Source organism: Ptychodera flava, chromosome 7, assembly GCF_041260155.1.
Source record: "Ptychodera flava strain L36383 chromosome 7, AS_Pfla_20210202, whole genome shotgun sequence".
NCBI classification, from domain to species: Eukaryota; Metazoa; Hemichordata; class Enteropneusta; family Ptychoderidae; genus Ptychodera; species Ptychodera flava.
The window spans coordinates 11,080,721-11,224,899 of NC_091934.1; the positions used below are offsets into that span (position 1 = coordinate 11,080,721).

The window sequence follows — 144,179 nt, forward strand, 5'->3', positions numbered from 1 at the left end:
AAATGACATAAAAAGACACGTGCCTATCTTATCTGCTTTTTATATTGGATAGTGGTTTTAAAATGATAGTATTGCAAATAAGATAGATGGAGGCGGGTGATTTTCTGAATATCATAAATATCGATACAACTTTTTAGTCGATCATGCAAGCTACAGTTTACATGCCACAGTTAGTTATGATACTGCTATTAAACGCCAGGGACTTGATCCCCGGGATCAAGTTTATTCTAATCTGTACCAGGATTATGAAGTGTCATAGCCATTTGTTTTCCATTGAAATTGTAATCTAGTTAGTACATTTCCTGGCAAGACAATCTAGCGCCAGCAAAGGTCTTTAAGTTCCTCGTAAAAGCACGCTGGAAAATATCGTTGTATAATATTCGTAATTAAATTTATAAAACAAATATTATTAGAATCACCTACCCGTACAATTCTTTGATATGATTGAAAAGTCTGGCGTCTGTCTCATCCATGTGCAGATTAACTTGTATATGGTCATAGTGTGTTAATTAGTAATATAGCATTTCATGTTTTGTATCTAACCTTCATGTGTATGGACAACGTGAGGCATTTTGTAAAATATTGAAAAGTGAACTGTGAACTCAGCGGGTCGGGAAAAATGCAAAGCTAGACAGAAATGCAGGACAAGACAGTAATTCCTGGCAGCCTTATTTCCCGTTTGTTTGAGTTTGTATGCATGGCGCTACCTGTGGCTACAACCCGTGCCTTGTCCGCCTTAATGTGCTTATTTTTATTGGATGTTTCATCTTTTCAAATTTTATCACTCACATTTTCCGAAAAGATATTAATATGTCATGGTACCAAATGTCGCAAATGACATAAAAAGACATATGCCTATGATCTGATTTATCTGTTTTTTATATTTGATCGTGGTTTTGAAATGATAGTATTTCAAACAAGATAGATGAAGGAGGGTGATTTTTCGTAGTTTTGGGGAACATCATAAATATCAATACAACTTTTTAGTCGATCATGCAAGCTACAGTTTACATGCCACATTTAGTTATGATACTGCTATTAAAAGCCAGGGACTTGATCCCCGGGATCAAGTTTGTTCTAATCTGTACGAGGATTATGAAGTGTCATAGCCATTTGTTTTCCATTGAAATTGTAATCTAGTTAGTACATTTCCTGGCAAGACAATCTAGCGCCAGCAAAGGTCTTTAAGTTCCTCGTAAAAGCACGCTGGAAAATATCGTTGTATAATATTCGTAATTAAATTTATAAAACAAATATTATTAGAATCACCTACCCGTACAATTCTTTGATATGATTGAAAAGTCTGGCGTCTGTCTCATCCATGTGTTGATTAACTTGTATATGGTCATAGTGTGTTAATTAGTAATATAGCATTTCATGTTTTGTATCTGACCTTCATGTGTATGGACAACGTGAGGCATTTGTGTAAGATATTGAAAAGTCTTGAAGGAATAAGTTACGAAATACCAGTTAGGAAATATAAATTCGGTACCATATAGAATTGATCTACACAATGAGAAATGATACTTAGTAACGGTTGCAGTGTAGACTGCGTATTATAATGAGCAGTAGGAATCGTTGCAAACTTTCAATTGAAGAAATAAGTGCAAAGTTCTTATCTTCTTCCCTTATTTCGTTATCTGATACAGCAAATCGTCCTCCCAAAATATTTTTCAGCACTCATAATTTTTTCTGCTAAAACAATTCTCTTATGATTCGACGATTTCATGATATAAAACCATCATTATCAGAGGCTGAATGAGTTTCATTTCTGATTTCTCATTTATAGTTTCGGGATCGACAAAAGTCATACTGATTAGAGGCAGAGTTGGTATAATCGCCGATTTCAAAAATTCAAATTCTAGGGTTTGACAACTTAAATCATTTCTATCTTTGACCTTGTGTTACTCTCTTCGGTGCATAACAATCACAAATATTCTCAGTTATTCTACTTCTTTTCTGTCTTAGCTTTATCGAAGAAATAAACCAATCAAGAACAGGAGATAATTACAGAATGCATATTTGGATATGCGACTTGAGTAAACAATTGAAATCAGACCACTTATATACATTCGCTTTCGGTGTTCAAAGCAATGTAATCGAAGACAACCCAGCTCTATAGGTACATGCTTCAATAGACGTATATCATTAAGGGCATAAATAAAAACATTGCGACTACGCTCTAGCTGTCTGGTAATGATTGCCTAGGCTCGCAGATGTGTTACAGTAATGAGCACATGGCAGAACGAGACAAGTAACACTCGAAAGTGAGGCAAGGACAAGAACATATGGCGGCCAATGAATGAGTTGCATTCGGAACAGTAAATATTAATGAGACTTGAGGACATATAGGCAGCCAATGAATGAACGCAAATGGGGCATAGGTACATAAAACCCTACCAATCAACGTGAGCGACGCTGGGTTTTAGGACACAAATTTATGTCCTAAATGATATACGTCTAATAGTCCTGTTTCATAAGTCAGGTCCATGACATATGTACCAACATCAGTGATTGGTTCATCTGGTAATTTAAGGTCCATTTGCGTTACGCTGATTGGTGGGATCTCATGCGTTAGGTCTCATTACTATGTATTATTCACTTTACAGCTCCCCGATTGATTAATGTGTAGGTCCGGTCCAGTCCCCCAGTGTCCACTGCTTCATTGTGCAATGTCCCACGTGCTTCCTGCCTGCCGCTGAATTAATACGTCATTCGTGATGTTCACGGATCGGCCGAAAGTTACAACGAAAAATGCTGACAAACCTTCATGCGATAAATTTCCATTTTTTACTTATCCCTGTCTCTTTATGCATTACAGGCATGTTGGCTCGTTGTTTTCCAATTGTTGGTTACGTACAAAGTTCACGATTTTCATTTTGATTTGACTGGGGCATTGGCCGCATCGACAACAGTGAGACCTGTGAATGACAAGAGGAAACAATAGAGCTTTAAGGGAAACACATGGGGTTCATTATATAATTCAGTAAGCCGTTTACCATGTTCCAAAAATCGAAAATTGTGACCGTGTGAGAACAGTTGTTCGCAGTCAACTGACTGCAGCTGGTGCCAGCCGTCATAGATTCTTGTGGGTCAATCGTACCGGTCGTAACCTACATATACCGATCTTTGGACAGACATGTATCAATATCTTTATCGCAAACTGTTGGAGAAATGCAAAATTGACTTGATCAAGAAATTTATCAGAGCCATTTGGCTAACCTGCAAGAATCCACAAACACTCTCTACAGATTATTCAACATGGTATAAGATTATGTCCGTTTATACTGTAGTGTATTCACTGATTTGCATGGTCCTGAAATTACTAATTTTCAAGACCTGAGTGCCGATGCCAATTTCGTTCAAAATTACTCAATATATATATGCTTGAAAAAGGACTAAAATTTGTCCCAGTGAAGAAAAAGGTGGATATATCGACCCTAATTACGGAAATCAATGAATGGGAACGGAAAATGAGATTGAGAGAATTCTTCCTAGACACAGACGAAGAATCTATGGATACAGAGGTAGAGACAGAAAACAAGCGAAAACAGAAAAAATACACACCAGCCCCGCAGGACAGAGACAAATGGCTCGATGCATACATCGAGTGTGTACGATAGCATGTAAACAGGCATTTAGACAGAAGAAAACAGCAAATACCCCCAACTGAAGATATAATGGAAGCCATAGACATAGTACTTGACAACAATCATTTTGAATTCGCCGGGCAACACTACATTCAAACTGAAGGCACGGCTATCAGCTCAAAACCAGGTATCAAGTATGCCTGTACTATATGGACACGTTGGAAAACGATCTGGTATGCAAATGCACAAAGAAGCCCCTACACTGGTTTAGATATGTCGACGATGTATGGGGAATTTGGACACACTCTGAACAAGAACTAACATATTTCGGCAAACAAGCAAACTCAATTCATCCAAACATCCAAATTGAACTCTGCTATTCAACTGAAAGACTGGAATTTCTCAACGTAAATACAAGTATCCAAAACGGACGAATACGTACCAGCGTCTATAGCAAACCAACAGACAAACATCTCTATCTACACGCGGAATCGGACCATCACAAAAGTGTGAAAAAATCTATACCGTACGGCCTGGCAACTATCGCAAGAACAATATGCACACACACTGAAGACTACGAGGACCAGAGAGACCAAATAAAATACCACATGAAAAAGAGGGGATACAAAATCAGACACATAGAACAACAACTGAAAAAAGTCGACCAGATCAACAGACAAGATCTGCTCTACAGACAAGAAGACAACACCAATAGACGACACAATGAAAGAGTTATTTTCCCGCTCAGGTACACCAATGCACTTCCAAATGTATCGCAAATCTTGAGAAAACATCTGAACATACTTCACAAATCCGAAAGATGCAAATCAGCGTTCCCGCAACCACCAATGATTGCATGGAAAAAAGGACAAAACCTCGAATCGATACTGATTTACAAGAAACACGCCAAACTATTCCACAAACAAAAGCCAGGATCATACCAATGCCAAGCTACGAGATGCGCTATCTGCAAACACATGAAAACAACATCCACTTTCCGAGGACCAAATGACACCAGTTTCAAAATTACAGGACACATAAATTGCAAATCAACAAGCGTGGTATATGGAATCTATTGTGAACAATGCAGACACATAGTGTACGTGGGCGAAACTGGAGACACAATATACACTCGCTTGCAAAATCACCTATCTACAATACGCGCAAAAAACAAACAGGATCCGGTACCAGTTCATTTCAATTCACCAAACCACCAAATAGCCGACTTCAAAATAATTGGACTTGAAAAAACATGGAACAGTAAGTCATATAGACTAACACGTGAAACATTCTGGAAAAAAAACCCATGGGAATAATGGTATCAACCGAAGACAATAGACCATTTGGATCATGTGACAACACCTGACAGGACAGCAGAGTAATGAAATGGACAGGGCCTACTGAAGCAGCCCAGCAAAGATTGGGCGAAACGTCTTGGCCGGGAACATCTTCCGATTTACTACTATCTATCTATCTATCTATCTATCTATCTATCTATCTATCTATCTATCTATCTATCTATCTATCTGTCTACATATATATATATATATAATATATATATATATATATATATATATATATATATATATATATCTTTTAAATTTCTACCTCGTATAGTACTATACATCAAATTTCGTGGTTGGAAACAATTTACATTACAGAATGATTTTAGTATGTATATTACACAGACATAACAATTAATTAAACGTAGAAATGTACTATACTGAAAAATTATTGACTAGTGAAATAAAACACTGACATATGCAATTGAAGAGAACACAAAGCTGCAGAGGTTACGAAACGGTTTCAGGCGTCAGTAGCTCATTTCAACCAACTACCACAGGGAAAAGGACGACATTTCTCCTGGCAATATTTAATTCATTTATAATTTACAGTATCACATAAAATGCCATGAATAGTGAAGGAACTCTCGAACAAGGTCAAATCTAACTAGATATTTTGACAAATACTCGGCATGAGTACCTTTCTTCATATACTGGGATCGAGCTTCGACCACGTGCAGACATCATCCAAAAGTACATAGGTCATTGCATAATGAGGCAGTGAACACTGGAGGACCGGACCTACACATTAACCAATCATGAAACTGTAAATTTAATAATAGATAATAATGAGACCTAACACATAAGGTCCCTCCAATGACTGCTCCGAAAGTGGACCTTAGAGAAGCGGATTAACAAATCAGAGCATGCAGTACATGTGTGTAGGACGTGTAATGTAGGTCATTTTGAAACAGGACTAACACAACATTATGTTTCCCGGTAACTTCGTTCATATAAAGTAACTTTTACGTATTTTGACTTTAGAATCTCTTAAAATGAAAACCCAACTTCTTAATTAACATATATATCCCGAGACATTACTATCTATTCAAATATTCGGACCTAAAATAATAATTCCACATCGCAAAACAATAATGGCGATAATATAGGTTAAAGAGCCGGTAGCTGCAACGTGTATAGTTTTTAATTAGTTTTGTTAAATGTCAACTAGAGTGTCTAATTCTGCTCTCAAAAGTATGTTCAGAGGCATTGAGCTCATGTTATCAACTAAACCTGTACACATGTGGACTTCTTTGTCATTGTTGACAAATAAATTCTGGTCCGAAAAATAGTTGGGTTTACAACAAGTTTTTGGAAGTTGAACAAGAACTTGCAATTCACGTAGAAAACAAAAATAGTGAAAAACTCACTCAATACTTACAGCTACCGGCCATTTTATACACTACGATTTATATCGAACGGAAAGAAAATTAATTTCTGCTGGTAACATCACACAATATGAATTAAAGCATTAGAGATTAAAGGAACTCATTAAATCTTAAATGTCGAGACAGCCTTCGTCCCTTGATGATGCCAGCTGCAATTCACATGTCTCAATTAGTGGTTCTATTGTGATCAAGTTACACCTCAAAAACAGTGGTACAAAATCGCAATCAAAAATCACAGTTTTTTTTCGACAAAAATAACCTAAAAAAAAAGTTTGTCAGGATCGCCAACCCTTATTATTCTTTAATATTATGCAAACACCTGATGTGTGTCTATTCTATATGCAGATCAATTTGCAATGTAGATTGCAGTATGTTAAATGAAATATAACATATGATGTTCCATCGGCGACCGTTATATGTATGAACCTTAATGTAAGATATTCAAAAGTCTCGGAGTTAGGTTCCCAACACTTGAACATTATATATTTTCGTCCAAAAAATAGAATTGAATACGCTTGCCAATTAACACTTTTCTGTAAAGATGAAAACGACAAAGTAATAATATCATTAATCAAGAATTGCGCTGATGCAAAATAGCGAACATTCAGAGATCAAAATTGTTTGCATTTAATAACGTTGTTTAAAGGCAACATAAAGTAGACTTTCAAGTATACATCCTATATACATTAATGTGCTGCATTAATATAGAAATAACGGACGACGCGCTGACCATTAACGTTTATTTGTGGGCAAGGACGAGAGGAAAGCCAAAAATTAACGGTCGAGGCTTGCCGAGCCCCTTAATTTGGCTTTCCTCTAACCCGCGCCCATAAATAAACGTTAATGGTCAGCGCGGAGTCTGTTATTTCCATTATATTATCAACGAACCCCGAAAAACCGTCAAAATTTACGAAACTTTCCCGTCCGAACGACAATGGGGCACAAGAACCTGTCAGTGAGTATTGCGCGCTGCAAAAATTTTGCAAATCCGGAGATTTGTTTGAAAAAAGCGTCTAAACTTGGCTCACAAATGCGCCATTTTGTTTTGTGGTTGATTGTGATCTTCGTACAAATCACAATTTTTGTTTTAGCCGTAAAATTACTATGTTTACGATATTATTCATATTCACGGGCATGAAAACAAACCATTACTGTGTATTTGTGGGCAGTCACGTGGTTCAGCTCGACCAATTAAGACGCAATGGACAGGGCATGGTAATGTTTTGTTAATTGACTATGCAGCGTGTACAGCATTGTTTTAACGAAAAAAAGTTCAGCATGATTTTTCCTCATATTTACATAAAAGGGTCCGTTCTGTTTCAAGTGAAATACCATTCTATAAAAAATATAATGGCGGCAACATTTTAAATCTTTTTTACGTTATTGATACATTTCATATAAATTTTCAGGAATTTTCATGCTTACGCCGTTTAATAGTTAGTAGTGCTTTTGCTTTGACTTACATAACAGGTTTGGATACGGAAATTCAAAATTTGGACAATTGAATGAGATACATATTGTATAGTCGCCCCCCCCAAAAAAAACCAAAAAACAAACAAACGTAGTAAGGACACATGGCAGTTTTGCTGGTATGCTTGTCACGTTAGAGCGAGAGCCCTTTCTTGTATATGTTTACAGTAAAGACTAGCGTTCGGCCCAAACTTTAGTTGAAATGGAAATTATAAAACAACTATGTACTTTTCACCATTCGCATTTGAGTAAGGTTGTGGACGTAAATATAAAAATATTTGTTTTCTACGTATTTATGGCAGTGTATTCAGTTTTTGTATTGCATGACTGTAAAACAAACGTATGAATCCGTGTATGTAGCGTCCAACCAATTTATTGAAAATTGAAAATTGAAATCACTTTCAAAATGCAATTTTCATTTTAATGAAATAACAACCAATTTTTAATATTCGTTTTTGCAGACAAAATTTTTATTTTACCGATTTTTGGTACGGTTTTCGCGGCCAATCAATTCCCAAAAATATTAAACAGCCTTTTGGCATAGAAAGCAACATTTGAAATGTTTCAAATCGAAAATTATTTTTCATTTTTATCTTCGTTGAAAAAAAAAAACGATTGACGGCCCGTTTTAAATAAAGCTTCTGCTATTTCATTATTAATGAAACATAATTCTGTTTCGCCTTCTTTATATTTTGAATCCGAAAAGCAATTTTCAGTAAACACAAATTAATAAATTTTGAAGACACAAGTTCGGGTTTACTTTTCCTTGTTTCATATTTTGATTTCAATTTATTTTTTAAAAATGATGTTGTCATTCTCAACAAAGCATAAAAATAATTTCAAGTCTTCAACTTTATTCTATCTTAATATAACAAAAATGGTATTTCTTCCGATTTTTGTAAAATATAAAATATAGGATAATTTTGACATTTGAAGGAGAACAAAAATGATGAGAATCGAAACTCGTTAATATAAATCATGTACAACTAATTTAAAATGAATTCGCTGTTCATTTTGTTACTTGCGAAAATTGAAAATTGAAAATGGTAAGTTTCAACCGTTTTCATTTTTTTGAAAATGGTCTGAAGTTACATGTTATTTCAATTTCTTTGCTGTTCCTGGCCCTCTACCGGCCAGTGGGCGAGCAGCGATGAGTGCGAGATTTCCGGCTTCCGTAAACGCAAGAACTGCGGTAAATTTAAAATGGATTGTCTTCCTTAGTCTCTGAAGAGTTTATGCGGCAAATGGTTGTTTTTGAAGGTAAAAACATACCGCGAGATAGCATGTACTTTGAAAGACTTGTTTCCTGATCATAATCTGTCAGGATTAAGCGAGAGATCAGTGCGCAGATTTTGTGAAATACATGAAATTAAGCGACGCCACACGCGAACAATGACCAATGATTAGTACAACATTTACTGTTAACATAACGAGCACTAGCAACGCTCAAAATATGCCCTAAAACAAAAATCCTTATAAGCGTCCAGAAACTCCGGTCGATGCTGGGTCATGTTAATTATAATATGACACCACACACCGGATCGCTCACTATAGAGTCAGTCAATAGTGGCTAACTCTCTCAATAACGAATCTGGCTTCTCCTCCTCGAGGACGAAGATGACTTCATCACACAACAAAGCGGAGGGGATACAAAACAAGAGAGCGACTGATGAAGGAACCCAATTTTTGGTTCCGAAAACACCGTAACAGAATCGGTTTACCATCAACACCAGATCACATGACTAGGGTCAAAGCACTATCGATTCACCGGTGTCTCGCCATGTATTCCACACAAAATAAATGCAATGATCCTTTTATTCACCATATCGTAATACTACAATCTTGGTAGAGCCGATGTGTGGAGTTGCCCTCAATTTCCTTTATATCGTCTTCGGTGGCCAGTCTTCCGCAGTACATGCAGTAAGCGCGGGAACAAGTATGCGTTGCGGAAACCGGAAGTCTCGTACACATTGATGCTGCTCGTCCACTGGCCGGTAGAGGGCCGGGAACAGCAAAGAAATTCAAATGAGTCGTCTTTCGACCATTTTCAAAAAAATGAAAAAGGTTGAAACTTACAATTTTCAATTTTCAATTTCTAATTTTCGCACGTACCAAAGTAAAATTGCAAATTCCTCTTAAATCGGTAAGACATGATTTTATTTCAAAGAGTTTCCGTTCTCTTCATTTTGTTCTTCATCAAATACATACAATGTCCCGTAATAAATTTTACGAATCTTGAAAATAGTACTATTTTTTATTTTAGTATTTTGATACTGGTAATGATTTTTTTTGTTTTGTTGAAAATGAAATCATCATTTTAGGATACAAGTTATAATATGAAAACAAGAACTTTCCTTAAAAATAATCCACAACACGTGATCTTGAAATTTAAGAAATAAATAGAATTAATAGATTAAATTTTGTTTTGTTTTCACTGATAATTGCATTTCGGATTCAAACTATGAACAAGGCGAAACAGAGTTATGTTTCATTTATAACCAAATAATAGAAGCTTTATCAAAACTGGTCTGTCAATTGTTATTTTCAATTAAGATGAATATGAAAAATAAAATTCTATTTCAATCTTTTAAATAACGCTTTTTGTGCTAAAATGCAATTTAATATTTTTGGGAATTGATTGGCCGTGAAAACCGTACCAAAAATATCGGTAAAATAAAAATTTTGTCTGAAAAAACGAATATTAAAAATTGGTTGTCATTTCATTAAAACTAAAATTGCATTTTGAACGTGATTTCAATTTTCAATAATTAAAATTGGTTGGACGCTACGTACACGCATTCGTATGGCTCTTTCTGAGAAGTGTCTTGCAACTGATTAACTAAACTAAAATTAAGTAAAGCAAATTCCTAATTAATAATTCATTTCCCTTTGTTATCCAACGCACCAAAATTGATGACATAGACGCGGGTTGTCGTGACGTAGAACGACCAGAGAATAAATCCCGTATTTTTTGTTCGGAGACGACAAACATGGCTTGTGCATGTGACAAATATAAGACAAAACTTATACTGAACATGTTTTCGTTAAAACAATGCTGTACACGCTGCAAAGTCGATTACCAAAACATTAATGCAGCACATTATGTACATAGTGATCTGTAAAACTAGGTTGAAAAGGCACTAAAGTAAAGGATGTATACTTGACAGTCTACTTTATGTTGCCTTTAAACAACGTTATCACATGCACAAGCCAAGTTTGTCGTCTCCGAACAAAAAATACGGGATTTATTCTCTGGTCGTTCTACGTCACGACAACCCGCGTCTATGTCATCAATTTTGGTGCGTCGGACCTTTTTTTGTCGATCTTCGGTGTGCTCGTAAATATGTAAACAAACAACATGGCGGCCGATGTTTCTCCCACGATCAAAAGTCATGTAATGAAATCGATATTTTCACAGACTACGACATTACTATATCCGAACAATGTAAAACACAAGAGTGTACCGCCTGTATATTCCGAAGGAATTACGTGAATAATTTGCGGAAACAACGAACTCGAAGCTGGTCGCGTATACCGTTGGTTCCGTACGCATTGCAAACAGGGTCAGGCGCGACGTTTACAGTGTTCGCGCCGTCGAGATTCAGTCGATATTTGTTCCCGAAAAATAGCGTATCTTCGTCTGTGATAAATTTCTAGGACTATGCTATCTTCGAAATAGAGTATAACTTTGCGGAAGGTAGCCTACGTGTAGACCTAGAGCTTTCATTTGCTCCACACACGAACGAACATGAGTGCTAACGCACACGACGGACGACTGGAAATGATTGACAACTTGTGCACGGCGTACTGATATTATTCCTAAAGTAGTTCAAAAGTTTAAACGCGGAATCGTCATGGAAAACTTATTTTATTTTTCAAAAATTAACGAATTCTTGGCTTGTGCATGTGATAAGTATATTATTCCCTAATATTTTTCTTCGTTCAGCTCGGAAAATACTCGTGACGTAATGACCGTGTCACCACTCGTCTTCGACTCGTGGTGACACGGTCATTACGTCACTCGTATTTTCCTTCGCTGAACAAAGAAAAATATTAGGGAATAATATCTATTATTAAATGCAAACAATTTTGATCTCTTAATGTTCGCTATTTTGCATCAGCGCAATTCTTGATTAATGATATTATTACTTTGTCGTTTTCATCTTTACAGAAAAGTGTTAATTGGCAAGCGTATTCAATTCTATTTTTTGGACGAAAATATATAATGTTCAAGTGTTGGGAACCTAACTCCGAGACTTTTGAATATCTTACATTAAGGTTCATACATATAACGGTCGCCGATGGAACATCATATGTTATATTTCATTTAACATACTGCAATCTACATTGCAAATTGATCTGCATATAGAATAGACACACATCAGGTGTTTGCATAATATTAAAGAATAATAAGGGTTGGCGATCCTGACAATACTTTTTTTTAATTATTTTTGTCGAAAAAAATTAAGTTTGAATTTTTGATTGCGATTTTGTACCACTGTTTTTTGAGGTGTAACTTGATCACATAGAACCACTAATTGAGAAATGTGAATTGCAGCTGGCATCATCAAGGGACAAAAGCTGTGAGTTCCTTTATCTTTAATTCATATTGTGCGATGTTACCAGAATAATTCGATGTAAATCGTAGTGCATAAAATGGCCGGTAGCTGTAAGTATTGAGTGAGTTTTTCACTATATTTGTTTTCTACGTGAATTGCAAGTTCTTGTTCAACTTCCAAAAACTTGTTGTAAACCCAACTATTTTTCGGACCCGAATTATTAGTTGATAACATGAGCTCAATGCCTCTGAACATACTTTTGAGAGCAGAATTAGACACTCTAGTTGACATTTAACCAAACTAATTAAAAACTATACACGTTGCAGCTACCGGCTCTTTAACCTATATCATCGACATTATTGTTTTGCGATGTGGATTATTATTTTAGGCCCGAATATTTGAATAGATAGTAATGTCTCGGGATATATATGTTAATTAAGAAGTTGGGTTTTCATTTTAAGAGATTCTAAAGTCAAAATACGTAAAAGTTACTTTATGTGAACGAAGTTACCGGGAAACATAATGTTGCATTGAAGCATGGACCTATAGAGCTGGGTTGTGTTCGATTAAAATGTTTTCAACGGCGAAAGCGAATGTATATAATAAGCTTAAGTGGTCTGATTTCATATGTTTATTCAAGTCGCATATCCAAATATGCAATCTGTGATTATCTCCTGTTCTTGGTTGGTTTATTTCTTCGATAAAGAAACGACAGAAAAGGAGAAGTATAACTGAGAATATTTGTGATTGTTATGCATCGAAACAGAGTCACACAAGGTCAAAGAGAGAAATGATTTAAATTGTCAAACCCTAGAATTTGAATTTTTAAAATCGGCAATAATACCAACTCTGCGTCTTATCAGAATGAATTAGTCGGTACCGAAACTATAAATGAGAAATCAGAAAATGAAACGCATTCAGCCTCTGATAATGATGCTTTTATATCATGAAGTGGTAGAATCATAAGAGACGTTTTTTAGCAGAAAAAGATTGGAGTGCTGAAAAAATATTTTGGGAGGACAATGTGCTGTATTAGATGACGAAATAAAGAAAGAAGAAAAAACTTTGCACTTATTTCTTCAAAGTTTGCAACGATAGCTTCTGTTCATTACAATACGCAGTATACACTGCAACCGTTAATAAGTATCATTTCTCATTGTGTAGATCAACTCTATATGGTACCAAATTTATATTTCCTAACTGGTATTTCGTAACTTATTCCTTCAAGACTTTTCAATATCTTACACAAATGCCTCACGTTGTCCATACACATGACGGTTAGATGCAAAACATGAATTGCTATATTACTAATTAACACACCATGACCATATACAAGTTAATCAGCACATGGATGAGACAGACGCCAGACTTTTCAATCATATTAGAGAATTGTACGGGTAGGTGATTCTAATAATATTTGTTTTATAATTTTAATTACGAATATTATACAACGATATTTTCCAGCGTGCAGGTAACTCCGTGCATACAAACTCAAATAAACGGGAAATAAGGGTGCCAGTAATTATTGTCCTGTCCTGTATTTCTGTCTAGCTTTGCATTTTTTCCCGACCCACTGAGTTCACAGTTCACCGCCGTAAAAGGAGATGATTCTCTCTCCTACGTCAGCATTGTCACTCAATATTTCTTTCACAAGTTTGACATAGTTATGAAAAGCAGAGCTATCTGCATATAAGCATGAATCCATTGCCTTGCCTCGTATGTCTCAAAGTTTGTGCGTATCTAAAGTAAATTTGTGCAAATACCACAGGAGTTCAAGTGAATGAAACCACAAACAAATAATAGAATATACCATCAGGAATCAACATAATAGGGGATTTACATGACGAATGCAACAAGTGTCGATTGTTGATGCTACGGTGTTCAAAACCTAAATTTGGCCCATTCTCGTCAGACAAGAATACCTGTTTTATAACTATCCAAGGCGATTTCACGGTGATTGATAACAAGTTCGCCCTTAACTGGCTTTGAAAAGTCAATATGATGTCTATGTTTACATTGATAATTTGAGATTTTGTTTTTAAATTCATCATTTCATGTTAAGTTGTAAGTATTTTATAGTGTATTTTTTCCTATTTTGTGGAAGATGTTATAACTATAGCAAGCAAAAGGTGAAATAATTAGCCACGCTACAGAGACCTAATATCATCCTGCCATAATCAAATACTTTCGTTTCCTGATGTGTTTTTCACGTGTATTATTCTGTTCCAATCTCAGTACTGTTTTTAGAACGTTAAACCAATACAATACAGGTTTTTGCCGATTATACAAATGCTATTGCTGGTAAGCGTCAGAGATTTGGATACTTGGTAAGTTCTCTGTCTGCGCATTATTACATCTTTCATTCATTTCAGTACAAGTGCCAAAACCAAGAAATCTAAAGTGCCACAAATAGTATTTGCAAGAGTTACCTTAATACTCTTCAGTGCGGTAACTGTTGCTGTTTTCGATTCCCTAAGTAGTCTTTGTCGTATTACTGCGCTGAGAAGCGGACGTATAAGCCAGTTTATTCTATTTTCAATTAATCTAATATTTTGGGACACATTTCATTACATGGTCTGTGATGAAAAAATTAAGAAGTAAAGTCAATTGAGCTGCAGAAGTTCTGGTAGGCTTGCATAGTGAGTTGAGTAGAGAAAAGAATGTCTTAGTGATGCTGTGCTTGGCAACTTTTCTCTCAGCCCAGCTGTATGAATTTAAGTCTGTTTGCTTTGGTAGTGCCTTTAACTCGGTTCCTCCTCGGATCGTGTTTCCGTCAATATACATCTATAATCTTATGTCTGATCCCATTAAGCCGGTATATTTTCTATCAAACCTTACAGATCTTGAATTCGGTGTATTTTGCATATAGGCCTAGACAAAGCAAAAGGTTTTTACAAGCTTCAATTTACCATACAAGTACAATACGCACTCTTTATGCGGCAATGCTTTTTGAAATGTCGAGTGTGGTGTTAGTTTATAATGCTCAGCGATGTATCGGCTAAAGTATTTAAATTTAGCCAAGTCTTCAATAGTCTCGGGATAATCTTGTCATCTGAAGTAATTTGGATCACTATACATTATGTCTTGGACAACTTCAATGGTAAAAAGTACTCCTACCTTAACTTTAGGTCATTCACGACCATTTCGCCTCTGCTAAGGCACTTGTAATTAAACGTTGACGGCAAATGTGAAGATCGAAACGCAAACTTAAGTGGAATAGGATCCCAAACGTAACTTATCAGTATCTATTTAGCCTAGTCAAGCTCCAATTTATATTTCAGATTTGTTTGTCTGTAACTGATACAGTGTTTTACGTTGACCCGATGGCATTACGCGAAATTGGGGCATTGCCAGCACTGTCAGGCGTAATTATCAGCTAATCAGTAACTCCGGTAGATCACAGAGAAATCAACTCTGCCAAAGTTCAAATATTAAATACGCCTTGGACAGTTAGCGGGCTGTACCTTGGATGTGTGTAACAGTGTCAGTTGTTTTGACTACGTCTGACCCCCTGCCAAACAATGTTACAACTTTCGTAGGGTTGATTTCTTTATTAATAAGTGATTGATAATACCGTCTAGCGGATAGTTACAGCTTACAGTGTTGAGAACACCTCAACTTGGACAATATGTCTAGTTCGTCTAATGCCAATGGGTCAACGCAAACCACTGTATCTGTTTCAGACAAACAAATATTAACTATAAATTGGAGAAAATACTAAGCTGAATGTTCTCAACTTTCAACAGGTTTTGAAACCAAACAGGGGTATAGGAAATTGTCCTACATTTCCAGTTTTTCAAATGCTATATTTTAATTTCAATCTGAAATTTATTTTTATCGACTATCTTCACCTAAGTTTATGTTTGCTTTACAAAAATACTACATGTAAACCAAAGTACACTGCTGTGCATTTATCTCTGCGTGCATTCCTATGTTGTTTTCATGTTTTTGCGCGTTCATGTTGGTTTAAGAATTAAAAAAAATGAGAAGAAAAAAGCCCCGCGTCACCGCATCATTTTTGCAATATGTCTAGAATCATAAAGAAACTTTTTATTTTTCTTGTCCTTAAGTATTGAAAGAACTTTCTATGAAAACGATCCCCTCCAGAACAACAAGAACCACAGTGTTTATTTTCATCAACTGAATCTAACAAGAATAACATATTCAGATTGTATTAAAAACAAACACCTACTTTATAGCTATTGGCCGTTACGATGAAGGTTTTCAATGTTGGTGAGAAAGCTTGAAGTAATTAAGGCTTACGAATTGTCTTACAATCTTTTTCGCATCCAGTAATTGGAAGCAAACGTATACAACTAATTGCATTTTAGTGTACCGAAAAAGTGATAAGAACAACAGTAAAATCGATTTGGGCAACGATATTTAATTGCATTTCATGAGGAAAGACTGCATCACATTACACTGTCAGGTGCAATTATAAGGTAGGCAGTAATAAAAGAATCAAATCCGTGTCTGTAAAACATTGTCTAGCATGAAGTTAAACTATGTCAAAAAACAACACCAACCGATCCACAGACACTGGCACAGCCGTCTGACCTCCTACTAGACAATGTTTCAACTCTTGCAGACAAAGTTTATTACCACCTAGCTGATAATTGCACCTGACAGTGTAATATGACACAGTCATTCCTCATGAATATGTAATTAAAAAAAATTGACCACATCTATTTTACTTTTTTACTACATCGATTTACTGTTGTTCTTATCACTTTTTCGATACACTAAAATGGAATTGGCTGTAAAAGAAAACCAAAACACTAGGAAGAATGCAAATTTTTCTGTTATCGATTTGATGTCGAACATTTGTTACAAATTCAGAGATTACTGGCGATTACTCATGTTGACTTGCTGAGTGGAACTCTGGATTTCTTGAAATATTATCTATATGAAGCCGTTAAGTTCGTTTCAAATACGTTGTATTCATTTGTAGATAGTCAAGGTAATAGATGCCACCGTCTAAGATAGTTTCTTTAATATCTTAGCGTGTTTAGGAGCAAGATCGTTTATCGTCCTGTCTTGTATTGACGAAACTAGGGGGTTTAAACATCTTAATTGGTGGATTCTACAATACAAAATATATGAACTAAGATTAACATCACTATTAAGTATCACAATTAATATTCATAACTGACACGTTACAATTCCATCACGTGAAATTCACATGTTCATTAATTAAATGTAGATTATCCCCATATTTTAAATGTAATTCAAACATGTTGCTTACATCACCGCTTCTGAAACAAGCTTGTAAACCGCTAGCTGTCTTTCTGGACAGTGAACTAATAATTGAGATCCTGCGGTTTAAATAATAGTATTGATACGTTAAATTTTGTGTAGGATAAATTATCTCCATAACACCAAATATCAAGATCGCGAGGATTCCTTTTATGCGTCATGCATTATAGTGACTTTATATCGGGGATTAATGTTGTAGCTCAATCGGTAATACGATCTCTTTACATCCATTTATAGGTGGCCCTTTTCAGCCCTTTTCAGCATTGGCAATAACGCTAACATAATGCTACGCCAATACACTCTTGGTGCTTGGGTGTCAATCTGCATAAAACATTCTGAGGAACTACAGAACTGATCAAAATGAAATTCAGTACATGCATGCAATTTGAAAATAGCAATAATTGATTAAATAAGATATGTGACGAGTATAATTACTTTGTTACAGACATGAGAAACACTTCCGGTAGATTTTGATCGTCTACGCCTGGGGAGAAAAAGATTATATAATTATTTTCATAATCTAAAATACAGCATGTGAAACCTACATAGCGGTCGATGTTCATCATGAATGTAACGAATTTAGAGTGTTTGCATTGAGGCGTCTTTAAACCATATTTAACAAATAACAAATAATAAAAAAGTCAGCCTGATAACTTTATATTTTTGGTTACTTTCAAAACACTTCTGGTGCTAAATCGCGTGATAAATCACTTATTTCAATAAACTTTGTTGCTCACAAGTGTAGCGGATACTGTAAACGTCAACATTATAGCATTTGCGATTCAAGTAAGACGCACACCTCACTTTCAGCAAATCCATATAGTGCACGTGTTTACGTTTAACATTTATTTCTGGTTTTTTTTGAAACTTAATTACTTTACTTTTTATTCAAAACTCATGAATTTTGTTCATCAGGGGCCAAGCGTTAGAATATTAAAAATTGAGTATGGAATTAATTTTGCCTCTCCAAAGGCGACCCCTGTCAGTAGCGACGTCATTAGTACATATGTTTATTCGTTTATTCGTTTAATGTTACGTAGACCTACGCTATTTTTGTGACTATTTTTAGAAATTAGAAACAATATAAGTCACAGTCATTTTTGATTTTACACACTCTTCAGCTCAGCATCGGAAATTTGGATAGGTAAGTGCATTACTTCTCTCATCTACTAAAACATAGTGTCATGAACTCAAAATTCAAAACACTGCAAACAGTATGTGTGACTGTCTGTAAACAATATTTATGTTTAGTAATTGTTTATTAACTGATCCTTGTTGTATTGTAACTGAGCTGAGAAGCACAAGTATCACATATATACTAGTTTATTCAGATTTTGTTTTTGTCCATAAATCCTTGATTCTAATCCTTGTGATAAACAGTCCGAGTCATTGATATGACTTTTGTCCGCCAGACTTCAGAAATGAGGGTTCAGGAAAAAGCTATTGTCGTACAAATGTTGTATTTGATATCTTTGGTCTCACTACCTCGCTATATGTAGACGATTCCGTTTGCTACAGCGATGTCTATAAGTGTGATCATGCTTGTGCTGCTGTGCCTTTCGCATTATTTTTCTAATGTCGCCTCGTCATCTCCCCGATAACCTGAAGTTGAAAACTTGCACTCTGCGCTACATTGTAATATATTTCATAGACTGCCGTAATTTGAACGGTTTTACAACGTTCAAATGACTAAGTATGTATACCATAAAGCTTTTGAACATTCATGTTTGAGAAAATGATAGTGGATAATGCTCTGCACTCTTTGATAAAATAATGATAATTTTTTTCGTGTCTACTATAGTCTTCGAATTGACATTTTCAAACGACGCAATTAGAATAATATTTCCTATATCTCCAACTTTAAGCGTTAGTGTACTCTATCTGTAACGTTAGTGTTTACCAGCACAGTTTACCTTCGTTAAGGCATAAAGAACATAAGTGTTACTACCAATGTAGAGCCTTAAACACAAACGTACGTTAAAGTTGCTTAGCCATAGCGTATCGACATCCATTGTGCTTAATCACACTTTATAAATTAAATTAAATTACAAGATTTGCATGATCATACTAGATAGTTACTTGTCTCCTACTTCTGAATTTTTGGGCAGATTTGTTAAATAAATAGAGAGATGAAAGATTATTCAGTCATTATGCAGGTGTCCTACATTTCTTGTTAAACTAACGTTACACCTGGAAATGTTTATTTTTTTTGTCATCATCACATATTGTGAAAGAGAAATACTTTAAGTTATAATTCCTTAATTAGTACACATTTGTTTATTTACAGTTCACATAATTAATATGTTTGTAAAAAGACCCCCGTAAGGACAGCTAGTGCTATAATGTTTGTTTGTATATAACTTTGATCTAATCACGGAAGTACCAGAAGAATTACCTCCATGATCTAATAGAAAGACGTCTTGAGGTTGTTTTATAAAACAAAACACTTTTCTCAAGCGATAATGTATCCCATTCTGGCCCATAATGGGCGAAAGCAACCTTTGCATGTCATGAAAAGTTTGCTCGAGTCTATTATCGGCCGGGAGTGGTACATTGTTGCTATTATTTTATAGTTTTGACAGTTAATTCAAAGATGGAGACAACGCAAATGAAAGAAAATGAAAACTTAGTTTTAAGCCAATGGACATTGTCCGACATGATCAGTCATGAACCTTTATACTATGTACACACCCAATACTGCACGGTGCATGCACGTCTAACACACAAAAAAAAATTGAGCGTACATTAATGGTTCGGTTTGGAAATAAAAAAACTACCTACATCAACTTTGAACAACCTGTTTTTCAAAAAGCTGAAGCGCGTGAGATGCAAGGCATACAGAAAACGGGATTTTCATGAACACGAACATCGACTTTTACACCTGATGCAACCTGCATGGGATCAGCTAATCAACGAACATTGTATTTCACTTACACAAATAATATCAATCATGTCATTTTTACATTTGAATTTTATAAGTAATTCAGTATATAACTTTAATTTTGATGGCTTCCTGAGAAGAGCTGTTGCATTTTTGCGAACGGGAAAACTCGACGTAAACGGGCACTTGACAGACACAGTTGACAAACATACTGGAGAGGCTTCGTCGGGAACTGATTGAACCCAGTGATGGAAATTGTCGCCGATGTACAACCGGTGTATTAGAAAGAGGTAGCCGAGATGTTGGATAAACGGAAAGCCCTTGATCATCAGAGTTGTCGTAGCTAACCTCGCAACGAGACTTTGAATAACATCGGAGTATAGACCATATCAGACAAGGCTGATGTCAGCTGCCGTTCTTGGCCCGTTGATAGTCGATTAGCAGTACATTTCATACACTTGCCGTGGCTTGAATCAGTGGCCTTTAGTGTAGATTTTCGATCGTTCGGCCTCTTCGCTCAAGATTTTTATCATGGCCCCTAAGTGTAGTTTCCCTTACATAGCAGGCGCGTGTCCCGGGCACATGTCGCAGTGGCTCTTTTTATTTTCCACTTATTCGTCGCCTACGAATCCAAAACAAGTAGAAATTTACATCCCAATACTCGTACTCCCTGTTTGGTTTGCTGCAATATATACTTTTCACTTCTGGCATTTTCCAGCGTATTGAGTTTTGTTCCACCTATACCAACGAAGCAGTCATGTCGTAAACAATGTAATTCCGCTCACTACAACGGACGGAAATGCTGAGCACAAGCGAGACAGAACAGGCGATATGTGCATTCGGAAGGTCTCAAAAATTTTGATAAATCGTAGAGATAGGCATTATTATCGATCTTGTGAAACTTTGTCAAAAGTCTCGTTTGATATATTACACGGTCTACCCAATAATTTACCTCCTTTTGTAATGCCCACTCCTTTATACCTTAATGCAATGTTTTGCTTGCAGTGGGCCTACAACGCTGGATAATCGGATACATTAAGTTACGTTTTAGCTGTAAAGGTATATGATGTTTACGATACTTTTCATTCACGGGCATGTAAACAAACCGTTACTGTAAATTTGTGGTCAGTCATGTGGTTCAACTCGCCCAATTAACATGCGACGGACACGGCATGGTAATATAATAAGTAATAATCTAGGAGAGGGGTGACGTTAGAAAATTCACTGGTATATATTCAGTGGTATATATATACGCAGGTTCATAATATACTATGCGAGTAACCGGGAGTGTATCCGACTGGATTCATGGGGGCCGCCATGTTTTTTGAGTCCTCGTAAATAAGCAAATACGAAACGTGCAAAGTATTATTTTATAGCATGACATTAATAAAACATATCAGCCATTAAGTATCCATCTTGTCACTGATGCAAAATATCGTTACTATCACGCCTAAAAATTAGAAGAAGAGAGAAAACTGTCGTGCATATGAACGAGGACATACGGTAAAAATGCTAGGATTAAATTTTCGAAAAGCGCCCTCTGTGCCAATAACTAGATACAAAAATTGCCAGTTTTTAGGCGGAACGCTATCAGCTTGCAATTGGAAGTTGGGCAGTGCAGTCACTATTGCAATGATAATGATGGCACAATACGTCCCTTGCTAAACACAACACGTTGTTATCATGGTAAAAATTGTCAATTTATGTCCAACATTTTTACACATTAAACAGAAAATCTATACCTGCAGGGTCTTACATCGTGTACGTGTGTGAACTGTTTTAATAAGAGGGTAAACTGGGCATAGTGGTCGTACAATGTGTCTAAACGTATATAGCAAGTAAAAATTAATTCTATTTTATCCTTTTGCCTATTATTAATAATCATGAATCAATACAAGTAAAAATTCTAATCTTAACCCCTGGCGCGACATCAAGGGTTGAGCTTTTACGAATACTTTTTCTGTGTTAAAGTGGGGGTCTACTCAACATTATGAATATTGTCATTTTTCTGATTTTTTTCAGACGTTGTGGTCTGACAGATTATCAACAATGCTGTACTTGGATCAACGTTGTAAACGAAAATAAAAAGAAAACGTGGGGTTCCCATTGTATATTTTGAGTTAGGGGAGTCCCAAAGTAGGCCTTCCCAATGCTTTTTGAACTAGAAACGGAAATTGTTCGTCATTTTAGATGATTTGAGTAAAAGGGCATGCGTACATGTAAAACTTGTCGGGGAATATTGCCATTTTTTCTAATTTATGCGAATGTTATGCTTAGATTTATTTTCACTGCCAAAATAAAAAGAAAAAGGGGGTCACTGTCCAACTTTTTGAGATAGAGGGTCCCTATCTACCCCTATCCCGTGCTTTTTTACCTGCAGACAGACTTACCTTCTCGTCATTTTCTTGAATTTCAGCAAAACACACGGATAAAAGTCCTTAGCGAACATACTCGTTTTTCTCATTTTTGTACATACTTTGTAGGGTACAGTGAGTCTTCAAGGAACGTGATAAAGAGTAGTGTTCAATCTTGCTTTTTGAGATACATTTTTATAGAAATGTAGTAAACCCTTTTTATTTTATGTGATAACTGCTTACAATGAGATAAACTTCGGCCCTTTAACATGTGCGGAACTGATTCGATTACGAACAAACAATTACGAGTTCCTGCGTTGTAGAGTTCCGTCATAAACAATTATTGAGTGTTGCTGTCAAGTTAATGAAGTTACACTTTGACATGTTTATCAAAAGAACAAGTAAAAACTGCTGAGTCAGCATTTTTGCAGGTTCTTTTGTACAGATGATACTCGTATCTTGGGCATTTCATCTTGAAACGGTAATACGGTGACACAACGTTTTGGAAATAATCTTCCAAGTCTTTTGTGGAAGTTTCAAGAAAATGACAATATTACTAGGATGTTTTCTAGCATTTCTAAATGGCTGAATTGCGCTGTACTATCCATGAGTAGTCCCCTACCGTAATATGATGTGTTAATTGCATATCAGACATAACGTCGACCAACATTGGATATTGGCATCAAGTTAAATCAATAGAGGCATTATATTGTGACTTCACTATACAGTCAATCAATAGTGAAGTCACTTCACTGTATCATTAGTTGTACGAGGTAACCTTTCTAGCCTTATTTTAAAATATAGCTACTTGATTGTTAATTATGTCATTGGTTGTTGTTGTTGCTGTTGTTGTTATTACTGTTGTTGTTGTTGTTGTCAAAATAATTTCAAGAGTACATCACCGTTACAGGTTGCCTTTTATGTTATTCACTTCCTTTGGTTATTGGTTTTTGGCTTTCTATTTACGCGGGAGCTGTTATAATAAAGTGGTTGTAATTATCCACTGTATTCGGTATAAGTATCCAAAGTAAGAGTTTTAACAATGAGCGGCAGCTTCACAGCGCCAGTCAGTTGGCACGTCCATTTGAAACAAAACATAAGAAACCTGTTTATCGTTCACCTGTCTCTTTTTCTCATGGATTCCGGTATCATAATTGCTCGAGAGATCTGGTGCCACCATCAAAATTAATGACCGTCCCAGAAAACGCTAATGAAAACGGCCTTTGACACAGCCTGCTTTACACGAAGGTGAAATAATGCTTGCGAACGAACATTCCGCTGCATAATAAGCGAAAAGTTTGAGTTCTGTCAAACAACACGTGGCAGCAACTCTGAATTTCACTCCGAGCTGGATCTATTAATGGTACACTTTTCAACAGAGCAAATTTGCTCACGTATTCGTATCTAGTGATGATAAAAACTCAAATTGTAAGGCAAATGCCATTTAACTCTTGATTAACTTTTTAGTTTCAAAATCGGTAACTAACTTTAACGACTGTCTGCTTGTTCCAATGTGGGATGAATCTTGCTGGAATATGTTTTCAAAATGTGAAAAATAGATTTCTTACATTCCTGGCCACTGGGAGTGTGGGAAAAATAGATCCCACACTCGAGTGTGGGATCGATTTTTCAGAAATCAGAAATCTCAGAAATATTACACGAGCTTGATTGCATGATAAACAGCCTGTCGTTCCATGCGCAAAATATCACCCAATAGCACGATGAGTAACACACTGACTGGAACTACAAAGTAAGCGGGTCAAAGTACTGGGGCAGACGACAGCGTTGTCGCGCTTTTGGATAATGTTGTACGTCTTTGGTGACAGACTCAGAAAAAACAAACAAATTTTACAAATAACTGGTGAACATTGGCGACTTGGAACATATAGCCAATTTTTTGTTGGACATCTCGTCCGTAGCAGAAGTTGAAGTATCGGCAGTGGAACTCGCAACAGAGTTCGCGTTAATGACATGGAATACTAGATGGCCTCGAAGTAGGATAGTCGCTGATACAGTTAAACATTCAATGTTTCCAGTGTGAATTTAACGCATTTTGTGGTCATGTGAGAAAAAAGATTCTCACACACCAAGGACCTGGCATCAGATTTCCCACACTCGTTGGGAATATTTTGTCTCACACTCGTCTACGGCTCGTGTGAGACTTGGGGTGTGAGATTCTATTAGTGCCGGTTTATGACGAGTGCATTCTGGCTTAAGCTCCACAATGGGTACTTAAACTAAGACTGAGGAAAGACTGGATTTAACTGATGTGATTTCCGATTGGTGGATCGAGTACCTATCTCTTAACGAGCAAAGACATCAAAATTTAGTGCTGTTAATGATATATATATATATATATATATATATATATATATATATATATATATATATATATATATATATATATCACGCATGCCAGCCACTCGATAACCCTGCTTAATTTTAAGTACTGTCTGAAATAACATTCAGATACAAAGAAAAGAGTATTTTATAAAGTATTTTATAAAAGGTAACAATAACACCATCTGATGATACAGTGAGGCGTGCAAAAGTAATAATGACACTTGATGGTTGAGTTCCTCAAAAAATATAAAAATGAGCAAAATGTATTTCTGAGCTTAGAGAGTGGGTACCTTAGGTTCGAGTTTGCAAACGAGAGAAATCAACACTGAATTTTACGATGCAAATCAATGTGATTAACACATGATCAATTGAGAAAAATGATTTAAGTGTAAACTCCTGCACTGAATTCAATTTGATGTGATGTAGGCCCGTCAAGTCAAGTGTCGGAAGGGTAAGATCGCAAGTTCGAATGAAGTTAAATTTTATGAACAGAACTTATTGTGATTCATTTTAAAGGAGCCATGTGCGCATTTCTTGGCTAACACGCATTGGCAATTTGGTGAAACATGCGCCATACGTTTTGTTTTGTTTTGTTCAAACTCATTTGATAGTGCTGAAATTGTTTTGACCAACGCCAACTATATTCCATTCACACTTTTACCCTTCATTCATTCGACTTAATACATTAATCCCCATGATTCATTACCTTGTAAAGGTCTTTATTGACAAGACGTAACACCTTTGATCGAAACAAGAGCTACTTGTGATAAAAAGGGAAATTAGTTTATTTTGCTTGAGCTACTGCAATATTTTTAACAAATTTGCTTATAGAAGTTACCCGGAGCTTCTATGAATGTCAAAAGTATTTATTGATAACTGGCGACATTTTTATCTCCTATGGGCGCCTTAAAAATTTTATTTACAATAGGAAGGAATACCTACTGCATGAATTGTAACTATCAATTTTGACATATGTGTTATTTTCGTACACAAATAGGTATTTCTGATGGCGTTTCCAAAACAGCTGTTGCGCAAAGTTCTCTCTGCTCTCCTAGCAGCCCACATAGTGACTTATTCACTTGGTAAGCAACCTTACAGCAATTTCGTCACCTAAATATACAGTGTTAGGTCAAGAAAAATAAAAAGTTTGCTTCTCATCCTCGCGCGCGTAAATTCAGACCCGCCGCGTCAACCCTTCTTTTCTGCCCATGAGGAAATAAAATAAAAAAAAAACGAACAAAATATGCGACAATAGTGCATAACACAGTGCTGTATAAAACAGAACTGTAAACAAAATAACTGACACTAACATTCTACTCAGAACTGTACACATATGTCACTGTTATATTCAAGCTGTCAAAACTCTACATTACTGCACTAAAAGTCAAACCACAGAACTGTTGCTACATAAATATACTAAAGCAACACTGCTGTGCAATTATCTCTGCGTTCATTCCTATCTTTTTTCATGTTTTTGCACGTTCTTGTTGGTTGAGGAATGAAAAAAATATTGAGAAAAAAACGCGTCACCGCACCATTTTTGCAACATGTTTAGGATGAGAAACAAACTTTTTATTTTTCTTGGCCCTTATATAGTTAAGTACATGGATCAGCCTACTCGACCTTCTGTCTTGTGGGTGAAGATGATTTTTTTTTGATGTAGACAGTAATACATATTATAAAAGTATTGAATCCCTTCAATTGACCTTCCATCTGTAGGAGCCAATATTCGCTTGGCAGGTGGTTCTTTGTTATATCAACACCGTTGTCTTGGTGTGTTGAATTTTACACAGATCCATTCATTTGTCCCTTCTTTTGTTAATTCATTCGTTCAATCATTTAAATCAATTACTGCACCACCTAAATATCAAACATGTTTCAGGATTGTCACTCCGTATTCATGCTCAAATACGTGGTTTTATTCCCTCTCTCTAAGCTCAAGAGATTCGCTTGGTAGGCGGTTCTTCACAATATGAAGGACGTGTAGAAGTACTGTACTCGGGTCAGTGGGGTACTGTTTGTGATGATGCCTTTGAAGACAGTGATGCTACTGTGGTCTGTCGAGAACTCGGATACAGGTATTTACTTAAGATAGCATTGCATATAACCAACACACTTATTTCAATGTTATCTCAAAGATTATGAGTAAACCCTCTCATACTACATATTTTCTTTGAAGCACAGAATTATACGTTTAGTATGGTAGCAATACTATACTCGAAGGAGAAAACCAGTGAAACTTTAGGGTAAAAATCAGAATAGTGACATTAAGGTAAAAGTAATTTGAGACAAAAACTTGATATCACTTTATGAAATTTAATATCTCATTTGCAACTATACTGTATATGGAAAATAACGACAGTTTTGCTTTCATTATCTCTTTTCATTCATTAATGCCTTTGGTTAAAAGTCTGATATTCACGAAAGTGATTGCAGTCAATATGATAAACATGAAATGACTCTCATACAAAATTTAAGAACTTTACTGCCAAACCAAACTGTCATTTCATTATATAAAATTTAACAAGCATTATCTGAACTTTCACATAATTTGACCCAGGCACAATGGAATTTATTTTGTTTGTTGTTTGATATGTTAACACAGGAGACAAAAGAAGCCAATAAATTCGGTTTTTGGTCATACAATTGCATTAATTTACACTGCTTTCTCACCCGACTTAAGACTAATTTTCATGCTTAAAGGTGATCCGTCCGATCTTTGTATAACACATCAATGAAATTTCGATGAATTTTTATAAAAACGAGAGTTTGATACGTGTATTATGTGCAGCGCCACCAGAACTGTAGCCGTAAGCCGAAGAAGCTTGACAAATAAATGAGCTAGTCAAAAGAAATATATATATATATATATATATATATATATAATATATATATATATATTATATATATATATATATATATATATATAAACACTCTTATTTATATGACTTATATGATTTAGGATGTACCGTGCTGTTTGTTTGTGATGTCAAAGTTTGATAAATAATATTTGTTTTGGTGGTGACATTTTGAAACAAACGCAGAGCGTTCGATTGACAGCGTCGATTTGTCGCATTGATAATATACAGGAGAATGCTGAATGCTGACAGTGCTTGGTATTGGTCTTCCGTAGGTGAGAGCAGTGAACTTCGTACAGGTTTAAAGTTTTGGAAAATCTATGAAGGGAGAGGAAATCTAATGAATGATGTTTCTTATCATCCAAGCACAGTAAAATTCCAAGGCATTTTCAAATTCACTGTGAGAAGACATTAAACGAAAGTAAAATCCTATTGAGTTTCTTCCACATTCAAACAGACGCGTTCCTTAGTCTCGTCTAACCGAAAATAAGACGTGACTATGAATTATTGTCCACGAGCTTCAATTCAAATTGAAAAAGTAAAATCACAAATAAATGTATCAACTTCATCATCCATACAATCCATTTGCAACAAAAAGTAAATTTACAGTTGCCAAATGATATTGGCTTTGATTATTTACTCGGAAACGTCGTTAAATAAATGTAACTTACATCCATTTCAGTAGTACAATTCTTGATGTTTAACTGCGTACATATTCTCTACTCCAAGTGGCGGCACCCAATATCAGTCAGCACACTTTGGAGAAGGTACAGGACAAATATGGCTGGACGATGTTGGTTGTACTGGAGCTGAAAGTCATTTGAGTGACTGTGGTAATGCAGGTTGGGGTACTCACAACTGTCAGCACAGCGAAGATGTCGGAGTTGCATGCCAGGCTCCTCCATCTGAAGGAGCCAATATTCGCTTGGTAGGTGGTTCTTCGCAATATGAAGGACGTGTGGAGGTACTGTACTCGAGTCAGTGGGGTACTGTTTGTGATGATTACTTTGAAGACATTGATGCTACTGTGGTCTGTCGAGAACTCGGATACAGGTATTTACTTAAGATAGCATTGCATGTAACCAACACACGTATTTCAATGTTATCTCAAAGATTATGAGTAAACCCTCTCATACTACATATTTTCTTTGAAGCACAGAATTATACGTTTAGTATGGTACGATATTATATTCGAAGTAGAAAACGAGTGAAAATTTAGGGTAGAAAATCAGAAAAGTGACATTAACGTAAAGTAATTTCAGTCAAAAACTTAATATCACTTTATGAAATTTATTGTCTCATTTGCACTATAGTATATGTGGAAAATAACGAAAGTTTTGCTTTGCTTTATATATGCTCATTCTTTAATGCCTTTGGTTGAAAGACTGATATTCACGAAAGTGATTGCAGTCACCATGATAAACATGAAATGACTCTCATACAAAATTTAAGAACTTTACTGCCAAACCAAACTGTCATTTCATTATATAATATTTAAAAAGCATTACCTGATATTTTCACATAATTTGACCCAGGCACAATAGAGTATAGTTTGTTTGAACTGTTGAACACAGGAGACAAAAGAAGCCAATAAATTCGGTGTTGTCATACAATTACATTAATTAACATTGCTTTCTCACCAAACTTACGACTGATGGTCATGCTTAAAGGTGAACTGTCCGATCTTTGTATAACACATCAATAAATTTCAATGAATCTTTGTAAAAATGAGAGTTTGATACGCTGTGTTATGTGCAGCGCCACCTTAACTGTAGTCGTAAACCCAAAACGCTTGACAAATAAATGAGCCAGTCATAAGAAATATATATATATATATATATATATATATATATATATATATATATATATATATATATATATATATATATATATATATATATATCTCGACACTCTTGTTTATATGATTTATATGATTAGGCTGTACCGTTCTGTTTGTTAGTGGTGTCAAAGTTAGATAAATAATATTTGTTTTGGTGGTGACATTTTGAAACAAACTCAACGCGTTTGTTTAACGGAGTAGATTTGTCAGCATTGATAATGTACAGGAGAGTGCTGAATGCTGACTGTGCTTGGTATTGGTCTTCCGTAGGTGAGAACAGTGAACGTCGCACAGGTTTAAAGTTTTGGAAAATCTATGAAGGGAGAGGAAATCTAATGAATGATGTTTCTTATCATCCAAGCACAGTGAAATTCCGAGCCATTTTCAAATTCACTGTGAGAAGACATTGAACGAAAGTAAAATCCTATTGATTTTCTTCCACATTCAAAGAGACGCGTTCCTTACTCTCGTCTAACCGAAAATAAGATGTACTATGAATTATTGTCTACGAGCTTCAATTCATATTGAAAAAGTAAAATCACAATTAAATTTATCAACTGCATCATCCATACAATCCATTTGCAACAAAAAGTAAATTGACAGTTGCCAAATGACATTGACTTTGATTATTTACTCGGAAACGTCGTTAAATGAATGTAACTTACATCCATTTCAGTAGTACAATTCTTGATGTTTAACTGCGTACATATTCTCTACTCAAAGTGGTGGCACCCAATATCAGTCAGCACACTTTGGAGAAGGTACAGGACAAATATGGATTGACGATGTTGGTTGTACTGGAGCTGAAAGTCATTTGAGTGACTGTGGTAATGCAGGTTGGGGTACTCACAACTGTCAGCACAGCGAAGATGTCGGAGTTGCATGCCAGGCTCCTCCATCTGAAGGAGCCAATATTCGCTTGGTAGGCGGTTCTTCACAATATGAAGGACGTGTAGAAGTACTGTACTCGGGTCAGTGGGGTACTGTTTGTGATGATTACTTTGAAGACATTGATGCTACTGTGGTCTGTCGAGAACTCGGATACAGGTATTTACTTAAGATAGCATTGCATGTAACCAACACACGTATTTCAATGTTATCTCAAAGATTATGAGTAAACCCTCTCATACTACATATTTTCTTTGAAGCACAGAATTATACGTTTAGTATGGTACGATATTATATTCGAAGTAGAAAACGAGTGAAAATTTAGGGTAGAAAATCAGAAAAGTGACATTAACGTAAAGTAATTTCAGTCAAAAACTTAATATCACTTTATGAAATTTATTGTCTCATTTGCACTGTAGTATATCTGGAAAATAACGAAAGTTTTGCTTTGCTTTATATATGCTCATTCTTTAATGCCTTTGGTTGAAAGACTGATATTCACGAAAGTGATTGCAGTCACCATGATAAACATGAAATGACTCTCATACAAAATTTAAGAACTTTACTGCCAAACCAAACTGTCATTTCATTATATTTAAAAAGCATTACCTGATATTTTCACATAATTTGACCCAGGCACAATAGAGTATAGTTTGTTTGAACTGTTGAACACAGGAGACAAAAGAAGCCAATAAATTCGGTGTTGTCATACAATTACATTAATTAACATTGCTTTCTCACCAAACTTACGACTGATGGTCATGCTTAAAGGTGAACTGTCCGATCTTTGTATAACACATCAATAAATTTCAATGAATCTTTGTAAAAATGAGAGTTTGATACGCTGTGTTATGTGCAGCGCCACCTTAACTGTAGTCGTAAACCCAAAACGCTTGACAAATAAATGAGCCAGTCATAAGAAATATATATATAGCCATTTTCAAATTCACTGTGAGAAGACATTGAACGAAAGTAAAATCCTATTGATTTTCTTCCACATTCAAAGAGACGCGTTCCTTACTCTCGTCTAACCGAAAATAAGATGTTACTATGAATTATTGTCCACGAGCTTCAATTCATATTGAAAAAGTCAAATCACAATTAAATGTATCAACTGTATGATCCATTAAATCCATTTGCAACAAAAAGTAAATTTACAGTTGCAAAATGACATTGACTTTGATTATTTACTCGAAAACGTCGTTAAATGAATGTAACTTACATCCATTTCAGTAGTACAATTCTTGATGTTTAACTGCGTACATATTCTCTACTCCAAGTGGCGGCACCCAATATCAGTCAGCACACTTTGGAGAAGGTACAGGACAAATATGGCTGGACGATGTAGGTTGTACTGGTGCTGAAAGTCATTTGAGTAACTGTGGAAATGCAGGTTGGGGTACTCACAACTGTCAGCACAGTGAAGATGTCGGATTTGCATGCCAGGCTTCTCCATCTGTAGGAGCCAATATTCGCTTGGTAGGTGGTTCTTCGCAATATGAAGGACGTGTGGAGGTTCTGTACACGAACCAGTGGGGCACTGTTTGTGATGATTACTTTGAAGACATTGATGCTACTGTGGTCTGTCGAGAACTCGGATACAGGTATTTACTTAAGATAGCATTGCATATAACCAACACACTTATTTCAATGTTATCTCAAAGATTATGAGTAAAGCCTCTCATACTACATATTTTCTTTGAAGCACAGAATTATACGTTTAGTATGGTAGCAATACTATACTCGAAGGAGAAAACCAGTGAAAATTTAGGGTAAAAAATCCGAATACTGACATTAAGGTAAAAGCAATTTCAGTCAAAAACATAATATCACTTTATGAAATGTAATATCTCATTGGCAACTATAGTATATGTGGAAGAAAACGACAGTTTTGCTTTGCATTATCTATGCTAATGGAAATTATTATTGGACCAGTTTAATGTCATATTGCCAAACCCAGGTGGATATGTCTGCTGGTGGATTTCAGTCCCCGAGCATATCAACAGCCTGGTATTCAATAATTTATAAACAACATGAATAGTACTAGTAATTTGAATACCGGTTTGGGTCCAGACCGGATCGACAAAACTACCCTGATGGGCTATTGAGGGCGAATGGTTCGTCAGCCAGACTGTGCCCACGGATTATATTAAAAGATGTCCTTAAAGGGAATTTTGAATGTGACTGCTCTGTGTCGCCATGTCACACAAGGAATTGTAAAACATGTGCAATTTTAATAACTGACACTATAATACAGAGCAACTTATCCAAAAAGACATACCACACTAAGGCTTTTGAAGACCTTTCTTGCCAAACCAAAAATGTCATTTATGGCATTGACTGTACTTTGTGTGGGTTGATATATGTCAGAGAGACTGGAGAAAAACTATCTAAGAGAATGTGTGGCCATAGGTCAGGTATAAATAATAACTTGCCGACATGCCTATACACTCATTTTAACGGTCCTCGACATTCCATACTAAACATGAAAGTCCGAATATTGGAAAAAAATCTATCATCCTTCCAATAGTTCTAAACTAAGCAGGAGCTACCGCAAGCAACGTGAACACTATTGGATCACTGAACTTGGTACAGCTATGCCCTATGGATGTAACTATTACATTCTAGGGGTGGGTAATTTATCCAGCCCTGGGGGGAGTCGTGTAAATGTGATGGGTTTATTTAACTCTCACACTAGAAGACGACGTAGCCATGGGCATAGACATGGTAATACAAGCAGTCCCCCCAAGTTCAGTGATCTATTGTCTATTCTTAATCAGCCGTTAGGAGTTCACAAAATAAGAACTGCTTTGTTTGCTTGCTCCTTGCAGAAATTGAGATTTCTACTGTCAAGAGTTCAAACGATGAATATCAACCAAAACAGCCCTGATTATCGTTTAGTCCAAATTATTATCGATATCAGCAATTACCGGCTGTTTAAGCCAGTAAGGACAGAACTCTTGAACAGTGACAAGCGCTTTTTTTCATGTACCATTTGCAAACAAGGGGATTGACCAAATAAACATCAGCAATATTTTGCATGATAAGAAAGTTGTGGATAAAATACCTCCATATTTTAAATTTCAAGAACCACCTATAGTTTCCTACTCATACACAAAAACCATTGGTAGGAAACATTTTAACTATAACAATGTCTTGAAAAATTTCAACTTTCCATTAAACAACAGCAGAACTTGCAATTGCTTGTCATCTCCTTTTGCTATAAACCACTTGGTCACATAATAACTGGTGACCTGATCACCAATAGTAAACTTCGGCAACTCTTTCAATATGGCCCAAAATATCGAGAGCTACAAAATATTAATTGGAAATTTAATTTCAGAATTATCATGGATGCCGCCGAAAAATATGCAAGACAGTTGGCTGCAGTTGAGGAAGTTGATGTGGAATGCCTCTCTGACTGGCTGAGCAAAGTCAGAGATAAATTAAAATCACGTATTTCACATTTCCGTTCTCACAGTAAAGATGTAAATACTTCCTCAGTATTCGATGACCCATCGGTCAAAGCATGCCTCGATGCTTTACACAACGAATATGTTGTAGTTCCTGCAGACAAATTTAGCTTCAAACAACATTATCTTTGTCTGTAGGAATTATTATATCCAGTGTATAATAGATGAATTAAACCTTCATTCAGATAAGAGTAATTCAACCTACACTCTTTCCTCCCTCAGTGATGAAGACATTTTTTCAAACCATTCATCTGTGCTCAATGAATTTGGCATTCCTTTGAAAGAGAAGGACAAAAAACTGCCTATATGTTGTATTGGATACCTAAACTGCACAAGAACCCTTACAAACAACGCTTTATTGCAGGATCAAGCAATTGCACTACCAAACATCTGTCACAATTATTGACTATAATTTTAACAACCATCAAAAATGGTCTTTTTCGATATTGTGACAAAGTGTATAAAACAAGTGGGTTGAATCAAATGTGGATACTAAGAAATTCGAAGGAATTTTTGCTTCAAATTGATTTAAAAGTCAAGAAAAACAAGTTCAGCTCAATCCGAACATTTGACTTTTCCACATTATACACCACAATTCCTCACGATAAACTTAAAACAAGGGTGTCATCTCTTGTTACAGAAGCTTTCCTGCATAAAAATGGCAGTAGAAGGTACCAATACATTACCATCAAACATAAGACAGGTTATTTCAGCAACAACATGGGTGCCCAGCACAAATACACAGATGAAGAAATTATTAAAATGCTTAATTTCTTAATCGACAACATAAGTTTATTTGTTAAGTTTGGCGGTATGGCATTTCAACAATATATCGGCATACCAATGGGTACAAATTGTGCACCCCTTCTTGCAGACTTATTTCTGTATTCATATGAAGCAGAGTTCCTACAGTCTCTCTACAAAGCAGGGTCTAAAAAACTTGCAAGGCGTTTTAACAATATGCACAGACATATCGATGATCTGATTAGTCTAGACAATCCAGACATATCAAACTACTTACATGATATTTACCCTGAGGAGTTGGATATCAAAGAAACAACAGAGGGTAGGAACTCTGCTTCATATCTCGATCTGTTCCTACAAGTGGGTACTAATGGGCTACACACTAAGCTGTATGAAAAAAGGGATGATTTCGATTTTGAAATCATAAATTATCCCCACTTGTCAAGTAATATTCCATCTGCACCTGCTTATGGTGTGTACGTGTCTCAACTTCTCAGGTATTGTAGGGCTTGTGATTCCTACACTGATTTTCAACTGAGACACAGCTCATTGGCATCAAAATTACTGAGACAAGGACACACAACAAAAAGACTTGTTAGGACTTTCAAAAAGTTCTACGGTCGATATGACGACATTGTGGCCAAATATGACACCTCGGTCACTCACAATGATTAACGACAGCATTCCCGGCTTTGACTTATTACAGTGATTCATATCCTGTATCTTTTCATACAATATTCAGACAATTTTGGGACCAATCCTGACGGGTGTAGCATGCTAGCAGGGTACGCTTACCCATTCCGGACACCTGGTACCACCACTAATTATCAGTGGTTCAGGATGGTCCTACTTAAATTTGTACATCACAATTGTCCCATGGACCTGGTAATATATTACCTTGAATGGAAATGATTATTGGACCAGTTTAATGTCGTATATTTAATGCCTTTGGTTGGAAGACTGATATTCACGAAAGTGATTGCAGTCACCATGACAAACATGAAATGACTCTTGTACAAAATTTAAGAACTTTACTGCCAAACAAAACTGTCGTTTCATTATATAATATTTAAAAAGCATTACCTGAAACTTTCACATAATTTGACCCAGGCACTATGGAGTTGAGTTTGTTTGAAATGTTGAACACAGGAGACAAAAGAAGCCAATAAACTCGGTTTTGGTCATACAATTGCATTAATTTACAATGCTTTCTCACCCAACTTATGACTGATGTTAATGCTTAAAGGTGTACCCTCCGATGTTTGTATAACACATATGAAATTTCAATGAATCTTTGTAAAAACGAGAGTTTGATACGCTGTGTTATGTGCAGCGCCACCTTAACTGTGGTCGTAAACCCAAGAAGCTTGGCAAATAAAGGAGCCAGTTATAAGATATATATATATATATATATATATATATATATATATATATATATATATATATATATATATATATATATATATATATATAATATTATATATATATATCAACACTCTTGTTTATATGATTTATATGATTAGGATGTACCGTTCTGTACCGTGCTGTTTGTTTGTGGTGTCAAAGTTTGATAAATAATATTTGTTTTGGTGGTTACATTTTGAAACAAACTCAGAGCGTTCGTTTAACAGCGTAGATTTGTCAGCATTGATAATGTAAAGAAGAATGCTGAATGCTGACAGTGCTTGGTATTGGTCTTCCGTAGGTGAGAGCAGTGAACTTCGTACAGGTTTAAAGTTTTGGAAAATCTATCAAAGGAGAGGATTTCTAATGAATGATGTTTCTTATCATCCGAGCACAGTAAAATTCCAAGGCATTTTCAAATTCACTGTGAGAAGACATTAAACGAAAGTAAAATCCTATTGAGTTTCTTCCACATTCAAACAGACGCGTTCCTTAGTCTCGTCTAACCGAAAATTTCAGTAGTAAATTCTTGATATTTAACTGCGTACATATTCTCTACTCCAAGTGGCGGCACCCAATATGAGTCAGCACACTTTGGAGAAGGTACAGGAGAAATATGGCTGGACGATGTAGCTTGTACCGGTGCTGAAAATCATTTGAGTGACTGTGGTAATGCAGGTTGGGGTACTAACAATTGTCAGCACAGCGAAGATGTCGGCGTTGCATGCGAGGCTCCTCCATCTGAAGGAGCCAATATTCGCTTGGTAGGTGGTTCTTCGCAATATGAAGGACGTGTGGAGGTACTGTACTCGAACCAGTGGGGCACTGTTTGTGATGATTACTTTGAAGACATTGATGCTACTGTGGTCTGTCGAGAACTCGGATACAGGTATTTACTTAAGATAGCATTGCATATAACCAACACACTTATTTCAATGTTATCTCAAAGATTATGAGTAAACCCTCTCATACAATATATTTTCTTTGAAGCACAGAATTATACGTTTAGTATGGTAGCAATACTATACTCGAAGGAGAAAACCAGTGAAAAATTAGGGTAAAAATCAGAATAGTGACATTATAAAGGTAAAATAATTCCAGTCAAAAACTTAATATCACTTTATGAAATTTAATATCTCATTTGCAACTGTAGTATATGTGGAAAATAACGACAGTTTTGCTTTGCATTATCTATGCTCATTCTTTAATGCCTTTGGTTGAAAGACTGATATTCACGAAAGTTGTTGCAGTCACCATGACAAACATGAAATGACTCGCTCATAAAATTTAAGAACTTTACTGCCAAACCAAACTGTCATTTCATTATGTAATATTTAACAATCATTATCTGAAACTTTCACATAAATTGACCCAGGCACAATGGAGTTTCGTTTGTTTGAAATGTTAAGCACAGGAGACAAAAGAAGGCAATAAATTCGGTTTTGTCATACAATTGCATGAATTAACACTGCTTTCTCACCCAACTTACGACTGATGGTCATGCTTAAAGGTGAACCCTCCGAATAACAAATTTCAATGAATCTGAGTAAAAAAGAGAGTTTGATACGCTGTGTTATGTGCAGCGACACCTTAACTGTAGTCGTAAACCAAGAAGCTTGACAAGTTAATGAGCCAGTCATAAGAGATATATATATATATATATATATATATATATATATATATATATATATATATATATATATATATATATATATATATATATATATATATATATATATATATATATATATATATATATATATATATATATATATATATATATATATCGACACTCTTGTTTATATGATTCATATGATTAGGATGTACCGTTCTGTTTGTTTGTGGTGTCAAAGTTTGATAAATATTATTTGTTTTGGTGGTTCAATTTTGAAACAAACTCAGAGCGTTCGTTTGACAGCGTAGATTTGTAAGCATTGATAATGTACAGGAGAATGCTGAATGCTGACACTGCTTGGTGTTGGTCTTCCGTAGGTGAGAACAGTGAACGTCGCACAGGTTTAAAATTTTGCAAAATCTATAAAGGGAGAGGAATTCAAATGAATGATGTTTCTTATCATCCAAGCAAATGAAATTCCAAGCCATTTTCAAATTCACTGTGAGAAGACATTGAACAAAAGTAAAATCCTATTGTTTTTCTTCCACATTCAAACAGAAACGTTCCTTAGTCTCGTCTAATCGAAAATAAGACGTTACTATGAATTATTGTCTACGAGCTTCAATTCATATTGAAAAAGTAAAATCACAATTAAATGTATCAACTTCATTATCCATACAATCCATTTGCAACAAAAATTAAATTGACAGTTGCCAAATGACATTGACTTTGATTTTTTACTCGGAAACATCGTTAAATGAATGTAACTAACGTACTTTTAGTACTACAATGCTTGTTTTTTAATGCGTACATATTCTCTACTCCAAGTGGCGGCACCCAATATCAGTCAGCACACTTTGGAGAAGGTACAGGAGAAATATGGCTGGACGATGTAGCTTGTACTGGTGCTGAAAGTCATTTGAGTGACTGTGGTAATGCAGGTTGGGGTACTAACAATTGTCAGCACAGCGAAGATGTCGGAGTTGCATGCCAGGCGTCTCCATCTGTAGGAGCCAATATTCGTTTGGTAGGTGGGTCTTCGCAATATGAAGGACGTGTGGAGGTACTGTACTCGAATCAGTGGGGCACTGTCTGTGATGATTACTTTGAAGACATTGATGCCACTGTGGTCTGTCGAGAACTCGGATACAGGTATTTACTTACGATAGCATTACATATAACCAACACACTTATTTCAATGTTATCTCAAAGATTATGAGTAAACCCTCTCATACTACATATTTTCTTTGAAGCACAGAATTATACGTTTAGTATGGTAGTAATACTATACTCGAAGGAGAAAACCAGTGAAAATTTAGGGTAGAAAATCAGAATAGTGACATTAAGGTAAAGTAATTCCAGTTAAACACTTAATATCACTTTATGAAATTTAATATCTTATTTGCAACTATAGTATATGTGGAAAATAACGACAGTTTTGGTTTGCATTATATATGCTCATTCTTTAATGCCTTTGGTTGAAAGACTTATATTCACGAAAGTGATTGCAGTCACCATGACAAACATGAAATGACTCGCACATGAAATTTAAGAACTTTACTGGCAAACCAAACTGTCATTTCATTATGTAATATTTAACAATCATTATCTGAAACTTTCACATAATTTGACCCAGGCACAATTGAGTTTAGTTTGTTTGAAATGTTAAACACAGGAGACAAAAGAAGGCAATAAATTCGGTTTTGTCATACAATTGCATGAATTAACACTGCTTTCTCACCCAACTTACGACTGATGGTCATGCTTAAAGGTGAACCCTCCGATCTTTATATAACACATAAAAAAGATTTCAATGAATCAGAGTAAAAAAAAAGTTTTATACGCTGTATTATGTGCAGCGACACCTTAAGGTGAAGTACTACGAATTACGTCAAAATTAAGTTGTGGTGTCATTTTCTTGAAACTTTGCACAAATATTCTTGGAAGTTGTGCAAGTGCAAAAATAAAATAAAAAATGGGGGTCACCACGCTCGTTTCCATGGAAACGGACGTTAAAATGGCGTCGTTAGAAATAAATAAAAATGATATAATTCACTTAAACTAAAGAAAGCGATTATAAAAAGCTTAGCAAATGAGTTAATTTAAATATATACCAAGACTTAAGATCCATATCTATCGAATGTATAGTTTTCATGATGTTTGTAAAGAAAGTTTTACATAAGTATCGATTACAAAATGACGATATCGAAATTATATCACTACATAATTTTCGAACTTTCTTCCTGTCGCTTTGAATGGTGTCATTTTGACCAAACTTGGCAAATAAAATCCTGACACAATACCATTTAGTTTACACTTTTAATAAAAGGGTGTCACCACGCTACTTTTTACAATATCTCCAGGTGAATGGGTAATATGCGCCATGTAAATGGGAGAGAAATGTTAATTTTGCGCTCGTATTGAATAAAAAACAGCTTCCTAGGGGGTCAAAATATGACAAGGTTATAGGTCCCATGTATTTCTAAGAGACTGGGTCAAAAAATTAGGTGAAAGCGCAATTTCAACAATGACAGGTGATATTAAATAAATGCTCTACAAAGTAACCCATTTGCGACAGGCTGGAGTTAAATCTGCGCAGAAACGTTCTAAAGCGTGTGCGCGTCCGAATTCGTCGCCCTTTACCTTAACTGTATATATATGGACACTCTTGTTCATATGATTCATATGATTAGGATGTACCGTTCTGTTTGTTTGTGGTGTCAAAGTTTGATAAATAATATTTGTTTTGGTGGTTCAATTTTGAAACTAACTCAGAGCGTTCGTTTGACAGCGTAGATTTTGCATTGATAATGTACAGGAGAATGCTGAATGCTGACATTGCTTGGTATTGGTCTTCCGTAGGTGAGAACAGTGAACGTCGTACAGGTTTAAAGTTTTGGAAAATCTATCAAAGGAGAGGAATTCTAATGAATGATGTTTCTTATCATCCAAGCACAGTGAAATTCCAAGCCATTTTCAAATTCACTGTGAGAAGACATTGAACGAAAGTAAAATCCTATTGAGTTTCTTCCACATTCAAACAGAAACGTTCCTTAGTCTCGTCTAATCGAAAATAAGACGTTACTATGAATTATTGTCTACGAGCTTCAATTCATATTGAAAAAGTAAAATCACAATTAAATGTATCAACTTCATTATCCATACAATCCATTTGCAACAAAAAGTAAATTTACAGTTGCCAAATGACATTGACTTTGATTTTTTACTCGGAAACATCGTTAAATGAATGTAACTTACATCAATTTTAGTTGTACAATTCTTGATGTTTAACTGCGTACATATTCTCTACTCCAAGTGGCGGCACCCAATATGAGTCAGCACACTTTGGAGAAGGTACAGGAGAAATATGGCTGGACGATGTAGCTTGTACTGGTGCTGAAAGTCATTTGAGTGACTGTGGTAATGCAGGTTGGGGTACTAACAATTGTCAGCACAGCGAAGATGTCGGCGTTGCATGCGAGGCTCCTCCATCTGAAGGAGCCAATATTCGCTTGGTAGGTGGTTCTTCGCAATATGAAGGACGTGTGGAGGTACTGTACTCGAACCAGTGGGGCACTGTTTGTGATGATTACTTTGAAGACATTGATGCTACTGTGGTCTGTCGAGAACTCGGATACAGGTATTTACTTAAGATAGCATTGCATATAACCAACACACTTATTTCAATGTTCTCTCAAAGATTATGAGTAAACCCTCCCATACTACATATTTTCTTTGAAGCACAGAATTATACGTTTAGTATGGTAGCAATACTTTACTCGAAGGAGAAAACAGTGAAAATTTAGGGTAGAAAATCAGAATAGTGACATTAAGGTAAAGTAATTCCAGTTAAAAACTTAATATCACTTTATGAAATTTAATATCTTATTTGCAACTATAGTATATGTGGAAAATAACGACAGTTTTGGTTTGCATTATATATGCTCATTCTTTAATGCCTTTGGTTGAAAGACTTATATTCACGAAAGTGATTGCAGTCACCATGACAAACATGAAATGACTCGCACATGAAATTTGAGAACTTTACTGGCAAACCAAACTGTCATTTCATTATGTAATATTTAACAATCATTATCTGAAACTTTCATATAAATGACCCAGGCACAATGGAGTTTCGTTTGTTTGAAATGTTAAACACAGGAGACAAAAGAAGGCAATAAATTCGGTTTTGTTATACAATTGCATGAATTAACACTGCTTTGTCACCCAACTTACGACTGATGGTCATGCTTAAAGGTGAACCCTCCGATCTTTATATAACACATAAAAAAAGATTTCAATGAATCAGAGTAAAAAAAAGTTTTATACGCTGTATTATGTGCAGCGACACCTTAAGGTGAAGTACTACGAATTACGTCAAAATTAAGTTGTGGTGTCATTTTCTTGAAACTTTGCACAAATATTCTTGGAAGTTGTGCAAGTGCAAAAATAAAATAAAAAATGGGGGTCACCACGCTCGTTTCCATGGAAACGGACGTTAAAATGGCGTCGTTAGAAATAAATAAAAATGATATAATTCACTTAAACTAAAGAAAGCGATTATAAAAAGCTTAGCAAATGAGTTAATTTAAATATATACCAAGACTTAAGATCCATATCTATCGAATGTATAGTTTTCATGATGTTTGTAAAGAAAGTTTTACATAAGTATCGATTACAAAATGACGATATCGAAATTATATCACTACATAATTTCGAACTTTCTTCTTGTCGCTTTGAATGGTGTCATTTTGACCAAACTTGGCAAATAAAATCCTGACACAATACCATTTAGTTTACACTTTTAATAAAAGGGTGTCACTACGCTACTTTTTACAATATCTCCAGGTGAATGGGTAATATGCGCCATGTAAATGGGAGAGAATGTTAATTTTTCGCTCATATTGAATAAAAACCAGCTTCCTAGGGGGTCAAAATATGACTAGGTTATAGGTCCCATGTATTTCTAAGAGACTGGGTCAAAAAATTAGGTAAAAGCGCAATTTCAACAATGACAGGTGATGTTAAATACATGCGCTACAAAGTAACCCATTTGCGACAGGCTGGAGTTAAATCTGCGCAGAAACGTTCGAAAGCGTGTGCGCGTCCGAATTCGTCGCCTTTACCTTAACTGTATATATATGGACACTCTTGTTCATATGATTCATATGATTAGGATGTACCGTTCTGTTTGTTTGTGGTGTCAAAGTTTGATAAATAATATTTGTTTTGGTGGTTCAATTTTGAAACTAACTCAGAGCGTTCGTTTGACAGCGTAGATTTTGCATTGATAATGTACAGGAGAATGCTGAATGCTGACATTGCTTGGTATTGGTCTTCCGTAGGTGAGAACAGTGAACGTCGTACAGGTTTAAAATTTTGGAAAATCTATCAAAGGAGAGGAATTCTAATGAATGATGTTTCTTATCATCCAAGCACAGTGGAATTCCAAGCCATTTTCAAATTTACTGTGAGAAGACATTGAACGAAAGTAAAATCCTATTGATTTCTTCCACGTTCAAACATACGCGTTCCTTAGTCTCGTCAAATTGAAAATAAGACGTTACTATGAATATTGTCTACGAGCTTCAATTCATATTGAAAAAGTAAAATCACAATTAAATGTATCAACTTCATTATCCATACAATCCATTTGCAACAAAAATTAAATTGACAGTTGCCAAATGACATTGACTTTGATTTTTTACTCGGAAACGTCGTTAAATAAATGTAACTTACATCAATTTTAGTTGTACAATTCTTGATGTTTAACTGCGTACATATTCTCTACTCCAAGTGGTGGCACCCAATATGAGTCAGCACACTTCGGAGAAGGTACAGGAGAAATATGGCTGGACGATGTAGCTTGTACTGGTGCTGAAAGTCATTTGAGTGACTGTGGTAATGCAGGTTGGGGTACTCACAATTGTCAGCACAGCGAAGATGTCGGCGTTGCATGCGAGGCTCCTCCATCTGAAGGAGCCAATATTCGCTTGGTAGGTGGTTCGTCGCAATATGAAGGACGTGTGGAGGTCCTGTACTCGAACCAGTGGGGCACTGTTTGTGATGATTACTTTGAAGACATTGATGCTACTGTGGTCTGTCGAGAACTCGGATACAGGTATTTACTTAAGATAGCATTGCATATAACCAACACACTTATTTCAATGTTCTCTCAAAGATTAGGAGTAAACCCTCCCATACTACATATTTTCTTTGAAGCACAGAATTATACGTTTAGTATGGTAGCAATACTTTACTCGAAGGAGAAAACAGTGAAAATTTAGGGTAGAAAATCAGAATAGTGACATTATAAAGGTAAAATAATTCCAGTCAAAAACGTAATATCACTTTATGAAATTTAATATCTCATTTGCAACTGTAGTATATGTGGAAAATAACGACAGTTTTGCTTTGCATTATCTATGCTATGATTTTGTGTGAGGCCTAGCAGCTAGGCGATGTTGCCGTGAGTGTGCGGGGGTTCGAATCCCGTTTGGGTTATAGTAAAATTTATATTTCTTTAACCTGAGTGGACAGTTTTGCTGGTGGATATTTACTTGTCCCCGAGTCTGTCTGATAGCTCAGTAAAAAGCTTCGTGCTTTTCCGATTACTATATATGTGTGTACTGTGTGTGTGTACTGTGTCTGTGTGTCGTCTGCTCCACGCATACCGTGTTGCTCGGCCGCGCACAGAATTGAAACATCTAAGTCGGTTACTGTGACCAACTCTTTTGGGTTGGAAGCAGTGGCCGACTGGTTTTGTGTGAGGCCTAGCAGCTAGGCGATGTTGCCGTGAGTGTGCGGGGGTTCGAATCCCGTTTGGGTTATAGTAAAAATTTATATTTAATGCCTTTGTTGAAAGACTCATATTCACGAAAGTTATTGCAGTCACCATGACAAACATGAAATGACTAGCTCATAAAATTTAAGAACTTTACTGCCAAACCAAACTGTCATTTCATTTTGTAATATTTAATAATCATTATCTGAATCTTTCACATAAATTGACCCAGGCACAATGGAGTTTCGTTTGTTTGAAATGTTAAGCACAGGAGACAAAAGAAGGCAATAAATTCGGTTTTGTCATACAATTGCATGAATTAACACTGCTTTCTCACCCAACTTACGACTGATGGTCATGCTTAAAGGTGAACCCTCCGAATAACAAATTTCAATGAATCTGAGTAAAAAAGAGAGTTTGATACGCTGTGTTATGTGCAGCGACACCTTAACTGTAGTCGTAAACCCAAGAAGCTTGACAAGTTAATGAGCCAGTCATAAGATATTATATATATATATATATATATATATATATATATATATATATATATATATATATATATATATATATATATATATATATATATATATATCGACACTCTTGTTTATATGATTCATATGATTAGGATGTACCGTTCTGTTTGTTTGTGGTGTCAAAGTTTGATAAATATTATTTGTTTTGGTGGTTCCATTTTGAAACAAACTCAGAGCGCTCGTTTGACAGCGTAGATTTGTAAGCATTGATAATTTACAGGAGAATGCTGAATGCTGACACTGCTTGGTGTTGGTCTTCCGTAGGTGAGAACAGTGAACGTCGCAGAGGTTTAAAATTTTGCAAAATCTATAAAGGGAGAGGAATTCAAATGAATGATGTTTCTTATCATCCAAGCACAGTGAAATTCCAAGCCACTTTAAAATTCACTCTGAGAAGACATTGAACAAAAGTAAAATCCTATTGTTTTTCTTCCACATTCAAACAGAAACGTTCCTTAGTCTCGTCTAATCGAAAATAAGACGTTACCATGAATTATTGTCTACGAGCTTCAATTCATATTGAAAAAGTAAAATCACAATTAAATGTATCAACTTCATTATCCATACAATCCATTTGCAACAAAAATTAAATTGACAGTTGCCAAATGACATTGACTTTGATTTTTAACTCGGAAACGTCGTTAAATAAATGTAACTTACATCAATTTAGTTGTACAATTGTTGATGTTTAACTGCGTACATATTCTCTACTCCAAGTGGTGGCACCCAATATGAGTCAGCACACTTTGGAGAAGGTACAGGAGAAATATGGCTGGACGATGTAGCTTGTACTGGTGCTGAAAGTCATTTGAGTGACTGTGGTAATGCAGGTTGGGGTACTCACAATTGTCAGCACAGCGAAGATGTCGGCGTTGCATGCGAGGCTCCTCCATCTGAAGGAGCCAATATTCGCTTGGTAGGTGGTTCGTCGCAATATGAAGGACGTGTGGAGGTCCTGTACTCGAACCAGTGGGACACTGTCTGTGATGATTACTTTGAAGACATTGATGCTACTGTGGTCTGTCGAGAACTCGGATACAGGTATTTACTTAAGATAGCATTGCATATAACCAACACACTTATTTCAATGTTCTCTCAAAGATTATGAGTAAACCCTCCCATACTACATCTTTTCTTTGAAGCACAGAATTATACGTTTAGTATGGTAGCAATACTTTACTCGAAGGAGAAAACCAGTGAAAAATTAGGGTAGAAAATCAGAATAGTGACATTATAAGGTAAAATAATTCCAGCCAAAAACGTAATATCACTTTATGAAATTTAATATCTCATTTGCAACTGTAGTATATGTGGAAAATAACGACAGTTTGCTTTGCATTATCTATGCTATGGGTTTGTGTGAGGCCTAGAAGCTAGGCGATGTTGCCGTGAGTGTGCGGGGGTTCGAATCCCGTTTGGGTTATAGTAAAATTTATATTTCTTTAACCTGAGTGGACAGTTCTGCTGGTGGATATTTACTTGTCCCCGAGTCTGTCTGATAGCTCAGTAAAAAGCTTCGTGCTTTTCCGATTACTATATATGTGTGTACTGTGTGTGTGTACTGTGTCTGTGTGTCGTCTGCTCTACGCATACCGTGTTGCTCGGCCGCGCACAGAATTGAAACATCTGAGTCGGTTACTGTGACCAACTGTTTTGGGTTGGAAGTAGTGGCCGACTGGTTTTGTGTGAGGCCTAGCAGCTAGGCGATGTTGCCGTGAGTGTGCGGGGGTTCGAATCCCGTTTGGGTTATAGTAAAAATTTATATTTCTTTAACCTGAGTGGACAGTTCTGCTGGTGGATATTTACTTGTCCCCGAGTCTGTCTGATAGCTCAGTAAAAAGCTTCGTGCTTTTCCGATTACTATATATGTGTGTACTGTGTGTGTGTACTGTGTCTGTGTGTCGTCTGCTCCACGCATACCGTGTTGCTCGGCCGCGCACAGAATTGAAACATCTAAGTCGGTTACTGTGACCAACTCTTTTGGGTTGGAAGCAGTGGCCGACTGGTTTTGTGTGAGGCCTAGCAGCTAGGCGATGTTGCCGTGAGTGTGCGGGGGTTCGAATCCCGTTTGGGTTATAGTAAAATTTATATTTAATGCCTTTGGTTGAAAGACTGATATTCACGAAAGTTGTTGCAGTCACCATGACAAACATGAAATGACTCGCTCATAAAATTTAAGAACTTTACTGCCAAACCAAACTGTCATTTCATTATGTAATATTTAACAATCATTATCTGAAACTTTCACATAAATTGACCCAGGCACAATAGAGTATAGTTTGTTTGAAATGTTAAGCACAGGAGACAAAAGAAGGCAATAAATTCGGTTTTGTCATACAATTGCATGAATTAACACTGCTTTCTCACCCAACTTACGACTGATGGTCATGCTTAAAGGTGAACCCTCCGAATAACAAATTTCAATGAATCTGAGTAAAAAAGAGAGTTTGATACGCTGTGTTATGTGCAGCGACACCTTAACTGTAGTCGTAAACCCAAGAAGCTTGACAAGTTAATGAGCCAGTCATAAGATATATATATATATATATATATATATATATATATATATATATATATATATATATATATATATATATATATATATATCGACACTCTTGTTTATATGATTCATATGATTAGGATGTACCGTTCTGTTTGTTTGTGGTGTCAAAGTTTGATAAATATTATTTGTTTTGGTGGTTCAATTTTGAAACAAACTCAGAGCGTTCGTTTGACAGCGTAGATTTGTAAGCATTGATAATGTACAGGAGAATGCTGAATGCTGACACTGCTTGGTGTTGGTCTTCCGTAGGTGAGAACAGTGAACGTCGTAGAGGTTTAAAATTTTGCAAAATCTATAAAGGGAGAGGAATTCAAATGAATGATGTTTCTTATCATCCAAGCACAGTGAAATTCCAAGCCACTTTCAAATTCACTGTGAGAAGATATTGAACAAAAGTAAAATCCTATTGAGTTTCTTCCACATTCAAACAGAAACGTTCCTTAGTCTCGTCTAATCGAAAATAAGACGTTACTATGAATTATTGTCTACGAGCTTCAATTCATATTGAAAAAGTCAAATCACAATTAAATGTATCAACTGTATGATCCATTAAATCCATTTGCAACAAAAAGTAAATTTACAGTTGCCAAATGACATTGACTTTGATTTTTTACTCGGAAACATCGTTAAATGAATGTAACTTACATCAATTTTAGTTGTACAATTCTTGATGTTTAACTGCGTACACATTCTCTACTCCAAGTGGTGGCACCCAATATGAGTCAGCACACTTCGGAGAAGGTACAGGAGAAATATGGCTGGACGATGTAGCTTGTACTGGTGCTGAAAGTCATTTGAATGACTGTGGTAATGCAGGTTGGGGTACTAACAATTGTCAGCACAGCGAAGATGTCGGCGTTGCATGCGAGGCTCCTCCATCTGAAGGAGCCAATATTCGCTTGGTAGGTGGTTCGTCGCAATATGAAGGACGTGTGGAGGTACTGTACTCGAACCAGTGGGGCACTGTTTGTGATGATTACTTTGAAGACATTGATACTACTGTAGTTTGTCGAGAACTCGGATACAGGTATTTACTTAAGATGGCATTGCATATAACCAACACACTTATTTCAATGGTCTTCAAAGATTATAGTAAACCCTCCCATACTACATATTTTCTTTGAAGCACAGAATTATACGTTTAGTATGGTAGCAATACTTTACTCGAAGGAGAAAACCAGTGACAATTTAGGGTAGAAAATCAGAATAGTGACATTAAGGTAAAGTAATTCCAGTTAAAAACTTAATATCACTTTATGAAATTTAATATCTCATTTGCAACTATAGTATATGTGGAAAATAACGACAGTTTTGCTTTGTATTATCTATGCTCATTATTAATGCCTTTGGTTGAAAGACTGATATTCACGAAAGTGATTGCAGTCACCATGACAAACATGAAATGACTCGCACATGAAATTTAAGAACTTTACTGGCAAACCAAACTGTCATTTCATTATGTAATATTTAACAATCATTATCTGAAACTTTCACATAATTTGACCCAGGCACAATTGAGTTTAGTTTGTTTGAAATGTTAAACACAGGAGACAAAAGAAGGCAATAAATTCGGTTTTGTCATACAATTGCATGAATTAACACTGCTTTCTCACCAAACTTACGACTGATGGTCATGCTTAAAGGTGAACCCTCCGATCTTTATATAACACATCAATGAAATTTGAATGAATCTTTGTAAAAACGAGAGTTATTTACTCGGAAACGTCGTTAAATGAATGTAACTAACGTACTTTTTAGTACTACAATGCTTGTTTTTTAACTGCTTACATATTCTCTACTCCAAGTGGCGGCACCCAATATGAGTCAGCACACTTTGGAGAAGGTACAGGAGAAATATGGCTGGACGATGTAGCTTGTACTGGTTCTGAAAATCATTTGAGTAACTGTGGTAATGCAGGTTGGGGTACTAACAATTGCCAGCACAGCGAAGATGTTGGCGTATCATGTGAAGGTTTGTAACTGTCACCTCAACATTGCGGGAAGTGATGGCAGAGTTATTGACAAGGTGTTTCACCATTGAGACAGGTTTTGATCAAGGAACCATATGGCAAATTTCAAGGCCATGAAAAAATTTCATAACAATGACACTGCTCATTTGCATATTTCAAAAGTTCCTAATTAGGAATATATATATATATATATATATATATATATATATATATATATATATATATATATATATATATATATATATATATATATATATATATATATATATACGAAGTATGCAGTTCGACTTGTCCGATACAAAGTGCTCAATACAAAAGTAGAGCGAGATATATAAGGGATGCTGGAGAATTGATTTTACAATGTCATCTCTACAACGTTGTTTCGTGAGTCGCGAAACTCACTCATCAGGAGACTAGACTGGAGTGAATCTACACGGGCTAAACATCGCTGGTTACACAGGTGGTGGAATTTTGGTTGAGATTGACAGTTGTTGCATAACAATATATTGCTGCAATATATATATATATATATATATATATATATATATATATATATATATATATATATATATATATATATATATATATAAACAGATTACTTCAAGTACAAAGCGATGTAATCTTTGAATATCAGTAAAGCTGCACATTATCAATGCTGACAAATCTACACTGTTAAACAAATGCTCTGAGTTGGTTTCAAAATGTCACCACCAAAACAAATATTATTTATAGAATTTTAACACCACCTACAAATAGAATGGTTCGTCCCAATCATATATGTAAGAGTGTCGAGCTAGTAATCCTTTCATTCTATCTGAGGATTGTAAGATGCATGAAACTTAAGTAATAGATTTCATTACTTTGTACTTGAAGTAATCTGTTTATTTATTTATATATATGTGTGTGTCTGTGTGTGTCTGTGTTTGTGTATTGACTAGACCAACGTTGATACTTTGAATATACTTTGATGTACAACATTACCAAAAGTTATTTAGCATTTCACGTCAGATATTTGCAGATTTAGTGAACTTTCCAAATTAGGGGAAATGACCGGAAGGACTTGACCAAAGGTCGGTGGAATTGCTAAGTATATTGATGATATAATGATTTACGTTAGCTTATTTGTAATTAGCATATTCAATGAACTTTCTACTTTTGTGAAAGTTAATTAGAAGGACTTGGCCAAAGTTTAGGAAACTTACTATGTCTATTCATGAGACAATGATGTTGTAGAAGTGAAATACATTTTGTATTTTCATGTCAACGAATCGACAATTTACTAAGTAGGTGTCAAATTAAACTTAAAGGATTCAACCAAATACGGATAGTTTTCAATCGGATTCGAACCCACAACATACGGCATCAGTCGCCTAGCGGAGAGGCCAGAGACAGAACCAGTCGGCTAAATCTCCACTCAAAAAAGAGTGGTTCAATAGCCGGCTAAGTTGTTACATTTTTCTGACTGAGACCGCTCAACACGTTGTAGAGTTCGTGAAGCACTCACGCACGCATGCTCACTATCATACATCGCACATTCACACTACATCGAAGCGAAGAAACGAATTTCATCGCTCTAACTGGGCGAACGATAACCTCGGGGACAATTCTGTCCACCAGCAGTGTTACCAACCCAGGATAGAAAATACGGATAGTTTTCAATCGGATTCGAACCCACAACATACGGCATCAGTCGCCTAGCTGAGAGGCCAGAGACAGAACCAGTCGGCTAAATCTCCACTCCAAAAAGAGTGGTTCAATAGCCGGCTAAGTTGTTACATTTTTCTGACTGAGACCGCTCAACACGTTGTAGAGTTCGTGAAGCACTCACGCACGCATGCTCACTATCATACATCGCACATTCACACTACATCGAAGCGAAGAAACGAATTTCATTTCAATTTCAAAGTTGATGAAAGTTGCCTTCCATATTGAAATACAATGATAAAATAGGTGATGAAAGATATTTTGCATTTTCACTCGAGCAAACTGACGTTTTGCATATTTAATGAACCTTCCCAATTTCTCATAATAAACTCGAAGAAATCAACCAAATTTTATGAAACTTTGTATATTGATTAGACAACAAATTGGCAGTGAGAGATATTTGCATTTTATCTTCAACTAACTACTGGTTTATATACTTATCGAACTTTCCCCGATATAAATCTAGAAGGACATGACCAAAGTTAATGAAACTTGCTAAGTGTGTTGATTTTGCAATTATAGAACAGAAGCGAAAGATATTAAATATCGGGAGGGGGGCGTTAAGCTACATAGTAATTTGCATATTTAATGAAGTTTCCCAATTGTGACCTTCAACTTGAACGACTTCACAAAGACTAATGAAGGTACGGTGTATGTTGATGACACAATCATAGAACCTAAAGGGTCTATGATAGAATTATATAATAGTAGTGAATATTCATCGTGTATAGCTTAATATAAAATATCGTTAAATATACATATAACTAATAAGCTAAAATGAAAGTACTAGATATCTTTCACAGCTTACCATGATCCCTCCATATACAGTGCGCTGTTATATCATGATTATATCATCACTTTCTGTTGCTATTGTAATTGCCTTTGGTCAAGTCCTTCAGGTTCTGTATGCGAAATACTTTACATTTTCACAGAAGCTAATCAATATATTGCATATTTAATGAGTTTTCACAATTTAAGTTGTTATAACACGCTGTCTCGCACAGACATATCCAAGTGTTTAATAATGGCGGAAAACACCGATACCGAGTTGTCATGAAATACGACATCAATGATTATTTTGAATATATGTTCTAGAATTATTACCACAGCATAACCGTGGCCTACTTTATCAGTCTGTGTAATTACGTTCCTTTGAAGCTGTTCCTACTGGTTTTTGCTGCAAGTAAATAAACTATCGTTATTTAGTACTTTTAAATCTCTCTCTCTCTCTCTCTCTCTCTCTCTCTCTCTCTCTCTCTCTCACACACACACATATACATACTCACACATAAGGAAGTGCACAGTTCGATAGCTGTGCAGGCAAGGAAGAGAATGTTGGGAGTTGGTTCTTAGTCTACCCGCCTTACTGTATGTTATCAAGCGGGGTCATTCCTATAGTTCCGTTTATGAATTAAGAAATCAGCATGAAGTTAGATTGAAGTACAGCAGACCGACGAGTCAGGATGGCTTTGAGAGTAATAATATGTGCTTTTGATGGTGTGCATTTATGACCTTTATACAATTTTGGATATGGTAAATCTGTATTAAACGCCGAACTTTCATTATATGAGGTAGTCTCATGGCTCATCGACATCATCGTTTTATAAATTAGTTAAGAGTGACAGAAACTTTGTTTAATTAGCGACATTTCTATCTACAGCTCCACGCACCATGCCACCACCACTGAAAACTGGAGCGCCAACAACACTTGAGTCCATTTACATTTGTTTCTCAACGTTCAGCATAGTACTACAGTGCATTGCATACATACACATGTGTGTATGTATGTATGTATGTATGTATGTATGTATGTATGTATGTATGTATGTATGTATGTATGTATGTATGTATGTATGTATGTATGTATGTATGTATGTATGTATGTATGTATGCATGCATGCATGCATGCATGCATGCATGCATGCATGTATGTATGTATGTATGTATGTATGTATATATGTATGTATGTATGTATGTATGTATGTATGTATGTATGTATGTATGTTTGTATGTGTGTGTGTTTGTGTGTATGTGTGTCTATCTATCTATCTATCTATCTATCTATCTATCTATCTATCTATCTATTTATCTTGCATCTACATACGACCGTAGGTTTGAGTGAAAACGACTTTTCATGAATATTTTGCAGCTTTTCAATATGACAACAATACATTTTGCCATTCTACTTAAAGGTAATGACTTTACATAATTGTGGTCTTGGTCATTTCAATCTCTGTGGTTATGCTTTAAAACCTCTTATTGTATAACCTGTGTTACCACGCAATCTGTTTATATCAGTTTTTTGCTTTAAATATCTGGCTGAACCGACGACAGCTGCACCGATGACAGCTGCACCAACGACAGCTGCACCGACGACAGCTGCACCAACGACTGATGCACCGACAACAGAGGCACAAACAACAAAGGCACAAACAACACTCGCTCCAACCACTCTGTTAAGAACTTCCGCGCCCGAAGGTGAGTACCCCAAATCACATATTTGTATTTCGTTTTACAATGAAGACAATAACTTTTCTTCCTCTCTGTCGGCTGAAATCATTGTTCATTAAAGTAAAATATCAGATACAGAAAAATACACAATATATCATAGCAAAATAAACACCATAATCTTATAGTGTCTCTTGTCTGCCTTAATCGTCCCGTTTGCGCTTGTGACTGAATCACACGTGGCGACGTAACTAGTGAACCGTTTCAGCAAATGATCGCCAGTGCATTAAAGCCTCTTTAGCTTTACTTTTTTATTTTAACATACCAATACAAACCTTTCAATCTTGTGACAGATGTTTGGATTTTTGTTAATCGGCTTATGCCATATTGTCTTTGAAAATGCCATTGTTCTTATCCCTGGTGCTGGATTTTGCGATTATATATGCGACTGTCAAAATTTAGTTGCTGCTCGAAAGAAAGTGTTGTTGGTAAATTCTAAGTTATACATTTGTCACCAATGCTTGAACAAAGTTCCGTAGTCGCACTTCGGTAAGCAGTTTTACATAAAGTTGCATTTTATTTCAAAATATGTCATTGAAAAACAAATGCAAAAAGATACAGCTTATTTGGCTTAACCCTTTCACCCCCAGTTCCCTGTATACAGGTCCAACAACTTTACCATAGAAAACCATGGATTTGGGTCAAACCATGGTGGTGAAAGGGTTAAGCAACATTAAGTGTGGGCCCAAGACTGGTTTATTGATCGCTTGGCTATGCCCTGTTTTATTGTTATGCTTATGGAGCTAATAGATTTTCGTTTGATGTTTTCTTTCGCAGTCGTTTTGTGGTTCACCGAGCGACGTAGTAAAACACTATATATTTTCCCTTTCAGCAATTGATTGATTTGATATTTTCAAATGATGTATCATGTACTATGATACTATGATGTATCATGTACTATGATATATCATAAGTTTTCTTTCTCTTTTTTTATTCAGCCACTGTTATCCCAACTTTAGCAGGTGAGAATACGTTTTGCATTATCTTAATTCTTCACATAATAGTAGTCGCTGTAATAAGAAGTACTCTTTATGGTCAACCCAGGAGAAAACTGCCAAATGCGGTGTTGGTCACGTACAGACTGTGGACAGGACAATGCACAAAACTGATGATATAGTCTTTGATTCTAGAAGACCTAATACTCAAAGTAAAGCATTGACACATCCATTGGAAGGAGGATTTTAATCAAAGCTCTATGGCAGAAATGGAACAAAGTTTCGGGCAAGGAGCTACAAAAAATTCAAGCTAAATTCGAAACACGGTTCGGCAAGTTGTTTAATATACCGCATAAGAGTCTCTATTAAATCACTATGGCGACTTCCGTGTTGTATTAATGTTATTGGGCTCAAGAAAACGCCAAGTATCTTGCTACCGCCGTGCCATTAGGAAAACCAATATTGCTGTCCACAATAATAATAATAATAATAATAATAATAATAATAATAATAACCTTTATTTCGAGAACCAGCTCATAGAAAAAAAGCAAACTTGAAAGAAAACAGACAAATACGAAAACAACAAACTACATGCTTCCATAAAAAAAATGCCTCAACAATACAATACAGAGATTCTACAGGCACAATAAAACCTTAGTTTTACGGAACACGTAAGTAGTGTTGCGAACAATGTGTGAGTCTATAATTCCATAAATGATCGGAACAATCTCAGGGCATCTTTAAGATTAAACATAAAGGATTTGTATTGAAAAGCCAACAACAATTCGGAAGAGGTACCCGTAAAATAAATCATTGCAGAAATGTCATAGAAAATAATCATTTTAAACAAAAAACAATGAACATATGGTCAATTCTTGTGTCTGTTGTTGATCAAGAATGCCTCATTGGACATTCATGAGCTCTGGTATATACCTGTAGATTCTGTCTGGGGATGGCAAGTACTGTTAAGTTTTTAGAAGTTATTGCTAGAAGTTATAGATAATAATCACCATCCAGAATGGAAATATCCTTGAAATGACTGCTTCAGATCAGAGGGATGCTGCTGCAGATTTTGATTGTGTACAAAATATGACAGCTTTCAAGGTCAATGTACACTTCAATGTCAATGATATTGCTAATTTGCAAAGATAACGAATACACTTTGCATAGATAACGAATATATCTAGCAAGGCTTTGCTAAAGGTGACGGAACTTACCGCATGCGTTTCTGTATCAAAGATCTGATGATAAAGAAAGATCTTATCGCTAATTTTCAGATTTATTTGCATATCATTGGCAATTGCACGGGATATGATTCAACTTGGTACTGATATTGCTCATAACAATATGAGTGAGCTGAAAGAAATAAGTGAGGTTCCATGTGCTAATTTCTGATATTGGATATTTGACGATCTTTTACAATTAGAGATATATCTCTGGAAAGTTTTGACCAACTCGATGAGATATGTGACATACATTGAACATGCAAAGATCTTATAGTGGTGAAGGATTTTTATCAATTGTATGCCATTTAAGTTCTAATTTTGCATTTTTAATTGTAGTTATAATAGTATTATGTATAAATTGTTAGCGCATCAAATTTGATTAAACGTGGAACAGGTATGGCCCGTAACATATGGGGAGCCATTTTGCATACGTGACAATTTTTTACTTATTTTTTTCCTGCAGTTCTATCAGATCGCTACATTTCTATTTCGAATGTGGCTGCCTTACATTTGACGATCTGTGCTAGTGATGTTGACGGCAAGAACAAAAGACCATAAAATCTGAGAAATTTACAAGCACACTACATACGGAAACATGAGAGCATTTACAATTCACATCTAGTGTCAATGTATCACTGTTTCATGTTTAATTTTTATGTAACGTAAGCGAAACTTGAAAACAATTATTTACACATACTGATAAGCTTCGTTCGTCTACTTATGGTTTGGGCTAGTGTAGTGTGTCAATCCTTCTGCGCACATCCGTATCAAAGGCGTGCCTGTACCGATATATTTAATCCTTAACACTATATCGTGAATATGCAAGTTAATTTTTTTCAATGGTTCTAATATGTTCACATAGTGTCCATTTTGTTTGGCATTTTACGTCCATTGCCATTACTCAAATATGCATAGACTGACTTTTAAACTTAACGCAAAGATGTTACACTATGATATCCTAAGATACAATCGAACACGGCCTTTGATTGGCCATTTTGTTGGTGTCTAAAAGTGTATGGTCAGTCAAAGGCGTGTGTTTCAGTCGTAAACGTTGTATTTGAATAACATTAACGACAAGTATGATGCCTCTGGTACAACGTTTGTATCGGACCATAATGTGTCCTACAAATATGGGATGACCATTGACCTGGTTTCTTGTATCTCGGATTCTACAGAGGGTAACTTCGGTATGGTATCATAAGAAAGCATAATTAGTACTGCAGTTTTATTCATCATTTTGACATAACCCTCATTATTATTTGACACACTTGTATGGCCCAATATTTTCCCGAAACTTTGGTCTGACCTTTGATCCACATGCATATTTGCATACCTCAGTAAGTAAGATAGACTTTGTGGTTCAGTTGTGATGGGAACCTTATTTTAGGGATGTCGTCTAAGGCATCATACTGTAAACTTACCAAACACCAAAGTTCAATTTTGGTTGACTATGACCTGCTTTCACATTTCTTGACATTTGGCACATATGAAAACCAGGTGTAAGTTTCTACAAGTACCAATGGGAGTTCTTCTTTTTCATGATTCTTATTTGCAAATGCGTGACGTATTAGACCTCATGATGCAACCATTTACATGAGGTCATAAATGAACAACAATAATCAACATTTCGGTCACAAAATTATTTGATTTAAAACCTACCTTGTACATCCATGTTCTAACATACATTAGTGCTGATTATGTCTCTATCATATTCTCCAAAGGGACTTACATTACCCATCGATAAGTCTGCCCAGCATGCTTGTATAAACACTGGGATTGAAACACTGCTATAAGGACGGGTTTTGTTTCCTCAAAACGGTGTTTCATTCCATTGTGAAGTCAAGCCATGGCATTGCATGGCTTGACCTCACTATCGTCTGTTCTGACACTGTAAATGTAGTTACTGGGCTACAATGCCTTCTGTTTGCCTATAATGGCACTCTGATATGTATGCATCGGCAAAATGAAAACTTAAGTTCATAAGTCATAATGATTTATGAACATCATAATGATATAGTGAAGTCTGATCTACAACATTTCATCTTGTAGTTGTACGATTATTAAAAGTTTGATTTTAATTAAAATTTCAGCCTGTGAGTATCCAGTGGTCCTGCAAAATGTCGCAATAAACAAAGCGGCCACTCAGAGTTCAACCAAACCCAATATAGATGTGGGACCTATGAAGGCTGTCGATGGAAACAAGAACAGTAACTTGAAAGCAGGTGGATCTTGTACTTGGACGAATAAGGAATATCAGCCTCACTGGAAAGTTGATTTGGGACAGGCATACAACATATACGAGGTCGTTATCACTAATCGACAAGATTGCTGTTGTGAGTTAAATTTTCTTTTATGCACTAGATTAGCATCATTGAACAAAATGCATCTTAAATCTCAATCCTTCGCATCCTTTAAAAGATAGTCTACTGTTTGATGTGAACGGGACGACACCTGTTGCTTCACAGCACATCTCCAGATACTGACAGAAGATACCAGATATACACTACAAAGGTAGAAATATGAATGACAAATCGAAGCTATCACTTTCCAGCTATTTCCAGCATCATTATTGTTTGATAGACAGAAACAATGCATTTTTTTCTAGGTTACCATTTTCGAACGTGCAATTCATAACATCAACTTCTAGTACACCTGCGTATTACTGGTTCACAACTGCACCTAAAAATAACTTGATGTACCATGCGTACGAAGCAGTTAGAAGAGGTTTGAAATCCATGTTTCTGTTAATTCGGTTTTATGTAAGAAAGATAACTGATAAAACCTTATGAACAGACTGTTCAAAGAAAAACCAATATTTAATTTGTTATTTAATATTTTCATCACAAGAAGAATTGTTTCTTTGTTTGTTGATTTGTTTGTTCGTTTTTCTATTTGAGAATGATATAATTTTTCACATTAGTCTGTTGAAATCAACGTGTTTTCTTAAATTTTCACTCTAATTTATACAGCGAGTCACATATCAAGCTCTTTACTAAAACCAGATCGTGTCATTGTTATTATACCGTGGGATAAAAGCTGAAAGATGTTCCGAGGGTCTGTAACAAAACATTTCATGCAGTGAGTTTTCGTCAGGTGTTTTTATTTTTCATATCATAGCTGCTGGAACACTAGGTCTCTCGTCTCAAGAGAATATGAGAGAATCAGATAGCTGAAATTTTGCTTATTTTAGGCACATCGCGACAAGTTTACTCATTCCTGTCTGTTAAAAATTTATGACTTTGCAATTCTGCAATATTACTTTTTAAGCTTTTAAAACGGGATGAATCGGCTTTTCAGCATAACAGGTATTGAGTTAACACATTTAATGATGATGGTTGCTTTCTAGAATTTTCCGGATTCCATAGAACTCTATCGCAAACTAACGTTTCTCTGTAGTTCATAATGCATTTATGGAGATCTGACAGAAATATCCGATGCAGACATTTTAAAACAAATCTCATCTAAATGACGTAGCCACTGAGTCGATGACGTTGCTGCAATTTCTTTATTTATTATTAATTTATTTATTAATCAATTTACTTATTTAGAATAACACCACAGATATGATACTGTTTAAAAGCATATACATCCAGGGTAACAGGAGAATTTTAGTAAAACATAATATGTGGCTGCAGGACAAGAAAGCCAGTTAAAACAAATAACACACAACCAACAAAAACATAAAATCAAAACAAATCTTCCAGCTGTTCTTTTAAAAACTCGAAGTAGAAATATTGGAAATCGGCAAACATTGATAAAATCTATTATATAGCCTTGGAATGTGATTACAAAGTGAATTGCTGGTAAATTTACTCTACCACCAGGTTCGTGAAATATTTCTGTCTGTCTAGTTGGTCGACCGGGAGTGAGTAAATTGAAAATCGGTAGGTAATCAAGAAGGGCATTAGTTGGTCTTTGGAAAAAAAATGTCGAAATATGAGCGCATTTTAGACAACATTCAATTTAATTTAATACGCAACATCATGTGGGTAATCATCGACTCTTACTTTTACAATATAACACGAATATTTTACAAGATTACGTTGAACAGCTTCAAACTTTTCTTAGTGTGCTTTGTCAATACTGTTCCAAACAACTGAGTCATAATCAAGTTTAGTTCTGACAAAAGTTTCATAAACAAGGAGCAGGGCATCCACCGACAACCTTTTTCCCAATCTTCTGACATGCCAAGTACATCTGTGATATTATTAAATGGAACGACATGGGTTGTAAGAGTTGACTTGGTGTCTTGTGTCCAACATATACGTAGCGTTTAATAGCTGACATAATGAGATCATAGAAAGTCTCCAAACGTCATCGACGGTACCAAATATTTGGAAATCGGTCCAAGCTGAAGGAATAGTTGCAAGATCGAATTTTAGATTTTCCAAGTTGCCTTTCTTAAAGTTGTACATTTCCCTCTGTGAAATGGTAACTTTTAAAGTTTTTCTTATGCCTTGCAATAATATAGACATGGATTGATGATAAGATGTTATAATGTTTTCTCCAACCTTAACGCTTACTTTGTCAATGTTTGACAAACATAGGTCGAGAAAGTTGTTCTCCCCTGTTGGAAGCGAACAGTACTGACCGATACTGAATTTTGAAATTAATTCATCCAAAAAGAAGTTGCTGATATCATTCGGCGCCATATACACATGTTCTTATGTGATTCAATGTAATATTTGGAATATTGAAATCTCAACAAAAGCCCTGTATTAGAGACCAGCTTTTTGCACATTTTTAATGACAGCACTTGTTAAGAAAATGCTCAATCGAAGGCAATGGTCTGTAATATATAATTCGAATGTTTTACACTACTACATACATACATTAAAGCTTCATAAGCTGTATCTTTTGGCTATTTTTCAGAACTTTTGTTTTGTGGTTTCCCTACACTTTCTGCATTGAATCCCTGAACTGTAATTTAATGCCAAGTATTTGGCATATGAACACAACCTTATAAGTATAATCTCCATTGTTATTGTTGAAAATTGTATTCAAGTCCGGACTAGAATTCATTTGTAAACCATAAACAATGATCACTACATACATTCAAGCTGTATTGACAAAAAGAATACTTCGAAATTTCAGCATGACAAACGGAGTAAAGTCAGACATGGTAGTTGATACACAGAAGTAGAATACTGAAAAACTTTGCCACAAGTTACAGCTTATGTTCCTTTAATCTGATCATTTCTTGAATTTTTGTTTTTCAGCTTTTCGTCTGAAGAATGCCCAGGTCCGTGTTGGCGACAGTGAAATGATCGAAGACAACCCTGTGTGTGGGATGATGGTGATTGGGAAAATGTCCAGGGAGGAAACCATCACTATAAGATGTGGTTGTGAGACACCGATGAGAGGGCGCTATGTATCAGTACAGCTCATGGAAAAGGAGCAGGTGTTGCATTTGTGTGAAGTGGAAGTCATGGCCGCTATAGGCAATTAAAGGAACGAATGGTACAAAATATAGAAAAGCATATTCTGTCCCTAGATTTCACTAATTACTTCTTTAAATATTTACTTCTGTGACAATCATCGATTAATCCGCATTGTTGGAACCAAAAGAAAGAACTTTGATGGTAATGGAGCTTTGCTTTTAAGTTGTTCACCAAAGCGCACAGAGTGTCGCAATCGATGTCTTGTTGTCTTCTTGAAAATAAATCATCGTTAAAGAAAAAAATTATCAAACGTAACTCCTTTTTAATAAACAAGATCCGACTGTTTTATTGCCTGTCTATCCTTTTACCTCTCGCTGTACTGACAGTTGCAGTATATCAATGCCCAGTGCCCAAGTGTGTGCGTAAAACTGTCCATAAAACAGGGTTACTCACAAACTGGTCTTAAAACTGTAAGATTTCTTTTAGTTCTTTGTGAAAAGTTTATTCAGGAGAGTTATACGTGGTATTCATTCATTTGTATGAAACATGGCATCTGAAAATCAACCCAAAAATCATCATTGAACACGATTGGAAATAATTTGGGATAATTGGATCGTGAACTAATGTCGGTTCTATGTGCAAATGTAAGCTTATCTGCTTTTCTTTTCAAGTCATCCAATCGTGTTTTTGTCGAAAGGAAGGTTTGAGGTAAAACAGAGGAGCTTTACACATTTCCCTTGGACGCGATTCATTATGTTGTTCTACCAACGGGCCATAATGAAGACACATACTCTTTGAAATACTTTTCCCCATAAGCCATAACGATATCAGAACATCGATGTGCGAGAAAGTGTTGCAGCTGCGCTTAATGAAACCTTGCGTGCGGAAACGTTTACATAATGTAGGAAGCATGGCCACAAAAAAAGCGGGTCAGAGAAAGAACCCTTAGAGCCAACACATCTTTGAAGTAGTAACATTTATTTTACATCATCTGTCTGCGTACAATGAGAACGATGTATACGATGAATATCGACATATGGAAACCATATCCACTCATAAAATTATAAATAGAAATCGACCAATAATGTGTTCCTGGAAACAACTGGCTCCATGATGACAACTATCCATCCGCAACAACAACCTGCTGACTCATTTGGACACTACGACATAACTACTTTAAGACTGCCACAATGACTATAGTGTCCCACTTTGTCATTAACTGACGCTTTTGACAGACTTCAATTGGGGCGTTGCTTGAGTCGGCATCAAAATTGCACAATCTTTCCCCTATTTACTCAATCCCGCTACAATACACTAAGAAACGAGAACTGGGTTTAAAACGTTTGATCTGCGTTTCACGAAACCATGATGGGAGTCAGGCAGACCCTGTTCAACAATACATGAGAATAAAGTTTCTGATAAATTCTTCAACATAAAGAGGGAAATAGCTCTGTATTTTTCAAATTTGGCTTGTTCTTGCTCACTTGAGGTTTTACCTTCTAGTTTTTATGAAAAGAAAATTTAATATTCCCCATAGAGTTAACATAGGGATAGCGGCCATTTTGAATTTCAAGTACAGTATTTTGTTTCCACGAAATGACCCCTGATTTTTGTTCTTGATTTTGAAAGAGAATAGTATAAAGTTTCTTTGGGCCAGGTGAGTGACTGAAAGTTTCGAAGCACATGTTATCTTCATGGTTTGGTAAAGAAAGACTCCTTGGCACACTCGTTCTGAATAATACAAGATACGGCATCAGAGTATCCGGGTACACTGTCTGGGGCTAGTTGAATGTATAACTATGAGGTTATTACAAAAATACCGCAAAGTGTGCCTTAGGACATAAGGAACAGGCAGACGGGACCAAGTGATATCGTGGAGGCTTGGAAGATGAATCACAAGGGACAAGGACAAACAAACAAACAAGCAAACAAAAACAAAAAATCAACCAAACAAACAATAAATAAACAGAACTATCCAACAAGCAGGTAATAAATGAATAACAAATAAATAAATAAATCAACGAAAAACAAAAATGCACGAAGAAACACATAAATTAATTAATTAATTAATTAATTTGATACAAGAGAATAACAAATTGAATAAAAATCGAAACAATTAACTGAACAAGACATACAACATACTCAAATGCGACTTCAGTCTCACTGCAAATTATACTCCCACTGATACTGAAGTCACGTTTTGAATTGATTACATGCCTCGATGTGAGTGAAAAAAGTGCATTGACTTGAATAGGAACATCCGGGGAGTTAGCGGGCCGGTGAACGATGTATAGACCGGTTGCCATGATTACCGGGTCCAGTGAGGCCCTTCGACGTTTTCGACGTCAAAGTAGACGCTTAACGCTAGATGTAAAATATCCATGCTCGTACTTCTATTTTGATTTTCGTTAAAATCTGTTTGATGCTGGTCTAGAATGGTAAAATTGTTTGAAATTACCCTGTGTGTAACTAAATGTCATACATATTTAACTGTGAAGAGGCATGTAATAAATATATTATTGCCTGAATACATGGGTTTATGTGCCCTCGCAGCAGGAGACAATTTGCCCTCCTGGCGTCGGGCAAATTGTCACCTGCTATCGGGCAGTAATTCAGGCAATAATATATAATGGTGCATATGTCGTTCTCTCTATAATTTCAATTCTTATTCAATTTTGTGTTTTCTCTTATATTGGTTAATTAATTACTAAAAAAATTAAAAAAGTAAGTAATCTATTTGTTTGGGTTTTATTGATTTGCTATTAAGTATTGAGGTATTTTGGTTGGGTGTTTATTTATTTTGTTTTGTTTATTTTGATTGTTTTTGTTAGTTGATTTTTTTGTTTTTGTTTGCCCTGGTTTCCCTCTTGGTAAATGGGAAAACAAAATTTTATCTCCCTGCTCCATAGTTAACTGTATACTATAGTTAACTGTATTCTATGAATTTTATCTCCCTGATACAACTCTGTACTATGAGGTTAATACAAAATACCGCGAAGTGTGCTCGAGGACATAAGGGACGCGTGGACTGGACCATGTGATATCATGGAGGCTTGGAAGATGAATGGGGAAACAATATTTTATCTCCCTGCACCATTTGAAATATTTGCTTTTATAGCCCATTCTGTAAACTTGTTTTGACTTTCTCTTCAAGATGATCGTTTGTGCTTCACTGTCAATATTTCCTGCTCTTTTGTTGAGAAGTACAACATGACAAAAGTGAATTTTGAAAGGAAGGTATGACATAAGTGTGACATCAAACTGTAGTCATACTACAACTGCTTCAGGAACTGGAATGGAAGCATCTTGTACAAATGCAGTAAGATTGCTGGTGCAGTGATGCAGGACCAGGTGACTGCAAAAGCTATCACTGTGGATTCAGTCTGAAAGAAAGCCATCATCATTTGTGAAAAAAGGCCTCAAAAATGAAAAGTAATGATATGTAACTGTCGGTACACTTTTTGCCTACTTTTAACATCTTTTTGTTTTCAAAGCAGACTTCTTTGAATCCCCCTCTACCCATCAAAAATTCCCCAATGATATTGAATAGTCAACCCTCTTTGGCATGACCTTGAATGTGCTTCTCTCAGCCGTTCCAACTCCACACACATAGAGAGTGGAAGACATATCCTGGCAGTCATCTGACAGGCCTCTTGCAACTGTCCAAAAGCGAACTGGCAGAAGCATCTGTACATAGGACTGCCTCAAGTCGCCTAGAAACAGTTAACTTTACAGAATGCCAGGGAGCGTTTGGTGCATGAAAATTCTAATTTACTTGATGGTTGATGGATAATTATTCTTCATATGACACAGTGATGGAATAGTGCATCAGTTATGATATTGCTGAAATCAGGCAATTTGTCAGAATTATTCTTTGGTTTCATTAATGGAAGGTTTTACCACGAGCATATACCGATATACACCATGACCATCAAACAGTTACATGCATTATTGATTACCACATCATCCATGGTTTTGCATAGCTGTGATATCACAGCGGCGCTGTGGTATCTATTGATCGTGCTTAGGTCAAGGGTCATCGCTACAGAACCAATCTGTGACCCTTGACCTAAGCGCTATTGATAGACGCCACAGCACCGCTGCGATTCTCGCTCCATGGTCTATGATAACGGTTACGTTTTGCAATAATCAATTATTCCAATAGCAATAGTCACCAAGGCTTTGGAAAGCATAAAATAATTCTGCATTTCCTGTACAAAACTTCCAATATAGGTGGAATCAACCCAATGAGTTCAGATTATTAATTCCTACAGGCCAAAATTATTCTCATATAAAGAAGAAACATATCGTTTCAGTTTCTTCCAACATCTTTTTTTGTTACGAAAGAACAGTAAGTTTGTAACCATTTGGTGGTCTGTTGCATTCCAGGCCAGACTGACAAATGTGGTGCCATTTTTGTTTCTCTGAAAGGTATAAAGTTTGTTTCGAGTATTGAAATTCAAGATGAATATGTAATCAGTTTCCCAGTAAAAAAATATGGCCCCAGGCAATGAGTTTCAAACATATTTTATTATTATAACAACACATTTCCCATTAAAAGAGCTAAGACTGTTTTAGGCAATAATATTAAGCAAAACTTGTAGAATCAAATGATCAACTCTCCAGTGTGCTTTGATTTTACAGAAACGTTATCATATTTTGTCTAATAGGAATCATTTAGGAGTATGATGACATGAATGGACTTGAACAGTCTACGATTTCTGATTTGTTGCTTAGTTATGTCTCAAAATGTGACACTGTGCGACTTAGCATTTACAGTTCGAATTTGGCCCGGTGCCAAGCTGTGAAATGTCAGCCACTGTGAAGCCTAGCCTGTTAGAATTGTTGTTCACTTGTCAAGAAGATTACAGTGGGCTCCTTTTCACAGGTACAATAACACACATGAAGTTTGTTCAGCTTGCGACCATGCTCTGGTTAAAAATTGCATACAGACTGGACGTACACTACCAAAGGCATGAATTAAGGTCCGAAAGATATTAAACAATTACTGTTACAGGAGAATGATGGCCCAAGAGTAAATTAACCAAGCATCGGTAAAAGAACTAATTTGAAAGTAGGTAATCAGTTTGCCTGTTGGTATTTTTCTTTTAGAAATAACAGAAAGCAACACTACATTGATATGAAAGTTGTACATTGTTTGTGTAGTGATGACAGACAAAGATAAAAGTTTGTGATTGTATGCATAACAAAATAGTAATATAAAGCATTCAAGTGGTATGCTACTATTGTGAACACACTGCAAACAGCAAGGCAAATGGCTAATATCAAATGCTAGACTCCCAGTTCATTAGGAAGTCAGTGCAAAGGTATAAGTTTTAATGTTATGAACATTACAACTTTTATATTGACTATGTAGAAAATATGACACGATCTAAGAACATTGCTATACCATAGATATTGACACACCCTACATGGCAAAACTGTACATTAACATTCCTAAAATTACGCTATTGAACATCAAAAATATCTTGGGTATACGGCAGTAAATTTTTGAATATATATATACAGGCAGCTGTAGACAGCCACATAGATGAATACAAAACTCTTTCTACATAATATATAACTAGAACACATAACACATTGTCAGAACACAGTACCAATAGTGTATTTCCATTGAAGGTTCATATCAACACCATCATGAACTACCATTTCTGACTTAGAAGTGTAATAAGTAATTTTTGTGAATCCTATAACATTCACATGCTGGTGGTTACATAGGTATGAATCCTACAGTTTCTGGATAATCTGATCAATCTGTCACAGCCAGCCGCATTCGCGATACTATGCACCACATTACCACAGGAACTCACTTTCAAGCAAATCTGCAGTCTCGTCACATATAACATATCGCCTAAAATACTACGAAAAAAATGGTGGATTGTTAACTCTACAGTTTGCTATCAATACTAGCCCGTTCATAAATTACAATTTATTCTCTTGACACTTACTTTCTTAATTGTGAAGCATAAATATACAGTCAAGTGTGTCAAACTTGGTCAATTTACAATTGAAGGGCCAGAAATGCTAACTTTTGATGATTTTTTCACTTTTGCTATTTAATATCAACCATAATTTCTTGTTCTAGTCCCCAAAGCATGCTGTTGGTGAACACAGTAACTTTATTCGATTCGTCAACTCAGCCTGTACACATGTAGAATGCATTGCTATCTTTGACAAGTGATTTTCTGGTCAGGACTAGAATTCATATGTCAACAATAATAGTGAATTTTACACATATAAACACTATGTAGACAAGCTAAATTGTAGGTGTTTGTACATCCTTTTCTGGGTAGAATTATAAGTAATTTGTAATTGACACACAAAATAAACATATGAAAAAGTTATCAGAAATTGCATTACTGGCCCTTCAAGTGATTACAATGCGACAGTGGTATTTCTACATGTTTTATTTGTCAACAAGAAGGTCAATCATTCATGCTGGTGTATTGCCAGCACTTGATATCTTGTTCTTCACTTGATTCTGCGGTGTTCTTTGCAGCGGTATGTTTGTTGATGCTTTCTTCCGCCAGAGAACCTTGGGGGAGCTTGCAATATTGACTACGGCAAGAGGAGATCTTTGTGGAGATGATGTCATGGCGATGCATCTGTTGACAGGTTTGATATTGTCACTGGTTCTCTTTGGTTTTCTGCGCACTGCACTGCTTGTGTGATCTGTGAAGCAAGAAGGACTATACAGTAAGACATTGTGCCACCTAATGTATAGATGTACATTTATGGATATCAGTTCAAATGTTGAACATCATACGGCTCATACGGCTTGTGTACAGATTATGCAAGTTTGGCTTGTGCCAACCATAAATGTCTTGTGAAAAGTTATGTCCGATATGTATTGAAATTGTTTGATAAAATTTAAATTTTGATACTACCTGCACATGTGCAAGCCACATAAATTTTGCTGTGGAAATCTAAACATGGAATAGAACAGTTTCTTTTCATCTGCAGTTATGCCCAATAATGCAATTATTAATTCTATTAGTTTATAAAGATTAAAATCAAGTGATCAAAGGTCTGGGACCACATCTTTCTGATCTGTCAAGCTATTTCAGGAGACTGTTACTTCATGTTGATGACTGAATCCAAGGCAACCAGATGATGATGCATTACAAAAACAACAAATGCTGGCAAATACATGGAAATAACTAACAAATTAACAAAATAAGGATATAGATGGATTACTCATTAATGATGAGAATAAATTGAATTTTGGCAAAATACCTGCAGATAAATTCATAACTGCGGTATTTTCTTTGGACAGATCCACAGACATAGGCAATGATCTTTGTTTCATCTCTGAGAGTTCCTTCTCATACTCTAGTGTGTTTATAATCTCTAATCCTCCCATGGCTATGGTTGGTTCCGGAGTTGTTTCCACAGTATCCGGTACAAATTCATCCTTCTTCTCGTCTTCCACAGATGGATATACTGATTCTTCATCAATATTTTCCACAATTGTAACTTTAGCTGTGTCATTGTATATTGTATATTTTTGCTCCAGTTTCTTGCAAGGCTGTGTGGGTCAGCCTTTCGTACAAGTATTTGTTAGACATCTACTCTGACTAAATCATTGAATATCTCACCAATAATTCTCTTTCTACTAGCTTTATCCACTGACCAAGATTACAAGTCACCAAAATTTGTATGAGTTCTCTGAGACTGTGTGAGGCGTATTTGTTGTGACATCCATCATGTCTATTTTAATACATTATTCATCATTACCAACTATGCTTTCAGCTACATAATGGACTTTTCTGGCTTTCAGAAAAACAGCAGAGGAACGACCAATCCATGTGACTGTTTCAAATACAAAGTAGAGGAACGTATCCAGTGTGGTCAATCAGGCCAAGTTAGATATACCAACAGAGATGATTACATTCTAGCGTTACCAATACCTTTAGAATCGGCCACAAATAAAGGTAAGTACATTTTAACTTTCTTTCTGATAAGAAGCGGAAATACATACAAAAATCAGTTTGGTGTCAAAAGTTACCGGATCAGGGCATGACAAACTCCCCTTATCATCAACTTTTATCATGGCTCTGCCATTTTCAATTTCAGGGTAGGGCCTTTATACAGAGTTAAATGCAGCGATAATAGCAGATTTGATGACACTTAGAATGGCAAAAAATGTGAATGAAAGAAATAAGGTAGAATGTGCCTCAGGAACAAGTATTCAGACTTTTGCACTTTTACAATTACTTTCTGATCTACCACTTGTCAGGGCCCATTTAAAAATTCGTGGTGTAAGAATAATTTTCACTGTCCAAGTTTTTTGCTAATTGAAAATGTTTTTTTCTCCTTAGAGGTGGCAAAGGCATGACAGCCATTTTGAATTTTAAATATCAGTAGATCTTGAGTGATTCGTTTCTTCAGTTCCCTGATTTTTATTCTTGATTTGAAAGAGAATGGTTGAAAGTGAAAGAGAATGGTTGAAAGATTCCTTGAAAGTTTGAGAAAAAGTTTAAGTCTTTCACTTTCGAGGCGCGTAATTCTGAAAATGCAATAACAGCAGAGTTGATGACACTGGAGATGGGGAAAACTTTAAACTGCGTGATAACTTTCATGTGGCAACTAATGATGGTGAACATGTGATTAACATGTGACAGGCATGTGACTGAGTGATCTGTTCATTTCAGATGAAGTAGCAGCTTTTGAAATCAAGAAAAAGGAATGTGAAGAGAAGAAGCAACCAATAGGCATTGATGAGATTGTCAGACCTAGCATACCACTGTCTGTGTGTCTAGAGTCATTTAGTCAAGCAGAAATAGTGGATGACATTTTTACAGTAGTGCAATCCAAGCAAAATCAACTGCTTCAAAGTAAGTGTCAATCGCCAACTTCAAGTTTTTGACCTAGACCATGGAAAATATTACTGTATACAATTCAATGAATACATCTTCAACAGGCTATTCGTTAGTTGATGTAATGCAACTTTTCTGAATCCGTGTCTGTGCAAAAACCTCCGTCGTAGATTCATATTCATGTGAGAGACCATTTTATCGTGAAATTTCAAAACTGAAGAAACCATCCATGGCTATTCATTTGAATTAGAGGAACTTTCAATCAGGAAGTGGTATGTCTAGCATGTCTCAGTTGACAGTTCACTGAAACTTATGCTGTTACCATACTTTGGGGTAGTTATTTACCAGTGAACCTTATTGATTTGTTAGTTTTCTGGTCCTTGAAAGTTGCAGTATGTCTTACACTATGAAGTCAGTGGCAGTAGCTTTCTAAAAGTTGGTGCCATGGTGACTACAAGTACAACCCTTGTCACCGCCGACTTTGTCGTAACTCAAGTCTTCATAAATGTTGACTTCAGTAAAATTTCACTTTTTATTCTTTCCAGAACAACAAGACTTGCCTCATTTCCAGATTATTAATTTATTCAGATGAACAAATTCACACTCAGTGTTGACTGGACAAAAAAGAAACTAGGTGAGCAACTTGCATAGCATTACATTAACTGTATTCCCTTGCCACAATGCAGAGACACTCTTTGCAGAAAAGATATTTGATGAATGTAGTAGATATTAGCAGTGTTCGAAGGACAGTACCGGTATGCTTTTTTGCATTCACTGACTTAAGAGGATTATGTTATGTTCAACTATGAAGTCATAATGGGATGAATGTCAAAAATCATCTCTTTGTACTTTAATTGGGATTTGAAGTTTGGTAGTACAGCAGTATGTTAACTTTTGAGCATATATGTCTAGTAGATGTCATCCAGATGGGCACACTTGCAATTTAAAATATTTGGTTATGAATATTTAGTAATAAAAAGTGAAACAATATATTGATTAAAATGATTTCTGAGCCTCAGTCAGTTGTGTCAACTTTCACACCTTTTGATTTTATGGAATATGCAGTTGAATGAAATAATATTGCACTTGTTTACTGTTTGTCTTCAGATGTGAGTATTGATATACCAGATGAATTAGATCTATCAGCACTGAGGGGCAAAGGTCTTCAGAAGGTGATGGCCCTCCACAGGGTGAGTTTCTAACACAGTACATGACGATGCAGTTTGAATTCATCATAATGGGTGTCTCCATTTGCTCAGATTCAGACAGAGCAAATTTCAAACACTTTTGTGACTTTTCATGCAGAATGGCTCGAACAACACATTTGAAAAGAATAAACAACTGGTTCATCTTCAATCTTAATCATGGCAAAATGTGTAAATGTGGAGACCACTAGTACTCATGAACAATGACAATTTTTTGTGCATTCAGAGTCCATACACTCCTGGAAAGTCATTGGAACCAGTGTCAATACTGTGCTGTGACATCAATTTCCTGAGCTGTTGCAAGGATATGTATTCTGAGATTTGGTCAGTTCACAATTGATGGAATTAAGTGATTGAGAACTGGAGGTGACAGTAGTTTGAAGTCAGTATTCCGTAAATGTAAATGAGCATTATTAAGAAATAGACTATCGTGAATGTGTGCTTGTATAATTCCTGACAGAACCTCGAATCAATGAAGCAATAGTGAACAGTTGGTAATGATGGGATTTGACAGAGACGTGTGTAGGAAAGGTATCTACCACACTAACAACCAAGGAAGTGGAGCAGCCATGGAATGGGTATTCGTACACATGGAAGATCCTGGTAAGATTTCAGTCAATATGCTCTCAGTACAGAAATATGACTTGTCACTGTCAATAATGCATGAGAGTTTGCTGTACATATGTTGGTATAGAAAGGATATTAATATTCCAGAAACTATAATTTATCCAAAGCAAAGAAAACTTTTTCATTGGAAGACACAACCTCTCACTTTAAAATGATGTATTTGTGTAGTGATATCAAGAAGGCACATAGCATTATTGTTGAAACCAACTACGGATCAATGGCATTTTAAGCTTTTCAGTCTTTTGGCAGTGCAGAGGTTCAACTTTTCCTTGGAAACAATGAAGATATAACACAATGTTGTGTAGAAAGAGTAGCAGTATGCAGTGGAAAATCAAGCTAATTTGTTATGAAGGCCCCCTCTCACACACACAATCCATCTCCATCTATACAAGACAGAGATAGGTTTACATGTTTAGGGAATCCTTGATAAATGCATATAAGATGTATTAAATTCAACTGTTATATTACTAAACAAATGTTTGTCAGGCCCACTGCTCGGTATTCTTGAGTATGTGCGATGTTGTATGACAGTATGAGAGCTATATTTTGTGATTGAAACCAATCTTTATGAGTAAATTGGCATATGAATATGTAATTCATTGATGTAAGATCATTCCTTTTTCAGGAGTGTGTTATATAACAGTTTGTTAACTCAGACTTGTCATGTGATCATTTTTGCAATGGAAAAAACAGTCAACCTTTCCCAAAGTAAGGCTTCCAGCTACAGAATAATACACATACTGAATACATGGTCAATCTGTATGCTTTCATTTCTATTCCAGAATACAAACTAGTGGCATTCATAAGTCACATGGAACGTCAACATCTTGTGGGCATTATGTCTGTCATGTACTGAAAGAAGGAAGGTAAGAATAATAGAGCCTCCTCCTCCAACGTCAGGGACTGAGATGGAATGTCTCACATAAGTTGGTGAATTTCTGTCTCAGCTAGTATGAGACAGAAATTCCCCAAATAACAAACATTACTTTTTGAAATGCTAAACCACCATGTCAATTCCAGACAAGTCCAGTGTCAATTTACCTCATGGAAAAACTTCTTTTCATAATATTCTGCATTGTATAAAGTGTTTATCTATCAGAGCAGCCACTCTTTAGTTGTTTACTCTATCAAGTAATTGATGGCTTCAATATATTCTCTTCTGAGAGCAATGACTAGGCGATGCAATCACAAATAGATTCATATCAGGGTTATGCGAGATAGCCATTGAAAGGGTATTACTGTTATGTAACTAGTATATTGCAGTAGTTTTTTTCGAACAAATATGTTCCTAAACGTTGTAACATTTACACATTGTGCATTCAGTGTTTTATCACTATATGAATATGAAGCTAAATCAAGACTTCCAAAATAACAAGCTACATGACATTTGGGGATCTGTGACATGTGGCACATGTTACAAGAGAATATTAAACTGTAGTTGATATACAGTACAAAGTTACTGAAAGACTGGTCTGAAATGACAGCCGCTACCAGTCACTTTGGTCGTCTGTAATTTTGTGACAATGGTTGTCAGTGCGTAGTGGTATCACTAAAAACATCTGTAATACACTTTCTTATGTTACATAGAGAACCATATGCATTTTATCTTTTTAGTTGTTGATCTCAACAGAATAAGACACAGAAATGCTCCATCGTATCGCTAATGTAGGCTACGAACCATCTCTCCAAAGTTAAAGCAGTCACTTCAAATATTACATATTAGTGAGAATTTCCTAAGACATGAACAATACTTATAGTCTGTATGATGTACGTATGGTATATGTTACTGCAATATATAAAGATAGCAGGCATTTAGGCAGATCATAGTACAACCTGCTGGCATTTTGGAAGGCCAGTTGTTTATTGTCCAGACCAGATGGAAATATATTGTTTCCGTACTAACAAGCAATACACATTTAGGAAATATGCAATCAAAATAAGTAATCAGGTAAAGAAATTTTGGTAGAATGCGCCTCAGGGACAGATATTCAGACTCAAACTTGTACAATTGTACATTTTCAGCACACCCGTTTCGCGCATATTCATCTTTCTCCGTTATTCACACCAATTGAACTCTAAACGCTGACACCACTTGATCTTTGAAAAATTGCCCCTTAGCAACAGAATAAAAGCTCACCATCTCCGTAACCTCACTAACTTACACAACATACGTCTTCAACTCGCCCATAAAGAAAACGTTTCAAGACGGCTCTTTACACAAACAGCTTCTTTAACGGCGCTGATGTTAAAGATAGCGTACGTGGCACGAACGAACCTCATTACGTTGTGCTTCTTTGCGCTAAAACTCTCCATGTTTCTGATGTTTCTCAGCATTACCAACTGTTTACAGGATAAAGTCAATGACATGCGATCAAATTGGTAAATTCTCGATTAGATTAGAACCCATAACGTTTGGCATTTTTTACACATCGATGTTATCAACATTAAAAACCACTCAGCTAAATTTCAATTTTGGCTCAAATGCTTCAACAACCGAGCTAAGTTGTTATGCCTGTATTCAAACCTCGACCCTTCGGCCCTCTATATGCTGTAGAGTTCGTAGAGTACCCTCACATACATACTTGCTATCAACAAGATTAATCCCAGAATAAGTCAAGATCTTGCTAACTTTATCTCAGTTCAACTTTGAATACTTTTCCTCGGCAACTTCCCTCGACAATACACGTCCCGTCTCATCGAGCACATTGCGTTTATCCTTTCCCGTCCTCTACTCATTCTGTTATAAAGTATGGACTTGGGCTCCGTTCATGGCGCATTGCACTCTAATGCCATTTGTCAAATACCCACAGTATTGGTTTCTGGTCTGTTCACGAGCGTGTGTTGTGAACACCGATATATCGGTTTGGGAACTTACTAAATATAGTAAATATCTTGATATGACGAATGTTTACCAGAAATATATTTTCCAAAAAGAGGCTAAACAGCGCTAGCTAATCTAGGCTCAATTTGGTGACAACATACCTCAAAAACGCTAAATATGCATAAGACACCCATTTTTGTAAAGTTCAGGACACGAACAATCCGAACTTTAGGTGTAAACAAACGATTAGATTAATTTTGTGATAGAAATCAACAGAAAATCGAGTTTTTGTTGGACAGCTGTTTCACACTGGCCACAAAATTGGTTAATACTTGTCGCTTAGCAACAGCCCAGGTGTACGTCATGGCAGAGGTTATAGCCTCAGTGTGATGAAAAATTTACTATTATGTCGTGAAATTCTAAATAACTTCATTTGGTAAGTTCCCGAACTGCATGAGTAATAGCCATTGCTTTTGGGCGGTCATTTATGTAATAGAAGCCTATAGGATAGAAAGACCATAACATAAAGAGAGTTTGAGCGGGTATGTTCACATATATACGACGTTTGGTGAAGTATTTGTTCTCGATAGTTTATTACTTTACTCAGACGGTTTTCACGCCAAAACGCTTGAGAAGGTCATAAAAGCAAAGATCTAACCACCAAAGTATTATCTTGTTGAAACGTTTGCTCACGAATCCTAACAAAGCTGATCAACGTAAGATTAAGTTAAAAACAGAAATATAAGAGAAAACAGTGTAAAATACGGATAGAGGTACATTTCTAATTTTGTACTATTTCTTCGTCTAACCGGCCATGACTTCCACCTCACACAAATGTAACATCTGGTCCTTGTCAATCAGCTGCACCGATACATAGCGCCCTCTCATCGGTGTCTCACAACCACATCTTATTGGAATGGCATCTGCCTTGGCCATTTTCCCAATCACCATCATTCCACACACGGGATTTTCTTCAAAGTTTTCACTATTGCCGACACGAACCTGGGCATTCTTAAGACGATGAGCTGAAAATATACAATGGCAAATTCAATAAATGATTAATCATTTACAATTGATTCCGAAGTCAACAACTTCTGAAGACTGTGGCTCCGGACAGATCAAGGTTAATTTTCGAATGGTAATTTTAAAATCCATACAGAGCTTACCACTATGAAGGCAGCAGTAAACTTGTATTGATTACGATTGTCACCTTCACAGCTATATATTTGGCTAGGGAGACATGTGCATCAAACATTAGGCATTGTATTAGCCTGTTGTCAATTGTCAAGGAGCTACAAATCATTATGGAAACAACTTAAAAGTGAGGGCTCGGTCCTTGTTGACATAACAATGAGAATTCGGCCCCTCTTTACATCATTCGAATATTTACAATTACGATTTTCATGTGTAACTTTAATCACTCTAAATATAGGACCACTCATGAAAGGACAAACAATCATATGAGGATATATATATATATATATATATATATATATATATATATATATATATATATATATATATATATATATATATAAGCTTAAAATGCGTGTGTGTCTGTGTGTGTGTAGTAAAAACCTTTTACTTACTGCAGCAATCTTGTCTATTAGTGAGAACAACCTCGTATATGTTGTATACTTTTCTCAAATCTACTTTCCAAAAAGGCTGGAATTCCTTATTTGTCCAAGTACAAGATCCACCATTTAACAAGTCACTGTCCTTGTTTCCGTCTACAGCCTTCTCAGAGCCGCCATCTTGTCTTGGTTTGTCTGAACTCTGAGATGTTGGTTTGCCTTCTGCAACATTGCGCAGGGCAACAGGATACTCACAGGCTGAAATTTATATAAAAAACAGATCTCCTGATCTACTAGGACACAAACATGAACTATTGTAGAGAGCATTAAATCAGAACTGCTCCATACGATGTCCGTATTTTGTACCTTTATGAATTGATGAAACCAAAAACAGATGTTGCCTGTTATAAAGGATGAGCAAATTGAAAGACAACATTGCAGTTCCATTTCAAACGAATATCCATTGCCACATTGAATTAAATCTTCCCATTGTGCTTTTATTTTTAGCAATGTCGTAAATGATACCATCGACATAACACTGCAAATGTTTTTCTAAAGCTTCAATCACATGTTGTTATAAACAGTTTTTATACCAACTTTCACCAAAGGTGATGCTACCATCGATGATATATATGTAAATTCAAATACAAATACAGCTCGGAATATTACATTTACCCCCACACATTGTCTGCTGTATGATTGTCAAGCAAAAACGGATAGGATGTCGTAATATATGATTTACTCATCTCCCATGATTCCATAGCCATAGCATAATTTATTCTTCCAGCTTTTGTTTAGAGTTCCCTTGTTTGAAATTTTATTTCCTTTTCCCCATTCATTGGTTGCGTTCAAATTTGACAAGCACTTGCTCTTGTTTCGTCTTTGTGTCTTTCAGAAGTTTGATATGGTATTCAGTATAAAAGGAATAACCTTCGGGCTTATCATCAGCGTCGTGTAGTGTTATGTCAATAAGTTAAACTTATAACCATGACTTAGTTCAAATATCAAATTAAACTTGCTCTTACCTGCTAAAGTTGGAATAGCCGTAGCTAAATATAAAGAGTAAAGAGTTACATTACAGAACATTGGTTAACATTACTTAAGCACGTATGTACCTCTGAAGAGAAGGTCTAATTTTGCTCAAATTTCCTCATTTAAACTCTGTCGATTGTCACACAAAATCAAGAATAGAAATCAATTGTGCAACGTTTGGTACAAGATAAACAAATTACCAAACAAATCACTAATTCAAAATGGGCGCCGCCCTTATGTTACTGTAAAGGGAAAAATAAAAATCTCCAATTTCGAAAAAAATTGTGAAAATATTTCAGTGAACTCTGTTGTAAAGTTGCTCATCGTTTTTCAAGATTTCTTGGTGAGGACAACAAAAGAAATTCCTGTCAGATAATCACGTAATAATTTGAAAAATCGACTCGTTCATGAGCATAATTGGAAAGTAGACGGGCTCCGAGTGACTGGTACACTAGTCTATTGGCCACACTAAATTTAACTTTCGTACACTGAAGTAGTTGGAGTTTAATGCTCTGGCGATCGCCTGTTGAAACGGTAATTGAGGTAGTATGCGCCTCGAAAGTGAAAGACGTAAACTTTTGCCCTACGTTTCCTCAAGAAATCTTTCAATCATTCTCTTTCAAAATCAAGAATAAAAATAGGGGTCACCGTGCAAATTTTGGTACTAGAGGAACAAATTACCCAAGATTTACCGATATTAGAAATTCAAAATGGCCGCCATCCCTGTGTTAACTCTATGGAGAAAAATTAAAATTTTCGAATTTCGGAAAACTAAACAGGTGAAAAGTTTTCACCAAGAGCTTTAAAATGAGCCCCCACATGTGGTATATTAGAAGAAAATTGTAAAAGTTTGAGAGTCCGAATGTCTGTCCCCGAGGTGCGTTATACCTTAAATAATAAGAAAAAATATAGGAACTATTCGAGGGACTCTCCAGAAAAAAATACACGTGTGTATGAAAGTCATTATAACCTTCTTCTTGGATGGCTTCTTTCAAGTTTTGTCTTGCTATTCTATTCGCATGTAGTTCTGTACAACAAACGTTTTGATTGTGACATGCGAGAGGCTATGTTTTGTTTTAGTATCATCTGTCTGCTGTTCTCTGTTTATAAAGATAATGTCTCTCTCTCCAGACATCGGATTAGAAAAGTACCTGTTTTCGTTGAAGTACTATTGGCAATTCAAAGTTAAAATGTTTGATACTTACACCAAGGCTCAAGAGTTGTAGGCAGTGGTTCTAGAGTAGTTGGAGCATGTGTTGTTGGTGCTCTTGTTGTCGGCGCAGCTGTTGTTGGTGCTCCTGTTGTCGGTGCAAACGCATATGCACAACAAGGTAAGTCAGAAAATTTGAGTTTTTCGTGCAATTTATACATGGGAGACAAACATAAGTCAACATGCCTTGCATTGTATTTGTTATTCAACATGCAAGTGCTATTCACAATAGTGCTGTTCATTTGTACTCACGGAACTTTATTGAAGATAGATAGATAGACATGCGAATAATTTTATGCATGAATACATTTATAAGCAGAAAAAAAAACAGCTGTTCTGATACCTGTGTACGTACATGCTTGCAAAGGTAGATAGATAGATAGATAGATAGATAGATAGATAGATAGATAGATAGATCATAGATAGATAGATAGATTGATAGGTACCAACCTACCTACCTACCTACCGACCAGCCTATCTGCCTGCGTACCTACCTACCTACCTACCTACCTACCTACCCATATTATGAGGCGCCGAATGTCAAATAATTAGTTTACACATTAAAAAACGTTTCTGCGAGTGTAGAGTGAAATAAGACGGGTTGCCTATGCCAATTTACACGTACATAGCCTACAACACGCATGGATTTACACGTATGCATGAACGTACCCATGATTTCAGATTTGTACGCGATACATTGCAACAGGTACACCCGCACATATGTACATAAACACAAACGTACGTCACAGTCCCTCCGCATGGATACATAGAGACATACACAAGTTCATACACGTACATACATACACACATGTATATATGATAACACGTCCACATGTACACATACATACATACATATATACATGGATACATAGATACATAGATACAGATACATACATACATACATACATACATACATACATACATACATACATACATACATACATACATACATACATACATACATACATACATACATACATACATACATAATACATACATACATACATACATACATACATACATACATACATACATACATACATACATACATACATACATAGCATAAATACACAGGCAGTGCACCCTTGCTATGAAGAGCTGCAATATAAAATTAATGTCACCGACGTATATTTGAGCACGAATAAAAAATAATGAAAAAAAGGAAAATTAACTCACTTGTTTTCGGTGCTTGAGTTTTTGGTCTAGGTGGTGCCTTGGTTGGCGGAGCTGTGGATACAATTTTACACTAATTATGCACAATTAATGTCCATTTTAACAATTGAAATGCACATTGTAAGAAGCACCATAATTATCACGTCTATCTTGACTCTATTGCCAACTACATCTGAATGTAAATGCTGATTTCATACATTATATACAAAACTGAGAATTACAATGTAGTTTGGCAGATGAACGAAAAACTAATTGCTTATCCCCTAAAACTGTCTTTCCATCTATATAGCCACCGTAACCCGTTATTACATAATATGTGTGTGTGTGTGTGAGAGAGAGAGAGAGAGAGAGAGAGAGAGAGAGAGAGAGAGAGAGAGAGAGAGAGGGGAGAGAGACAGAGAGAGATTACAGTGCCAAACCACGACATTAACGAATTTCCTGAACCTGATATGGTAGGCTGTCTATCATAATAAATCTACTCAATACCGTATCCATTTGAAGTTTGCAATGATGATTTTGGTTTTTGACCACTAAAACACTTAAATATGGATGGTTCAAGTCGCGGTATCATCTGACTAGATTACTTTTAACATGTTAAAGCTGTTCAAAGATGTAAACGATTGAGTAAGCATAATTCTTGCAAACTTAGGTGAAACATATTGTGACCATTCCCATGTCCGCATATGGAAAACAGGTTGCACTTCATATGAGCAGGCGGTATTTGTATTTTAAAAAAGTTATTGGAATAGCTGTTTCCTGGTTGACTCATTTTTGTCAACGAATGGTAAGTAGAACCTTGACTTTACTCGTAATAGTTGGAAAAAAATGACGTATTTACTTCCGAAGGTGGAAGACACAAACCTTCACAAGATACGCCAACATCTTCACTGTGCTGGCAGTTGTGAATACCCCAGCCTGAACTACGACAGGCACTCAAACCACTTTCACCACCAGTGCAAGCTACATCGTCCAGCCATATTTGCCCTGTACCTTCTCCAAAGTGTGCTGCCTGATATTGGGTACCGCCACTGTGCCAAAATAATACGTAATAAATGTTGACACCGAGCAATGAATAACAACATTTAATATTGAAGGTTGTGAGCACAGCCTATCACCAGTGCAGTTACTGTGAGAGCCAATGCTGCAGAATTGGATGTAAATTAGGCCATTTCCTTTAAATCTGCACAAAAGTCACAAGTAGACAGTTTGAAAAAGTAGTAAAAATAGTGTCACCATGCCTGGTTCCCAGGTAATATGGCATAATTGCATCTTTAGTTACAGAAGAACCCATGGAAAATACTGACATATCAGTTTTCGTACGTACTTCCTACTTTCTCCTTCGTAAAGCTGAATGTACTGGTGAGAGTGCAAGTCATGTTTTATGGCTATCATCATATGTTCCTACTGTTGTAGTGGAAGGAGTCTAAAAGTTTGGCCTTCCACAAGACAATAGCTGTAACTTTTCGTATGTTCCAGGAAATTTATGCGTTTTCGTATTTTTCCTCATTACATGTTGATTGACACCCAGTATCAGCCTCGTTAATACATTGTATTGTGTACATGGTCATTTCTTCAATTTAGCTGAGAGCTATCATTGTACAGTATATATTCACAGGATGTCCTGACTTGTGTGAATAATGGGCATCCCGACCTGATTTTGACCATAGAAAACTGCCTTTCGCTGACAAAACAAACGTCACAAAGACGACAACATGTAAACACTGGCACTGTATATTGCGTTTTTAGCTGTCAACACCATCTTTCTTCCTTTTTTCCACATATTACCAATTTCGAAAATGTAATGATTTTAAAATAGGTACCTGTATCCCAACTGCCGGCAGACCACTGTCGCGTCGACGTTTTCAAAGTAATCATCGCAAACAGTACCCCACTCGTTTGCAAAAAGTATTTCAACACGACCTTCGTATTGATTGGAGCCGCCTACCAAGCGAATAGCACCTGTTGCAAGTGGAGCTTGACAGGACACGCCAACATCTTCATCGTGTTTACAATTGGAAACACCCCAACCTGGATTTCCACATTCACTCAAGCGACTTTCAGATCCAGTGCAAGCTAGATCGTCCAGCCATACTGGACCTGTCCCTTGTCCAAAATGTGCAGACTGATATTGGATACCCCCACTGTTGGTAAATGATATGACTTAGGTTATATACTATTAAGAAAACTTTGTCTGGGGGAATAACAACAACATTTCTGTACCTCATCATGGTCTCTATTCATTTCACGTGTCTTCTACAACGTGCATGTCACTTTCAAATGAAGAGTCAGTATCGAGAATTTAAAGCGTTTAGATAATTAATGATAAATTAATGGTCTTTCTCTACCTACCAGCCCCTTCCCATTAAAATACTGTCCTTTTTAGAAATGATCAGTTTTCAATAAAAAACTATATACCTGTAACCAAGTTGTCGGCAGGCCACGGTTGCATCAACGTTTTCGAAGTTATCATCACAAACAGTACCCCATTGGTTTGAGTAAAATATTTCGACGCGGCCTTCATACTGGTTTGAACCACCCATCAAGCGAATCTGTGCGCCAACGACAGGGGCAGGAGCTTGACAGGAAACACCGACATCTTCACTGTGTCCACAATTGTGATTGCCCCAACCATTACTTCCACAGGCACTCAAACGACCTTCACCTCCATTACAGGCTACGTCATCCAGCCATATTTGTCCTGTACCTTCTCCAAAATGTGCTGCCTGATATTGTGTGCCACCACTGGGAGTAAAACATAAAATGTTAATGCTGTGAAGCTATTACCAAATATCGCCTGTTCCTGCGTCTTGTCAGCATGAGTGTAATTTGTGCTGCGTTAGATCATTGATGTCATTAGTCATAAAAGAGACAAAGCTGAGTGTCTGATCATCAATGGAGGTAGAAACGCATTTTCTATCTCCATGGTCTGACGAAGCACAAATGACACGAATGCTGGAACAATGCACGAAACAGGTGATATTATAGAAAAAGCGGACGACGCGCTGACCATTAACGTTTATTTATCATGTTCATCGGCAAGGGCGAGAGGAAAGTCAAAAATTAATGGGCGAGGCTTGCCGAGTCCGTTAATTTTGCTTTACTCTCCCCGCGCCCAAAAATAAACAGTAATGGTCAGCGCGGACTCTGTTATTTCAATTATATTATCAACGAACCCCGAAAAAACGTCAAACTTTACAAAAATTTCCCGTGCGAACGACAACGGGCCCCAGAACCTGTCAGTGAGTAGTGCGCGCGCTGCAAAAATTTTGCAAATCCGGATATTTCTTTGAAAAAAGTGTCTAAACTTGGCCAACAAATGCTCCATTTTATTTTGTGGTTGATTATGATCTTTGTACAATTCACGATTTTCGTTTTATCCCTAAAGTTACTATGTTTACGATATTATTCATTTTCAGGGGCATGAAAACAAACCATTACTGTGTATTTGTGGGCAGTCACGTGGTTCAGCTCGACCAATCAAAACGCAATGGACAGGGCATGGTAATATAATGGGTAATAACCAATTTATCATATACCCATGTCCAGAACTTTACGAATGATAGGAAAAACTTTTAACTTTGAGGCTTTACTCTTGTTCCGCCTTTGCGCATAAATATAGAATATTTTTGTGAATGGGTTTCATTTATATAATGTACGAAGAAGTCAACACCACATCCATATCTCAATGAACACCATGAGGCAAGATGCCGAGATATAAAAATTGTCGTATGGGAAGAACGTTTTAATGGTGCAGATCAAAAACTGTAGCCTGCTTTTAATCTTCCCTGAAATCGATCGCGCTTCATCGTCGTACGGAGCGGAGAGCGGTGGCCATATTTTTTGTTTACACTGAGGGTTAGCATGTCAACAGGTGCCGCACTCGCGACATCGCTGTCACGCCGTGCAAATGGTGAAATGGAGAACTTGAGTACAATTTACAAGAAATTTAACGGAATAACGTTAACCATTGCATAACATTATAAGATTCAATATATTTTTCCTGTATTTAGCTACCTGAAATACCCTTGTTCCTCAAAGCCGTTCAAATTTTTGTCGGCAAGATCGCATAGTAGGGGAGAGATAGCCATCTTGTTTGTTTACGATCAAATTGCAATGTAGTCCGAATACACTAAAAATCTGATGAGGTTTATCTTGACGTTCACTGTATAAATATCACGGCTGATATTATACGGTAAATTCCACCAGGTTGGAGCGCAAAGGGCATCGGTATACGATAATAAAACATACTAACAATTATGATATATGGAATTCATAAGAACTAAAAACGAATATAAACCCTATTTAATATAAGGTTCAATATACAATAGTTGCAGTGAAACATTATTAACAGAACAAATACAGAACCTTCGATTGAAGATTGAAGTCCATAATATGCTGCCTGGTATTGAGTACCACCATTGAAAATAAATAATGTCAAATTTCAGTATTACTGAACAAATATTCGAAATTAAGGTTAATATGTGTTCTGTCAAAAATGTAGAATAAGGAATGCGAAGAGAAACTTTTTGTATAAGAACTGATATCATCCCGCTTGTTACCGCACTTGTTGGATATTTTAAATTTAGACATGTGACAACTCTAATGAATACCGCGGTGGTATGTACACATGTGTTCTTTCTTTCTATGTGTTCTTCATGTTGATGAAGCTGATAATTGTTCCCCAAGTGTATTGCTTTGAGCATTCAATTTCATACCTGTATCCCAATTGTCTGCACACTACCGTTGCATCGATGTCTTCAAAGCCATCATCACAAACTGTACCCCATCGGTTTGAGTAAAAGACTTCAACGCGACCTTCATACTTGTTTGAACCGCCCACTAGACGAATGGAAACACCTCCCTGAGGCGGTGGGCCTTGACAAACAACACTAACATCTTGACTATGTTCACAGTCGTATATACCCCAGCCTGAATAACCGCAGGCACTTAAATCTTTTTCTCTTCCAGTGCAAGCCACATTGTTGAGCCATATTGGTCCTGAACCTTCTCCAAAGCTAGATGTACTCATAGTACCCCGACTGAAAAAAAACCATATTGCCGTCGTAGCAGCATACGTTTGCACCGAGGTTTAAAGACAATATGTAGTAAGAGATATAAATCTTACGGGAAGAAAATGTTAAAACGAAAAACACGGAATGCTCTGGTGAATTACAATAATCTTAGGGAAGAAAATGTTGAAACGAAAAACACGAAATGCTCTGGTGAATTACAATGATCTTAGCGTAATTAATCTTCAATCTGCTAGGTCATCGTTTCCAATGTGTCTCTCGTTTTAAAAAAGTATTTCGTTTGCATATAAATTATTACCCGTATCCTAATTGTCCACACACCACAGCAGCATCAACATCATCAAAGCCGCCATTACAAACAGTACCCCATTGGTTCGTGTAGAACACCTCGACACGCCCTTCATATTGGTTGGCACCTCCTACCAAGCGAATTTCAACGCCATCTTTTGGAGCGAGACCCTGACAGGAAACTCCGACATCTTCGCTGTGCCCACAATTGTGAATACCCCAACCTCCATTACCGCAGTCGCCCAAGCGACGTTCAACTCCAGAACAAGCCACGTCATCCAGCCATATTTCCCCTGTGCCCTCTCCAAAATGCGCTGCCTGATATTGGATACCGCCGCTGTGAGAAAAGAGCATATCGTTGAATAACTCGCAATCATAATTGTAGAAGTTATTCCAACAAATGAGATAATGATTTCGTAGTTGGGGAATCAGTCACATCTACTGCACCAGGAACTGACAGATCTGTAGGCAGGGTTATTTTGATTCGGATTGGTAAATCTGCGACGTGTAAGTATCAGTGTATTTTGGTTTGAATGAAAAATAAAACAATTATAGTTTCTACTCTGGAACGAACGCTTGTAATGTTTCATTGAAAAAACCAATTACTTACTAAATAAATGAATACATAAATGAATAATAAACATATAAACAATTTATCACAACAAAGTAAACCTACTTCTAGAATTCCCTTGACATAATCAGATACATATTTCGGCTCTTTGTATATATATATATATATATATATATATATATATATATATATATATATAGAGAGAGAGAGAGAGAGAGAGAGAGAGAGAGAGAGAGAGAGAGAGAGACACACAGACATATATACGCAATGTATACACTATATATATATATATATATATATATATATATATATATATATATATATGTATACAGTGTATACATTACGTATATATGATGTCTGTGTGTGTCTCTGCCAGTTTGTCGGTCCTCCTGTCTGACAGTAACAATTTAATAATAAGACAAATAAATCCATAAATTAATAGATATATGTATATTTATAAACCGATACGTTCTGAAAAGATTTATCACTCTATATTCACTCACACTGTTTCTACAAGACCGCCTACCTGTATCCAAGTTCTCGACATACCACGGTTGCATCAATATCCTCAAAGCTATCGTCGCAAACAGTACCCCATCGGTTTGAGTAAAACACTTCGACTCGACCCTCATACTGAGAGGTACCGCCCACCAGGCGGATTTCAGCCCCTCCTTCTGGCAGTGGGCCTTGACAGACAACACCAACATCTTGACTATGTGTACAGGAGTAGTCAACCCAGCCTGTGTTACTGCAGTCACTAAGTTGACTTTCACTCCCAGTGCAGCCCAGTCCGTTAAGCCATATTGGTCCCGAACCTTCTCCAAAAACCGACGATGTGCGCATGGAACCTCCACTAAAACAGTTAAACAGTGTCGTGTTAGTTATTTCGCAGCATGTGGTTGTAAAGACGAACATCATGTAGCACACACCGGCAAGGGAGTACTTCATCGAGCAATTTTTCACCAAACGAAAGTTCACGAACAATCTTTCGTCATGTTTCAAACCCTGTCACTGGTCAGCTTTCGTCATATTTGCATGTCTCTCGGCAAAATTTGCGGAGTGATCAGATTAACTCAGCATTATGATGGGATAGTAGCTAATCAATTTTTATTTGTCACACACTCTCGTCGCCTTTTATCTAATTTTCATATTCAGGTACTGCTTTCTGTTGCTGTCAGGACAATACACAGGAATAATAGCAACGGGGATTGTTCATTATTCGCTAGCAGGGTTTGAAATAACCTGGAAAGGCAGAGTCGCCTGAACGTCGTTATGTTGGTGAAGCAGTCAGCTTTTTTTCTTGACATTATAATTGATATGATTAATTTCAGTTTATTATGAGCACAGTGGTCGAGTACAGACCTCCCACAGATCTTGAGATGAGCTACATGAAATCATGAACAACTGTCAGACGCAATAGATAAGAAAAACAAACATCAAGTAATTCAGGATTAAATCTGTTCAAACCAACAGGATTTTTGTTGAAACAAACCTCTAAACCCAGGTCACAAATGTTATCTTCTATACCACCTTGAGAAAAGTCATAAACGTATCAAATGTTTGGTGAAGGGGAAATCACACACCTTCGTGATATTGAAAAAAACCCAGCAATTTCATTTTGACTTTGCTTGCGTGAAATATTCATTCCATGTCACTAACTAGGTGATAGCCATCTATCAGACAAGGAGTTTTCCCCTGATTGGAAAATAAGGATACGACAGCTGTCCCCTGATAACATAAAGTAGTATCTGAATATGATAGTGAGACGAATGACGACGGGGTGAAATAACGAATAATAATCAACTCTAGGTGGCTCTAAATTATTTACGCCGAATTTATAATTTGAATTGAAACTCGGAAAAGAATCGCAGACACGGAAGGGTATTGCCAAGGCTTGTCAATGCATAAAGTTCAACCGTAAATCGTGCAGCGTGTCCGCTAAAGGGAGGAAAGCCCGATATTTGGAAGGGTCAGCAAAATGCTTGTCACGTGACTATTATGAAAATAATGATGTGTACTGTGCACAGTCGTATTTCCCAACATCAGGACTTTCAGAAAATATATACTTTATTTTGGTTTGGGACTTCTGTAACTGACAAAAATAAATAAAAATCTGGAAGTGTCTTTAAGGTTTGTAGCTACCTTAAAAATTCCTTATCGCAATAATTTTAACATCAAAAAGGAGAATGCATAACTTCAAAATTTCATGACCGTCGTCAAATCGAAAGTAAGTGCAGTGAAATGCATTGTAAAAATAGGCATACGTAAAATGTTCTCAGCTATGAGGCAGACGACAAAAAGTGACCATGCTGTTATGACGAATCGTGAGGAGAACATACCATTGGGGAAGTTCGAAAAGACAATAATTCCAAACATTTACTCTGCTCTTTCTATTTCTATCTTTCTATCTACTATGATTAGTTAGTTTTAACGTCGATTTTTCATGTTATCTTGTTAGACTGTTTGTTTCAGCAACAGTTGAGGGATCAAGTTTAGCAAAACTGGAATATTATGATTTCAAATAGGGGTCGTCAGACCTAGTTTCATCACAACGACGTATTTGCTTACTTTACGCACTTAATAATATAAATAATATAATATTTAAAAGTTTTAAACTACGTGGGAGGACGATTGTTAAGAAATAAGAGAAAAGAAAACTTATATAAAGCTCTTCAGAATCAATTGGCAGTGGTCTTAATATTCTTTACAGCCTTGCATTCACAGATGATATTTTTTGTTTTGTGTACGATTCTGTTAATAATAATAGTTACCCGTAACCTAACTGTCCACATACAACAGAGGCATCAACATCATCAAAGCTTCCATCACAAACAGTACCCCATTGGTTTGAATAGAAGACTTCGACACGACCCTCATATTGATTGGTACCACCAACTAGACGAATATCAACACCTCCCTCGGGTGGAGGGCCGTGACAGGCAACGCCGACATCTTCGCTGTGCTGACAGTTGTGAGTACCCCAGCCTGCATTACCACAGTTGCCCAAGCGACTTTCACCTCCATTACAGGCCACATCGTCCAGCCATATTTGTCCTGTGCCTTCTCCGAAATGTGCTGCTTGATATTGTATGCCGCCACTATGAATCAAGCATATGACGGGGAAATGTTATATACGCAAATTGTGTTTGGAATAAACACGCCGAAAAATCCTGCTGCGATATTATGTATCGTCGCCGGGACTAAAAACGGACATAGACCTTATAGCTGGCAGTGCACAAGACAATTTAATCAGTAATATCGCGTTTTCTATCCATATCAAGGTGACAGTGTCATCGCTATGCTGAATGTTATCTGTAAAGTAATTGTAAATGCTTTTTTATTCCTTCTTTAAAAAATGAAACACATACATTCTGAGAAATGCATAGTATAATTTCAGGGGATAATTTCGCGTTGTTTAGTGCTACATATTTACAGTCTCAGTTTTCAGTGTGGTATTCAAGATAGATATGTCTCATTGCCTGAATGTTTTTATTTGCAAAATCAGTTATATACCTATATCCGAGCTGTCGACAGACCACAGTGGCATCAATGTCTTCAAAGGCATCATCACAAACAGTACCCCACTGGTCAGAGTACAGTACTTCTACACGTCCTTCATATTGTGAAGAACCACCTACCAAGCGAATCACGGTTCCTACAGATGGGTCGACTACGGGTGGAGGAGGCCTGGCAGGAAACACCGACGTCTTCACTGTGCTGACAGTTGTGAGTACCCCAACCTGCATTACCACAGTCACTCAAATGGCTTTCAGCTCCAGTGCAAGCTACATCGTCCAGCCATATTTGCCCTGTGCCCTGTCCGAAGTATGCTCCCTGATATTGGGTGCCGCCACTTAAAGTAGATAATATTTACGCTGTTTAACATCATGAATTATACTACTGAAATGTATGTAGTTATATATTCATTTAATGACGTAATGAGTAAAAAATCAAAGTCAATGTCATTTGGCAACTGTCAACTTACTTGTCGTTGCAAATATAGTGTATGGATGATACATTGATACATTTAATTGTGATTTTACTTGTTCGATGTTAATCGAAGCTCGCAGACAATAATTCGTAGTAACATCTGATTTTCGGTTACACGAGAGTAAGAAACGAGTCCGTTTGAATTAGCAAGAAAAACAATAGATTTTTGCTTTCGTTCAATGATAGATTTTCCAAAACTTTAAACCTGTACGAGGTTCACTGATCTCACCTACGGAAGACCAATACCAAGCACTGTCAGCATTCAGCATTCTCCTTTACATAATCAATGCTGAAAAATCTACGCTGTCAAACGAACGCTCTGAGTTGGTTTCAAAATGTAACCACCAAAACAAATATTATTTATCAAACTTTGACACCACAAACAAAAAGAATGGTTCGTCCTAATCATATAAATCATATAAACAAGAGTGTCGAGCTAAGAATCCTTTCACTTCTTTCTGAGGATTGCAGGATGAAAAAAACTTAAGTATCAGAATCATTACTTTGCACTTGAAGTAATTTTTTATCTATCGATCTATCTATCGACCTACCTATCTATCAATTTATCCATCCATATACATACATACATACATACATACATATACATACATACATACATATATATATATTCATATATATATTCATATATATATATTATATATATATATATATATATATATAATATATATATATATATATATATATTATATATGTCTCATGGCTATCTAATTTATTTTTCAAGCTTCTTGGATGTACGACTACAGTTAAGGTGGCGCTGCACATAATACAGCGTATCAACCTCTCGTTTTTACAAAGATTCATTTAAACTTCATTAATTTGTTATACAAAAATCGGAGAGTTCACCTTTTAGCATGATAAGCAGTCCTGTTTCGAGTGAGAAAGCAGTGTAAAATAATGCAATTTTATGATCAAAACCAAATCACTTTTTTGAATATCAACCAAAGGAATTAAAGAATGAGCATAGAAAATGCAAAGCAAAACTGTCATTGTTTTTCCACATATACTGTAGTTGCAAATGAGATATTAAATTTCATAAAGTGATATTAAGTCTTTGACTTAAATCAATGTTATCATAAGGTCAATTTCTGATTTTCTACTCTCAATTTGCACTGCTTTTCTGCTTTAAGTATAAATTACTACCATACTAAACGTATAATTCTTTGCTTCAAAGAAAATATGTAGTATGAGAGGGTTTACTCATAATTTTTGAGATAACATTGAAATAAGGTGTTGTGTTATATGCAATGCTATCTTAAGTAAATACCTGTATCCGAGTTCTCGACAGACCACAGTGGCATCAATGTCTTCAAAGGCATCATCACAAACAGTACCCCACTGGTCAGAGTACAGTACTTCTACACGTCCTTCATATTGTGAAGAACCACCTACTAAGCGAATCACGGTTCCTACAGATGGGTCGACTACGGGTGGAGGGGCCTGGCAGGAAACACCGACGTCTTCACTGTGCTGACAGTTGTGAGTACCCCAACCTGCATTACCACAGTCACTCAAATGGCTTTCAGCTCCAGTGCAAGCTACATCGTCCAGCCATATTTGCCCTGTGCCCTGTCCGAAGTATGCTCCCTGATATTGGGTGCCGCCACTTAAAGTAGATAATATTTACGCTGTTTAACATCATGAATTGTACTACTGAAATGTATGTAGTTATATATTCATTTAATGACGTAATGAGTAAAAAATCAAAGTCAATGTCATTTGGCAACTGTCAACTTACTTGTCGTTGCAAATAGATTGTATGGATGATACATTGATACATTTAATTGTGATTTTACTTGTTCAATGTTAATCGAAGCTCGTAGACAATAATTCGTAGTAACATCTGAGTTTCGGTTACACGAGAGTAAGGAACGAGTCCGTTTGAATTAGCAAGAAAAACAATAGATTTTTGCTTTCGTTCAATGTCTTCTCACGGTGAATTTGAAAATAACTTGGAATTTTACTGTGCTGGGATGATAATAAACATCATTCATTAGAATCCCATTCTTTTGATAGATTTTCCAAAACTTTAAACCTGTACGAAGTTCACTGATCTCACCTACGGAAGACCAATACCAAGCACTGTCAGCATTCAGCATTCTCCTGTACATTATCAATGCTGAAAAATCTACGCTGTCAAACGAACGCTCTGAGTTGGTTTCAAAATGTAACCACCAAAACAAATATTATTTATCAAACTTTGACACCACAAACAAAAAGAATGGTTCGTCCTAATCATATAAATCATATAAACAAGAGTGTCGAGCTAAGAATCCTTTCACTTCTTTCTGAGGATTGCAGGATGAAAAAAAACTTAAGTATCAGAATCATTACTTTGCACTTGAAGTAATTTTTTTATCTATCGATCTATCTATCGACCTACCTATCTATCAATTTATCCATCCATATACATACATACATACATACATGTATATATATATATATATATATATATATATATATATATATATATATATATATATATATATATATATATATATATGTATATATATATATATATATATATATATATATATATATATATATATGTCTCATGGCTATCTAATTTATTTTTCAAGCTTCTTGGATGTACGACTACAGTTAAGGTGGCGCTGCACATAATACAGCGTATCAACCTCTCGTTTTTACAAAGATTCATTTAAACTTCATTAATTTGTTATACAAAAATCGGAGAGTCCACCTTTCAGCATGATAAGCAGTCCTGTTTCGGGTGAGAAAGCACGGTATTTGAATATCAACCAAAGGAATTAAAGAATGAGCATAGAAAATGCAAAGCAAAACTGTCATTGTTTTTCCACATATACTGTAGTTGCAAATGAGATATTAAATTTCATAAAGTGATATTAAGTCTTTGACTTAAATCAATGTTATCATAAGGTCAATTTCTGATTTTCTACCCTCAATTTGCACTGCTTTTCTGCTTTAAGTATAAATTACTACCATACTAAACGTATAATTCTTTGCTTCAAAGAAAATATGTAGTATGAGAGGGTTTACTCATAATCTTTGAGATAACATTGAAATAAGTGTGTTGTTATATGCAATGCTATCTTAAGTAAATACCTGTATCCGAGTTCTCGACAGACCACAGTGGCATCAATGTCTTCAAAGGCATCATCACAAACAGTACCCCACTGGTCAGAGTACAGTACTTCTACACGTCCTTCATATTGTGAAGAACCACCTACTAAGCGAATCTGGGTTCCTACAGGTGGGTTGACTACGGGTGGAGGAGCCTGGCAGGCAACGCCAACATCTTCACTGTGCTGACAGTTGTGAGTACCCCAACCTGCATTACCACAGTCACTCAAATGGCTTTCAGCACCAGTGCAAGCTACATCGTCCAGCCATATTTGGCCTGTGCCCTGTCCGAAGTATGCTCCCTGATATTGTGTGCCGCCACTTGGAGTAGAGAATATGTACGCAGTTAAACATCAAGCATTGTACTACTTAAATGTATATAAGTTACATTCATTTAACGACGTAATGAGTAAATAATCAAAGTCAATGTCATTTGGCAACTGTCAACTTACTTGTCGTTGCAAATGGATTTAGTGGATGATACAGCTAATACATTTAATTGTTATTTTACTTTTTCAATGTTTATTAAAGCTCGTAGACAATAATTCGTAGTAACATCTGATTTACGGTAACACGAGAGTAAGAAACGAGTCCGTTTGAATGTGGAAGAAAAACAATAGGATTTTGCTTTCCTTCAAACAATAGGTTTTTGCTTTCGTTCAATGTCTTCTCACAGTGATTTTGAAAATAGCTTGGAATTTTACTGTGCTTGGATGATAATAAACATCATTCATTAGAAATCCTCTCCTTTGATAGATTTTGCAAAACTTTAAACCTGCACGATGTTCACTGCTCTCACCTACGGAAGACCAAGACCAAGCACTGTCAGCATTGAACCACTCTTTTTTGGGAGTGGAGATTTAGCCGAGCGATTCTCTCTGTGGCCTCTCCGCTAGGTGACTGATGCCGTATGTTGTGGGTGAGAACCCGATTGAAAACTAGCCGTATTTTCTACCCTGGGTTGGTAACTCTGCTGGTGGACAGAATTGTCCCCGAGGTTATCGTTCGCCCACTTAAAGCGATAAAATTCGTTTCTTCGCTTCAATAAAGTTTGTATGTGCGATGTGTGATAGTGAGCATGCGTGCGTTAGTGCTTCACGAACTCTACAACGTGTGGAGCGGTCTCAGTAAGAAAAAATGTAACAACTTAGCCGGCTATTGAACCACTCATTTTTGGGAGTGGAGATTTAGCCGAGCGGTTCTCTCTGTGGCCTCTCCGCTAGGCGACTGATGCCGTATGTCGTGGGTTCGAACTCGATTGAAAACTAGCCGTATTCAGCATTCTCCTGCACATTATCAATTCTGACTAATCTACGCTGTTAAACAAACGCGTTGAGTTAAAAATGTAACCACAAAAACAAATATAAAGAAGTAAAAGGATTCTTAGCTCGACACTCTTGTTTACATGATTTATATGATAAGGACGAACCATTCTTTTTGTTTGTGTTGTCAAAGTTTCCATAATAAACTTAAGTATCAGAATCATTACTTTGTACTTGAAGTAATTTTTATCTATCGATCTATCCATATATATATATATATATATATATATATATATATATATATATATATATATATTAAATATATGTATGTTTGTATGTATTTATACATTATGGCTATATAATTTATTTTTCAAGGTTCTTGGGTTTACGACTGCAGTTAAGGTGGCACTGCACATAATACAGCGTATCAACCTCCCGTTTTTACAAAGATTCATTTGAACTTCATTAATTTGTTATACAAAGATCGGAGAGTTCACCTTTAAGCATGATAAGCAGTCCTGTTTCGGGTGAAAAAGCAGTGTAAAATAATGCAATTTTATGACTAAAACCAAATCACGTTTTTGAATATCAACCAAAGACATTAAAGAATGAGCATAATGCAAAGCAAAACTGTAATTGTTTTCCACATATACTGTAGTTGCAAATGAGATATTAAATTTCATAAAGCGATATTAAGTCTTTGACTTAAATCAATGTTACTATAAGCTTAATTTCTGATTTTCTACCCTCAATTTGCACTGCTTTTCTGCTTTAAGTATAAATTACTACCATACTAAACGTATAATTCTTTGCTTCAAAGGAAATATGTAGTATGAGAGGGTTTACTCAAAATCTTTGAGAAAACATTGAAATAAGTGTGTTGGTTATATGCAATGCAATCTTAAGTAAATACCTGTATCCGAGTTCTCGACAGACCACAGTGGCATCAATGTCTTCAAAGGCATCATCACAAACAGTACCCCACTGGTCAGAGTACAGTACCTCCACACGTCCTTCATATTGTGAAGAACCACCTACTAAGCGAATCTGGGTTCCTACAGATGGGTTGACTACGGGTGGAGGAGCCTGGCAGGCAACGCCAACATCTTCACTGTGCTGACAGTTGTGAGTACCCCAACCAGCATTACCACAGTCACTCAAATGGCTTTCAGCTCCAGTGCAAGCTACATCGTCCAGCCATATTTGCCCTGTGCCTTGTCCGAAGTATGCTCCCTGATATTGGGTGCCGCCACTTGGAGTAGAGAATATGTACGCAGTTAAACATCAAGCATTGTACTACTTAAATGTATATAAGTTACATTCATTTAACGACGTAATGAGTAAATAATCAAAGTCAATGTCATTTGGCAACTGTCAACTTACTTGTCGTTGCAAATGGATTTAGTGGATGATACAGCTAATACATTTAATTGTTATTTTACTTTTTCAATGTTTATTAAAGCTCGTAGACAATAATTCGTAGTAACATCTGATTTACGGTAACACGAGAGTAAGAAACGAGTCCGTTTGAATGTGGAAGAAAAACAATAGGATTTTGCTTTCCTTCAAACAATAGGTTTTTGCTTTCGTTCAATGTCTTCTCACAGTGATTTTGAAAATAGCTTGGAATTTTACTGTGCTTGGATGATAATAAACATCATTCATTAGAAATCCTCTCCTTTGATAGATTTTCTAAAACTTTAAACCTGTACGACGTTCACTGATCTCACCTACGGAAGACCAATGCCAAGCACTGTTAGCATTCAGCATTCTCCTGTACATTATCAATGCTGACAAATGTACGCTGTTAAACAAACGCTATGAGTTTGTTTAAAAATGTAACCACAAAAACAAATATTATTTATGAAACTTTGACAACACAAACAAAAAGAATGGTACGTCCTAATCATGTAAATCATATAAACAAGAGTGTCGTGGTACGAATCCTTTCACTTCAATGCTATCTTAAGTAAATACCTGTATCCGAGTTCTCGACAGACCACAGTAGCATCAATGTCTTCAAAGGCATCATCACAGACAGTGCCCCACTGACCCGAGTACAGTACTTCTACACGTCCTTCATATTGTGAAGAACCACCTACCAAGCGAATCTGTTGAGCTTAGAGAGAGGGAATAAAACCACGTATTTGAGTATGAATACGGAGTGACGATCCTGAAATATGTTTGGTATTTCCGTGGTGCAGTAATTGATATAAATAATTGAACGAATGAATCAGAGTAATATTCAACACAAAACAACGGTGTTAATATGACATAGGCACATGGTATATATATATATATATACATGTATATATATATATATATATTATATATATATATATATATATATATATATATATATATATATATATATATATATATATATATATCATGCGAGTATTTTAACACGCTACTAAATAATTCAGTTTTGTACAGGATGCCGTAGTTGGGGAAGTTTCGAAGTGTATCGACGCCTCACAGAACTCTAAGTCGCATGGTCCTGATGGACTTGTGAACTAAATTTTTAAGAGCTGTAATGATGATAAGATAAGATAAGATAAGATAAGATAAGATAAGATAAAAACTTTATTAAATCCCTAAAAGGGCAATTTGAGAATGCCTGCTTGACGAACGATACAAAAAAATTCAAAAGTCAAAATGCACAAAAAACACAAGGCCATGAAAGCAAAAACAGAGACAAAATGAACATGGCTGTTAATTTCCACGATTAAATTTTGCGTTAAAAAGACTGATAGCTTGTGGAATAAAAGAGTTTGCTGTTTTGAAACACTGTTTTTGTGAACTTTTAAATTTGATTCTTGCTTCAGGTGTATTCCCAGAGAGTTTGGGTAAAGGTATTATTTATCCCCTTCACAAAAAGGTAGTTTTACAGACGTCAACAATTTTCGTGGCATTTCCCTTTATCGTGTATGAGCAAAATATTTACAAAAATTATTAACGAGCGTCTGGTCAAATTGGTAGAGGATCAGCATATCATTGTTGAATCACAAGCTGGTTTCCTTAAGGGTTACAGTAGAAGAGGTCGCATGTACTGTTCATTTATAGATTTCTCTAAAGCCTTCGATCGGGTGACTCACAGACACTTATGGCACAGACTGATATCCTATGGCTTACATGGGAATGTACTTAAAGTCCTTAGATCCATGTATCAAGTCAAGTGTTCTGTGTAATGGCTGACTAACCGATTATTTTAACTGTAAAGTGGGAACCAGACAAGGGTGCATGCTCAGTCCTTTATTATTTTGTATTTTTATCACGAACTTGCGTCATATATGAGTATATATGTGGGGGATATGAATTAACTCGAACTTTGACAATGTTGGGATTCTCATGTACGCGGATGATGTAACGGATGTTGCCGATCTGCCTATTAAATTACAGTGAAAGCTGAACAAACTTGAGATATTTTGTAATCAGTGGGGCATGTCGGTCAATTTAGACAAGTCCAAAATCATGGTATTTAGAAACGATGGAATATTGAGGGGAAATGAAAAATGGTTCTACATGGGTTCTCCAGTAAATGTTGTCAAACATCACGACTTTTATGGTCACCAGCTAAAAGTAAGCTGTGCATGAAAGGAAACAAAGCTCTTTATCAGAAAGAAACTGTTATCAAGAAATTAGGAGGGCTTCCCTCCTACTAGCATTTAAACTATTTGACACATGTGTTGCTCCGGTAATTTGTTACGGAGCTGAAATATGGGGCTTTGAATACTCGCCTGTTATTGAGAATGTACATTTTAAGTTTTGTAGATTAGATGTCCTCTGTCGTTTATTTACATGAAACGTTGTATCGCCTATTGGCTAAAACTTGTAGCTATGAATAACAACCGATACCAAAAGCTTGCTACAAAATGTTTAAAGATTTAGATCTGGCAGGCAGAGTAAATTGGGTAACTAAAGTGCGTGAGATATTATTGCGATATAGTTTTGGTATCGTTTGGCTTGAACAAGGAGTAGGAGATCCAAAGTTATTTCTTAATCTATTTCAAGACCGATAATGGGATTGTTATAGGCAAGAGTGGTCGGCGTCAATCAATGAATCGCCACGTCTTCGCAGCTATGTTCATTTTAAATCCATGCTTAATTCCGAACTTTATCTTTCGTGTATTAACGTTCCAAAATTCAAGGTTGATATTGCCAAACTCCGATGTTCAAGCCGTATGTTACATATTGAAACTGGACGCCACTGCAATCCTCCCGTAACTGCAAATCAGAAAATTTGTCCATATTGAATTAGTATAGGAAATTCGCTGGTACAGGACGAATTTCACTTTGTTTTCCTTTGTCCATTATACGTAGAACTGAGAGTTGATTTGAAACCTTTTGGTTACATAATATATCCAACACAAGAAAAATGTTTTAATCTCTTAGCAAGTCAAAAATAATCGGGTTCTTTATAAATTGTCAATATTTATTCACAAAGCCTTTAAGATTAGAGATGGCTTTGTTAAGCAATGAGAAACTGTTTAATACTTTTCTTTGTAGTTTTTCGTAGCTGTGTTTTGTAAATAGCGTTAACATGTTTTGTTTTTCTTCTGATTTGTGTTCTGCAGCCTCAATATGCGATTGGCTGTGGCCTATGCATTTTGGAATAAACCAACTATTATTTATGCGAAGGAGAACTGAAGAAATTCCATATTTTTAAGTAGATATTCCTTTTTCAAAAAATGTATTTCATTACCTATAAGGGAGAAGCGCAGACATGCTAATCCATGCATACTAAGCTATATAAGTAAGTTATTTGGTGACGAAAAACTATATTTGCTTACCAAGTGAATAGGTCACTATGTGAGCTGCTACGATAGCAAAGAGGGATTTGTGCAACAACCCTTTTGGAAACGCCATCAGCGATATCTGTGTGTGTACGGAAATGGTATGAGAGTCAAGGTGATGGTCATAATTGTAAAGTTGGTTTAAGACACCCGTTGGATGCACAACAGTTCCCAGATATCAATAGATAATTGTGACATTCATAGAAACTAAAGGTTATTCCTTTGATAAACTTTGTTGAAAATATTGTAGTAACAAAACAAAATAAAATTACTTTACTTTTTTATCACAGTAGCTCTTGTAACGGATCAAGGGATTGATGTAACATAGGCTAATCAAGTCGTATGAATGTAGTTAGCATGGGCAAACTGCAATTTGCAATAGTACCAAAAGACCATTTAAGGATGTACGATCGGAAAAATATAAGCGTACTGCGCCGATTTCCGCGCAGAAATGTATCCATAGTAACCACGCGCGCATAGCGACGTTCCGAACGTTTTTGCGTTGTACAAAATGTCCTCTGCAGGTAAAGGAAAATCGCGCCGAGAAAATGTTCAGCGTGCCCTCAAACACGCTGGAAGGTACGAGAATTTAGCAAAGAGATAAAATTCGGACCGTAGCCTGTACAGCCTAAGTCAGGAGTGTGACGTCTGATTCGCTATTAAAGGGCAGGGCGGGGTATAAATAGCAAGCTGCCCAGTTGGAAATCAGTTTATGCAAAGCGTGTCTTGTAGCGTCACGCTCGATCGCTCCCTAAAACCATGCCATATAATGGTCACTGTCGAAGAAACTTAGGACGTCCGTGCGCATGTACCTAACTATGAATGTCCAGTGATTGAATGTATCGAAAAAATGTTACGATTCGAGCATAAATAAAGGTGATTTTGATCGATGAAGTTATTTCTCTTTGTCTTCAACTAGCGTGGCAAGCGGCCATAACAAAGGCCTGCAAGCTGTCAATCAAAAACCGACGCGCTACAGGTGTAAATCGGTAAACGTTTGCAATGCTAACATGTTAGATACGGCACAAACATATCAATTTCTGTTATCCAACAAATCAACTGACATTATAAACGCTAATGAGCGTAGAGGGTAGGCATAATACCAGTCGGTGAAATGATAACGGTAGTTCTCTTTTGGAAATATGTAGTGGCCCTGAAAAGGGCCGTTTTGTTTGTGTGTGTGTTCACTTTGGAACACACACGAGAGATTACCTTTGTTCTCGTCTCAGTGCCAATGATGACCACTGTAAGGTTGCTCGGGAAGGTTTGGATACAGGGAACGGGCCTGGTGAACGACGCAAGCGGGCATGATTTCTCGCTTTGTCATCACGCAACCGTCCGAGCGCATTCTGTCAGCCTTCTTTGCCAAATAACGCTCATCACGCCAGGCTTGTCTTCTGTCAAGGAGCGTCCAGTATTTCTTGTACAAGCGTTTTCTGATACTGGCATTACGGACGGTAGGTACCTGACCAGTACCTAACCACCCTTGCTTGTACGTTGTCACGCACGGCTGGCAAAGACAGTAGGAACATTCGGCTTTACCTGCGTCTCGCGGGACTATGAAGTCGATGCCAAGTCTTGTGCCGTCTTCTTCGCTTGTCGTTCGACGTAGTTCGATGGCATCAACGGTTTGAAAATCCCACCCAAAGTGGGTAAACAAACCACGTATGGCGATTTCTTGCTCTTCGTTCACGACGATTTTCAATGTTCGTGACATCTCGGAAATCAAGCGGACCGTGGATGTGCTGTGTTCGTTCGTTTACAGAAACGACTCAAGTGATACTGAAACCACATTCAGGGGGTATAAATGCTCAAAAATTGGCGACATACTGTCTGCACAGTGAATGACGGGAACGATCGTCGCGACAAGAGGGTTGTTGCCTATTTCGAGCATTATTGTGTGAACAGGTGAACGCCATAATTTGTTTCTCTTTCTCACGACGCTAGACGTATCAAGAGACCCGCATGGGTTTTTTTCACACCTGGACGTGGACACGTCGGCACGACGTTTATTTTCTCTGTTCCATGAATTGGAACTCAAATTACCTTGCAGACAACGACAAAATAGGTATATATAGGTGTATCAAAACACATTCTGCGAAACGAAAGTGCTAGTAGCAGTTTCATAATCTGCAGATCAAGAGTTACATGCGGTGTTTAGTTTATCAGCTTTGCATTGTAAGTTTGACAGTTGTGTGTTTGGAACACTTGCGATGAACATATTTAGGGGAATTTTCTTGAAAAATCTGTGAGATGTCCCATGATCACACATTGAAAGGCACGCAATTTTTGTTTCTTGAAGCATACATGTAGCTAGGGTATGGAGATTTTAGAGTGATCCATCTCCTCAGCATTACGAGTTGTGTTTATCGAAATAAAGATTTTCAAGATTATAATCATCGGAAGTTTTTTTACACTGTCGTACGTACGCCGTACGGCACTGATGCACAGCCATGTTCGGACGGGACGACGAGCAAAATACAACTCCAATTCTCTGACGTTAGACGTTTGTCGACTTTGTCAATTAAAATATGTTTGACAGCCAATGAGTGCGTTTGAAAACTTGCAGTGGATACACCAAATATTTTGCCAAATATGCTTTGTAAGCCGATCAGGTTGAGTTTTTTAAGTCGAATACGGATGATAGAGTACAGTCTCATGGAACAGTATGCGAGAACTTTTAATCGGTGTGACAACTCCCCCCCCTCTCTCTCTCTCTCTCTCTCTCTCTCTCTCTCTCTCTCTCTCTCTCTCTCTCTCTCTCTCTGCGCATTGCCATGTTTTATTGAGATAAAGAATTTTTTTTTTCATTTTGTGCAGCATCGTAGAAATGAAGAGTAAAAGTCTAACGTACTATTCAAGTTATAACTTTGCAATTCGAGTGAGTTTGGTTGCGTCACGGCCACTTTATGTTGTGTCACGGCTACTCTACGGCCATGGCCGTGCATTTTGGAAATTCCTTTTTGGGTTTCGGATAAAGTAACGTTAGAATAAGTACGTTTATTGACTATATGTTTTGGGAATATAATATAACGCCAGCACTAGCAAAGTATAGTCAAGTTGTACGTCGATCCTATTGGGTATGTCGAAGCGTGAACCGGACCTTTTGCGTAATAAGTTTGGATACGTTTCCAATTTGGAGCGATCACTCTCTCTCTCTCTCTCTCTCTCTCTCTCTCTCTCTCTCTCTCTCTCTCTCTCTCTGCATTTCGATGTTTACATGTAAAAATCTAAACATCGACTGAACGGCATCGCTCTAAGATCGCTCACGTTCGGTTTGCACATCTTGTGGAATGCATTTTACACTGTACTATAGCACACTACAGTAGCTCCAAAAACAAACTAACACAGAACCCAATCTAATCCCGTGCAAGTTAGCTCATCAACACATTCGTTGGTAGACTGGTCAAGCTTGGGTCGGCGACATAAAATAATCAGTGGCTTATAATTCCATCGAATCATAGTGTCGCTAGTTGACCTACCGGAGAATGGAAAAATGGCCGTTGCATTGTCGATTTGAGTGAACTAGCCGAAAATCTTGACACTTGTGTCAGTTGCGGGCTTGCCTTTACGATTGTCATCGTGTATTGGAGAAACGCCAAGTTCACGGCCTCGGCTCCTGGCTCCACGTAGTGTGTGACAACTTAGCCTACTTAGCCTGCAGCGAAGTCAACCTAATCCCCACCGATAAGCGTCACGGCAATAAATATTACGCGATTTTTTGTATGCTGTATTAATATATAGACTCTAAAAAGTAGAAGAACCTAAAAGTCTTTGCTTTGTTCTGTCATTTCCCTCTCATTAAAGTTTATAGGTAGGCTTGAATCATGACCATGCCTGGACAAGGCCACTGCAGCAGGTAGCCAATGCAGCAGGTCAGCAGCATTTGAAGAGCGCCCTCGCGCGACGAACCCGGGAGAGCATGGTTTATCGCCAGAACCTGTAAATCCTAGTTAGATTTTGCAAAATTGTGAAAAATCGAGCTCGGTGACCTACTAAACAAAATGTGGTTTTGAAAAATTCACAAAAGAGCTATTATTTAGCAAAGTTTGAGAAAATTGACATTAGTAGAAACTATCAATAATTATAAATTACCCTCTCCCAATAATTAATAAATTACCCTCTCCCATTCCTAAAATTTAGGGCATATTTGTTGCAATTTTGGTTAAAAAATAAATATGATGACTTTTTAACTCAATTTTAATGTAAGTAAAATCTTCAAAGTAGCTTAGGTTTATAATTTCTTTATTCTTTTACAGTGTAAACGTTAAAAATGCAATCATGATATAAATATGAAAATGATGACCTGTTTTATTGATTTTTAGTGATTTTGTGAAAAACCGTGAATTTTTAATGTCATTTTGTAAAAAAACAAGCGCGGTGACCCCATGTTTTTTTCCCAGTTTTGGACTATTCACATATGTAGGTATTCAAAAATCCCATTTCAAAAAATTGACATTACTTTTACTTTTTCCGATCGTACATCCTTAACACAACAAATGTCATCCTAATAAGCAGGTTTGTTTTATGTCGCATAGTGGCGTATGTCTCCGAATTAAATAATTATTTTTTTATAATTGACGAAAATTACTAATTAGGGATACATATCTAGGTTACTTCATAAAGGTTGATGAAACTTGTTATGTATATTACAGATAACATTATTGAAAGTATTTGGCATTTTAGTTTCAGCAAATTACTGATTCGCTTATTCAACGAAATTTCTAATTAAGGATATATCTGAATAGTGGTGCTCAAAGTTAACGACACTTGCTATCTACAATGGAGGTACTATGATATAAAATAGTAAAATTGTTCAGCATTTTGGGAGCGGTCAATTACTAATTTGCATGTTTAAAAAAATTACAAATTAGGGATGTATATCTGCATTGGCTGATATAAGTTGATGAAACTTGCTATATACGTTTAAGATACTATGATTTAACAGTTTTGATAGATCTTTAGCATTTCTACAACCAGCTATTACTAATATGCATATTTAATGACCTGTACGTATTAAAAACATACCTGGATTGACTTCATCAAAAGTGACGAAACTTGTTAGGTATATTGGAGATGGTAGCATGTTTACATTAGCTAGTTACTAATTTGCATTCTGAAGTAACTTTCCAAATTAAGGAAATCAGACTGGAAGAACACAACAGACGTCCATAAAACTTACTATGTATTTTGATGAGACAATTAAATTTTATCGGTGAAAGATATTTTGCATTTTCATGTCAGCTAATTTACAGTTTAAACATCCAATAGGCTATTACAGTTTTTGCATATAAAGAATGGACGACTTGAGCCAAGACAATTACACTTGCTATAAATGGTGGAAATTTAGCATTTTATTTCAGCTAATGACAAATTTTATACTTCATGACTTTGGAATTAATCTATAGCGAATATTGTTCATGATTTTGATTGTAGCAAGTTCAATGAAGTTGCAAATTTCTGGTAAACGTTTCAATTAACAGACATATGCAATATATACTGAAACATGTGAGCATTACTTTTACAAGAAATGTATGGGGGCACCAGGAGGGATGATTAACACCGCAGATTGACTGAATAATCTTTCATCTATCCATTTATTAAAGTGTCTATGCCAAAACAATAACTTTTTAAATCAATCTCTATGCCTTGGGGATACGTTCTAACCATGTCGGACATTGAGAATTGCGCACTGTAGATAGTTATAAGCAAGTAAAGGTTGCTAAGGCGGTCGACTTTTTTCGCCTTCCCGAACTTCTCACGAAGGTTTATCTAAGTATTTTACACCTCTAAAGCTCTCCCTGGAAATAACTATGCATTGCGAGGTATTCTGTTTACACAATGACAATACCGCTGAACTACCTCACTCGGTGCTATTTCTCCACTGTCGAGTTTGAGTCACTTAATTAACGCTCAACCCGTCGCTCCTGTTTGGTTTCCGGTCAGCCAGATGCAACAACGCGTGAAAATTCGTAATTTTGTTAAATGAACCCAAAAAATGTGGGAAGATCGTAAGGCGATTCCCAGATCTCTGGGCGATTGTACATTAGCGATGTTTGAGATCTAAACGTGCACGATTTCATCTAGTTTGTGTAATTTGCTAAAACTAAAATAGACATAAATCTAGTCAACTGCTACTTTATATTTTGTTCTCTGGACGAAATACCAGAAAGTGATCTTCCCAGAGGATTTTAGAGTACCGTTCCCAATGTCCTTTAATTTTTGCCGATATTCTATCAACCAGCCCAATAACGTATCTGATATCTTGTGAAACTGTACGTCATTGAACTTGAGGGTTTGACGTCGACCATTGTATTTTTATTCATAAAATCAACGTCTGTTGAACTATACAATGTAATATCGTATTGGATTCAGTATAGGGTACAGTCAATGTTCGCACTTTCAAAGCTTACCTTGCTTGAGCGATTGACACGACGGCAATAGAGGTGTTAATGAGATATCGGCCGAAGCAAAATAGACATTGGGCAAAACACGATCGCTCTAGAGGGACCGTGGTAATCTCAATTACTCAGTTTGACGAAGATCACCAGTAAGTACAGGACATAAATTACAGCGGGGTAGGCCGCCATTTTTCACGCAAGCATTTTAGAAGGGTCATAAAATTTTGTGCAAGCCTATGGGGAGGGTCACCTTTTTCATGCATTGCAAATTCGTCCTGGCACGTTCATTTTCTGGCATTTCCATTTCCGGCGCAAGTTTAATGATATAATAAACAACGTCTTGATGATCCAAGCAGCCACATTGATTTAAGTTGTCATGATTTAAACTTATCCAACTCCTTTATTGCGCATAACTGTCCCCTATAATGACTCTTTCAATAACAATTTGGGAGATCACTTATTTGATTTCATTCTCCCATTGACAATGCATTGGGTATAGGTCGGTGTCAAACGTTCATGTTGCTTTATGTACATTTTGTTATTTATTGAGGACATTGACAGAATACAAACTATTCAGAATAGTGCATAGTGTCATCAATTACAACTGGAAGCTTCAAGTCGATAAACTTTTGAATAACAATTTAGGATCAGATAACCTATGAGTTATTTTTAGTTTCCTATTAGCCTACAATGTATAGTGAATCAACATTGCAGTGAAATTCCAAAATTAAATTTCTTGCACAACCATTGACTTGAAACCACTCTAGTCTAATCATAAACATTAATATAATAATTAGGTGTACATAAATGCACAGATTTGCCTAGTTTTGTATTGGTAAAAAATATTCATAGTTTCATCATAGACTGCCATGTATAGTGAATCGACATTTCAGTGATATACCAAAATCAAATTTCTTGCACAACCATTGACTTGAAACCACTCTAGTGTTATCATGGACATTAATACCAACAATCAAGTGTACATAAATGCACAGATTTACCTAGTTTTGTATTGGAAAAAAATTGTTCATAGTTTCACCATAGACTACAATGTATAATTGATCAACATTTTATGCGAAATTCCACAAACAAAATTCTTGTACACAAATGCAAGTGTTTACCACTCTCTTCTAATCAAGTACAATTATGTCAATTATTCAGGGTCTATATATGCACTAATAGTGAATATTTTTAATTGTGAAAAAAATTTTACAATTTTGTCCTAGACTCCCATGTATAGTGGATCAACATTTAGAGCGAAATTCCAAAATCAAATATCTTGTTCACATGTGTACTTGTAAACAATCCATGTTAATCAAGTTATTTATATCAGTTATTAAACATCTATAGATGAACAGATATTGCTAGTTTTATATTGGAACATACACGTTCATAGTTTTCTGATAGTAGACTACCATGTATAGTGAATCAACATTATCGATGAAATCTAAAAATTGCATTTTTTGTACACACATGCACTTTTTACCTGCCACTTCAAGCAAAGTACATTTACATGAATTATTATACACATATGATCTGATATTTTTTAGACAAAGTGTTATATCGCCCATACTTTGCCTTCCCTTTGGGAGGGGGACTTCAAAAGTATAGCAAGTCAGAAGGGGGACTTGAACACATGCTGGTTTGTCGGGGGTATTGAGTAATAGGGGAGGGTCACTTATTTTCATGCACAGATAAGGGGGAGGGTCACTAAGTTTTGTGCATGAACTTTTGAAGGATCACTATTTTTTTATGCTACGGTTTTTCAAAAACACCGCCCCCCTGTAATTTATGTCGAGTCCCTAAAATAGATCGGTATGGCTACTCAATACATTTGGCCGCAGTTTGTCGAACCTTTTATGAATTTATATATCTTCAGAAGTGACAATCACGCGATGTGTGATGAGCAAGTACCTAGTAGAAACTAACCGTCGTTTCAAGCGGCATCGTGACTGAAAGACGACGAGTATTAGTATTACTGCCTATATACATAGGTATCCGACCAATGCCGAAAAATATCGGAGATAAACCGAGTAACATTTTCAGTCTGCGTGACCACGAAAAAGGAAATCTGCTGTTGAAAACGTTGTCTTCATGCAGCTTTTTCGGACTATTTCCGGTTTGTAGGCACGCGATAGATTTTTGAGCAAATGAATTTTATGTTATCTTATTACTTAAGACACGATATCGCCGACATGCAAATTTTCACGTCGATCTTGTTTTGCGTCGCTCAGTTGTGTCACAATCATGTTGACACTTGTGTTATGCTCTACCATGCATGGACGTACGTACGTACAAGTGAGACGCACTTGTTATAGGTGGAAGTGTAATACTTGTCTCTTCGATGTGAAATTTTGTCAGTCGTGAACGATCTTGCACAATATAGGTAACATCATAAAATTATAAACTTAAATGTTCAAATTGGGGTTTTAATACGTGTGGTCAGAACATTGAAGTAGCGGGGCCAGCATAGCAACAGATATCACGTCGTCAGCCCGGGAAATTTCAGAACAGGTAGTGGGTTGTTTTTTGTTGATGAACGTGAACAAACTCTAAATTAATTTAATTTTTCTTTATAAGTTATTAGTCTGTCTTTTTTTCTGTACAATTGCTGTACAATAAAACTGCCAGCAACACAATTATCCTTGGAACAACTTCCCGTCGAGTCTTAAGATCACCATCGTCATAAACCACGCGTCTCTTTACAGCAACAGCTTGACGCTAACCATAAGATTTTTGCGTAGGTCAGCGGAGCGGAAATTATTGCTCTCTCTCGCGAGAATCGCGAGAATGCTGAAAATTTACTGTTGCTCACATCCATGGTGATGACTGCTTATACTTTATTATGATGCTGGTTTCTGGTACTTTGTTGTTTGTCCCACAGTCCATCCTGTGCTTGTCCTGAGCGTCGCGTCCACCGGACTGTTTTGATTTTAGGTTTATTTATGAATAGGATTTCAGAAGTAACGCTATGTTTGATTTACATATCATGCATATCAATTAGGACGATTGACGTCATTCCTCCCTAGTCAACAGTATGCAAATACCTCAGCTGGCTTCAGAGGCACAACAGGCCCAGCCGAGCCAGGTGCTTGCAGGCGTCCTGCAGAGGTAGAATGTCGCGTATTTTTCACATTTCACATTGATACAATGTACCATGTGACAAAACAACCCCGGAGGAAACTTTTTAAAAAATGTTGTTTTGGGCATGGCATAGACACTTTAAAAAAATCTATCGAAATATTCAGAATTGAGAGAAAAAAATTTTGTGGTATGATCGTACATATTTTTAAATATAAATTTAAGTGTGATGAAGCAATATGGATATCAATAAAATTTACGTGTGATGAAGCAAAATTGATATCAATAAGGTGGTCTACTTTGACGCACGTTTATGTTCAACACTTTGTTTTGTAGTAAAACTGGACTCGACAAAATTTATATCCACCATTATTTTGTCAAACATACATACTTAAAAGATTTATGATATCAATAGTTCACGATTTGAATCTTGTGAATACCTTTCATATTACGGCAATGTATAAAATGCATCAAATTCTACCTCAGAGTGCAAGTTTTCATCTTCACGTTATCGGGGAGATGACGAGGCGAAATCAGAAAAGGAATCGGAAGGGTAGATACACAGCACTACAAGCAAGATCAAGCTTGAAGACACACGCAGTAGCAAACGTACTTGTCGACATATAATGAGGTAATGAAACCAAAGATATCAAAACAACATTAAAACAGTTGCTTTTCCTGAACCCTCATAGTCATATGAATGACTCGGCATGTTTATCACCAGGGTTATAATCACCGATGTTTCCTATGCATGGATAAAAATAAAACCAAAATAAAGTAGCACATATGACATACTTGTGCTTCTTAGCTCAAGTAAAATACATCAAGGAATAGTTAGATACATACTAAACCGAAATATTTTTTACGAAACGGTGCACAAATTGTTTGCTCCGCTTTGAATTTTTAGTTTATACACGTCTTTTTCAGTGGATAAGAACAGTTGTGTACTTACCTATCCAAATCTCCGATGCAGAGCTGCAGTACGTGTAAAATCGACAATGACGGTAACTTATATTGTTTTTAGTTTCTAAAAATAGTCATAAAAATCTAGCTTCTCTAGCTGGTGTTGAACGGCAAAAAATGATATATATACATATGCCACGAATAAACTTAATATGCACTTTTAAATTACGACGTCAATACTCACAGGGTCGAACAGAGCCACCTATTTAGCGGCAAAATTGTTTTCATACTCATTTTTACTATCAAACGTCTCCTAGCTGACAAAAATCATGGTAATGTTTAAAAACAAATGTTAGTAATAAATTTTCAAAAAAGAGAAATACATTTATATGTAAACACATACACTAAACGGATTTGCTTAAAGCGAGGTTCGCGCATTACCTACGGCAGAATGCCTCTCGAAGACAGATATTCTGACTTTCAACCTTTATGGTTCTTCACCCGTGGGTGCTTATTTTAAATCTCATTGTGTAAGAAAAAATGTCACTGTCTTCTTTATCGAAAATCAATAATTTTATTTTCCTCTGTATAGTAAACGTTAGGATGAAGGCCATTTGAATTTCAAATATTGGTACATCTTTGGTAACTTGTTACTCTAGTATCAAAATTTCCTGGATGACCACAAATTTTTATTTACGATTTGTAAGAGGATCGTCGAAAGATTCCTCGAGGAAATTTGAGAAAAGTTTGTCTTTCATTTTCGAGACGCATACAACCTTAATTTACACGTTTACAGTATCTGCTACATTTGTGACCAACAAAGTGTAAGTAAATAAGTTATTGATATCGCGATTTAGCAGCAGGAGTGTTTTGAAAGTCACAAAAAAAATTTACCAAAAAGACATTTCTTTTATCTTTCATTTGGGAAGTATGGTTTTAAGACGCCTAAATACAAATACTCTATATCCGCCCCACTCATGATGAACATCGTCCGCATTGTCAATTTAATATGTTATATTTTAAAATATCTATAACTTTATTTTGTATCTGTATTGGTCTTTATTCAGTATATAAGACCTTTGGCTCAGTATACTTACAATAACTTATGAAGCCAAATAATGACAGGAAATGATCGTACTACAAAACTCTCCTTCACTGACATTACAGGTCATGCAATTCCTTTCTCATCCCATAGCATGAAATACGTAAACAGCGAAACGCTGTAAAGTATTAACATCATAAGTAGTCATAAATCGAATAAAATTTCTTTCTTGTTGGACCATACGTGTTCCTTTGACCATCAAAAAATAAAATTGGCAATACGCTCAAATAACTTATAAAACTTTATAAAACTTTATTGTAATCTTTACCAAAGCCTCAGGAAGATAAAAACAATCCGATGGGTATATGTTTCGTTGTCAATAGCCCAGCTTTTCATAAATTTTTCGATAATGTAAACCAAATATAGTGACGACGGTGCTTTATGGCAAGTGAACCGTGCGATTTATGATTACCAAAAATACCAAACTCTACAGAAACAGAGAGAAAAAATTACTGGTACCTTTGCTTTTTATAGGGTTTAAACTGCCATGTATAGCGTTACCTATGGCAAGAGACTGTGCCTTCTTCGCTGAAATGTGCTTACTTAATGGGTTTTTTTTCTAATTAACGTAAATGCTATTGAAGTCCCATGGTGCTAACATGTCTCTTGGAATCTGGAATATTTGAAGCCATTCGTAGCCGCAAATGAGCTGATTGCTCTGCCACGTATGTTTGGATGTAACTCTATATGTAAGTTTATAGCAGATGCAATTCGTTTCTTTGAGGTAGTATGCGCCTCGAAGTGCAAGACATCACTTTTGTCAAAACTTTCCTCAATGGAACATTCAACGGTTCTCTAACCAAAATCAACTATAAAAATGGGGGATCACAGTGCAAATGTAGCTGAGAAACAAATAATCCACCACTTTGGCTTTGCGATATTAGAAATTCAAAATGGCCGGCATCCCTGTTTTAACTCTATGAACTAAAATAACATTTTGGATTTTTGTAAAACTAACAAGGTAAATATTTTTCCTTCTCCAAGAGCTCTAAATGAGCCCCTACAAGTGATAGATTAGAAAAGAATTAAATAAAATTTTAAAGTCCGAATATCTGCGTCGAGGCGCGTTCTACAGGAAAGAGAATTACATTCTATGATTGTAATCACAGATGTTATACTCTCTTTCATCACACCTTCGCAATTTTATGCTTCTATTTGTGTCGATTTCAACGATGTTTTATTGCCCTTTAGATTGAATTGGTTGATGGAATAGAGTTAAAATTCCGAACATTTATACATTCATGAACCGAAAGTCTGATTACACCCCGTTCAGTTTACATTGACATGGACGTCGACGCGTTGTCATGACTTTGAGCGACCAGAGTAAAATCTATTGTTTTTGTCTCGAGATGATAAACTTACTTTTGTACAAGGTAACCGTATTTTACCATAAAACCATAAAAGTTTTTCTTTACAGAGACTTAGGAGAGAAGAGTACAACAGAATGACGTGATATTCATTATACGTTTTCATCTATCGTTGATTCACATTACAGTTAATGTTTCGAATGATTCTTGAATCCCAATATAATTCAAAAGTGTACTTTACGAAAACAGAGAAGCTGTAGGAGAGTTGAAGAATATATCAACAGTTTGCTTGTTTCAAAGTCCGTACTTGAAGCAACCACAATCAAGGGATTATTTCCATAAAACATTTTTTATATGAGAATATAAACAGCAACTTTTACAAAATACAAATATTTCTGTGGCTGTACAGAAAATTTAATTTCTCTATAACATGACAACCATGAAACGAACAAACCTGACAATAACAGTTATTAAAAGGTGTCTAAAATTTTGTGTGAAAGTGTTCATAAATCTATTTACGTCGTCAACTTCCTTGATTTCCCATGCATTTCGGAAATTACATAAATATAACATGTTTTTAACGTGATGTAACAAGTACATTTTGATCTGAGGTTAAGAATATTGTTAAATGTGATACAAGATGTTATAACATTCCTTGGCCATCTATTGTGTGACATTTCTGTCAAATATTTCATACATTTCATTCGCTGTGTAAAAATAAATTGGATATCCTCAACACTCTCCCACAACAGTAACATTGAAGACATGGCTAGAAACTCCCATACTTTATTCGACAAGCGAAGTATTGGATTCGCTATACTCTTGTGAATATCAAAAGCTCACACTTCTTACCGTACGTCAAGATAGAAAGATTCATTGTATCAAAGATCCTAAGATATGTGTCAGATGGAAATATTTATTTTCAGTTTTACAAAAAGGCGCACGAAGAAAGACAACAGTCCGATGGGCAAAAGCTTCGTTGCAACAGCTCTGCTTCTCATAATTTTTTCAACAATGTAAACCAAATATACTGACGACGGTGCGTGATGGCAAGTATACCATGCGATTTATGATCACCAAAAATACCAAACTGAACAGAAACACAGGAAAACAATTACTGGTACCTTTGCCTGTTAGTGTTTGAACTGCCATGTATAGCGTTAACTTTTGCAGAGAAACAATTTCCAACTAATTCTGCGATATTTGACATTCAAAATGGCTTTCATCGCCATTTTAAATCTATGGGGAAAATAACACTTTTGATTTCCGAAAACCTCAGACGGTACATTTCTTTTCTGTTCCAAGAGCCTACATATGTGCACATACAAGTGATAGGCGTCCTCAAGGCGCGTTTCACCTTGAAGTGAGTAACATTCTATGATTGAAATCACAGATGTTATACTCCCTTTCATCATACCTTCGCAATTTGATGGGTATCGAACATTTTTGTACGACCAGTTATCAATGATATTGTATCAAGTTCAAAGTTGTGTGATTCCTCTTTAGCTTGAATTTAGCTTGAACAGTCATACATTTATGAACCGGAAGTTTGATATCACCCCGTTTATCCTACATAGACGCATCGTCATGACTTCGAGCGACAAAAGTAATATCAACACTTTTTGTCTGGAAATGATAAACTTGCCTGTATAAGATAAGTTTTACATTTCTTTATAAAAGAAGAATAAAACAAATAGGTTATTCACTTCAAGATTTCCTTCATCTTTGATTCACATTACAGTAGATTTTTCGAAAGTTTCTTGAGTTAAAATATGGTAACTGTTGAAAACTGTACGTAACGAAAACATTACATTTTGATTTATTGATAATTGCACAAGCATTCTTAGTAGGAGAGTTGCAGAAAATATCAACGGTTTGCTCTTTTTGTAACATGAAAGTCCGTGCTTGAAACAGCCGAACTCAAGGAATTATTTATGTATATGACATTTTGTTCTACGGAAGGGCATCTTCGTGGTTTGGCTAGTACCCTGTGAGATTTATGATTTGGTGGAGTCTGCACAAAAGTCAGCTATGAATTGTACCTCTGTTACTGATTTATCTTTAATCCATGGCCGATTCCATTTTCCAACAAGCTTTGAAATACGTGGTAGTATTTTGCTTGTCAACAGAGCGTCTATACGTGATTTATTATTAACTCTTGAATTCTAGCCGGACCAAAATTCACGCATCGAAAATAACCACGCAGTTTAAGCATGCTTTTGATGAGTCGATAAACTAAATACTGTTTGTCTCAATATGCCTTGGTAAGTTGTACATGAATCTGTAGTTGACGTACATAATGAAAGTAATGAACGTACACAGCATGTTAGGATCATGCATGCCACTTTTCAAAGCAATCCGATAGGCAGTTTGAGAACAGAAACATACAACAGAAACAGAAGAAAACAATTACTGGTACCTTTGTTTTTTGTAGGGTTTAACTGTCATGCATAGCCGTAACTATGGCCAGACATAGTGCCTTCTTCGCCGAAATGTGCTTACTTCATGTTTTTTTTTTCAGTTTACTTATATTGAAATGTTATGGTGCTAACAAGTATCTTTATATCAGGAAATATTCGAGGCCATTCGTAGTCGCAAATGAGTTACAAAGTTTGCACTTATGCTGATTGCTCTGCCACGTATGTTTGGATGTAACTCTATATGTAAATTTATAGCAGCTTGGTATTCTTTTCTTTGAGGTAGTTTGTGCCTCGAAAATGCATGACTTCACTATTCTCAAACTTTCCTCAATGACACATTCAACTTTTCTCTTACCAAATCAACAATAAAATAGGGGTCACCGTGCAAATATTGCACAGAAAGAAATTACCCACCATTTTGCGATTTTGAAATTTTGAAATTCAAAATGGCTGCCATCCCTGTGTTAACTCTATGGGAAAAATAACAATTAGGATTTTTGAAAAATAAGATTGTAAATATTTTTCTTCCTCCAAGATCTTTAAAATGAGCGCCTACAAGTGATAGAACAGGAAAGAATGAAATAATTTTTAAAGTCCGAATATCTGTCCCCGAGGCGCGTTCTCCCTTAAAGGGAATAATATTATATGATTGAAATCACAGATTGTACACTTTCTTTCATCATACGTTCGCATTACTTTAATGGTTCTCCAAACAAGTTTGTAAGGCAAGCGATATTGTGTCGATTTCAAAGTTGTTTTATTCCTCTTTAGCTTGAATTTTGTTGATGAAATAAGACTTAAAATTTCGAACAGTTATACATTCATGAACCGGAAGTTTGATTACACCCCATTCATTTGACAGAGACATACACGTGATGACTTCGAGCCACAAGAGTAAAAGCAGCACTTTTTGTCTGGACATGATAAACCTACCTATAAAACACAGTTTATTTTTTTTTATTTTTGCGCCTTTTGTGACATGAAACTCCGTCCTTGAGGCAGCCGAACTAAAGGAATTATTTATGTATGACATTTTTTCCTACGGAAGGGTATCTTCCTTTTTTGCCGGTACCCTGTGAGATTTATGATTTGGCGAAGTCTGCACAAAAGTCAGCTATGAATGGTATCTCTGTCACTGAATATATTTATCTTTAAGGCATGGCCGATTCAATTTTACAACTAACTTTGTTTCTTCCCCATGTTGATGCTTATTTTGAAAGGTACTTGCCTGAGGCACTAAGCCTCTGTTTTATTGCTGTGAGAAAATACGGATAGTTTTCAATCGGATTCGAACCCACAACATACGGCATCAGTCGCCTAGCTGAGAGGCCTGAGACAGAACCAGTCGGCTAAATCTCCACTCCCAAAAAGAGTGGTTCAATAGCCGGCTAAGTTGTTACATTTTTCTGACTGAGACCTTTCAACACGTTGTAGAGTTCGTGAAGCACTCACGCACGCATGCTCACTATCATACATCGCACATACACACTTTATCGAAGCGAAGAAACGAATTTCATCGCTTTAACTGGGCGAACGATAACCTCGGGGACAATTCTGTCCACCAGCAGTGTTACCGACCCAGGATAGAAAATACGGATAGTTTTTCAATCGGATTCGAACCCACAACATATGGCATCAGTCGCCTAGCTGAGAGGCCTGAGACAGAACCAGTCGCTAAATCTCCACTCCCAAAAAAGAGTGGTTCAATAGCCGGCTAAGTTGTTACATTTTTCTGACTGAGACCTTTCAACACGTTGTAGAGTTCGTGAAGCACTCACGCACGCATGCTCACTATCATACATAGCACATACACACTTTATCGAAGCGAAGAAACGAATTTCATCGCTTTAACTGGGCTAGCTGTGGGTCCATAGCTGTGGTGTTTTCAGACGGGATTCATGCCTTTTACGGCTGGTTTTGACTTTTACGATTTTAACCCCCGCCACCACAGCTATGGGATATTCCATAGACTAGCGTCCAAATCCGCCGCAAGCACCCTTTGCGCAAGTTTGCTCGACGATATTTCGAAAAATTTTCCATCCAAATTACAAATTGCCAACACTCATCGACAGCTTGGTTATTAGGGACTCACCAGACCAGAAATCCGCTCAAAATTCACTGAAATATCGCCTTTTTTCTAAGTTTGCGCGACATGACTACACGTAGACCGCCATTTTGCTAGCGTAAAACTGTTGGTCGAGGATCCCTGCAGTACGTCACTACAGTGACGTAGGGCCGTGACCTCTCAACTTCTAAACACAAACTGAGAGATTAATCGTGTGATATCGATGACCATCGTTCGTCTTATGGACATTCCCAGTCTCACAAAACTGAAACCAAACTTTTACTTGGGGGAAAAAAGTTCAGTCCTAGGATCTATAATTATTCGTGGCGCGCCGCGCGGATGCTGGCCGTAAGTTAGTTTGTGTTCAGAAGTTGAGAGGTCACGGCCCTACGTCACTGTAGTGACGTACTGCAGGGATCCTCGACCAACAGTTTTACGCTAGCAAAATGGCGGTCTACGTGTAGTCATGTCGCGCAAACTTAGAAAAAAGGCGATATTTCAGTGAATTTTGAGCGGATTTCTGGTCTGGTGAGTCCCTAATAACCAAGCTGTCGATGAGTGTTGGCAATTTGTAATTTGGATGGAAAATTTTTCGAAATATCGTCGAGCAAACTTGCGCAAAGGGTGCTTGCGGCGGATTTGGACGCTAGTCTATGGAATATCCCATAGCTGTGGTGGCGGGGTTAAAATCGGAAAAGTCAAAACCAGCCCGTAAAAGGCAGGAATCCCGTCTGAAAACACCACAGCTATGGACCCACAGCTATAACTGGGCGAACGATAACCTCGGGGACAATTATGTCCACCAGCAGTGTTACCGACCCAGGATAGAAAATACGGATAGTTTTCAATCGATTCGAACCCACAACATATGGCATCAGTCGCCTAGCTGAGAGGCCTGAGACAGAACCAGTCGGCTAAATCTCCACTCCCAAAAAGAGTGGTTCAATAGCCGGCTAAGTTGTTACATTTTTCTGACTGAGACCTTTCAACACGTTGTAGAGTTCGTGAAGCACTCACGCACGCATGCTCACTATCATACATCGCACATACACACTTTATCGAAGCGAAGAAACGAATTTCATCGCTTTACTGGGCGAACGATAACCTCGGGGACAATTCTGTCCACCAGCAGTGTTACCGACCCAGGATAGAAAATACGGATAGTTTTCAATCGGATTCGAACCCACAACATATGGCATCAGTCGCCTAGCTGAGAGGCCTGAGACAGAACCAGTCGGCTAAATCTCTACTCCCAAAAAAGAGTGGTTCAATAGCCGGCTAAGTTGTTACATTTTTCTGACTGAGACCTTTCAACACGTTGTAGAGTTCGTGAAGCACTCACGCACGCATGCTCACTATCATACATCGCACATACACACTTTATCGAAGCGAAGAAACGAATTTCATCGCTTTAACTGGGCGAACGATAACCTCGGGGACAATTATGTCCACCAGCAGTGTTACCGACCCAGGATAGAAAATACGGATAGTTTTCAATCGGATTCGAACCCACAACATACGGCATCAGTCGCCTAGCTGAGAGGCCTGAGACAGAACCAGTCGGCTAAATCTCCACTCCCAAAAAGAGTGGTTCAATAGCCGGCTAAGTTGTTACATTTTTCTGACTGAGACCTTTCAACACGTTGTAGAGTTCGTGAAGCACTCACGCACGCATGCTCACTATCATACATCGCACATACACACTTTATCGAAGCGAAGAAACGAATTTCATCGCTTTAACTGGGCGAACGATAACCTCGGGGACAATTCTGTCCACCAGCAGTGTTACCGACCCAGGATAGAAAATACGGATAGTTTTCAATCGGATTCGAACCCACAACATACGGCATCAGTCGCCTACCCTTAACCAGAGCCCTGGAGTGGTCGCTAATGTAGTTCATAGGAAAGACGTGTCTACTACTGTGATCCTATCACAGGAAAACCTGACCACAATTAATGGAGTGCTATGGACACCTTGCTTGTCAGTAAATACCTATCGTATCATCTATCTAAAGCAAAAGTTTCCTGTCAATTTTACCATCACGCCGAAATTGCAATAGATTGTGCTGTTATAGCACGTAGTGCACTCAAATTCAGGTAGCCACACTGATATCAGTCATATCTGTTACTGTTTTTCTTCACCTGGAGATCTGCAGTGCAGTACCTGTAATATTTGATGATTTTTTCACATATTTTGTATGTTAGTTGAAAGGTCTCGTGTTACTCTCCAAGGTATTTTGAATATGTAGTCATATTTTGCTTGTCAACACAGCGTGTGAAGATCGCCAGGATTTATTATAATTAACACCTGAATTCTAGCCGGACCAAAATTCACGTATCAACAATAACAATGCAGGTTTACGCATGCTCTGGATGAGTTAATAAACTGAATACTGTTTATCTCAACATGCTTTGCGAAGTAGCACATAAGGGCGTTATTTTTTATTTTTGTGTCTCTCATCTCCCGACCGACCGTAAATTTCAGCTCCGACATGAAAAAACAAAACTTTTTTATTTGGGCCGCCTCTAAAGCGATCATCCTAGCAACAGCACCACCATCATCAAATTGTGAGATTGCAGCGACTCAGACTTTAAGGGCAAGAGCACAGAACACTGAAGTGAAAGACAAGGAATTGAAGTTACTGAATGGACAGAACATTGAACTGTAACAAATACCCCTTTTTGTACTTAAAAATTGTGGAGACTGAATGGACAGAACATTGAACTGAAACAAATACAGGGTCTTTTTGGTACTTGTTTTTTTTATTGCGACCGCCCGCCCTGCCGAGTATTTCTCTGGAGATGAGAAACAAAAAACATAAAAGGGTCACCCTAATCTGTAGTAGTCATAAAAAATAAAAATAATGAAAAACAAATCATGATCTGATCATGAATACCAATTTTCACGCAATCCAACAAGCAGTTGCAGGAAAGTTTTGATCAACAACAAATTGCCCAAAAATACAAATATTAAACTTTCACTACAGTTTGAACAAATACGAATAACGTCACAATAAAGATTATTTTGTATACCTAGTGTCAAAACGACCCGAAAGACATATTCGAAGAAGACGTTTTGACCATAAATCAGAAAACTTGACCAAAAATACTACTATTCAGATTTCTCCACGATTGGAAAAAATTCAACTTAATTCGCCCTAGAAGTATTGTGCATGCACGCAGGCATGCACACTCACCCACGTAAGCCATCCATCCATCCAGGTCATCCATCCTCCATACATACATAAGTACCAGGCGCCAAATGTAAAAAATTGATTTACACAATCAAGCTTTTTTTAGAGATAGAAAAGATGGAAAATGTGTATAGGGCCTATAGAGAGGAATTATATATATATATATATATATATATATATATATATACATATATATACGCATATAGGGTATGCATTTATACATGTAGAATACATACATACATACATGCATAAATACGTACATACATACATACATACATACATACATACATACATACAGACATACATACGTATGTGCACACATACATTCGCAAAAACATGCATAAACACACACACTATACATACATATAAACAAACACAGATACATACATGCATACATACATACATACATACATACATACATACATACATACATACATACATTACATAAATACATAGAGCCTGGACTTGGATAAATTTACAATCAGCCTCGCTTTCGACATACAGTTGAAAACGAGGTTGAATGTAATTTTTTTCAACTGTGAGCTAGCTTGTCTCGAAAATATTTACATTCAGCCTCGCTTTCGACATACAGTTGAAAACGAGGTTGAATGTACATTTTTTCAACTGTGAGCTTGTCTCGAAATATTTACATTCAGCCTCGCTTTCGACATACAGTTGAAAACGAGGTTGAATGTACATTTTTTCAACTGTGAGCTTATGTCTCGAAAATATTTACATTCAACCTCGTTTTCACTTTGCATACATACAGCTGTAAAATTTTATATACACGTAATACCAACTGCAAAACTTTATATACAGTCTCGTTAACGTTTTCACATAGATGGGACTCGGAAATTTATTTTCACATAGATGGGACTCGGAAATTTACACGCTAGGAAGTTGTATACACAGACTCGGTGGGAAAATGTTACAAACAGCTAGCTTGGAAGTTTTATACACAGACTCGGTGGGAAAATGTTACACACAGCTAGCTGGGAAGTTTTGTACACAGACTGGGTGGGAAAATTTTACATACAGCTAGCTGGGAAGTTGTATACATAGACTCGTTGGGAAACTGTTACATACAGCTAGCTGGGAAGTTTTGAACACAGACTGGGTGGGAAAATTTTACATACAGCTAGCTGGGAAGTTGTATACACAGACTCGATGGGAAAATGTTACATACAAACTCGTTCTGAAGACACAGCTAGCTGGGAAGTTTTATACACAGACTCGGTGGGAAAATTTTACATACAGCTAGCTGGGAAGTTTTATACACAGACTCGGCGGGAAAATGTTACATACAGACTCATCTTGGCCTTGGATTGAGAGTCACGTACTCAAGATAGGATCAGCCTGATGTTTTAGTTTTGTGCGGTTAACTTTCACAGTGGCTGGTGAAGCAGCTGTAAAGCTGTCACAGCAAAAGTTAACCCAGCCGAGGCAAAGTGCCAACAGTCTGAGTTCAGAGCCATAGAGTTGTTGCTCGGCGTAGCGAAGACGGAAGCTGCGTGTATACATAGTACATAGGTATGTTCTGCAGATCTGATAGGTTCATGACCATTGTACACTGAGTTCGATTAACGATTATGTTGTTGTCCTAAGACATTCACAGTCACTGCAGTGATTTCGGTCACTCAACTTTTGTGGATGAGTGACCGCGTGCACTGCCTATGGGAGCACAGACGCGTGTGTGAAGTCTCTAATATGTTGTAGGCTGCAACAATATAGCCCTGGTGGGCTCGGCCTAATTGCGTCTTGGGCTTCTGTCTTGCGGCTTGCGCGAAGCCCAACCATGCCTCACGAAAGCCCTTATGCCTCAGCGAATAACTTACAAGTTTAACATGGCCTGAAAGCCGGGCCCTGCCCAGCTGAAGAGGAAACGGTGTTTTTTTTCAACCATGGAACTTGGAGGCAGAGAATTCACGCAAGTTGTTACCGTATAAATTTAGCTTATTTGAATTTACTTAATGTGGTGATTTTCGAGCAGACTATAGGTCAGTTGTTGAAATTTTGAAAGGTCGACTCTCTTGTTTAATTCTCAGTCACAGTTAAGACTCACAAGCAGATACACTAACAGTGCTAGTGCTCATATATTGTATCACAGTCCCTCTATAGAGGGACTGTGATTGTATTGACGTGCAGATGAGTAAAGTGAAAAGGGGAAAAGTTACATATTGCAAGTTCATGACCATTTTAGGTAATATTATTGAAATATATAAGCCCTCTGTCAGTCTTCAGTTCGTAAGGTCTTGTCATCCATGCACAGACATGAATTAAGTGGCATCAGATTCACTACCCACCTGTTTCCGTCATTTGCCAACTTCTGTCATTTGCAAATTTGTTTCAGGAATTTCATGATGTCAACGGCAGCTACTCAATGGTATGCGTTTGCATGTGATGTGCAGAAACTTTTCAACGAAAGTGAACGCAAATCTCATACTGAAGATTACAGAGTAATTCATCACATGATAGGAAGAGTTTCAATGCATCTTAAATTTACTTGCAATCTTATTCATGGTATGCAGTCTCATTGCAACTCAACAGAAACACAGATGAATGACAGTATACATGGAATTATTGAAGTCTTGAACAATGTCAAGCTGTCTTTACATGTTTTGCTGAAAAAATGGATGGATAAAGTACCAAGTTGTCACACTCCTGAGAAAAAGACATTGTCATATGAAACCATGCCCAAAGTTTATACAGGGGAGCCAGGCAGACCTTCCGTTGCACTTGATCCCAAACTGATAGAGATGTTGTTGTCTAATTCTTTCAAAGTAGGTGACATAGCAAACATTTTCAGTGTGTCTAGGCAAACAATATGGAACATCATGTCTAGAAGTGGCAGCTACCCAAAACAAGTAAAGTACACAGACATAGATGATGGTTGTCTCGATAAACTGTTGACGGAGTTGAAAAATATTGGCCCTTTCAAGAACAGTGGAGAAAAAATCATGCAAGGTATACTTCGAGCTGTTGGAGTGCGTGTTACAAGACAGAAACTCAGGGATAGTATGAATAGGATTGAACCAATACAACGAGCCTTAAGATGGCCTCTTCTGAAGACTAGAAGTAAACATGGTGTGTATAATGTTAAAGCAGCGCAAAGTTTATGACACATAGGTAGGTAGTCATTCAACTTGTCTTGCTTCCATGAATATATCATTCTTACTGTACTTAATTGCACAAATGAGTGTAAGTGAGACCAGCTGAAGACAACCACAGTTTAGTACACGGTTACTTTTAGTAGCTGTACTTGTATTGTACAATTACAAACATTAATGATATTTAACTAAACAGATCGATAAGCGTCTGAACATCATCTGTTCACTTTTCATGGCTAGAAATCAGTAATTCTTTTAGGTGTTAGTCAAAGTGACCTACCATTTTTGAAAATTTGTAAAAGCATATTCTATTCCACTTGAACCCCATCCTTAGAGATAATAACGGTATTACCAATATGACCACTGTTTCTGACAATCTGAGAAGCAAACAATACTCTAAAAGCATCAGATCTTTCATCTAAGTTAATTACCTTGCAGTCAGCCCAGCAGCACTGTAACAGTGCACAAAGCATTTAGGCTGCAATCATATAAATGACCAAACCACAAAATGTCATATTTGTCATATTGGCTCACAAAGAGTGCTTTTTGTACATGTACTCTTGTTTCAAGTGAAATATTACATTTCAGAAAATAGTATCAAGTTTTAGACGTAATTGTTGTCATTAATACCTAAATTGATGTTTTTTCCCAAACATACACCCCTTCATCTTTCGTATACACTATTACTATATCAAAATAAACTTTAGATTGCTACTTTTTGAAAATACAAAGTAAGAGGGGTTTCCTTGTCATCATAGATGAGAAATTATCCTTTAAAAAAACTGTGTTTGCTGCGTGCATCTCCAACTTAATTCCTCTTCCCATCTCCCAGGTATAACGTACAGCTTGCATACCAGTTTTTTTGACAGATGGACTTGAAAAGTTGAGACGTTGGAGATTGTATGTTCATGGCGGAATCGATGGATATTCAAGAGTGGCTGTATACTTGATGTGTGCAAGCAATAAGACAGCAGCGTCTGTAAAATTGTAGCTTTTTATGGTGCGACTAAACACTACGGCTTACCTTCAAGGGTACGTTCTGATTTTGGTCGAGAAAATTCCGATGTAGCCACCTTTATGATAGCTACTCGTGGTGACAACAGAGGTTCGTTTATAGCAGGAAAGTCAGTTCACAATCAAAGAATAGAACGATTACATCAGGACACATACAGGAACTGTATCCAGTATTACCATGAATTATTTTACCAGATGGAAAAAGATGCACTTCTTGATCCTAGCAATGCAGCTGATATTTTCTGCCTTCATTATGTATTCATGCCCAGAATTAATAAAGATTTGGAGATTTTTCGCTTAGGCTGGAATGAGCATCCACTAAGCACTGAAAGTTCACAAACACCGAACCAGCTGTGGTTGAGAAGTGTACTTGCTCTCTAGAATGCAACTAATACTGCCATAAGAGATATTATTGATCCACCATGATTGATATTGACACCTATGGTGTTGAGCATGTAGGAGAAATGCCCGTTGAAACTGCAGCTGATGGTGAAGACATCCATGATAGAGAAATGGAAACACTATATACAGAACTGAATCTTAATAATGACATCTTTGAAAGACTCAGTGAAGCTATTGAACCTTTAGGACCATCTGATAATGGTGGAATTGACCTTTATTTACGGACATGCATTCTTGTTGGTCAGTTTACTCAGTAGTGATTAAGGTAACACATATTGACTGTTTTCTCAGTTACTCTCTGTAGGCCTCAGCCACAGACTATATTCTTTCTCACAAAATAGTCTGATCACACCATCATGAAACCTTATAAAATACACACATGCAAGTGTTTGTTGATCATTGAAGTGGCTAGTAAATGTATATTGTGTTTGTTGATTAACCTGCTTTGTCAGAAAATTTTGCCCAGGCATTGTAAGATTACTTGGACTTACTCTGAATGCTGCTGGTCTGTACATATGTATGCACACATGCGTACATAAGCTGCCATTTATCTGTAATGTTAGTATTCCTTAGTACCTATATGTGTTAATGTGTGCAAGTTGAAGGTTAGGGCCTCATGAACTTAATGTATTTTGACTCATGGGAAAAAAGCTTCAAGCTTGGCGTTTTCATCACTTATATGGCTAGGGTCCCTCTTCCAATGGGTATGGCATTGTTATTTACAACAGGCCAGCTGTGTATTATTTAGCAAAATTTTTGTGCATGTTACGCAAATACATACACCTTGGTGTGCGTGTGAATGAGTGGACAATGCCATAACCATCAAAAGATGGTGCCTGCCATATCACATGATGAAAGTGCCAAGCTAGTTGCTTTTCCTGATGATTCCTAATGCATTAAGTTGATGAAGGCCCACAATTGCAACTTCCGCGACTATTTTTTATTAGTTTTAGTAAAAATGCATGAGTTACAAATGGTGCAAATGGTTTTTGCCAAGGATGCAAAAAGCTAGCACATATGCATTTGTGAACTGTCCTTTAAATACATAATGAAGAAAAGGTTATGAGAATGTTTCATGCAAATAAAAAGATAACTCTACTCCATAATCAAAGCCTTGTGGAAAGGTGATAAAAGTTTTTGTTCACCAAGTGTTTTAATTAATTGAAATGAAAGGACGAAGAATTAGAAACACAAGAACAGACAAGTCATTTCAGCTCTGTCAAGTCACATAACAATCTTTATTTGTCAATGAACAACTAACTTGAGCAATATTCACCAACTTTTTATTAAACAAGAGCCTCTATGGTATGACAGCAATGATAACTTTACATGGCATGTTCATTAACCTGAACTTATTTTTATAAGAAGACAATAAAAGTGCTTTTTTTGGCCTATCAGTTCCCTGGGTCACTCATTTGAACTCAAGTACACTTATCTCTATTTTATATATCTTTGTAGTCACCAGTGCAATGTTTCTTTTATGTACTGTTGAGGCAATTGTTGCACAATAAGTTGAGTTGCCAATAAATATTAAGTTAAACTTTGTGAAAAACAGTTTCACCTGAGACAAGCATCAAAAAGTTTTCTCAATCATCAGGGTGTAAAATGCTTTGTGTTGCAACACAATATCTGATAATGTCAATCAGTAATGTGTGGAATCTTACATAAATGCATGTGGCAAGTGCATGATCATATAAACATAAAGACGCTACATTTGCAGGCAATCTACAAGTGAAAGAAACAATATAAGTGCACTTTAGCGGTGATGAGGTGACATTTAGGTAGGTTTACTAAAGCAATTGCAAAATCATTAAACAATGATACAGGGTTCATATGCGGCCATGATAATCCAAAATTCACTGACGGAGGGACATTTGTATGTCTCTTCAAAAAGCATGATGCAAGGTTACAAAAGCTTCACATATTGCTTTGTTTTCATGAAGTTAACTTTCATGAACATGCACATGATCAAAAATTACTCCTACACATGATCTGTTTCCAGAATTTTTACATTTTATGACCTAGGAATTTACAGAAATGTATGAATCCAGTGGCAGAATGAATACATTTAATTTCCAGCAGTTATTATTTCTGATACTGAGGAAATGATTGACAAAATTTGTGTTTCCAATGCGTCTGTAATTGAATGCAAAACCCTTCAAAGAGGGTGCTCTTTGCAAAACTTTCCATTGTTTTGTTGTGAAAACTTTGGAAGCATATTGGCTGATCATGTTTTATCAAAGGTTGATCACGGCTAATCATAGAGAAGTTGAATGGTATGCAAGTATACAAAGCCTTGGTTGGCACCAATTCAAACATAAAATATTAAACAATTATTACTGAGTGAAGCATAGTAAACGGGGCAAATTAACTGATGGATTCACACTGTTTTTGTGAAGATTTATATGTAAATAGGTAAATGCTTTGGGAGCCCTAGTAACATTGACCTGTTGTCCCTAATAACATTGCACTTGTGTTTCAGGGGAACTCTGATACATCTACAATATCAATGCATTTGTACACTGGTGAGTGGTGCATTTACAAAAGAAACAACAGATTTCCCAGTATATAAAACAATAACGCAACATCAAAGAAGATGTAACAGTGAACATGTGAAGTTAAATGAATGTGACAAAAATGTACACTGATGGCTCATGATATGGTTAGGAACTACCAAACTTCAATTTGGTCATTCAGCATGTGGACTTGTTCATTTGCTTGCTTGCACATTGAAAAAGGGCACAGTGATATATTAGAACAAAAATATGCCACAGAAAAAAATATTAAAAATTGAAGCATTTTCCAAAGGGTGCAAAATTAAAGCTTCCAAACCAACTACAATTAACAATCACTACAATTATTTTAGTGTAAACAAAAAAGCCATGCCATAACACTGTAAACTCTATGCTTACATTCCATGTTTTACATGAACAAGCGTGGCGTTGTCCAATCTCGATAACAAGTAATTTCAGTCCTTCCAAACAATAGGAATAATATTATTGTATGAAAACTAACGATATGCATGTCAATTTTAAAAAAGTGATGTAACCTACTTGTACCTGATACAACATTCAGTTTTCAAATGTAGCAAATAAGAACAAAGCAAATTTTTTTTGGAATTATAGGATATGGTCTAATCTGGGTACAATAACAAATTTAAAAACATTTTAATGAAAACTGACACACAAACAAAAACACAAGCATGAAAATGCAGCTGATACATTGACAATTATATATCAATACAACTACCCTTGTGCTCAGTATAATATCGGAATAGGTCTTATGATCATAGAAAAACAGAAACATTCATAGCCTGTATCCATTTGTACTACCTTTGCGTGATGATGATTTAATTACACTGAAGCTCATGAGAATAATTAGCCTACGTCATATATCATTAACATCAAAAACTCATTAAAACTGAAAAACAAGCCTTTCGTTACTTAAACTAGGTTGTACATATCTCCCACCATACATTGCAACCTGTATAAATATCTAACAAGCAATTTGTGAATTCCAATGCACGTATTTGAACCTAACCATCCTCTGGAAACACAGTCACAATGTCTCCCTCTAAAAGGTCTTGATACATGTAGACAATGACATGCACATAATGTCAGTATACCGTAGTGGCATTCAACACTATAAAAGAATCAATGATAAAACATCAGGTTGATTGATTTAACTCACTTGCTTCCAAGCTACATGTATATCTGATCCGCAAAAGCTGGACAACTATAACTATCTAAACTTCAGTTAGCATCCTGAATTTATATACTACAGTGTTATTGAACTACATAAATTAATCGCTGGATCAAGTTTCAAAACCAGTTCGGTCAGTGATTTCTGATCCAATTCAACGATTCATAGGCTTTTGCCTTCCTGAACTTCATTTAAATACTTATACATGGACAAATTCACATGATTCACATTTCTACCCTTTGGTGCAACTACATGCACCAAAGATAAAGATGAATCAGATGCTGATACACAAGATTTTGATCTGGATGGGTTGAAATGTATACATGTACATTTACACAAACACCTGTAGCTTACTCAATTTTCCGGACATACCGGTATGTGGATACCTGCTACTTTGCTACCTATACATGTGGAAATTTGGGAACTAAAAACAATTGCTAACACCATAAACACATTGTGTGAGCAAAACATGGTAAAACACAGGAAATCTCTCTGTCTATGCAGCATTCATGGATTTCCAAGACAAAAACGTTCATAAAAGGCATTTCAAACAGACACCTTTATGGTCCACATCACAAATACAACACAAACCTTAATTGTCCCCATACTGTATTCAAATTAGTGCCATGTAATGCAATATTACTTTCAACAATTTACTATTAATATTTGGAGTGAAAGACATAATTACTTCAATTTTCCGTTTTGAGATCCAGCTAGTCGAGCTGCTGCCCTTGTATAATAATATTTATGGGTGACATTTACATGAGTTTTTATCTGCATGTCTGCTGTACTATTTATTGTACCTACAGCTGTCAAAGTATGGTCTACATCAGTATGCTTTGTCACTGGTTTTAAGTTTGACGACGATTCATTACTTTCTGAGTTTGTGTGTGACTCTACATCATGCCCACATCCTGTTTGTGTATGTGTGTTTGCAGTAAAACGTGCACCCTCTGTCTGTGTCTGTGTGTCAGACATCTCACATTCTGTCTGTGTGTTTGCAGACAAATACTCACTCTCTGTCTGTGTGTCAGACACCTCACATTCTGTCTGTGTGTTTGCTGACAAATCTGTCTGTGTGTCAGACATCTCACATTCTGTCTGTGTGTTTGCTAACAAATCTGTCTGTGTGTCACACATCTCACATTCTGTCTGTGTGTTTGCTAACAAATCTGTCTGTGTGTCAGACATCTCACATTCTGTCTGTGTGTTTGAAGACAAATACTCACACACTGTCTGTGTTTGTATGTCAGACATCTCACATTTTGTCTGTGTGTTTGAAGACAAATCTGTCTGTGTCTGTGTGTCAAACATCTCACATTCTGTCTGTGTGCTTGCAGACAAATACACACAGTCTGTGTCTGTGTGTCAGACATCTCACATTCTGTCTGAGTGTTTGCAGACAAATACTCACACACAGTCTGTGTCTGTGTGTCACACATCTCACATTCTGTCTGAGTGTTTGCAGACAAATACTCACACACTGTCTGTGTCTTTGTGTCAATCATCTCACATTCTGTCTGTGTGTTTGAAGACAAATACTCACACACTGTCTGTGTCTGTGTGTCAGACATCTCACATTCTGTCTGTGTGTTTGAAGACAAATCTGTCTGTGTCTGTGTGTCAAACATCTCACATTCTGTCTGAGTGTTTGCAGACAAATACTCACACACTGTCTGTGTCTGTGTGTCAAACATCTCACATTCTGTCTGAGTGTTTGCAGACAAATTTGTCTGTGTCTGTGTATCAGACATCTCACATTCTGTCTGTGTGCTTGCACACAAATGATCACATTCTTTTGTGTCTGTGTGATAGTACTGTAACTGCAGACTTGTTGAAGGGCTGCCACAATATCTTCATTGGTTATACTACTCAATTGTATTAGAGCAATATGACTGATTTGTTTCTTTTGCATTACACGTCTGTCAATGATATCTTTGATGTGTGACAATAAACGTGCACAGAGAGATCCATTAAGTGAAATCCTAATCTGTGCTGGAATCGCACTAATATATCTGTGAGATTTGTCTGGCTCTCCAGCTGGAATCCTTGCGTGCTGCAAATTTGCTTGAATATTTGTGCTAGCTCCAACGGTGTATAGTTTGGAAAAATCCACGGACTGCGAAAACGCCTCTTCAATCCCTCATTACTTTCAAGGAATTTAGTCATCTATTCCTATAGCCACTCATGATGATGACAGGCGATGGGCATGATGGTAGATCATTATTCATGTACTTCATCAACGTATTGATAACATCCATACCAAAGTCATTGACACTATTGTGTTTGTACAATGTATAAGCTTCGTCAATGAACAGAACACCACCATTGGCACGTTGCACTGCTTTGTTTTGTTTTTTCTTCGGACTGTCCAATGTGAGATGCAACGAGATCATCTCTTTGCACTTCCTCAGTATGGTCTCGTTGTATAATGCCAGCAGAATGTAAACAACCTAAAGGGATGATAAAGTTAAATTTTCACAAATTTGAAAGTTAGAACTGGGATAGATGTGCACGAGATCATGATCATAATTCTCCTAAATGTAAATTGGTTAAGCTATCAAATTAACTAAGTTGAATCATATTCATAATCAAATTTGGTTTTCATGACTTTCCCATAGGGTGACAGAAGAAATGTTGCTCATGAGTGGATTTCATATTTCTCTCATCTAATAAAGTTCACTGAAATGCCTCATATGCATGGGATGTCAAAGCGAAGGCCAGTAATGCTAACTTTTGTCCCTAAAAGCATGTTCATAGAGATACACAGTGTTCAGCTTGTCAACTCAACCCAAACAGGTGTAAACTGCATTGTCATTGTTGACAAGTGTATTCTCGTCTGGACCTATAGACTTACAATGTAAATAATAACATTGAATTTTATGCATACAGATGCTATGTGGACAGCTAAATAGCGAGTGTTTCAACATTTTCTCGGAGGAAAATAATAATTATAATCAACACCCATGTGAGACCTAGCAGACTATGGAAAAATTCCTATAAACAATCAGTATTTGACTGAAATGCTGGATTCATTGCAGTCTTTCACTTGTGCAATAGAGCTTATTTGCCACATATTGTAAGCCTAACTTGATCTATGGAATGCCTGGGAAAATTGGAGCTTCATAATGCGATAAAAATATACAGGCAAATGTACCATGTCTTCAGTTTCACATTAAAAACAAGAGTCTCAACTTTGCCAAAAATTGACATACAATGGCTTATTGTGATGAGAAATTAACATTCTTTCACTGAAGTCCAAAGGTTATAACACATGCTTTTCAGTCAAATTCAGTCTGCATTACATATATCTCAGTCATGGTGAAAGGATGTTCATGTAATAGTGATATTAGAATGCCAGAGCAAAGTTAGGATACATATAATTAATAAGCACACATTGTGACTCCTTATTCTCCTTGCTATCTCCATACATGCCTTTACAAAACAATTCATACAGGAGACTGCAGGAAGATGATAATATCTAATGTTGCAGGGTTCGCGCTAACGTTCGCCACAGTCGCAAATTGCGAATAAATGTCCGTTGTGGCGAAAAAAATTGCTACGCCTTCGCCAAGCGTGGCGAAAGCTCGTGAACGGGTGCCGTGTTGGGATCATTGATCCAAGACGTTGTCTTCGAAAGTCACGTCAGTCCTGCGATCCCAGACCGACTGTTTTCCCGAAGGACCAAGAATTTCGACGTGCGGCGTTCATTGTGATCGATCCAAAATATGTACTGGATTATTTATGTAGCCTACTATTCGAACTAGTCGTTTTTACAAATAACTGTACGTTATTTTCTGCAATCCAAATTTTCCAGCATAAATGCTGCAAGCATTGTACGAAACATTTTACCACTACACGTACGTCGCGTCAGGGTGCAAGCATTAAGGGTAATTTGAGTTCACGCCAGCATAGCAGCACAACGTATTCCAAACAGCGTGCACCATCGTTAATCACGCCGGATCTGTCACTTTTAGCATATCAAAATAACCCTTAGATCATTCAGATTGTCGAAATATTCAGCCATTTAAAAATCTAGCCGTTGAACAAAATAATTCGTTGCTCTGTCACACGTCGACCGATGATCGACGGCAGACTTCCTGGGCATGAGACTGAAGTGATAGCGTTGGACTTTGCCCAGGGCGAAAATGAGAATGCGCGAAAAAGTTTCAAGATCCCCAGTTTGTATACTCCGGTCCGTGTACAGTTTGGATAGTTTCGAGACACCCAAACAATGCAAATGTTTTACGAATGCACGGTACGATGCGATGCGGCTTGCGCGCAGCTACGATTGCAAACTACAAAGAGTTTATTGATTGTTTTCAGCTGGGAAAGAAACTAGGTTTAAAATAGCTTCTAATTTACAAATAATAAGGAAATAAGAAAACCACCGAGAATAGAACAAAGAGAGACAGACCATGGTCGAACAAATTACAACAAGGTTTTTGTATGTGCATGGAAGTATAAATGTGTGACTACTACACAGATGAGTCGATTGATCATAGATTTGTCATATTGTCGAACTGCTCTTTTGATTTTTCACTGAGTTTGCGAATTTCATTAATTTTTAAAACCTTAAGTCTTAAAACCTAAGCAATTTTTTCATACCAATAGTTTTCTTTGATACTTTAAGGACAATGCTTTGCATAGTCAGGCAATCACTGTAATTTTATGCAGATCACAAGATAACGGTATATACAGCAGTTTTTCAATCATATAAAAAATAAAAAGAGGAACAATTATGGCCAATGATTAGACTTCGATGATTTTTTCATGACATATCGTGCAAGTTTTGTTCCAAGAACTCTAGTAGACCTATTTGTTGTTTGTGTCATAATAAAAGTTAAGAATAAACAAAAGTTTGTTTGTCCCTGTCTACAAAGAGAGGGGTCAATTTATTCACCAGCATTCGTAAAATATAGATCTGAAAGAAGTTAAGACCAATTTTTGTTTAATACATATTTTTTTAATCGAAGGACAGACAACTTTCACAAAGGACCTGGAGTTTTACTGTGCTCCTGGTCATTATTATCTGCAACTATAAAATTGGCAGAAAATGTGCTAAGCAGTTTATCTGTCGAGGAATTAAAGTGTATGTACAACAGCCCTGGCCCGGCCCTGGCCCAGCATTTTGATAATAAAGTACAAACATTATTGAAAATAGGGTTAGTGCAATTTGTTTGTGAAATTGATTTGTTGGGTGTGGCTAATAAAATTGCTTGTGGCTAAAAAAATTTGATCATTTTAGCCACACTAACAGACTGTGGCTACAATGAAAAAATTCCTAGCGCCAACACTGTGTTGGGTTAATTACCTGCAAGCAATCTTGCTACCGTTGTCTTACATGTACCTGGGCCACCGACAAAAATCAAATTCAATGGCTCCTCTTCTGGATGCATTCCTACAGCTTTCCTTATAATATTTAATGTATGACGTGCAATGATGGCTTTGACATTCTCCTTGATGTGATTGAGACCAACTACACCCTTAAATTTGTGATCAATTGCAGTGAATATGTCCTCGAACTCCACTGGAAAGAAAAAAGTATATGAACATGTTATTATGTATCTTTCACAACGATCATCACAAATCTAAGTACTAGTCACCATAAAGAACCTGCATGCACACCAACTGTCAGCAAAACGTGGCCTGCGGTTTCAGAGTTTTAGCGATTTACTGGATTTTCTCATTCTTTACCTCATTTTCATACTTTTGAAAGTACATGTTCATTCTAACAAATTCACATCGCCACCTTTTGGTGAACCTGTATACCAAATACAAAGATGGTACGCTGCAGCTTTGGAGTTTTGATGTGGATAGACATGCAGATGCATAACATACCCATACATACATACCAGTACATATATACATACATACATACTGTACATAGAGACATACATTCATGCATACATACATGCATAAACATGCATGCATACATACATACATACAGACACACATACACACATACACACACACACACACATACATACATACATACATACATACATACATACATTTACAACCATATACAGATGCAGAAACTAGCCACAGATCGGAACGTTCAGTTTATGAGCTACTATGAGCAATACCCATGTAATCATTGGCCAATAATGTGAGGAACATTTTGGCTGATTTACTTTCGAAGGCCGCCAGTGACATTATTATCTCTCTTGGAGACCATTCACTTTCAAGAGTGGTTATATGAACAGATCTCTTATAGCACTCCATTCTCATCAAATACATGTACATATAACTACATACAATACTTACTGTCCTGTTTGGGATGTCCAGTTTTCAGATGCAATATGTATCTGTAGTCTGAAATTAACATATTATGGAGAGGATAACATTTAAAGGCATCAATTTACTGATATCCATGCTTGCAATTACTGGCATTGCTGATGGAGATGAATATCATACATGCATGATCATCTTTGTATCAATTTCAATCACATGTTAGGTAGCTGGTCTGCTGTACAAATAGTGCTATCCCAGTGCATATAAGGTCAGAACATATTTGATAATTGTACATGTATGGTTTAATGCATAACATTTCAAAATTCCTGCTGTCACAGGCACACCATCATTTTTCTTTAGTTTTTGAATTGTCAGAGCTATACATGAGACTAAGCTTTACTACAGCTACACAAAATGAAGCTCACATCTCGTTGCTACATGGCATGAATTTAATTATGATGTGAATTCAACTACAGGTTTTACCTTTTCCTTGCAATTGTCAAGGCCTCATGGCTGACTTCTGGTTCAGCTGACATTGTATTGCTTGTGGCATAGAATGCAGCCATTGGAACACAAGTTAAGGAATCAGACTTTTCACTACAACATAATCTAAATAAAATGAAACTACATGTGTATTTATGCAGCACATCTTCTCCTTTGTGCAGGCAGGACTGCTTCCACTTGCCACGAACAGCTGGAAGTTCAGGAGAAGTACCAGGGCAAGCAAGGAGAGCACCATGCAGTTGGTCATGGTTGAAGGCAAAAAGCAAAAATAATTGCCGCACATTTATAAATACAGGAATTGGACTACACCAACAAGCTGTTTAATGCAATGCATTTACCACAATTTCTCATAAACTGCTCTCAATCCCTATTGTTAGCTTTTCACTCAATAAGTGACAGCAATTTGTTGTCATTTCAGATATAAATCATCCAAATGTACTGTAGGCATTAAATAAAATTATTTGTTTCCATAAACAAGTTATCAGGAAATGGTTTGTAGTTTGGTGGTTCAACTATTTTCATTGTTAATTTGGCAAAATTATGCATGACTTTTAAAATGTGAAAGAAGTTCAGGGTAAGAAGGTTTCCAAATAGTATAGGTTTGGTCAGAGGAAATGCATACTAGTATTTTTAAATAGACCTTATGCAACTTTGTTCATGACAAGTGTTATCCTCTTACATCTGTGACACCTAAAATAGAGCAGGTCATCCAAGGTCACCCCAAAAAGGAACTATTTGGCATTTACTTTTGATATAAAGATAAAGTAAAGCATAGTATACATACATACATACATACATACTTACATACATACATACATACATATATATATATATATATATATATATATATATATATATATATATATATATATATATATATATATATCATACATACATACCATAAACATTGTCAATATATGCTGTCCTTGACATATAAACAATGTTTAGCTTATACATATATATAGGATATCAATGGAATCGTTGCGTGATCCCCCTTGCAAATATTTCCACAGAGAAGTAGTCATTTGGAACGATGCGACTTTGCTGTCATCATATATAAACCTAAATTGACACAAACAAAAATGTGAGGGTTAAAATATGCATAAATTTGAATAGCTGGTGCAGTGGACTGCTGAACACAGTGCACATGTGTCACTCATTTGCATGAGTGAGAGCAGTAAGATGACTTGTGACTACAAAATTGCCACCATTCTAATGCTATGATTCTTGTGATTGTATCAATTATCATGTGTCATGGCCTATACAGATTCAATGGGTTTTACTTCGGCTGATATTTGACTGCAATACAGCTATAAAGAATAATAAATTAAGAGGAAAAAAATTAAAGTAGGGAGCATTAACATTTACAATTTTGCTGAAACATATCACATTGTTTGATAACATTTATACCCATGCACATTTTGCACGCAGGCAGCCTAGCTGTCTCGTGACAAGGGTCACGCCATCTGACACAAAGTACAATGCAACATCTTCAGTAGTTGGTGTAAGCAAGACTTCCATGCTGCAGGCATAGCCACTGAGGCTATATCAACACCTGTGATGAAGAGGAGTATCTTGAAATAACTTTGTCCAAACCAAAGTTACACGAAAAGTTAACTTTCACTCTATTGAAATTACATGAGTGTAATCTTAGGGGCTAAGCTCTACTGTGACATTAAATATATCTAATTACCATTTACTCAAGATACCTAGCTACATTGTACATGTATCTGATAAATGCACAATCGGATATGCATACTTCGCATTTGCTGGAGTTAAAAGTTTATTACTCAATCTTTCCTTTTAAGAGGTTGCTCATCATTACATTTTCTATAGACACTGCAATAAGTGAAGGTCCATTCTTACCATTCAGACATATTTCTTTTTGTCAGAGGAAGTAGTGTTCTCTGATCTCTGAATGCACTATTACTGCAACCAGTTCAAGGTTTGTTTTTGTGTAATGGGCAAGGAAATCTTGTGGTTCCATTAAATCTTCAATAATGAATTCTTGTGGAACTGAAACAGCACTGTTTATCTATGGAAATAAATACAATTTTAATACAATTATAGCTTAATTTTTCTCCACAAAGCTTAGCAAGACCGGTTTAATCATAATCAGTCTCTCAGATGTAGTTATAATTATTCAAAGGGAAAGTTGCATGAAAAATGGTGATGAAAAAGTTTATTTCTCTTCGGTGGGGTCTGAAACATTCATATGTCATACTTCAAGAGCTTCATCAAACCAGTGTAGCTTAGAATAATGGAAAGTGTTCTCTTTGACCCATTGACCAGTCTCCAAACGCATGAAGGTGCATGGTGACAAATAAAAGTTTGACATTTGACATGGCTATTTCTCTTGGGCATAAAGTCCCCATTACGAACTCATCCATGGGTGTAAGTCATATGATCAATGATCAATCAATGGCATGGTCAATGAATGGCCAATACATACTTCAATGTTAATATGCTTATATGTGAACCAAACACATTCAATACTGAACAATAAGTACTTGTTTAAGAATTTTAATAAAACAGGAAATAATGGGTTATGAACTTGCCTTTCCAGATGATCCCTGTCGCTCAATCGTTATGGAAAGCAAATCTGGGCATTCAGTCCAAAAATCAATGTGGTTAACTGGTGAATCTAAATGATAAAAAGAATTATACATATACCCCATTACATAATGCATCTATACATGCAATATTTACTCATAAATTCTACTTATAAACATACACAGCTTTCACCTGTTCACCCCAATTCCCTGTAAACAGGTCCACACTCACCATTGATAACAATGGGATTGGGCCAAACCATGGTGGTGAAAAGGTTAATAACAATGGCCTATACATGTCACTAGAAGTACAGAGAGGCTTTCAGTTAAAGCTGCCTAATGGGTGCATTGTATTGTGCTACATGTACATTCCAAGGGTTTGTTCTAGCTTTACATCCCATTTTCAAATTGAGGCAATTTGGTTGGTTTGAGGCTGATTTAAAGTTTTGCATTTATAGGGAACATTGCATTCGTCAACTAAAAAATTGACTTTCCTTTTCAAGCACAATAGCAAAATAGTTACAGCAACATCACTACTGATACATGTAATTACTGTACAGCCAATACCGTCCTTGCAATAGCATGGTATGAAGCAATTGAAATATATTTATTGTGCCGTTTTATTGTCACAAGTTAAGACTATTATGATATCATCATTGCAGGGTACATGTATATATGACAATTTCAGTTCAAAAGTCAGGTCTGGGCCTTAAAGCCACAATAGCTGCAAATTTTATGCATTATTTTCATGATTGTATTTTGAGATCAAAGTTGGTTCATCACAGGTAAATGTGCTAAGTGAAGGGCATGCACAGAAGTATCACTGCTTGCTTATTTTGACCATGCCTACATTTTTTAACAGATTAAATAATAAACAGGTGCAGCACTCATAAAATGGCGGCCAACAAAAAAATGGGCACATTCACAATGCAACTTATGGGCCCGTTCTCTGAAAACACACTGGTATGTTACAATTTTCCATAATACTAAAGCTGCTTGTGTGCCTGAATATATTTGCGTGTGTCTGCCAGTCTACCTGTGTTTTATTTTAAAAATTAATAAGTGGGACTCTCAAGTAATATTTTCTCAAATTCTCTCTACCTTCAGTCATTGTGTTGCATCTTCTGTGGAATTCTTGTTGAATATGTGGAGCCATATCACCAAACTTATAAATATGACGTCTTGTTAGCATGGCATTAAATAGGCTAGGTAGAGCTGCTATCACTCCATCAAATGACGGGGGGATGTGGTAAGAATACCATGACAGTGATATATAATTAAGGCATAAAAATAACATTACACATTTGGTGAATATGTAGTTCTCTTTGTGTGCATTATAAATCACCACCACTACAAATGGTAATTTATTTCAACAAGTTTTGAGATTGTGATTTTTAACCAATCTTCAGAGGTTGTTCACCTTTCAGGAACTTAAGTTTCAACTAATCTGTATCTAAATGTGAAAAGGAATACACTTGAAAAATATGAAAGTTACAAGGTATGTTTTCAGAGTAGCATCTTTGATGATTGATTGCACTCTTCCCATTTCCACATTGTGATCCCAAGGCATTTCAATAATCTTGAATATCATCAAACTATGACAATAACCACAAAATACTTAAAGTCCAGTAAATATTAGTTACAATATTTTAGCATGTACCCATTTATTTCAACTATGTATTTGCATATCATCCATATCAATAAACTGGTACCAAAACACAAATTAAGGCAAATTGGCAATAAAAAATGATGCCATATGTTTAATGTTGTGTAAAATATGAGTGATTGACCTGTAATACCTCTGTTGACATTTTTTGATACTTTTCCATGCATGTAACTTACATTATCAACATGGTTTCAATAATTGTGTATATCAAATTAGGAATATGTGCATAAAATGTAAAGTTAATAGGTTTGTAGTTTTGAGTGTGTAATTGTTTTCAGCATCTTCACATCCTTTTCCTCATGAGCCCACCATTAAATATGGTGACTTTCATTACACAGACAAATATATAATTGCCCCCATAACATCATCATAGGGGACAGTCATTGAATGATTCCGATATTGTCAGAACTTTGTGTATATTTTACTTTTAAATTTTATGCAACGTATGGACGAACTTGCCGAGTCTTTGTACTTTCAATCTAAAGAAGTCCTGTGTCTGCTGTCAGTGTAATCTATTGAAAATGGTAAAATCATAAGCTGCTGGTGCAATGATTTCAAGCTGAATGCAGATGAACATTGCAGATATTCATGTACATGTATAAGCAGGCTACGAGCATATGCAAGATGTTGCACACATGCATGCACTGCTCCACACAGGCAAGCAGGCATACATGATACAACATGTAGTAAATGAAGTAGGTAAGATTCCCAGGAATTCCTTCAGCTTCTTTAACCTTTTCCTGCCAAGTCCATATTTCATCACCAGGTAAAGATGTTTAAAACTAATGAAACAAAACATATACATACATGTATGGTGTCTATTTTTAATATAATACTGTACATTTGAAAGCTGTTGAAAACATAAATACTGTAAACTTGATTTTTGTGGACTAAAGATGCTATAACAGACCAAACCAAGTGGGTGAAAATGCGTCATGTTTTGGATCAATACCGCTTTTTACTGACTTGCCTGATGGGGAAGTGATACTGTCTGGCAGGTAAAGGGTTAAACATGTGAGACATGTAGCTTTGAAATGAATGCTACAGATTCATAAAAGGATATTATTCATATTTTCTTGAACCATTTCACTCTCTTCTACACCAGGTATCATCCACAGTCTGCTCCGTTTCCCATAAAACAATTTATGGATTGGATTGGTCAGATCCTGTAAAGTTAATTAATGTTATTATGTCAACATTTCATGGCCATTATATCACAAACACTGAATATCACATGTATGACAAACTATTTTACGCTATTTGGAGAACATTTGTTACCAATGAATGATTATGTGTTTTAAACGTGTCATAATTTGAAATGTGCATGTTTTGCACAACAACAGTGACAACTCTTTTGGGTTGGAAGCAGCTAGTGGCCGACTGGTTTTGTGTGAGGCCTATCAGCTAGGCGATGTTGCCGTGAGTGTGTGGGGGTTCGAATCCCGTTTGGGTTATAGTAAATTTAGATTCCTTGACACTATAATTCATTGTAGACTTGGAATTTCATTCTCACTATTGTCTTAATTTTGACTCTGCTTATGTACTAGTATTACCAACATGGAAGAATACACATCATATTTCCACTTGAACTCACTGGCATACAACAATAATTACTTACTGTATCATACCAGTATTCACAACACAACAACAGTGATCTGATTGGTTGAGACGTGGAAATAAGAGTGGTATATTCACAATATAACAATGCTCACACATGTGGGAGTTCTCAGCAACAGCTAAAATCCTTTTCAATACACTGTTATGATATGATAGCAATTAACCACAACCAGGGATAGTAATATACCACTCAAATTGACCAGTTCACTTCATATATGCACTAACTATCACTTGTGCTTGTATGTTAGGAACTGGTCCAAATCTCATGGTATACTTGGTGTGCTTTATTGATTACATATGCACCATCCTACCTCTGTGGTGTCTGTAAAGGAGGATATACATACATTTATATTTATTTTGATTTACCTACCTGCTCTTCTTTTAGCTTGTTTATAACTTGCTCAAGGATTTCATCCGTATCTCCATTTTCAGGCAACACTTGGAAGTGCTGAAAAAATTTGCCACAGCATACTCATACACTTCAGTCTCGGAAGATTCTGTTTGTCCTCGAAGAGACATAACCTGCGACATGGAGACAAATTCATAATCTAGTACATCAGCTTTTATGATCGACTGCTTCAAAACACTATCTGAACAAAACACTATCTATGACGTTTTTATATTTATGAACATTATTTTTTCAAAGTAGTGTATAGGCTTCCAGAGTCCAGTTTTGGGAAAAATTTATAAAGATGATGATGAAGTATGATTTCCATAATGCAAACTATTACCCATTCTAAGAAGCCATACAAAATATTACAATTATATCACATAAGCCTTGACAGAGTACGGATGTGAAAGAAACATATAGTTCAAAAGTCAAATAACTATCTCACAAACCTTCCTTACTTGACACTTTACTGAACATAACATTTCCTCAGTGAGCAAAAATGATATATAATGTAAACATGTATAGTAAACACTACGGACAAACCATGCTCGCCATAAAGGTAGGGGATTCGATCCAAGGGATCGAGTTTGTTCTAGTCTGTAAGAGGAATTTGGAGGAGTCATAGCGTTTTCTAGCAAGTAAATTTCCTGGCAAAAGACAATCTGACGCCTGAACCATGCCTTTAACTTGGCCTGTATAATGCATATTTACCTCAATAATTGCAGAAATACTGTTGTCTTTGTTTTCATTCCTTGAGTGCAAGCACATGTAAGTGTCACACAGGAGCTTCATAATACTTGGAACACACTGTAAAAGTGCTGTGACGACATTTAGGGCACAAGTGTTATTGACATTCAGCATACCTGCATTGAAAACACAAAAAAATTGACTGTCAATGTATACATTATACATCTCTTGCATACAATTATAGCTAAATGAAATTACATGTCACACAAATGTTTGCAAAATTGTTGCCTAAAAGTAGGTAACCATTTTGCCTGCCATCAATAGGACAAATTGTCTCCTGCCTCCGGGGTACACAATCCCTTTTATGGGCTATGATTTCATTGAATGCACATCTTGCATAATTTTCACTTGATATTTTCAAGTTATTTGCAAATGACAACATGCGCTGTAACCATGAAAAATAATTAAAAATAAAGAACTTTCATTATAAAATCGCACATTGATAGATTTTAATCACTTCCATAATTTTCTAAAACATCCTTTTCCATGTAATAGTCAATGTCATCAGTTTTTTCCCTGAACCTCTAAGAAAAGTAATGACTGTGTGGCCTAACCTGTCACTAGTTACCACTGGATTCTATGATAGACTCATAACATTCGATACATCATTGTCAAATGGTGATTTCAACTGATTATTTTGTTCCATGTTAGTATTGAGTATACTGCAGCTCTCCTATGACTGAATAATGATTGAAAACTTACATTGTAAATATAACAAAAGCTTAAATTGAGAAATACTTACCATACTTTGGAAATTCCTCCTTTACTACGTACAAATCTTGAAATGTCTTTTCAGAAGGTTGTACCCTGTTTTCAAACTCAGATAGCACTGTGGTCGAGAGACTAGGTCTACTAGGCTCGCATTCCAACAAGGAATTTATTGCAGATGTTGGGGTACTCTCTTGCCGCTGTACATCCTTTACTGTTGAGGTACTTTCTTGCCTCTGGGGGATTACAATGTCCTGTTCTATGTCTACAGTCACTTGTGTCTCATCCTGAACAAGACTAGAGGCATCATCTTCCAACTCTGCTGTATTTGCCAGATTAACACGAATGTCATCAACTTCATGGATGTCATCGTCACCAATGTCATCATCCTCCAAATCAGGAGTGAACATTGAATTGGGCTGTAAATCAATTGGTGTCATCAACATAATATGAACTGCACCACTTGATCTTATGGAATATAAGCCTTTTGCATTGTATTTGAAGTTAGTTGATGCTACACGCTTTCTAACATAACCCTTTGGCCGGTGTTTACAGTCCACATAAATGAAGTTTCCACTGAAGTCTAAACAGTCCTGCAGAGCATCTGCTATTTCCTTGCGCACTGCATCTTCGCCCCAAGTTTGTTGCAAACATAAGTCCACTGTTGTCAATGGCTTACCATCCCAGGGACATTCTTTGTCGAGCACGGTCGGGATGTGTGGCAAAACAACTAACTTGAGGTTGTAGCACATAAATTTCTTTTTCTTTGTGAGCTGAGGCTGTGCAAAAGAGGTCTTTTTGCGTTTCACAATACCAGCACTGGTGCGCTGATTTTGAAACACAGTTGGCAAAACGTTTCCTCTTCTCCCACTGAAAATGGATTGTACAACATTTTGCACATCAGGGCTCCGCAGCTGCTGAAGAACCAACTGTGACTCCTCCTGATTACTGTGATTATTGGAAGCCATTTCTGTAAGCAACAATATACTTATCAGTATTGTCGTTCAAAAATGTAACAATAAACATACATAAATACCTGGTTGTAGTGCTGGTCTCTGATTAGCTTACGAATATTTCATGAACATAATTGACAAACGCTATATGCAGTCTGAAGTCTTAGCTAACTCTGGCAGTATAGATATAGGCACTGTCGGTCAGTGATTGAAGTGTAATTTCGTCACCCTTACTGTGCACACCAGTTTTCCACATGCACCTCAGGCTCTCATTACCTGCACCACTGAAATAGTAACTCATCACCCTCATCGTTCCTCCACCGCAAGTTCCTCTGCAGCTGTCTTGTAAATGTAACGTCGTACTTGATGTTCCCATTGCTAAGCTACATGTACGCTGACAAATATCTGACGATCCAGCATGATATGACTATAGAGATCCCCTTCCAGTGATGCTATAGCTTCTCTGACGTCCTTTTTGATCCCGAAAATAGAGGTCTGCTGTTTTGCAAACTTCAAAATGACGGCAGACAGAATGATAACAATGTCATGTGACTGACATAAACGACTTGTGCCGATTAAACGCGAGAGGCCGAAGGTGGGGCCGTCCACGGTATACTGTTTATGAGTTACTGCCGCATATTGTGAATAAGGGAGCCACACTTATGAAAACCTCGGGCCTCACATATGGCACGGCTTACGTAAATCCCCCCCCCCCCAATCGGATTTTGTTGTAGAGTTTGACAAAATAAAAACACGAAAAAATTAACATATAAAACTAAAAAAAGTAACGGAGAATATTACTGCAAAGTAAAAGTTCTAGCCCAAATTAGCATCGTACGAATAGGCTAAGATCTAATGGCATGCTCACCTGCACATGGTTTATCCACGTGCATCGAGGTAAAATTGAAGTGTACAGTGCATGGAGTGCACTCGGTTTTTTCAAAGACTGCTTCGTTT

At 36.5% G+C, this 144,179-nt stretch overlaps 4 protein-coding genes, 1 long non-coding RNA gene and 1 pseudogene across 12 annotated transcripts in view; 3 read left to right on the forward strand and 3 right to left on the reverse strand.

Annotated features, from left to right (window-relative positions):
- The first annotated feature begins 18,725 nt into the window (after positions 1-18,725).
- On the forward strand, positions 18,726-61,913 carry LOC139136778 (scavenger receptor cysteine-rich domain-containing protein DMBT1-like). 5 transcript variants are annotated; one of them, XM_070704607.1, is made up of 18 exons: positions 18,726-18,750; positions 26,182-26,266; positions 27,121-27,262; positions 28,772-29,095; positions 30,606-30,929; positions 32,051-32,374; positions 36,957-37,280; positions 38,835-39,158; positions 41,323-41,646; positions 43,804-44,127; positions 46,041-46,364; positions 48,590-48,913; positions 49,692-49,858; positions 53,221-53,268; positions 53,925-54,038; positions 55,007-55,030; positions 58,320-58,562; positions 61,449-61,911. In XM_070704607.1, the coding sequence occupies exons 2-18, from the start codon at positions 26,191-26,193 to the stop codon at positions 61,676-61,678; spliced, it is 3,960 nt and encodes a 1,319-aa protein (XP_070560708.1). In that variant the 5' UTR covers positions 18,726-18,750; positions 26,182-26,190; the 3' UTR covers positions 61,679-61,911. The 5 variants fall into 5 exon arrangements, with proteins under 5 accessions (XP_070560708.1, XP_070560711.1, XP_070560709.1 ...); XM_070704610.1 differs by lacking the exon at positions 38,835-39,158 and having other exon boundaries at positions 61,449-61,913; XM_070704608.1 differs by lacking the exon at positions 53,221-53,268 and having other exon boundaries at positions 53,895-54,038; positions 61,449-61,912.
- A 6,058-nt stretch (positions 61,914-67,971) lies between these two features.
- LOC139137811 (uncharacterized) lies at positions 67,972-69,362 on the reverse strand. The gene is made up of 3 exons (XM_070706080.1): positions 69,354-69,362; positions 68,868-69,159; positions 67,972-68,303 (listed from the first exon to the last, which is right to left on the reverse strand). The coding sequence occupies exons 1-3, from the start codon at positions 69,360-69,362 to the stop codon at positions 68,065-68,067; spliced, it is 540 nt and encodes a 179-aa protein (XP_070562181.1). The 3' UTR covers positions 67,972-68,064.
- Positions 69,363-69,375: 13 nt separating this feature from the next.
- Positions 69,376-71,995, forward strand: LOC139137813 (ubiquitin carboxyl-terminal hydrolase 13-like). The gene is made up of 4 exons (XM_070706081.1): positions 69,376-69,565; positions 70,286-70,468; positions 71,558-71,640; positions 71,882-71,995. Exons 1-4 carry the CDS (start codon positions 69,391-69,393, stop codon positions 71,993-71,995), a joined length of 555 nt encoding a protein of 184 aa, XP_070562182.1. The 5' UTR covers positions 69,376-69,390.
- Positions 71,996-75,688: 3,693 nt separating this feature from the next.
- Positions 75,689-109,628, reverse strand: LOC139137814 (scavenger receptor cysteine-rich domain-containing protein DMBT1-like; annotated as a pseudogene).
- A 10,688-nt stretch (positions 109,629-120,316) lies between these two features.
- On the forward strand, positions 120,317-124,126 carry LOC139136779 (uncharacterized). The gene is made up of 3 exons (XR_011553240.1): positions 120,317-121,152; positions 121,973-122,748; positions 123,599-124,126. It is a non-coding gene; the product is annotated as an uncharacterized lncRNA (long non-coding RNA).
- A 12,338-nt stretch (positions 124,127-136,464) lies between these two features.
- LOC139136780 (uncharacterized) overlaps positions 136,465-144,179 on the reverse strand; it is a 9,122-nt gene continuing 1,407 nt past the window's right edge. The window contains exons 1-8 of one of the 4 annotated variants that reach the window (XM_070704612.1): positions 143,457-143,882; positions 142,304-143,239; positions 141,526-141,677; positions 140,794-140,871; positions 139,870-139,972; positions 138,242-138,406; positions 137,147-137,232; positions 136,465-136,623 (exon numbers count right to left, since the gene is read on the reverse strand). In XM_070704612.1, coding sequence (XP_070560713.1) covers positions 136,477-136,623; positions 137,147-137,232; positions 138,242-138,406; positions 139,870-139,972; positions 140,794-140,871; positions 141,526-141,677; positions 142,304-143,239; positions 143,457-143,598 — 1,809 coding nt within the window. In that variant the 5' untranslated portion in view covers positions 143,599-143,882 and the 3' untranslated portion in view covers positions 136,465-136,476. Of the gene's footprint in view, positions 136,624-137,146; positions 137,233-138,241; positions 138,407-139,869; positions 139,973-140,793; positions 140,872-141,525; positions 141,678-142,303; positions 143,240-143,456; positions 143,883-144,179 lie in introns of those variants that run through there. The other 3 variants (XM_070704616.1, XM_070704613.1, XM_070704615.1) reach the window with 3 other exon arrangements.

Excerpts from the sequence above, each read along its gene's own strand:
- LOC139136778 (XM_070704607.1), top strand. The coding sequence starts at position 26,191 with ATGGCGTTTCCAAAACAGCTGTTGCGCAAAGTTCTCTCTGCTCTCCTA. Across the intron at positions 46,365-48,589 it reads TGTCGAGAACTCGGATACAG|TGGTGGCACCCAATATGAGT; the intron begins GTATTTACTTAA and ends CTCTACTCCAAG. Across the intron at positions 53,269-53,924 it reads AACTGGAGCGCCAACAACAC|CTGCACCGACGACAGCTGCA; the intron begins TTGAGTCCATTT and ends CACCAACGACAG.
- LOC139137811 (XM_070706080.1), bottom strand. Across the intron at positions 68,304-68,867 it reads AGTTATGAATTTATCTGCAG|ATCACACAAGCAGTGCAGTG; the intron begins GTATTTTGCCAA and ends CTTGCTTCACAG.
- LOC139137813 (XM_070706081.1), top strand. The coding sequence starts at position 69,391 with ATGGACTTTTCTGGCTTTCAGAAAAACAGCAGAGGAACGACCAATCCA. Across the intron at positions 70,469-71,557 it reads GCAAAATCAACTGCTTCAAA|ATGTGAGTATTGATATACCA; the intron begins GTAAGTGTCAAT and ends GTTTGTCTTCAG. Across the intron at positions 71,641-71,881 it reads AGGTGATGGCCCTCCACAGG|AGTCCATACACTCCTGGAAA; the intron begins GTGAGTTTCTAA and ends TTGTGCATTCAG.